General features: G+C 42.4%; 3 protein-coding genes across 4 annotated transcripts; 1 reads left to right on the forward strand and 2 right to left on the reverse strand.

Moving 5' to 3' along the window:
* Positions 1-4,516: 4,516 nt before the first annotated feature.
* On the reverse strand, positions 4,517-4,858 carry LOC122663007. Its single transcript, XM_043858714.1, has one exon. The coding sequence runs from the start codon at positions 4,856-4,858 to the stop codon at positions 4,517-4,519; it is 342 nt and encodes a 113-aa protein (XP_043714649.1).
* A 7,724-nt stretch (positions 4,859-12,582) lies between these two features.
* On the reverse strand, positions 12,583-82,120 carry LOC122661965 (mediator of RNA polymerase II transcription subunit 8). 2 transcript variants are annotated; one of them, XM_043857491.1, is made up of 12 exons: positions 81,845-82,119; positions 80,637-80,761; positions 75,267-75,391; positions 74,999-75,182; positions 67,854-67,958; positions 67,683-67,741; positions 49,071-49,340; positions 44,824-44,880; positions 33,743-33,952; positions 24,285-24,338; positions 13,289-13,349; positions 12,583-13,002 (listed from the first exon to the last, which is right to left on the reverse strand). In XM_043857491.1, exons 1-12 carry the CDS (start codon positions 82,045-82,047, stop codon positions 12,812-12,814), a joined length of 1,644 nt encoding a protein of 547 aa, XP_043713426.1. In that variant the 5' UTR covers positions 82,048-82,119; the 3' UTR covers positions 12,583-12,811. The 2 variants fall into 2 exon arrangements, with proteins under 2 accessions (XP_043713426.1, XP_043713427.1); XM_043857492.1 differs by lacking the exon at positions 44,824-44,880 and having other exon boundaries at positions 81,845-82,120.
* Positions 82,121-84,022: 1,902 nt separating this feature from the next.
* Positions 84,023-84,850, forward strand: LOC122663008. Its single transcript, XM_043858715.1, has one exon. The coding sequence runs from the start codon at positions 84,023-84,025 to the stop codon at positions 84,848-84,850; it is 828 nt and encodes a 275-aa protein (XP_043714650.1).
* Positions 84,851-144,179: the final 59,329 nt, after the last annotated feature.

A 144,179-nucleotide genomic window follows, 5' to 3' on the forward strand; every position in this document is an offset into this window, starting at 1 on the left:
CATGGCAGAAGAGGGAAGGAACTTGAAAATTGAAACTCGGTAAGAGTCGTCAGCCTCCTTTGAATCATCTTCGGAATCGGTTTCTGCCCCTCAAGCGTTGTTCGGTATGAATGGAATACCCTCATATTATCGGCATAAATGTGTGGCAAAAATGTGTAGGTTGGGAAGAAAGTGAAAATTTTGGCCTGTGATCTAACAAATAAAGGACCGGAAGTTTGGAATAGAGAAATCTCTAGTTCCTTCAATCGATCATTGGAGACGAACTGTCGTCGTTCGCAGGCCTTCCCATATGCAAGTATCATTTCCTCGCAAGGTAATTACCAATGCTGCTTTGTCGCCATGGATGAAGTGAAGAAGAACCAATGGCGATCGTTTCCATTTTCCTCGTCTCTTTTGGTATGAATGATATGAAGGGAAAAAATGGAGATGATGGTGAGGATTGAGGAGTAAGTGGATAGGAGAGTATGTTATGACTTGTGTCATTGTAGGAGAGTGACACATCAGTGAGTTGTATATAGTTATGAGAAGTAAGTAGGAGACGTTGAAGAAACGACTTCTAGTGGGTTGTATTGAGAATCATGGGTAGTTTCCATTACCTAGTATGTAGGAGTGGATGGAGTATAAAGAGACATGTGGCAATATGAGTGAAATGAAGGGGGAGGGGATAGATAGGAGAGTGGTATGAAACGTGCCAGCACATGTTTAGGGACATGATGTCATGATGATGTCATAAAGTTTTTTTTTCTTTTTTGAACAGCCTTCAAATAAAGATTGAATTCTAGGAAAGTTGGTAGTAAGGACCGCGCCCTCGACCCGTAAAACCGGTTACATAAGTGAGGGTATAGGATCACTTATTAGCACAGAGTGCTATCCTCGACGAGCGATGTGGGACTAAACTTACGTAGCCACTGCAATCACACCCCCCGTCAAGCGCTGGCTCTGATACCAAGTAAGGACCGCGCCCTCGACCCGTAAAACCGATTACACAAGTGAGGATATAGGACATCTGTCAACCTTGGAGGCATGAGAGTTCTTAAGCGTAACACTGGAGGTAGAAGGTGGAGGTAAACTCATTGATTGTAGAGGGAGTGTCTTCTGTTCGGAAGAGATGCACCAGGGCAAATATCTTGATATGGGTTTTATGGGTGTTTGATGAAATTATAGGGAAGATAAGAAACAGTATCCCCAAAACTATTCTGGCCGGAGGTAATCCGAGCGTGCCGGGATTTACAGTGGTCAAGGCCTACAACCCACACTGTGCTCAAGGAACTTTTACCCCGGTTGAACAACGGATCCACCCTACCAACTTTCCCATTATCAATCCTTATGATGTCTTTCCTCAGACATCCACCTCCATGACAAGGAAGATCCGGACGATCATCTCTCCCAAGAAGACCCAGGGTCTCAAAGAGTACGTCCAGGCACCTCCTTTCTCTCAAAATCAGGTCACCGCCAGTGGCAAAGAACAGTATTTTCCGGTTGACATCAGTCCCAATCTGATCAGACAATGGATTGCAGTGGCTAGGTGATTGCACTGGCTACGTAAGTTTAGTCCCACATCGCTCGTCGAGGATAGCACTCTGTGCTAATAAGTGATCCTATACCCTCACTTGTGTAACCGGTTTTACGGGTCGAGGGCGCGGTCCTTACTTGGTATCAGAGCTAGCACTTGACGGGGGGTGTGATTGCAGTGGCTACGTAAGTTTAGTCCCACATCGCTCGTCGAGGATAGCACTTTGTGCTAATAAGTGATCCTATACCCTCACTTGTGTAACCGGTTTTACGGGTCGAGGGCGCGGTTCACTTATTAGCACAGAGTGCTATCCTCGACGAGCGATGTGGGACTAAACTTACGTAGCCACTGCAATCACACCCCCCGTCAAGCGCTGGCTCTGATACCAAGTTCAGAGTATTCTATTTAGTTTTTCAAGTGCTTAGTACAGAGAAGGGAAAGCCATATAAATAGGCAATACAAACTGGTGGTAAACAAACCACAATACAAAATAAACTATGGTAGACAAACTACAGTTACTTTAATCCAAACCAACCATGATTACTTTACCCAAACCAGAGTTACTTTACGACTTTACAAACCAAACCATAGTAAATACAAACCAAACTATAGTTACTTTACGACTAATCTGTCTCGGGCCCACTATCACTGGAGTACGGGATGAAAAAGTTGAGAGCATGAACAACTTCAAATTCCAGGTGTTCGTGCATGATACGGTGGATGACTGGATGCTGTAGTTCGATGTTGACTTCCCAGGCAGTACTAGTGCTTTGGAGGAGACAGGCTGGCAGAGTGGTCGGGTCGACATGATTGTGGGCGCACATGGTAGTCATGAAAGCAAACCACTGTTCCTTGGTGGCTTCGGAGTCATCTCGGTGGGTGAAGAGATCTTCTTGGCTGGTGCCATGGAGGAAGAAGCTGGGGTCATATGCCACTAAATGGTGTTCTAGATCGGGACTGATGTCAACCGAAAAATAGTGTTCTTTGCCACTGGCGGTGACCTGATTTTGAGAGAAAGGAGGTGCTTGGACGTACTCTTTGAGACCCTAGGTCTTCTTGGGAGAGATGATCGTCCGGATCTTCCTTGTCATGGAGGTGGATGTCTGAGGAAAGACATCATAAGGATTGATAATGGGAAAGTTGGTAGGGTGGATCCGTTGTTCAGCCAGGGTATAGCTGAGTTCATACAGATAGTCAACCTTGGAGGCATGAGAGGTCTTAAGCGTAACACCGGAGGTAGAAGGTGGAGGTAAACTCATTGATTGTAGAGGGAGTGTCTTCTGTTCGGAAGAGATGCACCAGGGCAAATATCTTGGTATGGGTTTTATGGGTGTTTGATGAAATTATAGGGAAGATAAGAAACAGTATCCCCAAAACTATTCTGGCCGGAGGTAATCCAAGCGTGCCGGGATTTACAGTGGTCAAGGCCTACAACCCATACCGTGCTCAAGGAACTTTTACCGGGCGGAACAATAATGGAGGCTGAAACTATCACGCCATGTTTCTGATGCAGAAGATCCGTCTGGGACGGCAACTGTAGAGCATACTTAGGCAAGGGAAAGGAAACCGTAACACCATATCAAAGATAAGAGTCAAGGAGCAGAGCCCCGAAGAACAAAAGACACAAAAGAAAAGCTTAGCCAACCATGGCTCTGATACCAAGTTCAGAGTATTCTATTTTGTTTTTCAAGTGCTTAGTACAGAGAAGGGAAAGCCATATAAATAGGCAATACAAACTCGTCGTAAACAAACCACAGTACGAAATAAACTATGGTAGACAAACTACAGTTACTTTAATACAAACCAAACCATGATTACTTTACCCAAACCAGAGTTACTTTACGACTTTACAAACCAAACCATAGTAAATACAAACCAAACTATAGTTACTTTACGACTAATCTGTCTCGGGCCCACTATCACTAGAGTATGGGATGAAAAAGTCGAGAGCATGATCAACTTCAAATTCCAGGTGTTCGTGCATGATACGGTGGATGACTGGATGCTGTAGTTCGATGTTGACTTCCCAGGCAGTATTAGTGCTTTGGAGGAGACAGGCTGGCAGAGTGGTCGGGTCGACATGATTGTGGGCGCACATGGTAGTCATGAAAGCAAACCACTGTTCCTTGGTGGCTTCGGAGTCATCTCGGTGGGTGAAGAGATCTTCTTGGCTGGTGCCATCGAGGAAGAAGCTAGGGTCATATGCCACTAAATGGTGTTCTAGAACAGGAGGCGAGACAAGGTCATGGTGGATGAAGTCGGGGGGGCGGTGAAAGATGTAGGTGACGAAGGGGAGGTCATCAAGATCGGAAAGCATAGCTAGCCATTGAGGAATTGGGGCGAAGAGACGGAGAAAATGGGCTAAACATTGGGGTCTTTGGAGACAAAAATAGTAATTGTCTGCAGGGTTGAAAATATGGTGGAGACAGTACTAAGATAATGATGAAGGGTGTGACGATTAAAGGTCATCACAATTCGATGGACTGCTAGGAGATGCCAGAAGAATACGACACATTCTTTGTCAAAAAGAGCTGGGTTAATAGTGAATGGGATGAGGAAAGGATAGTCTGGATGGCAGACCACCCAATCATACTGGAGACCATTCTTGTGGACGATGGAAAGTAGGACAGATTGGTATGTGGAGATGCTATTGGACTGTAAGGTTCTAAGGGAGATTTCACTGTATATTGGAATGGGGAGAGCTGGGAGAAGAGTGATTAACGGGTCAGCTGGTGGTGGAGTAGAGGAGGAAGATGCTCCGGGGGTTAGGGGCATGCAGAGAATAGGGATAGAAGAGGAAACATGAGGCTTTGTTCTGGAAAGGAAATCAGCCAAGACGTTGTCTTTACCCTTGATATGTTTGACCTTGAACGACCACTGAGAGAACCATTGTGCCCATCGTAACAGTTGAGACTCTGGAAGGTGCTTCTGCTTGAATTAAAGCATTCGAGGGAAGGAGGTTATGTCCATTTCGACATGGAATGTGTGGCCCACCAGAAAGAACTAAAACTTTTCTATTCCGCGATGGACTGCAAGGATTTCCTTGAAGGTAGAATGGTAATGTTGTTCAGAAGGTTTGAATGCACCACTGCGATAACCACACACTCTGCGCTTCTTATTCGGGGTTTCTTCAAGAAGGACAGCACCCCACTGGGTGTCGCTGGCATCTGATTGCAGGATGCGTAAACCTGTGGAGGGAATCTGCAAAGTGGGAAGATGTTGTGCAAGCTGCTTGAGGGCTTGGATTGCTTTGGTGTGATCCAGAGACCAAGGAGGAGGATCCTTTCTGAGGAGTCGATGAAGAGGACTAGTAAACTGAATCTGATGGGGCAGGAATTCTGTCATATAATTAACAATCCCGAGAAATTGCTGTAATTGCTGTCAAGTGAGCAGGCCATCAGAGAAGGCAAGAAGAGAGCGTCCAATGTGAGGCTGGAGCTGAAAACTGCCATTGGTGATAGTAACACCAAGGAAATCAACAGTCTGGACTGCAACTTCCATCTTTGAGGGAGAGAGCATGACTCCGTGTTCCAAAGTGACGGAGAGGAACTTCTGGAGGAGGATAGCATGGGCCTCTTCAGTTTCAGAGAAGAGGAGGATATCATCAATGTAAATGAGTGCTTGATCCTGAATAGTCGCGTATACTTGGAGCATAGCCTACTGGAATAATGAAGGGGCAACCTTGAGTCCAAAAGGGAGAATAGTCCACTGAAAATGGCCACCAGGGATACAAAAACTTGTTTTGGCACGATCATCAGGATGAATGCCAAGCTGCCAAAAATCGGCCTTCAAGTCGAACTTGCTGAAAATAGTGGCTCTGGAGAGCTGAAGGAGGAGTGCAGGGCGCGTCAGTAGGGGGAACTTGTCATCAGCCAAGAAAGCATTGAAGGGCTGATAATTGATAACCAATCTGAGTTTTCCTCTTTTCTGTTCGGCTCGCTTGTTGACATAGAAAGCTTCGCAAGCCCAAGGGGAAGATGTCTTCTCTATGAGGTGCTGGGCTTGTAGGAGAGTAACTTCTTGACGAGCACTAGTGAGATGTTCGGGCTTTATGCCAGGGTGGCTGGCCTTGGTTGGATTTGCATCTTCATTTTTCTTGAAGGGAAGCCTGATGAAGAACTTAGGATTTTGCCAGAGAGGATGATCACACTTGGTGAGGAACTCAGTATGAGAGTCAGCACTGCATTGGGAGAGAAGTTGCTGCTTGATATCTACAATGGGAGATGTTAGTAATAAATTGGAAACAGTGGTCCAGGGAAGAAAACTCTTCTTGTGGCTGAGACCATGGATACTCCATCGGAGATGGGGTAGCTGGCAAACAAGGTCAAAACCTATGAGGGCATCACGACCAGGGAGAGAGGAACCTAAAACCGTATGACTAAGGGTGAGAGAAGGGAAAATCTTGAAACGGACAGGGCCTTTGGAAATAAGGTCCACTGAGAAAGTTTGTCCGTCAGCAGCAGTGAAGTACTGTTTGTGAGGTTTCCAGTACTGAGAGGGTAAACATGGGGGGCTAAAATGGTCATTGAACAGCCTGTGTCAAAGTACCCAATTACTTTAACAGGACGATCCCAAGTAGTGGGGGAGACGTACAGGGGAGCTTGGGGAAGGGGTGTTTTGGTAATTGCCAAGAGGGGTTGTGGTTGTGATAGAGGACGGGCAGGCGGCTCTTGGAAAATAGCCGGGTAGATGGGGTCAAATCCATCGAACTCATCTGAAGAGCTGCCAGAGAGATTATCCCAATTTTCCAAAGCAAAGAGCAGATCAGGGGAGAAATCATCATCTACCGAGTAGAGAGATTCAACATCAGCGTCTGGGTCATCTACTACAGAGAACTGGGCGAGCATATGCATGAGCTTAGCCTTCTTCGTCTTGTCAGGGCAATCCTTAGCAAAATGGCCAGGTTTGCCACAAGCATAACATTTGGTAGAAGTCTTGTTACGGAACTTCTTCCTTTTGAAGTACTTGTGTTGCTGAGGATGCTTGGACTTGAACCGCCTTTTGAAGCGGTTATACTTATGAGTCTTGAAGGGAGATTTTGTCGGATGCGGGTTGACCTTGGAGAAGTGAGATTTCTTCTTGGAGGGGCAAGAGCAATTGGACTCTTTGCATTTGATCTTGAGGTAAGAGGTGTCACAAGCATCAGTGATTTTGTGAATAGTCGTTTCCCATTGTTTAAAGAACAGTTGTTGGTCACAAAGCTTTTGCAGAGCGCTAAGAATCTCTTGGTAAAGGCGACCAACAAGTGCTTGATCTATGCGGAGACCGAGATGCTGCAAAGATTTTAAAGCATCCTTTCCCAATGGCCCCGGGAAGGAATTGAGAAAGACTTGTTTCATGTTGGGGTCATCTAATCCGCCAAGGATGTAAAAACGGTCAACCATTCGAGTATAATGCTTTGCAAGATCGGCTTTCTGAAAAGAGCAACACTTCATCTGGAAGTATTCTTCTCTGGCCTTGATGCAATTGTTTTCAATGGGGCCAATCATCTCATTGTAGAGTTGGGCAATAAAAACATCCATAGGGACCTGAGTCCACTGAAGCTGACGATATCCGCCAAGGGCCATGAACCATTCCCGCAAAGTACCATGGGTACGGGCAAGGAATTTGGTGAGAACAGTGTTGTCTGTCGAACCTTCTTGTAACAACTCAGCAGTGAACCAAGCATGGAATTCAGAGATCCTTTCAGGCCACTTATGGAACGGAAGTCTGTCAAAAGTGAACAACTGCTTGGGATCTTGGTTTGCAAAAGGATGTGGAACAACCCTTGGTGGGAATTGCGGTTGCTGTGGTTGCTGTTGTGGTCCAGTAGAACCATGGTCACTGTCACTGTGAACAACAGGTTCAGTAACACCTTCAGTAGGATGTGAGGTGGGTGGTGGATTAGTCTGGAAGACTGGGAGAGGTGTATCAGAAGAGTCACTGTCAAAGGAAGATGAGGATGAAGGGACCTTGGAGAGGGATAGAACTGGAACAGGACTAGGGTTGGACAAGGTTAACTGGGTGAGATAGGTACTTAAGGTATTAGGATTTTGAGCTGTAGGGACGACGGTATATGCTGAGTCGGAAGTGGATGGTTTGGTCATGGGGGGAACCCAAGGAACAAAACCGGGGGATCCTTGTGGTTGTCTTGAGAGTGGCTGAAAAGTGGGCTGGACTGTGGGGGTAGGTGTCGGGGTAAGGTAGGAAGGAAATACAGGTTGAGGGCTTACAAGAGGGGGCGACGGATGGAATCTTTTTGGTTTGGAAGATTTAGTCTTGAGGGCTGCTAAGTTTCTTTGTTGTTCCTGCAACTCCTTAAACATAGCTGTGGGAAAACTGTGAGGAGTTGTGTGGGTATGATGAGTGGGAGTGGTGAAGGAATCAGAGAACAACGGGTAGTTATAGGAAGGGGGACTTGATGGTATAGGAGCCTGAACCTGTCTGAGTTGGTCCTCAAGGTGTTTCTTTTCTTTTTCCCGTACAGAGATAAGGACGAAGGCATAAGAGGAGTCCTTCACAGTCATAGCAATTGTCATGACTTCCTGATGGAGGGTCTCGATCCGAGTCTTGAGATAACGGATATCAACCTCGTTCTGTTGGAGAGCAAGAGTATGGTGCTCCTGGTAGGAGATCAGTTTGTGCAGATACTAATTTTGTACCAGAGCATTTTCTGCTTGCCAATTGAGCTAGGCCTCAACAGAGGAGTTGGTAGCCATCTGTCCCAAATTATCAAGGATGCTAGGAGGAGTCACTTTCCACTTATGGCGGCAGCGATCCGAATCCTCATAGTCAGCGGTAGGAGGGAAGTTCTTACTGATACTATCGGAACCAGAAGCCATAAAACAGGGGATGGCTTGAATCTGTGACTGCCAGAGCATCATGGGAGGAGAAGCAGGAGGAGAAGCAGGAGGAGAAGGCGGCGCCGGTGGAGGACCTGGTTTGCACTGTGGAGTCGGTGGAGAATCGGGAGGCGGCTGTGGGGGTGAGCAACAGCCTAACAAGTAGGGTTTGCCAGAGCCGTACTCAACGATGAACTGATAGCGGCCTCTATCTTCGCCAAGTGGTCCGACGTTAGGGAAACCAGCCTGATAACGGAGCCATAAAGGATCTGGTCCTTTCTTCTTCTTCTTAGGAATTGGAGAGGGTGCAGGGGCATCAAGGTCATCCACCTGCTCAAACCAATCATCTGTGAAAGAGACCGGAATAGCAGTACACATGTCTGTCGGTCTTGGATAGGTGACAAGAGTGCGGCCATCCTCAAGAGACTTGTAGACGGGATTTGTGGCCGTCAAAGGCGGAGTAGCAGCAGGAAGATTATGCGTAGATTCATAGGCAGTGATCCAAGACTCAGGAATCAGTTTGATGAGCTCTGCACGGCTGATTTGAACATGAGTAATTGTAGGGATCCGATCTTCGCCGATCTGGACAAAGACAGCTGCATCGTTGCTGGAGAAACCAGTATTGAGATTCATGGCATGGTTCTGGAGTCTGTAACAGATCTGATAGTGAAGAGTTGCTGCAATCGCCGATTCCTTCTGTGGTGCACCAGTGAGCTGGACAAGAAATTGCCAGGCGTCCAGAAGGTTGGGATCCTAGAGGGAAATATTATAGTTCGGATAAACAGTATAGAAGACTGTGTCGTCGTTCAGTGTGGTCTGGACGTCGGTGATTATGGCATGAGGGAAGTTGCGGAACCTGGTGTCAAGGAGGTTCAAGCGCATCACCACAGGGAGACCTTTCTGACCATGGAAAGTTGTCGCAATCTTGACCGCAACAAGATGGAGGTGGGTATAACCAAGATAGAAATGGAAATGAAGGACCATGACTCCTTGGCTTGGTGCCATGAAAAGGTGAAAGTCCTCCGGGTCTTGATTTCACACTCAATGGAAACTTCGGTCCGGCTTTATTTTGATTCTCTGATGGCATCATTGGCGAAACAAAGTTTTAATAAAAGAAACTGATGCTGCTTACATCAGGAATGTGAGAATCAACTTCGGTCTAGGAAGGTAGATGAAGCACGACAGGTCACCTGATGCCATTGGGTTATCTCGGCCTCAATCGCAGGCACGATGGATTATCACAGCATCAATAGAAAGACTTGTCCCTTGCTTGGTGGCGTACCTTCTTCCTCGAACCATCGAAATTTTGCTGGACATAAACCGTGCCCCTCATCGATGGGCTACAGCCTCTCGGTGTTCATTGATAGCGAGAATTGCCCCTGGTTGAGCACATTCTCACTGTCTGATTTGGAAATGGATTTCCTTCATTGGCATTTCTTCTTCCTCGAACCATCACGATTTCACTTTCTGATGTCCCACCGGACGTGCCAAAATGTGTTGGTGAAAAAATCCAACACCTACACACGATGGCACATTGCACGTGGTGGAGGTAGCGCGGGCGTGCCAGAGCCTTTGATGTAGGCTCAAACGGGGCTGAAAATGGCCCATCCTAGCTTTCAACCAAGACGAAACGGCCTGTTCCAATTGACGAACCGACCTGTTCCAACTTCTGACCAGGACGAAACGACCTGTTCTAACTAACGAAACGGCATATTCCAAATTCTAGCCAGGATGAAACAACCTATTCTAACTTCCTGCTAGGACAAAACGGCCTATTCTAACTTCCAGCCAGGACGAATGCGAGATCTTTCCAATGCCTGAGTAACTCAAAGGACTTTTGGGTAAAGCAAATCGCAATGGAAGAGACAAAGGAAGAAGATTGAAAATCAAATTGCTTACTTGCAGTCTGTATCCGTTGGAGTCATTACAACTTGCGAAATCTAACATTGCTGAGGTTTACAACTTGGTATTTACACTACAACTACTCTATGACCAAATCGCATAATCTCACAAAAACGAATTTGATAAAGCTTCACAACTCTGTCAGCCACTAACTGATGAAGTTTGCAACTTGATTCTGATGGTTCTCTTCTGAAACACGGGCCAAAAAACAAAATGGGATAGGACACATCTTCTGAAATACAGGCCAAAAGATGTATTGCTGGAGTTAATTCTCCAAGCAAAAACTAAGATAAAACATCTACATCTGAAAAGATGAGATGATGAAAGATAAAAAGATAAATTGTAAAGAGTGTTTGTATTGGTTGGGAACTTGTTCTTCTTTGCATTATCTCCTTTTATAATTGCTCCCTTGGCGGTTGTGGTAGTTCCAACAACTTCCACTTCTCATACTTCCATAACCAACACCTCCATACCCTTCCTTATATCAGGGCCACGCTCCTTCCAAAGTGCTAATTGCCTGCGCCACATGTCCCTATGGGTCTGTAACCTCCTACCATCTACAGATATGGTGGGTCCCACCTTTCACTATTACCAACCCCTATGGCCACTTTCCTACGTGCCGCTGACTGGTCTCTGATCGATCGTCCCTCACAAGTTCCCTAATCGATCACGGCCATAACCATTCGCCCCTCCTGGCTCGGCCTAACCCATTACCGTAAAATCATGGTGTACCACATTTTCAATTTATCATGAAGAGAGAAGATGGTGAAGGAGACAATGGTTTGGCCTTTATTTTTATCGAGCACACATCCTTTTTGAAGAGGGTTATCTATCAACTTGTTCCAAGAAATGAAAAAACAACTATGGCTTGTTTCTCCAAAGATCATCTTTTGTCATTATTTGTGCCACTTCGTTACGTGGAAACACAAACCCGGATTTATCAAACACTATTCAAATGTTTTTGAGTTCCCGGAGCCCAGAAAAACACAAAACTGTTCTTCCTTTTTTCTGTTCAATATTGATGTTCAAGGAGAGTTTTCACACGGTGCCTAAAATTCTTCCTTTTTTCTGTTCAATATTGATGTTGGTTGACACTGTTGGTTATGTATATTGATAATCACACAATCACGTACACACCCCTGCCTGACTGTCGAAGGCTGTACTAGGTGTGTACACCAACCCTACAACACAAACACTTCAAATTCTAACACAAGTACAACCCAAAAGTCCATACCTACAACACAGAATGTACATGGTTTGACAAGTTACCTACATCCACGGAGCAATGCCACTTGGACTTTGTATTTGCTCAATACATTACTTTAGTTGCACCTACAGTTAGGAGCACCCACACCCAAATTTTCCCAGCATGAAACTAAGGGCTTTACAATGCCAGTACAAATAATAGCACCCACTATTAGAGAGCATCTACTCTCAGTGTCCAACATCCACTGAACACCCCATTTTTGAAATAAAGATGGGCTTATAACAGAGTAGAATAGGTCACTCAACATATACCACCTAAACATATACCACCCAACTCTAGCATACCATTACTGGCAAGAAATTGAAACAACTATAGTGAAGAGAATGCTTACAACCCTTGTTCTGTATCAACCCTAGTATCCTGAGGTGAAACTGACACTCCTAGAAATCACTGGATCTTCAACTAACTCCATAGCAGAGGGAGTTGAATCTTCAAGTACAATCAAGGTTGGGACAACCTCTTTGTCATCTTCTTGCTCTCCTTTGAAAACCTTCAATCAATGGAACATAGATGTACTCCAACCACCTTTAAAACATTCCCATGAAGCTTCCGATTTCAAAGAAAGAAGGTGCAAATATCATACCAAACACCTTTCAAAATTGAAATCACACCCCCTCAAATAATTCTTTCGAAATCACATCAAAGAGAGCCTTAGCGAAAAGGCAAGGGCTATTTTAACCTAAGGTGCATTCTAATTTTCTACACAATGGATCATATGCATACACATAAGAGTATGGAGCATTGCTCCCCCTATGAATTACGTTGTATGCCCCATAAGTAATAGCATAACTACCCTTATCTCTTCCATACTTCTTCACTAAATTTCTCCCCCTTTGTCATCAATAAAAAGAGACATTTTCATTAAAGCAAAGGAAATGGGAAGATAGAACCATATTAGGCACAAGGAATGCTATGAATAAGTATGGGAACCACGCTAAGAAATGAAATCAAAAGGATAAGCAAACATAGACAAGGTGATTCCATTCCACAAACTTCAACCATTTCATTGATAATCCCATTTGAGTACATAATTGAAGTACATCCACCAAAAGGAAAAGACTGTGTGTAATAAAAAGACATAATGCTCTACTTCCAAGATAGTGATGATCTATTAAGACGGGAGATCATCCTCATCATTGGTTGATTAAAAAATGAATCAAACATTTCATTTCCAAATTACAATTTCTCATAGTGGCATTACCTGGTTAGGATAAGAGAAAGCCACTGCTTCAAAATTGCAGTCCTCTTCCAAAAGGTTGAAGCATCAATGAATACATTGACCATTCAAGGCGTCTTCAGGTCGTCATGTTACTGTTGGCCTTGCTGTCTCTGTTGGAAATTGGGATTCTGCGATGCATTCTGCAGGGCTACTGAACCAGGCTGCAGATTCTGAGCATTGCCTGGCATATTTCCAAATCCACTTTGAACACCATGCTGCTGCTGCTGTTGCTGCTGCATCGGCATCATGTTACTTGGATTCCCCACCCCCATGTTAAACACTGCAATTAAGAGTAACAAGTCCATTTAACCAGGGAAATGTTGCATCCATGTTTAAATTCTTGATCCGAATGAAATTGCTTTATTTTGAACAATCACAGTGCTGGCTAACCATCAAAATCATGAGCCAAGAGATAGGTCAAGGGCAGGTAAAGCACATGATCTTCCTTTCTGCGATTTTTTCCCCCTTTTTCTTAAGGTTCTTTTTAAATATCATGCAGAACTGAATGCATACAGAGAGTCTAGAAAAAGATGAGAAAGATAAACGTAAGGATCTAATATGCATACTTGGGTCATTTAGGATTTGGGATGCATGACTTCGCTGAGCATGACCACCAGATAGCCCAAACTGTTTACAGTAAGTAGATTGTTAGTACATAAATCAAGTTATAATAGAAAAGTGTCAGTGGCACATCTCAGTAACATAAACCATAATATTGAAAACCAGAGCACCATACCACGAGGGTCGTTTCAATGTTTGACTGACTAATTAATTATTGCTCAAATAAAAAAAAATAAAAAAAAAAGAATTCACCAAAATCAAATGATGGTTCAACCCACTGGTCTGATTACCAAAATAAAAATTGATTTTTTCCAGTCTTGATAAGTTCCAAAAAGATAACCCTTCTTAGAAATTAGCACTGCCAGAGCACTGGACTGCTGGATTCTGGTTTGCCTCCATTTGACTGGCAGGCCATTCTTGTCCCAAAATTATGATCAGTTGAGAATCCATTCAATATAAATCTATGATTTGATTCAATATGGGTGCAAAGGGCATGCTGAACCATTTTAAATTAACTGGAGATTGATTAACACTTGATACCCACCCCAAGTTGTGATGGGTTGAAAATCCTCTGGTAACAATTGAATATTTGAACAGTTACTGAAAGGAGACTGCACATATTGGAAATTTTGACATTTGGAACCCCTACAAATGATGGTCCTATGATAAATATAAACTCCAAAAATAAAAAAATCTCTCTCTAGTTTTAATTATAACATCATGAGTTCAGCTTGTAAAAACCAACAAACTCAGGCATACACAGGAAATTTTTAACTTTAATGGATTCTTCAAAAACAGAGAATGAAAAGAACAGATCAATTCTAAATGAGAGCCTACGGGAGGCCAACAGAAAAATGGAGAAAAGAACAACCAAACAAATACCATGGAAAGAAATATCTCCAGCCAAGCTATACTCATAAGAGGAAGGACAAAGCCAATTCAAAATTACAGCACATCTGGAGTCATGATCCAGCACAAACATAGAGCCAGCCCTAGAAATTGGATAATTAAATTGCAAACCAAGCTACCCCCGTCATCTGATGCAACCTAACTACTGAACCAGTAAGCTGATATTCAGCCCATCGATCAATGGTAAGCTATCTTGCATCTTATCCTATCAAAACATCAATAAGACAAGGATTACACAAATGCATCAGTGCTTGTACTTATGTTAGTTGCCTAGCTTCAGAACACTTTAAGTCAAGAAGAGAGATGGGAATGGGTTCTGCCAGGAACTATTCTCTTCCCCATTCTATTCATTTCCTATTTAATGTGTTGTCCACTCATCCCATGTGCATCAAGAGCTCTAAGTTCTAGCTTTTCGTAGATTTTAATATGAAATTGTCTACTTTAGTTTGTTATTTCTTAACTCATTGCATAAAAGCAATTAGAAAATAGTTAGAAAATCAAATTCCACAAGGATAAAAAGTTAACCCCCCAGTTCAAGAACAAAAACTGGATTTTTGGCGGTAGGTGAAATTTTCAACTTTATAATGCTGAGGTTTTTCTCAAACCTAAAAATTCCATAAATCTCAAAATGGTAAAATATTGTTAAAAACCAAAGGAGCGGTAAATATTCATTTGTTTTAATACCTAAACAACTATTTTCATTCAAAGTGATTATGACAGCATTTGCGCACAACAAATAAAGTTTCACCGGAACATAACTCTATCAATATAAATCGGATTTAAGCAATCTTAGAATTGTAATTAACATGTTGATACATTGTTTTTTCGAACCCCGAGCTTGTAGTCCTCATTTGAATGTGGATTCAATTGGATGAATCTGTCAAGTCAAGGTCAACGTACGTAGCAGCAAGGATGGTGCATTGCCTATTTCTCGTTCTCGCTCAGGAGCGGTGCAAAGCACACCTCTTTCGTAGAGGCAAGGGCGTTTAGCAGTCATGTTGAGTCTGTTCAAGGGGGAGCCCTCTTATCTATCAATGTAAGGATCTCCGTGCGTGGCGTGTTAAGGCGTGCAAGCCACAGATCTACGACCACCCTGGGTAAGGCTTTTCTTGCTGCTAGTGTGCCGCGTTAGCGCAGTAGATCGATTGCTCCCTGAGCGCTAGCTGATCGTAGACCACCGTTGCACGTGAGCACGCTTATAAGTTGCGTGCTAGTGCACTTTCGCTTTCGAGCCTCTGCCTTCTGGTTAATGCATGTAGAGAGCATAGATCGGGCTGGAGCCCAATGGGAGAGCAAGCTCACATCATATAATGACTTGGAACACGGGGATGGATGGGAACACATTGATCAATCAATCATTTAGGAGAAAATAAGATCAGGTTACGATAGAAAGTATTGGGGCAGAGGGATTTTGATGCAAGCTCTAAGATTCTTAAATCTGATTTATATTGAAAGAATATGTTCCGGTCAAACTTTATTTGGTGCACGAATGTTGTCAAAATCTCTCTAAATGAAAATATTTTTCAGGTATCAAAACAAATGATTATTTTACCGCTCCTTTGGTTTTTAGCAATGTTTTACCATATTAATATTTATGTAATTTTTAGATTTGAGAAAAAACTAAGCATTAGAAAGCTGAAAATTTCACCTACAATTCAAAATCCAGTTTTTGTTCTTAAACTAGGGGGTTGACTTTTTATCATTCTGAAATTTGATTTTCTAACTATTTTTATTGGATTCAAATGGGAGGGTTTATTTTTGAATAATATCTTAAGTAAATGAAAACATTTACTCAAATAATATTTGGCAAATAAGAGCCATCCCCATTTAGTTGGGATAAGGCTTAGTTGTCGTTGATATTTGGCATATAAGATGTTTCAACCAGGTTCAAGTCAAAACTCCCAAGTTTCGATAGGGATAAGTGAATTTATATGGGTGATTCAGGTCAAAACTTGTGAAACTACCGAAATATGGCTGAAATATGTCAAAATCTGTCAAAACGAGGTAAAAATTGGTACCGGATATCAGCTACGTCTCGGTTTCTTGTGAAACCAAGATTTAGAACCATGCTCCCTAGTACAAAATTACCTTTGTGGTATCTTAAGACTCCACCTCAAGCTGGAGCATATACATCACTTATACCAAGCTTTAAACATCCTTTCCGGAAAGCAAGACTGAACAAAGGCTTGGTAAACATATCACCCTATTAATCTTTTGAAGAAACAAACGAAATATCAATCAACTTCCTCATTACTGCATCATTCACAAAGTAACAATCAACTTCAATATGTACGTTCCTTCATGAAACAGCGTATTGCTAGCAATACAGATAGCAACTTGATTATTACAGAACATCTTCATAGGTTTATCAACTTAAAAACGCAAATCTTAAAGCAATGATTTCAACGACATCAACTCGGCTACCATATAAGTCATAGCTATATATGAGCCTCACCACTTCACCTAGCCATGGTTGTTTGCTTCTTACTCCTCCATGTGACAGGATTGTCACCAACAAATGTACAGTAAACTTATGGTAGATTTCCTATCACCATCAATATTGGCTCAGTCCGCATCAGAATAACCAACCACATCAATATGCCGATAAGACCGGTAGATAAGGCCTTTTTCTAGAGCACACTTAAGATACCATATTATTTGAAACCCTTGAGATACCATAATATTTGACACGCTGCCTCCCAATGAATCTTCTTAGGTGATTCCACAAACCGACCGATGACTCCAACAACATAGAAATGCCAGGTCAAGTAACCGAAAGGTAGATAAGTTTCCCTACTAATCTCTTGTAACGGTGTTTGTCATCAAAGTCCTCTCCAACATCAATCCCAAACTTTTGGAGTAGATCCATAGGAGAATCAACTAGTTTGGAAGCAAGCATACTAGTCTTAAATAAAAGATCTAACACATATTTCTTCTGTAACAGACTAATCCCTTTTTCACTACAAAGCACTACAATACCAAGAAAAAACCTGAGGGCACCCAAGTCTTCTATCTGGAAATGTTGCTGTAAGAAAGATTTCACCTTTGTAATCCCAGATGCATCATCTCTAGATATGATAATAACATCGACACATACAACCAATATAATCACCCTAGAGCTCTGACGATGAACAAACACAAAATGATCAAAATAGCAATTTGAAAACCCACACTGAGTAACAATCTAACTGAATTTATCGAACTAAGCCCTAGGGACTCTTTGAGGACATAAATTGACTTGTGCAACTTACAAATTCGTCGAGCATTCTTCCCCTAAGCAAGATACCTTGGAGGTTGCTCCATATATACCTCATGTAAATCACCATATAAGAAAGCATTCTTGATATCCAATTGATATAAGGGTCAATCATAATTCACAGCTAAAGAAATAAGAACACAAACTAAATATAACCGAACAACAAGAGAGAAATTCCAAAAGTAATCCACACCATAAATCTGAGTATTACCTTTTGCAACGAACTAGGCTCTTATCTGTTCTACGGAACCATCAGGATTACATTGAATAGTACATACCCAACAACACCGCACAAGATCTTTACTTGGAGGCAAATCCACCAGATTCTCTGTCTTTCGAGAGATTAAGGCGTTCATTTCAACATTCATAGCTACATTCCACCCAGGATGAGACAAAACCTCACCATAGGTTTTAGGAATAGAGTGGTAGACATAGAAAATGCAAAGTTATGGGAGGGAGATGAGAAAAGGAAACAAAATTACCAATAGGATAAACAGTCATGGAAATCTGGATGCAAGAATGGGTACCTTTGCGAAGAGCCACAAGTCATCAAGAGACAAGGAGGAAGTAGGAACTTCAGCTGAAGGAGCAAATTGTGTGGTGGGCAGTGAAGCAGGAGTAATTGAATCTAATTGTATTGTCTTCTTACACCGCTGACACACTTTGAGTGGTGCAAGTGTAGTAGTTGTTGGAGCCAAGGTTCAAGATCTCGTCTCGTCTCGCCATTTCGGGTAGGTTGAGATTTTCGAAATTTTGCCGAAATATTGTATTTTTTCTGCCATATTTCGGCAGTCCATCTCGATGGATTTTTGGCCATATTAAGGCCTGATACTTCATGTACACCCTTATTTAAGCTAAATACACACATTAAACCTTCATATTGCAAAAAAGTGAACTCAAAGTGGTGTTTTGGGTTTGCACCGTTGATTGACAGTATATGGTCGGACCCTGATGTATAAATACTTAAATACACATTGTATAAGTACTAAAAGACATAATAACAAATTTAAACAAAGTAATGAAACAAAAATAAAGTCAAATGTAACCTTTAGTTTAAACTTTAAACTCATAAAGTCATAAGTGCATAAGTTCATAAGTCATAACTCATAAACTCCATAAAAGTCATTAGTTCAATACTCAATAGTCAATACACAAAGTCACAACTCACAACTATCATAAAACAAATCCTAGTAATATTGCTATGCCTGCCTGGATCGACCCCACTCATGCTCCGTTGGAGTCGACGTCCATTGCTCTCTGTCTAAAGGACATATGTGGACCACGGTATAGTTTCGAAGAAGAAACGAGTGTAGTCATCCACAATTGCCATGTAAATCCTGAAATATCCCAAAATATCATGAAATTTTGCCGAAATTTCTACTTTTTTCATTTCGTATGGTCATTTCGTCTCGGTAGTGTCGAGATTTCCGAAATATGCCGATATATCGGAGATATTTCGCGAAATCTTGAACCATGGTTGGAGCATCATCAAAAGGTACAAGGGTAGGAATAGGAGAGAAAAACACATTTGATAGCCTTGGGAGATAAGTTATCAACTTGTGGTCGCAAATTATGAACAAAACATGTGCATCCAAAAACCTGAGGCAGCAAAGAGAATAAAAGGGAATTTGGAAAAGCAATAAAAATAGGGGATTGGTTATCAAGGACCGATGAGGGCATTTGGTTGATCAAAAACATACTGTTAACACAACATCACACCAAAACTGTTTTGGAACGTGCATATGAATCATTAAAGACAAAGTAACTTCCAATAAATGTATGTTTTTCCTTTCAGCCACCTCATTTTGTTGAGGTGTATAAGAACAACTTGTTTGATGAATCAAGCCATGATCAGAACAAAAGGCAGAAATTTCACGCTAAATCTATTTAAGTGCATTATCAGAATGAAAAACTTTAATGGAAACATTAAACTGAGTCTTTATTTAATTGTAAAAACTTAAAAAACAGAGAGAAATTCTAAATAAACTTTCAATAGATACAACCATGTCAATCGGGAAATATCGTCTACAAAAGTGACAAAAATAGAAGGAATTCTAGATACACTACAAGGGGGGAAAAAAAAAAAAAAAAAAAAAAGGAAGACCGATGATACTTCCCGTGCTAACATTCTTCACATTCGAGACGAGACACAAACTAGTAGCTTGGAACCATATGTTGAAGTTTTGAGAAAGATAAGTGTCCCAAACGAATGGAACTAAATCTCGGTCAAAACTGACCGAAATCTCCGAGTTGTCTCAGTTTCGGGCCTGGCCGAAACGAAACCCATGGTTGAAACCCAGTGTTGAAACCTCGAAATGAGATCCGACATGTCTCAGTTTTGTGCCTGACCGAAACCAGGTCCAAAACCGAGATCTCAATCCTTGCCCAAACGGAAGTGCCATTGAATAGGAGAAACACCATCGTATGTAATAGTTGCAGCAGTAAGAGCCCAGTACAGTCAATGTAGTATAGCCCCTCCTGCCCAAGCCTTCCACCAATCGTCCTCTTTGTTTGAGGATCCTAAAAAACACAATAAGAGGGATAGAATGTGATAGACTAGTTTAGAAACTTTGTGACTTGATTAACAGATAAAAGCTTTAAAGGTAATTGAGGCATATGAAGGACAGAAGACAAGGAAGGGCATGGATGAGGTAGGAGAAACAATACCATGACCTCACCTGAGTAGAGGACCCATTAGCAAGTATTACAGGAGAATTATTGTGAATTCTATACAAAGGAAACAAATGTGACATACCAGTCATATGAGGAGAAGCACCAGAATCAATTACACAAGGAGTGGGAGACGTAGAAGCATGGTTCAAAATCTCGCGATATTTCGCCGAAATATCGCTTAATTTCGTATATCTCGAGCTTACCGAGATGCGAAATCAGGTCGAAATGAAAAATACCATATTTCGTCGATATCTCGTGAGATATCGTGAGATATCGACGATATCTCGTGAGATATCGACAATATCTCAATATCTCGTGAGATATCGTGAAATATGGTATTTTGGCTTAAAGTGTCACGTGAAGGAGGGCTTTAATACAATATTTCGCAAATTTCGGTCCATATTTCGACCGAGAGCTGCATTTGCTAAGGAATTTCAGTCTTTTGCCTATTCTTCCACTCTTCCAAGCTCTCATCCAACACTCTAGCCATTGTTCAAGCACATTGTTGTCGGATTTTAGCGGTAAACTCATCGGAGGGTCATCTAAGCTCATCATCCAAGCTTTTTTCCACTATTTAAGGTAAATTCTATTCCTCTAAAACTATTTTTTGAAAAGACTGTACAAATTTTGTTGGATGGTGATGATATTAATATATGTTGAACAGGAGGCCGATCTATAGCCTCACGGTGTCGAAATTTTTTTCCATATGTATTTTTTTTTTTTTTTTCTGGTTTTAAAAATTCATTTTCCTACAATTAAAACAGGAAATAATTAGGGTAATATGACTTAGATGGTAATGAATTAAATATATGTTAGACACCAATGGCCGATCTACGGCTTCACGGTGTCGGATTTATTTTTCTGCTCTTAAATAATTATTTTAATTTTCGCACATACCACTCCATTGGCATCGGATTATGGTGCATCACAACCTTACGATGGATATAGATATGGATCATCATCATATGGGCGGTTTAGTGGGGTAGGGGACTATGACTACGTCCGTCCCGAGGGACATCTTGGATCATCTTTTGTAAATAACATCTTTGCATACCCTAGCGGACCTAACTACCAACCTCACCAGCCATACATGCGCCAATGCCATCGCCTCTTGCGCGGCGCCAACATCATATCACGGTGGATCATCTTCTTCACTTTGGATCGATTGGTAACCCTAGTTTATATCCTAGGATAGGTTACCTACGTATGTTGATGATTCCATTTACGTGACACTTGTGGATGACTACACTCGTTTCTTCTCCGATTCTATACCGTGGTCCACATATGTCCTTCAACAGAGAGCAATGGACGTCGACTCGGCCGAGGCATGAGTGGGATTGATCCGGGAGGCACAGCAACTACTATTAGCAGTTTAGCACTTGTAATTTGTAACTTAAGTTGTGATTTCATTGATCTATGAACTTGTGAGTTGTGACTTGCGAGTTGCGAGTCTTGTGACTTACTAACTTTGACACTTAGTGTATTACCTTTAAGGCTTTAAGCGAGTTATTGAATATTATGGAGTTTATGAGAATCATGGCACTCATCAATGTGTATTGGCTTTAACTTGATATGTGATGAAGTTAAATACTATTATTAAATATTAACGCCTAATCTATGTGTATTTAACTATTTATACATTGGTGTATGTATGTCAATCAAGTGCAAGCCCAAAACACCAATTGAATTCACATTTTTACAATTTTATGGTTTAAATGTGTTTATTAAGCTAAATAAGGCTGTCCATGAAGTTTCGGCCTAGATATGCCAAAAACCCCGAGATGGACCCGAAATATTGCAGAAAAATGCAATATTTCGGTCATATTCAGATATCTCGGATATTTCGGATATCTCGGTAGGGAGATACCGATATATCGCGAGATATAGTACTATGCATAAAGCGAAGCGCAAATGTACTCGTGGAGGAAGTAGTCTTGGATGACTCAAGATTCTAAAGTCGTTTAAGTATCTGATTGTAACCGTCCCGAGATACAGATCCTGATAAAGAAGCTTCAGATGAAGAAGCAAGTTTGGTGTCGCCAAACGACACCTTTTCAGTATTACCATCTGACACTGTTGAAGTAGCTAATTGTTGAGCCCATTCTAGTTTACAATGTTTAGCCCAACATGTCTCAACAGAATGATTAGGTTTGCCACAAAAAGTAAACTATCTGAAAGGCTTGTCTACCTATTGTCTACCACATCCACATGTACCACGGCCTCGTCCTCCCCTTGAGCCTAGACCTCTCCCAGAAAAACTAGAACCACGACCAGCTACAAAAGCAGAACTTTCGCTAGAAGAGGGTGATACATCAGCTCTCAAGGGAGAAATAAGGCGTTGAAGACGAGAGGTCTCATTCAGAGACGACACCTTCCTAGGAAGCAACTGGCTCTTCATTGACTGAAATTCAGAATTTAATCTGGCTAAATAACTTTGTAACTTGGAACTCAGCCCGTTGAATCTTCAATTGTTCCAGATCAGTAGTAAGAGGTTGATTGACATTGAGCTCCTCCCACATTCCCTTAAAGGCACTATAGTACTCATTCAAGGATTTGTGGATTTGTCCCCCTGCTTGAAGTTAAACATTTTGACATAACGATCACAAATCCGAGACAAATTCTTTTCGTGAGAGACGCTTTCCTTCAAGTTATCCCAAACTCCTTTGGCAGTGGTGTGGAACATAACACTTGCTGCAATGGCTGGGTCCATATTGTTCCACAGCCAAATAAGAAGTGTGTCGTTCTCATGCATCATCTCCTCATATTCTTTAGGATCAGAAGAAGGTGGCGTGTCAGATTTGAGATACATCACATCTTACCCTTAGCATTGATATAGACCTTAACTGCCTAGGTCCATAACAAATAGTTTGACACTCCATTGAGTTTGATAGTAGTAGTTTGGACATTAACATTGTCCATGGTAGGTTTGGGATCAGCCATCATGCACAGCAGCAGTAACACCAATAATCATAAGATTCAAATCAACAATTAAGGCAGCCAACAGAGAAACCAATAAGGCCAGGTAAGATCACCTCTGGCCAGCAGACAACAATGGACCAAAACTCAATGGAAACACTGATACTCTCCAAATCTGTAAATAAATAGAAGACCAATAGGGAATGTAAACCCCTCAATATCACAGTTATTTGATGAAGATCCAGAAACCAGCAACAAAAAGATTCAAATCTGAAGTTGAAAAACCTAAAATTTGGGAGATTCCAAATTGCAGCAGATCGGCAGATCAGATGAACTCCAAATTAAGGTCGAAGGACCTTCTAAATGAGGGTAATAATACTTAGAACAGAAAGGAAATCTAATGGCCAGATTCTAATTTAATTGCAGAAATCGATTCTGCAAAAAACTCTCCAAAAAACAGAGTATCGCAAGTGATGTTCTTTGTGAATAGTAGATACTGATAGCAGTCTCAAGGAGGAGAATTAACCTTAGTAAAAAAAAACTCAGATAAAATCAAGGGTCTGAAACGAATCTTTCATAGATCAGAATCTGTAAATAACCCATAAACAGGATACCACCAGTGTTTAAGGAATGATTATAGCAGTGTAGATCGACCCTAGCATTCAAACAGCTACATAGATCTCCTTAGCAGGAACTCTTCTCTATGTAGATGGCATGTATACGAAAGAAACCCCTAGTTTTTCATTGATATAAACTAGGTTTTCATCATAGAAAATTGCAGCAATAGGTGGCTGCACACCACAAGAAAAAAAAACCTAAGTAGGGTCTCTCATAGCAAAGAAGGTGAAGATGGCAAACATTGATTAAACCCGCTCTGATACCATGAAGCAATATCAAATAGGGAAAACCAGTGGAAGCACAAGAAGAGAAAGAGAGTCACAGTCCAAGAGAAGATAACTGGCTCATGGTTCTGGTTAGGATACCATACCGTGAGACTCCAATCGTATTTATAGTTTTAAAAAAAAGTACACAGAGACAAGTATACCCCTACTACACTGTTCTAGACTAAAGACCAGAAATAAACCACAAAACCTGCTCCCAAGTATAGAAATACCCTTGTGGTATCTTAACAATAGTAAATTGGAATCCCAAGTAACCATTTTCTGATAAAAGCAAAGAGAATATGAACTAATAAAGTAATCCCCCTTTAACATTTATGACTCCGAATAATCATACAGAACACTGACCTGCACTCGAGGCAAATGTGATTGTGATGACATTGTAGCAGAAATGTTTGATATCTGAAATAGAATACAGAAAAAGAAGAAAGAAAGAGATTAAGACACCACAAATCTTTCTGATTATGACAAAAGTTTCAACCCAGACTAAGTTCTCCACAAAAAAAAAAAAAAACCTCTAATGAATTTCCCTAGCATGGAGTAGTCATGCATAGTAAAGTTGATATGACACACTACCTGGATCATCCCCCGCCCCCTTAAAAAATTGAAAACAGTAATACATGATGCATCATAGTTCTCATAGCGGAGGCCTTGGCGCCATGGCAATATTTACCTTGATACCTTGGCAATACCCTGATGCCCATACAAAGAGGGGTACTAGAGGAGCTTGTATGCAAAATAATAATTTTTTTTTTCTAGATGACCTTGTATGCAAAGTATTAAATTTTCTTTTTCTTTTAGTTTGATATATATAGTGGATATATATGCAAAATATAAGGACTTCGGCGTAAAATAGGAATTATTTCAATGCAGCCACATAAACTCTGTTTTAATGTTCTACTGTTATGGAACTTTGTTTTCAATGCTTTTGTTGTAACAGGCTCAATTATAAAGCCTAAAAATTTAGTCCAAAGGGGTACATGAATTTTATTTTTGGTATTAACTCTTTTCCTAATTCCATTAATTCCATTAGGAGTTTGAAAGTCAAAGTGGTTCTGGTCCTAGTTTCATTAGGATTTTGGTGCAGCCTTTAAACTCTAATCCTAGATTTGGACTTGGGATTCGAAAGGTTGTTCGCAAGACCCAGGATGAGGCAACCACAAGGGGAAACATCAAACAACAAAGGATAAACAAAGAAACAGAAATAATAAAGAACAAACTCAGATCAGATTAGATATCAGATGTGACAGAATAGGAAGAGAATATCAGAATGAAGGAAGAGAGTATGTCCTGATCAGAGAATAAGTAAGAAGCATGGTTCGACGTCTCGGTTTCAGACCTGGTTTTGGCCAGGCAGAAAACCGAGTTGGGCCGAGATCTTGAGTTGGTGCATTTGTTTTGGTTGAACTCGTTGCTTGGTTCGGTGGGTTTTTGACCTAGTTAGGTCATGAAACTTGGTATACAACCTATTTTGGACCATTTAAACACAATGGCAGTATCAGATTTTGAAAAATCAAAGTCCAAATAGGAGTTTGACTTTGGACCCTAGGTAGGTAGGCGACGACGTACACGGTCACTACTAAGCCCTATTCTACACATAATTTAGTAGTAGAAAGAATACAATTAATGTAAAACAACTTAAATAAGCATTAGGAATGTAAAAATGTAAAATACATCAATCTTATTAATCGATGTTTCCACAAGTTTCTTGGAGTAATTTGGCGATTTTCCATCAAAAAATGGGAAGAGAGATCAATTTTTGGAAGTCCACAGCTTTTCCCACCGAGATGACCGAGACCTATCGAAATCTTGATTGGTCTGGATTGAGATAAGCACCTTTTATAACTGGGTTTGGTCTGGTTTCGGTCAAACCGAGATCTCGACCGAGACACGAAATCTCAGTAAAGTCGATGTCTTTTAGTTATGTCGTATAAGATCTCATCTTGGACCTTCAAAAACGAGATATTACCGAGATCTCGGCGAGACCTCCTTCCATGGTAAGAAGTAGAAAAAGAATCAGACCTCCTAAATCTTAGATTGCTTGCTGAACCATGCAGGAACCAAGGCTCTGCAATAGATATTAGAAAGAAACTAGAAAAGAGGAGAGAGATAAGAGAAGAGAAGAGAAAATCAATAAGGTCAGAGGGAGAAGAGACAGCGGGCGCACATTTCAAATTTAAGAAGTTACTGTAACTTAGGACTCTCCAAAATTAAAAAGCCCAGATAATAGAAACTTTCTTGGGGGGGGGGGGGGACTTTCTATTCCAGCCATTACAAATAAAACCCAAAGACCTAAAAGCCTGCAACCATAAGACCATAAAATAGCCTTTATTTTTAACCTGAAATGAATTAGATACTGTTCATGAGTACTGTTTATAGGCTCAAAACAGTTTCTTCTCCTTATTATTTCCCTAATCTCTTCTATTTTTAGAAACCCTATTCAACCCCACCCTTTCTCCCAGCACCTTTCCTTCTGTTCAGCCTTAAAAAATCCACAACCCCAGGCTGTGCTACATCATCTTTCCCAAACATAATCTTGAATTGATTGGAGAAGTGGGGCATCTTCCATTTCTTCTCGATGTTGACAGAGACACCACTGGATGATGAATGCCGGGAGCAACGTCAAAAGAGGAAATGGAAGCTAGAACAGGTATATACTTTAGCACTCCCCCTCAAGCTGGAGCATACAAGTCACACATGCCCAGACTAAAACTCTCGACACGGGTTTTCCGTCCATCTGAGAATTAATGTATACAGGCTTCAAATGTTGAGTCATCTCTTTTGTTGGTTTCTCAAAGATAACCCCTGGCTGAGCCTTTGCAGAAACGCTGCTGCACATTAACTGACCGAGCCACATCGGCCATCACCACTTGTTTTTGACTGGGCAAAGCTTCTTGCCGAACGCTCTCTAATTGGTTCACGGCCGTTTGAGTAACATCCTGATTGTCAATCTCAACACCAGTAATTTCTGGACCACCTGTTTCTTCCTCAACCTCTTCGTCCAACTCAAAAATTTGTCCAGGTTCCGACTGGAAAATCTTTGGAAGGATGTAAACCACATTAATTGGAACATCAACAGGAACTGATCCAATTAACATCTTCACATATCGGTCGAAGTCACTGTCATCAATGAACTGTTGTTGAGAGTACTCAGACGTACTTTTAAGAGGCGAAGAATCCGGAGTAACTTTTTGTTACCTCAAAACTCCTTGCCTCAGACTTTCCTTCGAGGACTTAGTTTTACTAACCATCTTTTGGGGCTCTCTTTGAAGTTCCCCTTCCTGCATTTGGCTCTTGACTTCCTCCTGGATTTGACCCTCCTTTTGATGACGAGCTGTAGCTTATTGCCTCTGCCATCGCCTCTTCTGAGTTTTGGTCATGACTACTCCCTCATCAAAGGGAAACTTTGGATGCCTTGCAACATTCCAGCGTTAATTCTCTTCTGTGTTTTGGTTATGACTACTCCTCTTTGTTCTTCAATCTTGGGCCGCACCATGCGGCATTGTTAATACCGGTCTTATTTTGCAAGGAGTTCTCAGATTGAACCCCTTTTTGGTAATGGTTATAACCGACTTCAATCGGTCAGAGGATATAACTAGTGGCCTTGTTATGTGATCCTTAACCGATGGACATATCATCGGTCTATTGTTGTAACTTTTCACTGGCAAACGAGAAGTGTCGTCTCCTAACGGCTTCTGGTGTAAATATATTCAATTGTAGTACTCCGATCTTCTTGGAGAATGCCTCTCTTGTAGCATCCTTTGTCAGTCGTATGACCGAACGTGTGATTCTTTTCCCGGCTAACCCTTGAATCAAAGGCAATATCCTCCTATAGCTCATGGCCACATACGTTCTTTTGTTTCCAGATGGGTCCTGTATCATGGACCACATTATCTTGCGGCTTCTGATCTTCGTAAAGCCACTTGCAATGGGTACAAACCCCCTATCGAAAGTTTTGTTCTTGCTCTTTTTCGGTCTGACTGACCGTTACTTTCCCTTCTGCATGTTGTTGGAGATGTTCTAAGGCAACAATTGGGTTTCCTATTTTTGGCTGATGTAGCTTTGACAAATCTTCATCAACCATATTGGCAAATGGAAAAGGGTCCTTGTCTACCAACATGACTCCTTTGTCCTTGTCTGGAAATTTCAAACAGCCATCACTAATTGCTTTCTGCAATGCCATCCGTAAAACAATACAATTGTTAGTATGATGAGTAAATAAATTGTGCCACTTACAGTATCTCTCGTCCTTAATTTTGTCCAAAGGAGGAATCCGATGTCCCTCTGATAATTTGATTTGCTTGTCCTCAAGCAGATGATCAAATATCGACTCAGCCTTGGTTATGTCATAGGAATATCTATTCCTAGGATCGAAACATTTAGCCTGCATCTTTCTGGGTGGCATACCTGGCTTTGAACGTTCATCATAACGGGTTAATGCCTTACATATGTAAGGTTTGCCTGAGACAATCTCGGCAATACTGACTTCAACTTCACAATCATCGTCACTGGAGCCAAGGTCGGTGTAATTGATCAATTTTCGTTCTCCTGAACTCATTATTACTGTCATAATTTGGTTGTTTATCATAAATGCCTAAGGATGAAGCTTTCCGTTGCTCTTCTCTAAGAAGGATTTCATAACTTGTGGCTTGGGTCACAGGCTGACTAAGATCAACAAATTCTTGGGCGGCAAAACGCTTCCTTAACTCGAAAGCTAACCCACCAAGAGCCATCTTGGCATACTCATTTTCCTATAAAATGGTAGGACCCTTGTATCGTGCCAATTTAAACCTATTAACAAACCTCTCCACTGATTCATTAGGCAGTTGGCACATCCTGGCCAGATCTGCCACAGATACTATGGGTTCTGTTTGGTAGAACTAAGCATGGAATCGATCTTCCATTTCTCTCCAATTCTGAACAGAATTGACTGGCAGGTTGATGTACCATGTAAAGGCTGACCCGGTCAAAGAATTTGGGAAAAGCCTTAGCTTCATGATATCCTTTGCCCCAGAATTTCCACATTGGACCGTGAACCAAGCTATATGTTCAATGGTTGACATATTATCTTCTCCTGAGAATTTTGTAAACTCAAGATTCTTAAGATTTCAACCAAAATCAATCAAGTCCAGATGTTTAGGATAGAGTTCCTGTAGACTGGCCTTGTTGTTGGTCTAAACAAAGGATTTATTTGCTCATAAATCAGTCGAGTCAATTCTCCTTGGTCTACAAATACCTGATTGGCCGGATTAGATTGATCCAAAATAAGATTCCGTTCATGCAAATCAGCCTGTCCTGCTGGAGGAAGATTTTGGCCCAAGTATGGTCATTCTTGTTCTGGCAAATTAAGTGGTGGAACATTTGTTCTTTGATAAAAACTATTGTTCCTTCGTCTGTCAGCATTTCCGATCTGGGTGACGAATTTCTCCTGGTTTCCATGACCACCTGCCATCTGCACTACTGGCACGGCATGTGGATTTTGGGAAGTCGTGCCTCTAACTAATCCATTACTTCCTTTTGGCTGAGTAGAAGTGCCAATATGGTCAGTTTGGTTAACTGGCTTAAGCTAGAAGTTTGGGTAAAAGGAACTTGACTCACATGTAGTTGGCTCCAATGTTAAAACGGGCCTTTTGCCCATTATATGATTGCGTTACTGCGGCAACTTGTTGCCGTATATCTTCAGTTGCGGGACGAGGACATCCCTGCAACGCAGTAATCAACTGTTGGGTCACGTCACTCGCTGATCCGTTACCAGGCGACGTTGCCCCTAGTTGCTCATCATCTTCCAATCTGATTTCTGTTGAGTCAAACACTTGAACTCCATCAGAATTCCTCACAGTTCTCCTTGTGTTCATCAATATTCCGAGTGTCCCACCAGGCGTGCCAAAATGTTTCCACCAAATTTTCGGTCGCAAGACCGTTGCCAGTTGACGGTTCTGTTGTGATCTACTCCAGGTGACAATGGATTGCTCTCCTGCCTTGGTATTCCAAGGACTTTTACTATTCAGAAGAACAAGAAGAAAACGATAGAACACAGGAGGAGGACTGGAATTATGTTAATAGTTTCAACAAATGATAAGAAATACATAACAGGAGGCCTCAAAGAGAGATTACACTTGAGAAACTACTCTACTCTAAATTACCCCTACTCCTAACAAAAGATAAAGTGCTGTTTTGTTGATTTTGTTAAAGATCCCTTCTCCTCCTTTTGTTGTGTTATTTATACTTGGACGGTTCTTGGAACTGTTTTCCCATGTTCTCTAATGGGTAGTTATAACTTCTTCTATTAACCGATCAAAACCTACTATATAAGGGTTTAGGGAATCGGTCATAATTGTCCCAAATATTACGTCCAAGCCAAATAAGACCTGACCTTGTCACTGCCAAGCAGCCCTCATGAAGATAGATATTCACAAGGCTTTTGACTCTCTAAGATGGGACTTTATTTTCAATGTGATGAATAAGATGGGCTTTCCCCCTGCTTTTATTCACTGGATCCATATTTGCATCTCCACTACAAGGCTCTCGGTTCTAGTCAATGGCAGCCCAGCTGGTTACTTCTCAACCTCAAAAGGAATCAGACAAGGGTGCCCCTCTCCCCTTACATCTTCACTTTGACTCTAGAAGTTCTTTCAAGAGGCATTCAAATATGCACGAACCAGAATCTTATTTCTCCCATTCCGAAGTGCAAAGCCCTCAAGCTCTCCCACTTAGCTTTTGCTATCGACCTCATGATCGTCTCAAAAGCCTCCATCAGTTCCTTTGAAACCATTATGGCTTGTCTGCATCGCTTCAAATTGATCTCGGGGCTGTGCATCAACTCTTCTAAATCCCTTCTCTTCCTTGCTGGGGTTCCTGATCAAGACAGAGCAGCCCTCATCGAGAAAGTGGGCTTTCCTGTTGGCCAGCTCCCTGTCAACTACTTGGGGCTCCCTCTGATTCCTGCTAGACTCTCAGCCTACCACTGCACTCCTATGCTAGACCTCATCAGGAAAAGATTTCAACTCTGGAAAGGAAAGCTTCTATCTTATGCAGGTCGCCTAGTTCTTATCAAGTCAGTGCTGGAATCTTCTTACATCTACTGGTCGGGTATTTATGGATTGCCTCATTCCACTATCAAGGCCTTAGAAGCCCTTATGGCCTCCTTCCTTTGGAAGGGCACTGACTCCTCTAGATTCCTTCACCCAATCAGCTGGGCTTCAATCTGCCTCCCAAAAGAAGAGGGTGGCTTGGGCATCCGAAGAATCAAGGAGGTTACCTTGGCTGGCATAATCAAATTGATTTGGAAGATAGCCTAAAAAAAAAGAAGTATTTGGGTTGATTGGATCTACTCAAGGCACCTTCAGCAAGACTCTATTTGGACTGTCTCCCCTTCCACTGATGCCTCTTGGGTCTGGCGGAAGATCTTAGCCACTCATCCCCTTGTTCAAGGAGCTATAGGCTCCCGCATTGGTGATGGTTCCACTACTTCCCTCTGGCTGTATTACTGGCATCCTATGGACATCCTTCTTCATCTAGTTAGCCCCAGAGTTATCTACAGTTCAGGCATCTCCAGAAATGCTAAGGTGGCTGATATCCTTGACCCCTCTGGTTGCAACCCGCCTCCTTCTTCGCATCAGGCTCTTACCAACATTTGGTCTACTCTACCATACATCAATCTTGGGAGAGCTGATTGTGTCTTGTGGTCGCACTCCAAGACGGGTACCTTCTCTGCCAAAGCTGCCTGGGATCATATTCGCATCAAAAGTCCCCCTGTTCCATGGAGAAAGCTTCTTTGGTTCAAGCATCACATCCCCCGCCACTGCTTCACTGCCTGGAGAGCACTCTCCAACTGCCTTCCAACTCAGTCCTTCCTTCGCCATCGCCAGATTGCTGCTTCTCCTTCATGCTGCCTTTGTTGGAACAATATAGAAGACACTGAGCACCTTTTCTTTGCTTGTCCCTTCTCCTTGGCTATTTGGGAGGGGATCTTAGCAAAATGCTGGCCTAGACGTCGTAGAATTCTGCCATTCAAAAGAGAGTGGCTTTGGATTGAGAAGTCTTTTGCTGGTCCTTCTTGGTGCGACACGGTGGGTAAACTAGCTTTTTGTGCCGTCATCAATCACATCTGGATGGAGCGAAACCTCAGGAAATGGACCACCAAATCTCGTACTCACCAGCAGATTTGGGACTCCATTTCTTTTGAAATCAAAGCTCGCATATCTTCAGCTCCTCCCTCTTTTTGTAATGACACCCCGAGGAACAGGCTTATTGTTGTCTCCTGGGGTTTGGCCTCTATTTCTCTCCGGCCCTCTCCGACTTGAGGAGCTGGTTTTCTTTTTCTTTCTTGTCACTCCCTAAGGGAGCTTCTGTATCTTTTCTCTTGGTAATGAAATTTTTTATTCACCCAAAAAAAAAAAAGACCTGACCTTGTCTTCAAACCGTTCTGGGCCCAAACCTGGTTGGTCCTTCTTCTTTGACCGAAATTAGGGTACAAACACTAGTTCCAGTAAAAGTAGTTATTTGAAGACTTATAATGTAGGAAGGGAAACTCTACAAAATCAACTATAAAAAAACGAATGCCAGTTCCAGCAAAACTAGTCATTTGAAGGCTTATGATGTAGGATGGGAGACACCACAAAATCAACTATGTACAGGGGCCTCATCAATTCCCATCCTTATTGAAGAATGTAGGTTAAATCCTTGGGTGAACAAAATGTTTATCTAAGAAAATAAAAATGTAGGGTGAATCATGGAAGGTTGGCTGGGGACTTGAGTTGGAAACATAAGTTATAGATTGAGACTAGAAGGGAAGGCTGCGTACATTTGCCCCTCCCAAATCCTGCAGTAGCGGAAGCCTCGTGCACTGGGACACTCTTTTTTATTGAGACTAGAAAGGGAAATTCAAGAAATAGGGGTTCAAGGCTTGGATTTCATAACTTGAAACATGTGCATTGAATAGGAAACGAGTTGCAGAGATGAGAACTAATTTCTTTCTAGGCCTATGAAGTGCATATGGATCGTGATGGTTTCTTGAGAAAAAATGGGTTTCTTATAGGAGAAACACCAAGGGACAACGGTTTAAAGGGGTGGATGGGCATTCATCTCGTTTTGAAAGTAACAACAAATGCTGAGTGTATATATTCAGGATGATTGATTCGATGGGGGTTTGGTTTCCTGGAATGGCTGGACGTGCAGGCTTTTAGCAACATGTGAGGAAATAAAAAGGCAAATTAAAACATAAGAAAGAAGAACCTAGGAATCCATGTTCACAGTCACAGCAACAGAAATTTGGGCTTCAAGTTCCATTCATTCTTTACTCTAAACATTAAGATACAGCCATTTACATTGACTTGAATCAACTCCTTCCTACAATATGACTTGAAATTAGTTAATTCTAATTACAATTCAAACTAAAATCTGAAATGCCGGTCATCCAGATAAAATAACTCCATTAAAAGCCAAAAGATAACCCCATGGCTAGAACCAATTTCACTCTCACTGAATTCTAGTTAATTACAATACTAATCCAAATATTTGAAGAATTAAGTAGAAATCAAATAACAGACTACTGAATCTTTTGCAAATCTACTTTACCACCCCTTACCAACCAATTAAGTATGTTAAACCAACACATACACGACACGACCCCATGGACACGACCAACGAATATGTCCAAAAAATAAATCATTTAAATAGCTCCTGCCCACGGAAAAAAAAAAATCATTTTTTCTTTTGAACTCCTTGCCACTTGGATCTTAATCAATTAATAACAATACAAAAAGATAATGTCAAAACGGAAGAGGAAAAACGGACAAATATCTTACCATTTGAGAATTGGGTGATGTCTGAGCAGTATTGAACAAAGTACTGTTTGCAGTTCCTGTAAACTGGCTTAAATGAGTCCTTAGCTGATTTCCTTGGTTGAGTTGACTTTGCCCAATGCTATGCTGAACATGCCCAGACTGCAGTTGCCTATTCTGGAACTGCTGGTGTGCCAACGGCTGGGAAAATTGCATCTGATGCTGTCCATGAACCTGTGAAAAGAATACTACTTTGAGTTACAGAAAGAATGGAGGAAAAGTTCTGTGTGAACATGTACCTACTTCCTATGCATGTAAAATTCAACTATTAACATCTTCATTATGGATGAATTGCTAATATTGACAAACGATTCCTTTTCATTTTCCTTCCCTTCACAGCCAACCAGACGGAGCCTTAGGAAAATATGCAGGGAAAAGCATGAAACTGTAGTATAGTTGTCATGGTGTCTAGGCAACCCAAGGTGTTGGAGGGGGCCTGGACTCCTAGGCATCGACAACTGAGTTGTAGTGTACATGGAATCACTGATCCAGGGAACAATGTGGACATAATGTTTTCATTGAGGAAATATTTAGAAAGAAATGTCATGAAAAGGAGCTGGAACCCAGAGAGAGAGAGAGAGAACACATAAAAGATTTAAGTAATTGCCTTCTCCTTAAGGCTCTCTTTGGTATAGTTTAAATTTATGTTTATATGACACATAAACATAAATAGATGTGTTTGGTATGATTTATAACCCCTATTTCTCATTAAAATAAATCGATATACGCATAAATTCATAAACAGCTAGAGAGTTGTTTAAGATTTATCACCATAGACTGTTAATGTTTATTTATGTGGGTACCATTAAAGAACATGTGCAGAATTACTATTACTAAAGTGGGGGTAAATTGGTAAAATTAATGAAAATTAGAATAAACCTACCTCTCTCTGTGAGGGAGTGTACTGCCCATGCCCAGACACAAAGGGGGGGCAAAATGACCGCCCTACCCCCCATGAAAAGTGGAAATGCCACCCCCATGATACCAATGTGCATGCTATCATTAGCCCCCATGTGTGCGCAGGGGCCACACCATAGTTGTCAAGGCGTCACCTAGGCTGCGGCATCTAGGCGCTTTGGTTGACTTGGGCGCCTACTTGGTGTCACCTTGATTTTTTACCCTTTCCAATGCCTTGGGTCGCCTAACCGCCGTGACAACTATGGGCCACGTTCCCTCACAGTGAACATCAACACTTATATTATATAATACCTTCTATATAATATAGTATCTTAACATAAAATATAATATATATATTACAACATATATATTAATATTATATTATATAATATAAAAGGAAGGCTTTTGTTATATATATATATATATGAGTAAACATCATGTACACCCCCTGAGGTTTGTTGACCTATCATGTAGACCCCTCGATGTTTAAAACTTTACTTATAGACCCCTAGGAATGACGGAATACCCATTCCGTTAGAGTGAACAAGTTAAATGATGATGTCAGCAGTTCATAAATATGGAAATGACCAAAATCACCTTCTTTCTTTTCTTTTTTTTCTTCTTCTTCTTCTTCTTCCTCCTCCTACAACTCCACCGGCCACCACCACTACTGCAACCTAACCCAACGCCACCCGCCCCTTCCCCACATTGCAGCCCAACCCCACCCTACACGTTTCCCCCTCCCTCTGTTCCTTCTCCAACCCACCATACCCTGCTTCACCGCAACCCCACCCCTTACTGCGATCTCAGCCTCACTGCGACCCTAAACCCCCCACAGGAACACCTGACCTGGACAGCCCAAAAATGGAAGCTCCCTTGCCAAGAAATGGATGAATCAGAAGTGGATGAAATTACCCCGATATCTACCAGTCAAGGGCCCCTGAACACCTGTAACCTACGGTCCTGCTGTGAAAGGGAGAGACAACTGACTGGTAGGTGTCCCCTCTTCAATCCTTCGGCGGTTTTCTTTCTAGTCCTCTCTCTCAGATATTTTCCAAATCTGAATTCTATACTACCATACGAAGCTGTAAACAAAATTCAGATTACCTCAACCGAAATCTATCGCAATGACCTTTGATTCTGGTTCTCCTACCTCATTCGATGATGCCACTGACCAAAACCCTAACATTAATCCTCCCGAAAAAACCGAGGATCGGCTGCAGATGCTGCAATTGGAAGATTCCAATGGCGTTGTTAATGGTGAGGGAACGTTCTGATGCAGAGCATCCAGCTGATCCAACCAACAGCCCACCATCAAGAAGGCCTGATCACTACTTTGTTAAGAAGTATGCTAGGCTAAAGGCCCAGTCCAAGCCCACAACCCAGCAGCAGCCAAAAGCCCAGTCCAACTAAGAATTCATGTGCATAGGCCCAAGCCTGGCCAGTAGTAGCAGGCCTAGCCCATGGCTAATCCTCTTGGGCCTAGGACCAAATCACACCACTTTAGCTGGCCCTCTTTATTCTTGTCCTTTGAGTTTCCCTAAAGTCATTGGTAGTAAGTTACTGAAGTCATGTTTGTAACTTTAAGTCATTAGTGGTAGATTACTAAAGTTTAGGTTGTAACTTAAAGTCATTGGTGGTAGGTTACTAAAGTCTTGGTTGTAACCTAAAGTCATTGGTGGTAGGTTAAAGGCATGGTCATTAATGGTAGGTTACTAAAGTCATGTTTGTAAGTCATTGGTGGTTGTAACCTATAGGCATTTATGCCTCTATCCTCATACTATATAAAGAGACCATGGCTGCTCATGGAATGATGAGTTACAACCAACAAATCAATCTCCTTGTGAGTTCTTTACTTGTTAGCAAGTGGCTTTGGGTGGATCTCCCTTGGTGGTCTAGGTGCAACTCCTACGGCTGGGACACTAGTGGGACTCTAGTTGTCTAATTTATCTTTTATTTATCATCTTTATCCTCAATCATCCATCATCCATTACTGCAGATCATCTTCAAGTAAGTTATCAAGATATCTTATATTATGTTCCTGTACCCTTCTTCCATTTACACCCCTTTGCTGCCTTTAAACCCTATACATAACCCTCTAGCCGTGGCTTTTCTTTATTTCCATTCAAACCAGCAACCAACCATCATAATCAACCTTAACCAAATCAGACCCTATTCTCTACTAGTTTTCGATCTTGGCGTGCTAACCATTTCAGGTCTGTACCAAATTCGTATCAGAGCCATGTCTGGTGAAGAGGATAACCCCCACTCTCTTGAAGAAATTTCTGCTACTATGAGGTAGATGCTTAACTCCATGTAAGAGATGTCAACTCGTATATTACCAATAGAGCAGCGACAGCCCTCTACTTCTCACCCTCCAATCAACAACATGGAGGCTGGAAGTGAGCATCATCCACCAGCCGGATCGTTTGCTGCCAGCAGGGTTCCTTTAAGGACCAACATACATGCACCACCACCACCACCACATCAGCCACCAACCTTTGAGAATTACATGCGAACCAATTTTGAGCAAAATGCAGGCCAGCATCCCCGAAGGCAAGACGATACTCACAAGGTCAAAATGGAGCTGAAAGATTACAATGGAAAGCTCGATTCCCAGGCATTTCTTGATTGGTTAAATGCTGTTGATGATTACTTCGATTGGTATGAGATGCCCGAGTTGAGAAAAATCAAACTCGTCAAGACCAAATTAATTGGTCCTGCTCGGGAATGGTGGAAAATGCATGAAAATAGAATGGCTGCCAAGGGCACTCCCATCACATCTTGGGAGGAAATGAAAGATGATTTAAAAGATAACTATCTTCCCCCTTCTTTCATTGATCGACTTCATGATCAGTTTAACACCCTCCGTCAAGGAACCTTGTCCGTGGCTAAATACACGGAACAATTCACTTCCTTACTTTCTCGAACTGGTATTGAGGCCAGTGATGCTCAACTCATGTTCAAATTCAAGCTTGGCTTGAAACTTGAGGTTCGTAGAGCAATGGGAACTACTAGTATTTATGATATTAGGGATAGTTATCAAAAAGCCTTGGAAGCTGAGGATCTATTAAAATTACCATCTGGGTCTTTTAACACTTCCACAAGAGATGCTAGGAGGACTACTTTCAACCAATCAACCAACAATAGGCCCCCTTTTCACTCAAGTGCTGTCCCTAAAACTGTTGACAAAGGAAAGTCCCCTATGTAAGAGAGTGACAAAAGCCAAACTTAGTATCATTGCAACAAAACTGGCCATTTTGCTAAGCACTGCCCACAGAAAGTACGACGTGCTAATCTTGTTGTAGCTGAACTTGCACCTAATGATGATGATGTTGAAATCAATGATGGTTTACCCCTTGATGAGGAGGATGAACAGGTTTTTGAAAACCAAGAAGAGGAGCTGGAATCTCATGATGTATATGTTGTACATCGAATCCTAGTGGCTGAAACACAAGGTGAGGACTGGCGAAGGCAATGCATATTCTATAATAGAATGGCCTGTGGACCCAAAGTAGCACTAGTTATTGTGGACAACGGTAGCTGTGTTAATGTTGTCTCACAAAGTTTTATTCCAAAGGTCAACCTAAAAGCCGAGAAACATACTCAACCATATAAGATATCCCTCCTCAATGGGAACTCTATAGTGGCCCAGAGATGAATGGAAAACGGTTTTCAAAACTAAAGAGGGACTCTATGAATGGAAAGTCATGCCTTTTGGACTTACCAATGCCCCTAGTACTTTCATGAGGGTAATGACTCCGGTATTGCGCCCATTTATTGGTAAATTTCTGGTTGTGTATTTTGACGACATCATGATTTATAGCAAGGACACAACCGATCACTTGGAACATTTACACCGTGTGATGCGAGTTCTCCGTTCGGCGAAGCTATATATCGACTTGAAGAAATGTTCTTTCATGCTGCCCAAAGTTCTTGTCCTTGGATTCATTGTCTCTTCCAAAGGCGTTGAAGCTGATCCGGAGAAGGTTCAAAGCATCGTCAATTGGCCAATTCCAAAGACCATCACCGAAGTTTGGAGTTTCCATGGCTTGGCCTCTTTTTATCGACACTTCATCAAAGGATTCAGCACCATCATGGCTCCTATAACAAAGTGTCTCAAAGGCAAAGGAAAATTTGAATGGACACCTGCTGCTACTAAAGCCCTCACTCAAATTAAGAAGTGTATGACAGAGGCGCTTGTCCTACGACTTCCCAATTTTGACACCATCTTTAAGGTGTCTACTGATGCTTCCCACGTTGGTATTGGTGGCATTCTTATGCAAGTTGGACACCCAATCGCATTCTATAGTGAGAAGGTCAATGATGCAAAACGGCGTTACTCCACTTATGACATGGAGTTGTATGATGTGGTCCAAGTCTTGAAGCATTGGCGCCATTATTTGATTGGAAAAGAATTTATCTTATTTACCGACCATGTGGCCTTCAAGCATTTGAATTCACAAAGTCGGTTAGCCAAAAACATGCCAAATGGGTAGCCTATTTGCAAGAGTTTGTCTTTACTCTAAAATACAAGGCAGGCAAGGAGAACATGGTGGCCGATGCCCTCAGCCGAAAAATATTGGGGCTCAATACTTTTTCAGCCCATGTCATGAACATTGATCATGTAAAGATTAAGTATCCCACAGACAAAGATTTTTCCAAGGTCTATAACACCTTGCAGCAAGGTGGGACAGATTTCAAATACTCACTACACGATGGCTATTTGTTTATGGGCACTCGTTTATGTATTCCCGCATCTTCCCTAAGTCATCACCTTATTCGGGAGCTACATGTAGGAGGGTTAGGTGGACACTTTGGGCGTGATAAGACTCTCCTACAAGTTGCTAATCGTTACTATTGGCCTCACCTTCTCAAGGATGTTGAGCATGAGATCAAACAATGTCGTACGTGTCAACTGGCAAAAGGAACTAAGCAAAATACTGGTTTGTACTCCCCGCTGTTCCACATTCGCCATGGGTTCACATAAGTATGGATTTTGTGCTTAGTCTTCCTCCTACTCGAGACAAGCATGATTCTATATTTGTGGTTGTTGATCGTTTCTTCAAAATGGCCCATTTTATCCCATGCCGTAAGATATCTGATGCACGGCACATTGCTATACTCTTCTTCAAAGAAGTTGTTCGCCTTCATGGACTCCCTGAGTCTATTGTTTCGAATCGTGATGTCAAGTTCATGAGCTACTTCTGGAAAACTCTATGGCTGAAAAGCAATACCCAGTTGAAGTTCTCTACAGCATTCCATCCTCAGACTGATGGGCAAACAGAAGTTGTCAACCGGAGCTTAGGTAATCTCCTTCGTTGTTTAGTAAGGGATTACGAGAAGACTTGGCCTTGTCCATCTATTCTTGACATATCCAAGTTTGCTTATAATAGCTCGGTTAACCGTACCACGAGTCGCACCCCTTTTGAGATAGTGCATGGAGTCTAACCCTGACGTCCAATAGACTAGGTCCCACTCCCTCCTAATGCCCGGGTCAGCATTGAGGCAGATGAGTTTATTAGGCACATCACTGAGATACATGTAGATGTGCGTCGACGTATTGCCCTTAGCAATGATTCTTATGCTGCAAATGCTAACCGGCACCGGCGTTTAGTCACTTTTTCACCCGATGACATAGTTATGGTTCGTATTCCTGCTAAGAGGTTATGTCTGGAACCAACCACAAGTTGCACCCGCGAAAGATGGGTCCCTACAAAGTGCTCAAGTAAATTGGTCATAATGCTTATCTCTTAGAGTTGCCACCCGACATGAACATTACCAATGTATTCAATGTGTCTGGTCTCACTCTTCACACCGGTCATCATTCCGAGATGGCGATACTGAGCACTCCCTTCGTCTTCCCCAATTCAAGGCTGCCCTGAAAGATACCATTGAAGACGTGCTTGATGACCATTATGTTGCAACTCGTAATGGGGGGTATCACAAGTTTCTTGTCAAATGGAAAGGACACCCAAGAACTGATCTTACTTGGATCCATGCCGATGATTTCAAACGCCTTGATCCGGATCTCTATGAAGAGTACATGACTATCCAGCACTCATCGGGGATGAATGATTTCAACATGGGGGGAGTTGATGCAGAGCATCCAGCTGATCCAACCAACAGCCCACCATCAAGAAGGCTTGATCACTACTTTGTTAAGAAGTACGCAGTCCAAGCCCACAGCCCAGCAGCAGTCGCCAAAGGCCCAACCCAACTAAGAATTCATGTGCATAGGCCCAAGCCTAGCCAGCAGTAGCAAGCCTAGCCCATAGCTAATTCTCTTGGGCCTAGGACCAGATCAGACCACCTTGATTGGCCCTCTTTATTCTTGTCTTTTGAGTTTCCCTAAAGTCATGTTTGTAACTTAAAGTCATTAGTGATAGGTTACTAAAGTCTTGGTTGTAACTTAAAGTCATTGGTGGTAGGTTACTAAAGTCTTGGTTGTAACCTAAAGTCATTTGTGTTAGGTTACTAAAGTTATGGTCATCAATGGTAGGTTACTAAAGTCATGATTGTAACCTAAAGTCATTGGTAGTAGGTTACTAAAGTCATGTTTGTGAGTCATTAGTGGTTGTAACCTATAGGCATTTATGCCTCTATCCTCATAATATATAAAGAGACCATGGTTGCTCATGGAATGATGAATTACAACCAACAAATCAATCTCCTTGTGAGTTCTTTACTTGTTAGCAAGTGGCCTTAGGTGGATTTCCCACAGTAGTCTAGGTGCGACTCCTACGTCTGGGACACTAGTGGGACTCTAGTTGTCTAATTTATCTTTTATTTATCATCTTTATCCTCAAGCATCCATCATCCATTACAACAGATCATCTTCAAGTAAGTTATCAAGATATTGTATATTATGTTCCCGCACCCTTCATCCATTTGCACCCCTTTGCTGCCTTTAAACCCTATACTTAACCCTCTTTCTATAACCCTCTAGCCGTGGCTTTTCTTTATCTCCATTCTAACCAGCAGCCAACCATCCTAATCAACCTTAACCTAATCAAACCCATTTCAATTCAAACCCTATTCTCTACCAGTTTTCGATCTTGGCGTGCTAACCATTTCAGGTCTGCACCATGTTCAATCAGAAAGGCTTGGGCGAGGCGGAGAATGGTTTAGTTGTTGCAAAGCATAATGGAACGGACAGGCCTCAATCGAAGAACCGCTTATGAGCAATCCCTCAATGATTTCAGCATCGTCTAAAGCTAGTGAAGAGGTCCGGGAGCTTTCTTCTGCTGGCGTTGCGTTTAGGGACATTTCAGAGCTTGAAGTCGATCCTCCATAGAGCCCTAAAGAGAGTTTGCGCACAAGTGCTCAATCGATTGATGAAGCTGAGAGTAAAGACAAAGAAGTAGATAATGGTTAGAAATTAAGATCTAAATGGTGCCCTGGCAGATCGAAAAAGTTTTCATTTCAAAATAAAATCATATCCCTACCAGGGATTTAGTTGACGGGTATCAGGCTGGGAATTGGCTAATTTTTTCCCCTGTGCCCCAGTTGTGTGTTTAGTTGGCTTATTTTTGGTTGTCTTATGGCGATTTCGTATCTAAGGGTTCCGCAGGGCCTTTGTTGCTTCGGATTTTAGGGTGGGATTGGGTTGTGGTGAAGCAGGGTGTGGGGGCCTGGAGAAGGAACAGAGGGAGTGGGAAACATGTCGAGTGGGGTTGGGCTGCAACGTGGGGAAGGGGCAGGTGGCGTTGGGTTGGGTTGCAACAATGGTGGTGGTTGGTAGAGTTGCAGGAAGAAGAAGAAGAAGAAGAAGAAGAAAGAAAGAAGGTGATTTTGGTCATTTCCATATTTATGAACTGCTGACATCATCACTTAACCTGTTCACTCTAACGGAATGGGTATTCCATCATTCCCATGGGTCTGTAAGTAAAGTTTTAAACATCAAGGGGTCTACATGATAGGTCAACAAACCTCAGCGGGTGTACATGATGTTTCCTCTATATATATATGTGTGTGTGTGTGTGTGTGTGTGTGTGAATAATATAATAATAATATGGAGTAAAGAACGTTACCTGGTCGTGTGGCCCATGTGGCTCCTACGTCTAGGCACAAAAACACGCGAAAGTACCACGCTACCCCATGGAAAGGCAGAAATCCTGCCCAAGGCGATGCTTGCATGTGTGTATGCAGGTTCTTGAGGCCCAGATAGCGATCTCTTGCACTAATAATATATTCTTTACTTAAGCATTCCAAACATATTTTTCATTATATAATCTAATAAGTCCAGTAGTAACCAAACGATTATTGTTAATAGCCCAAAACCCATTATCATAATTGATTATTCATAAATAGGTTATAAATATAAATATAAACTATGCCAAAGAGAGCCTAAGATAACTGAACACCATAAATGCAACAGGATAAAGAAGAATTAAAGCTGATAAAGCATCACCAAGAGACACCTAGCAACTAGCATTAGGGGGCCACCACGGTACTCAAACTAGTTAAGCACCTTTTAGCCACAATTCTTGCTTCTTGATTAATTAAGAATGCAGTTATGAGGTGAATGCAAAAATGGAGTTGTTGAAGGATGCCCCAAAATCTCTTGGGTTTTAATGAGGCAATATTCTGATCCATAAAGAGGAAGAATATTGAGAAGCATGTTGCACGACAAAGTAGAGCTGTGGACAAAGTGGAGATGAAATTTCAGAAGTGCTAAAAGACATTATACAAGCCAGAGTTAAGCATAATTTCCACGCCATAGCAATCAGATGAGCAACCTATCACAGAAAAGAATGGTCAGACATCAAGGAACATGCACATAGAATGGGCATAAGCATGTTAAGAGTATAGATATGGATAAGATAACCATTACAAAGAATCAGAAATAAGCACATTGAACAGAACCCACAACCATGGAATCAAAACTCGACCGAAACCTGTCGAAACCGCCGAGACAACTCGGTTTCGGCAGGTTCCAAGACGAGTTGGGGCCATACTTCCAAAAATCCATTAATTTGACCCCGTTTCAACCGTTTCGGCCAGGTTTCAACCGTCGAAACCAAGGCCATAAACTTACCTTTTGAATGGGCAGAAGCTTATCTAAGTTATCTAACTTCATTTCACTTCAAAACTCGACAGAGGAGAGGAAGGTTTGCTGGTTTTGACTCAAGGGTCCATTCTTGAGGTGGATTTTTTCATTCACTTCGAGAGCGTTGGATCAGCATCACATGGTGGGTATGGACTATGGACCATATGGGGGTGGATATGCTGGTGCACCATCCTTTGAGAGCATTGCTACATATGGATATGGGGATGGGTCAGGTGCTGGGTCATCTCTTGTCAACAGTATCTTCGGGTATCCATCCCAGCCATGCGTGCAGGCTCCACCTTCTTACACTCTCAGTGAGCCCTTTCCTAGATTGGGATATCTTGGACAAGTTGATGATGGGGCTTATCATTGGGCAGTAATGGACTATGAGACCAATTGGTCCCATAACATGTCATGGGATACGTATGATGTGCATTCGGAGGAACAGCTTCGCAATCTTCAGTGGTACGCTGCTTGTGGATTAGACCCCACCAAGAAACTCCGCATGGAATTGCAGAGGGGTAGCTTAATGTTTTATTTGGATAATATTAATTATTCAGGGCTCAAGTATTTTACAATTATGTGAACTAAGTATTTATAGTACCACTTTAGTGTCTATATCAGCGCGTACATTAGTAAACTTGGGTCAATAACCACAAGTACCATTTTGAGTGATGTTTTGGTGAAATTGAAGCTTGGATTGTGTTTAAAATATAAAAAATAGGTTACCTGCAAAAAATAGACCTAAAAAAGCTGTTTTGGGGGTCGAAACCATGGTTTCCCCATCAACGGGAAAAAATCCCTGGTTTCGACCAAAACTCAGTTTTGGCCAGGTCGAAACCCGAGTTTTTTTACCTTACCCACAACTAGCTCCATGAGGTGATAAATAGTATCAGTGGGAAACGGCCCACTGTTATAGGTTAGAGGCTCTAGAGAAGAAAAGGATAATTGAAACCAAGGTATTGGAAATTATTAGAAATTCAAGCTTCAACCACTTATATGGCTTCAAATTAATAAAATGGAAGGCCAAATTCAAATAGTTGAAACCAAACCGAAAACTAAAGCATTCAAAAAGAAAAGGTCAATTTTAAATTACCGTTTGAAATTTTTGCTGAGCTTGTCCCTGCAAATCATGCAGCTGCGGGAGCTGGGTCTGGCACAGGTATACAACAGAAAATATTAAAAAAAAAATTCAAAACCTTGTTTCTGAAATGTTAACAAGAAGTACATCCTAAAGGAGCACGCAAGGAAATTATTTTCAAGTACACATAGGAGGATAATTCTGAGGCCAAATAATAAGGCTAACAAATACTATCCAGAAGAGAACACTGGTAAATTTTTCTGTTCGCAACTAGCAGGCATGAGAGAATCCAATTAAGAATCGCATGTTACAAAATACCAAGCTGGAAAAAGTATGTCATCCAATAAAATGTTCCAAGTGACACTTGAGTAGCATCACACCCATCAAGTGATACCATTGGCATCCTGGACTGACACATGCAGCTCATGGTATGGTCACCTAAAAATGAATACAGCGTAGCCTGTATGGCATTGTGACTTTCATTAACTGTGTTCCAATATTTAATTAAAAATTTATTTTGCAATACATGGCAAGCAAAATATTTAGATTCTTCCCCCAGTGATATTGAAATCCTATAATTTTGATAATCATTACACACTTTGCTCTCAAAATAAGTGAAACATTTAAGAAAATTTTATACGAGGTTGTTTCCTTCCAACCAAACAAACAAACTGTCACATTACATTCTTATTTTTCAAACTATCGATTATGAATTCTTTTGATACATTTCACTGAAACCATCAAAACAATTGTATAAAAAAAATATTGAGAATCTCATCTGTTCCACTAGATCCAAGCAATCTAGATGAATTAAAACAAGGATTGAAGAAATTGAGCAACTTTTTTAGGTTTTTTAGTCAGAATTCAAGGTAAGATCCAAATCAACTCCTCTATTAAAAAAAAATAATGTTTTCAGAATTACGTGTAATGAAAAATGTGCACGAATAATTCCAAAAGTTCATGCACTCCAAGTTTTAATAAGCGGGGAGAGCCACGCCATGAAAAAGGGAATTTAGAAAGCTCAAAATTTTCATTTGAAAAAAAAAAAGCAATAAAGAAACTTTTTTTCTCTCATATTTATCCTTTTGATCCTCTCTTCAATCTACCTGTTTCCCCTTCTATCTTTGCTCATTCACTTTCTCTTTCTCTTTCTCTGCAACAATCTGTTTTTCTTCCTTCTCTGTTGGCTGCTGCAGCTACCAAGGAAGACTTTCTTGTCTGGATCCTGTATACAGGTTAGTTTTGCTATTTTCTATATTCTGTTATCAGACAACCAATACTTATTTATTTCATATTCTGAATTCAGATCTGAGATTTAATTTTATTCCTTTAACTATTATGTTTGATGGTTTCATATCCTCTCTGTTCAGATTTGAAACAACGTTAACCCTATATTCTGTTGCTTTCTGTTAATTTTCTATTCTGATTTCCCTCATGAATCATGATTATGTGCTGATTTCTGAACTGCTGCGTGACAGTATATCAAATCCCTGCATATTATTCAGTGCTTTCTCTGTTTTTACTAGTCTGAAACCCTACCTAGTCAGTCCCAAGTTCCTCAGTTATACCCTTTAAAACCTAGGCCTGTCAGCAGCTTAGTTAACCCTAAGATCTGAATTGGGATTTAAGGTTTAAGGACTGCATACAAATTTCCAAAGGAAAAACATGATTCCCATGATTTCAGTTTGCATGTATCCCCCATATTTGAATAATTTTGCCAAAATATCTTTTTCCCATATGACAAAACCAACATATGTCCGAACCTTCACAAAAGTACACCTGAAACATATAACAGCAAAACACTCCCTATAAACATACATACTCCAGTCCCCCTTTATAAATATCAGTCTGCAAGCAAGGAAAGCCAATTGAAAGCAAAGGACTCTCTAGAGACACCAAAAAACACTTCAGTTGAGCGGAGTCAAAAAGGTGAGAGCCAATATCAGCACAAAAAGAGAAACCAACATATTTTTCAAAGTACGACTCCACAAGATTGACCTCTCAAAAATTGATTCTTTTTTAAAAGGGTTAAATACACATACCCCCCCTAAAATGGACCCAATATTCCTCATGCACCCCTTGAAAATTCCACGTACACCCCCTACTTTTAAACCTAAAGCCATCTAAGTCCAAATCGTTAATTCCAGGCGTTAAATGCTAACGGATCTGAAATAGAAAAATGTAATGTACAATTATACCCTCGCTAGGGCATAATTACCTATTGGGTAAATGACACCTAGGGTACCCAACGTTTGAAGAAATTATACCTTGGATACCTAACATTTGAGAAATTGTAATTAGGATACCTATTTTTGTTTTTCCAATTATACCCTTAATCACCACCACCACTACAACCGCCACCGCCGTTATAACCACCACCACCACTGCTACAACCGTCACCACGGCTACCACCCACCCCCCCTCTGTTCCTTCCGCAACCCCCGTCCCACCCACGTTACTGCCATTGTCACTGCAAGCCCCATCGCAAAATCACTGCAAACCCCTCCCCATCGCCTGAAAGCTTGACGACAATGGTAGCAGCAGAGGGTCTGGGGTTTTGCGTTTGTGTGGGTTTTTTTTCCCTTTTTCTGGGTTTCTGAACTGGGTTGGGGATCAATGGTCGTTTACCAATCAAGATGCTATTCTACAAAATTACGTTGAAGATATGGTTCTCTTGTTTTTATTTCATTCTGTAATTGTATAGAATTCCTTTACAGTTTAACATTGTTGGTATTTGAAAGCTACTGTGAAATATCATGATCATATGTTTGATTAAACCCTGCATCTTGCTTTGCTGAAGTGTTGGAACTCAGAATAACCTCTTGAGGCATTTGCTGGTTTCAGGGCATTGGTAATGTTTCACTGTTTGTTTTATGATATGCCATAGGTGTGTTTATTGCTCATATTACCCCTGTTATCGTCCTTTACTTTCATGTTATCTGAAGAGAATGTCTAGCTGTAGAATGAGTTTCTGCAAGGAAGTTCTATAGTCTTAGATCTTTTCTTTTACTTGTGAAGTCCTTGGAGAAGATCAATTAATGACGAAAAGGAAAGATAAAACCCAGTTCATAATTTGCAGAAGATAATGTGGGAGTTCATCAGTTAATACCAGAATTTTTCCGTCTGCCAAGGTGGGCATACAACAGTGTTTTAGACATTCTGGAGAAAAGACACAACAGGGATCGCTCTCTCTTGCACAGGTGCAAATTATTTCTACTTCACTGGTTCTGCTTGCTGAGGAAGGGTGGGCGACGGTCTCGGGTGCGAGCATGGTGTTGGCCACTCCAAGGCGTGTTGGTGAAGGCAGCAGTAGCAAACAGAGAAATAGACCAGGACAATATGTGTGGCTGGGTGTTCAAGGCCGGGGTGCGCAGGCTGTAGTGGAAGGAGAAAACGGAAGAGAGAGCAGCAGAGGAATTTCTTAGCAGGAACCAGCTTCACGGCCCAATGGGATCTCCAGGGGACAAAATCATGGATTTCTCTTGAGAAATTATTGATTTCCTAGGGTTAGCTTGCCGATATCTCTTTGAAACTGATATCGGCAAGCTAACCCTAGGTCATTCTCCCTGTGGAAAGAGAAAGGAATTGAAGAGGTGAAAATTTCCAAACCTCACGGCTTTGTGTGGTGATGATCGCATGGGGAAGAGGATGGTGTGGGATGGGGCTGCACGGCGGTGATGGTGTTAATGGTGGGTGGCGGTGGTGGTGGTGGTGGTGGTGGTGGTGGTGGTGGTGGTGGCTGCGGCAATGGTGGGTGGTGGTGGTGGTATTGGGTATCTACATTTGTAAAAGAAGAAGATGATTTGGGGAAGATGAGGATTGGGCAAAAATGTCTTTTCCAATTAAGAACAAATAGGTTAGGGCAAAAGGTTCTTTTCCAATTAAGAACAAATAGATTAGGGCAATAAGGTCTTTTCAAATTTCAGGAGTGGTTAGAAGAAAGGGCAGTTTTGCCAATAAAAAAAAGTTTTTAATATTTAACGTCTGAAATTAACGGCTTGGACTTAAATGGCTTTAGGTTGAAAAGTAGGGGGTGTATGTGGAATTTTCAAGGGGTGCGTGTGAAATTGTCAGAACCTTAGGGGTGCATGAGGAATATTGGGTCCATTTTAGGGGGGTATGAGTATTTAACCCTTTTTAAAACTTCCATTTGCCTCCTGTATCCCACGCCTGTGTTTTAGCATTTTCTGAAGATCATACAACAGATTTTGAAATTGCCTTTCCATCTGAGTCTCAAAATTAACAAAAACATGAAAACACACCTGCCCCAGTCCTGGTGTAGGAGACTGTCTGAACTGTTGTTGAGCGAGGAGCTGCTGTTGATGTGGAAGTAATTGCATGATTTTCTGCCTCTGTTGCTGCTGTTGCTGTTGTTGTTGTGCAACTTGTGCCTGTTGCTGAGGAGAAGGTGTGTTCATCATGTTTGTGCCAGATCTAGGTGAGTTGGCATATGGCAGTGGAGATGTAGTGGTATTATCGAAGGAAGTAGCTCCAGTTGCAGCAGAAGGAGAGGGAACGGACCTCCCAAGTGACTGGAGAAAAAAAAAAGCGAATTTGATTTAGTGTGGCTCCAAAACATTGGGCAAAAGATTTAAACTACAAACAGTTCTAATAAAAATTTTATCCTGATCAAACAAAGAACTCTTGTCATACAAAATAGAAAGTCTAGCTCAAATTTCTGTCCAGCCACAAGATATCTGTAAAATCTTTCTGAGGGAGGACCGACCGGGGCAGGGGGGTGAGGCAGGGGGAGAGAGGGGAGAGTATTGTTTCATTTATTTATTTATTTCAATCATTTATGCATAAAAATATTATATCACAAACAAAACTGCTTGAGATTTCATTTGTAACCTCAAACACATATATGCGGAAATTTAAAATCTTAGCAGAGAATAATGAGCATTTATGGAAACAAAATAAGCTCCCCTAAATGGTGAATATCGTGCAAAATCAGCAGCAACATGCAAATAATTTAAAATAAGAGCAATGAAGGAATCACAAGATATATCAGAAAATAAGACACATCAAAGGCCATAAAAGAACAGAAATAACCAATGAACCATCAATTTCACAAACTAGGAAAGAGACATTAATAACCAAATGGTAGTATAACTCATTAATGATGTGCCACATAACTCATTGATACAACAACAACTCAGCCTTATCCCAACTAAAGGAGGTCGGCTACATGGATCCTTGCCCTCCAATCAGCTCTATTCAAGGTCATACTTGATACAAGGCCTAAGCTATGCATGTCTTTCCTCACCACTTCTCCTAAGATCATTTTAGGTCTGCCCCTAGCTCTTTTAGTTCCGTCAATCTGAATCAAATCACTTCTCCATGCTGGAGCATCCAAAGGCCTCCGTTGAACATGACTATGCCACCTCAAACGACTTTCTCATAGCTTATCATGTATCGTAGCTACTCCCAAATCAGCTGTAATATGATCATTCCTTACTTTATCCTTCCTAGTTTTGATACTCATCCATCTCAACATCTTCATCTCTGCTACACTGAGTTTATCTATATTTAACGCCCAACATTCTGCACCATACACCATAGCCAGTCGTATGATAATCCTACAAATTTTTCTTTAAGTTTTAAAGGAATACGCCGATCACACAACACTCCGGACGCACCTCTCCACTTCATCCATCCTATTTTAATTCTCAGTGAAACATCATCATCTATATCACCTTCTTTATTTATGATTTAGCCTATATACCTAAAATGATCACTTTGCAAATTCTCCCTCTCATCAATTTTCACCACCTCATTATCCGTCCTAGTGCAACCAAAATTACACACCATATACTCCATCTTCATTCTACTTATCTTAAAACCTTTTTTATTCCAAGGTTGATGTCCATACCTCCAACCATAGTTCAAAATCTCGTTCGTTTCGGTCAAAATTTCAAATATTTCAGTCAAGTCGAAACAAAATGCAATATCAAATTGAAAAAATGCAATATTTCAAAATTTTCGGTCATCTCGTTTCGGAAATTTTGGAAATCTCAGTAATTTCAGTCAAAAAAATGCACTGTTTCGTCGAAATTTCGGTTATTTCAGTCATTTCATTTCAGTATTTAGATCATTTCAGCATTTTACACCCACAAATGGCCAAGCAAAACTCATAGAAAAAATAAAATATTTCAACGAAATTTTGATGTCTCAGAAATTTTGGTCTGGCCGAAATGACCTTCCGAAACGAGATTTAATACTATGCATCCAACTTGGCATTAATCCATGCTTTTGTCTCATCCACCAAAACAATATCATCAGCAAAAAACATACACAAAGGAACCTCATCTTGAATGTCTCTGGTTAAATCAACCATGATAAGCGCAAAAAATAAGGGCTTAAAGTTGATCCTTGATGTAACCAAATTGTAATTGGGAATTCACTACCTTGGCCCCCACAGTTCACCCCACCATCATACATATCTTTAATTATATCCACATATTTACTTGAAACACTTCTCTTGTCTAGTACTTACCAGATTAATTCTCTAAGGACTCTGTCATGAGCGTTTCCTAGGTCAATAAAGACCATATGGAGATCCTTCTTGCAATCTCTAAATCTTTCCATTAGTCTCCTAAGTAAATAGCATATGTCGTGGATCTTCCTGGCATAAAACCAAATTGGTTCTTTGTAGTAGTAGTTTCTTGTCTCAGGTGGGTTTCAACAACCCTCTCCCATAATTTCATAGTATAACTCATTAGTTTTATGCCTCTATAGTTATAGTAGTTCAGAATATCACCTTTATTTTTGTAAATCGGAACCACGATGCTTCTCTTTCATTCCTTTGGCACTTTCCTTGTGTTCATAATCTTATTAAACAGCTTGGTTAACCAAGATAAACCAAAGAATCCTAAGCTGTTCCACACTCTATTGGGACCTCATCTAGGCCTTGTGCCTTGCCTACTTTCATCCTCCTTAAAGCTTCTTTTACTTCACATACCTTAATATTTCATATATATCCAACATGTGGTGTCTTGATAGGTAATGCAGTCTTCTCGAACAATATTACTCAAAGTGTCTTCACTTAGTAGCCTGCAGAAATAACCTTCCCATCTCTCCTTAATGCCCTCATCCCTTATTAGTACTTTACCATCTTCACTTTTAATACATCTACAGTCAAGATCTCTACTCTTCCTTTCCATCACTTTATCTATCTTATAAATAGCTTTTTCCCCTTCCTTGTGCTCAGATTATTATAAAAGATCTTCATATTTCTTCGCCCTTGCTTCTCCCACAATCTTCTTAGCTTCATTTCCGGCAAATTTATACCTTGATAGATCCTTTACATCGTTAGTCCTTTGCCATGTCTTAAAACTAGCTTTCTTAGTATTAATGGCTCTTTGAACCTCATCATCCCACCACCAAGTCTCTCTAGAGGAATGATGTTTTCCTTCCGATTCGCCCAGGACATCTTTAGCAACCTTCTTAATACAAGTAGTCATCTCATTCCACATCATATTAGTGTCTCCATCAAAGCCCACTTTCCTTGTTCGACCACTTCATTAGTAAATGTTTTCAAAGTATCTCTTTTTAGGCTCCACCACCTTATCCTAGGGCAAATAAGACCTTTTGTTAAGGATTGACTAGTTATCTAGGTTCATTATATCTAGTTGTCTAAGGTATGTTAGGATAATAGCAATTACTCAACCTTACCTATCATACCATATTTGTAATTGGTTGCATATCTATAAATAAGCAATGGCCTCTGTCATTCTTGACAAGCCAGTCTATCCTCTCAACTCTCTCACTTCTCTCAAATCTCTTCTTCTCAACTTGGTATCAGAGCCCGATACTTTGGGTATTTTTTGTTTCGAAAAGAGATCGGCCCCACACAATAGAGGCTTCGGCCTCCCAAGGTTGAGCATGGCCCACAAGAACATGCCACCTTCACTTACACACTGATCGGTGACCATAGCCACGCACCCTCATCTCCCACCACCGTCCACCAGGGCTTTCGCAACTAGGGCACACTATCCTTCTTTCCGATCACTGTTAAGGCCCTTTGCCCCTTGTCACACTCCACCAAAGCATCCTGCCTTTTTTGTTGACCACCTGACACCGTCAGGCTCGACCCGGGGCCTCCTGCCCCCTTAAGCAACCGCCACCAGGGTTTCGGCAGCCTGTTCCACCATCTGCCAGGGCTCTCATAGCCCCCTTTCCCTCAACACGACGTCCACCAAGACACCCATTGCCCCTTCAGCCATCCTCTAGGGCTCCCACAACCCTCTGGAATCGTCTGTCTAGGCCCCCAAGCCTAGCACCTGCTAGCCTGGGCTCTCTAGCCCCCTGTCGTTGCTTGTATAGACTCTTCAGCCCCCTGCCACAGTTTGCATAGGGCTTCCAGCCCTTGCCGCTTGCCACTAGCTCTTCTAAACTTTCTGCTGCTTACTGACACAGGCATCTTGGACTCTTTTTGATCATTGTTACCTTCTATTATTCTATAAGCGACTCTATCACTCTGTTGCTCACTCCCTGCATATTACTCCACTCTCAATAACCGATGGCAGCAGTTGGATTTCTATCATCCTGTTTCCATGGCCTGTACTACTAATGCTAGAACCTTTTAGAAAGAGCGTGAGATGGAGCAGGTATATGATTTTCTCACAAGGTTGAACCCAAAGTATGATCAAATCCGAGTACAGGTTCTTGGTCGTGATAAGTTCCCTACTCTACTGGAGGCCTACAACTTAGTCCAACATGAGGAGCATTGCCACTCAGTTACGATGCCTTCTACTGCATCCACATGGTTGGCACTTGTTACTACTACTCAGACAGATCTGAGTATTTCCAGTAAACTGGCTGCTCCTGCCAAAGAGCCGGTTAAGTGTGACTATTATGGGCGTCCACGTCACACAAGAGAGACTTCTTGGAAGCTTCATTGCCGCCCTAAAGGAGGGCATGGTGGTAAACAAGGGTCGTCTTGCCCTCATGCTCATCTATCTAAGACTGCTGATGGTTCTTCCTCTATGGCTTCTCCTTTCTCCTCAGAACAGATGGCTGTTCTCCAGCGAATGATGACTTAACTTGGCCCTACAATTCCCACCAATGACTTCTTTCATTGCACCGACTTCTCATGTCACCCAATCAGGTATCTTCCATGTTTCTTCCCCTACTATTCTATCCTGGCTTCTTGATTCTGGAGCCTCTAACCATATGACTAGCTCCTCGGCCATGTTTCGTACCTATCTTCCTTGCTCTAGTTAGGACAAGGTGCGAGTTGCTAATGGGTCTCTATATGCTATCTCTGGTAAAGGTTTCGTTTTCTACTCTCCCACTATATCTTTATCTTCTGTTCTCCATGTCCCTAACCTCTGTGCCAATTTACTTTCCATTTGTCGCCTTACTGTTGATCTTAACTATTGCGTTTACTTTTATTCAACCCATTGTGTATTTCAGGATCTGGCGACAGGAGCAACGATTGGACATGGTAGGGTACGAGATAGGGTATATTACTTGGACCCGGATATCATTACAACATCCTCCCCAGTTTCAGCTCACATTCAACGTGAAGACAGTACTCTTGCTCAGCTCCATCAATGGCATCACCGACTCGGTCACCCTTTTTTTAAAGTTTTAAGTTATTTATTTCCTTCCATAATAAAACATTGTTATGTGGATCGTTTTGCTTGCAATATCTATGAACTCTCTAAGCTCACTCGGTCTTTTTATTTTCCCAGTGTATAATAAAAGTATTGTTCCTTTCTCTATTATTCAAAAGTATTGTTCCTTGCTCTATTATTCAAAAGTATTGTTCCTTGCTCTATTATTCATTCGGACTTGTCGGGACCATTTAGAACTGTTGCTAGGGGTGGGTTCAAGGTTTTAAATCTCAGTTTCGCCAGGCCACGAAACCGAGATATACTGAGATCTCAGCGAGATCTTGAATTTTTTTTTTCTCAACTCGATGGTTAGTTTCAGTGGCCATATGGCCAAGATAGGGGTTGAAACTTGACATTCCCCCTATTTTAAGCCTTCTAAACACAGTGGAACCATTAGCTTTTGCAAATTCAAACCCAAAATGGCACTTTGACTATGGACCCTAAGTTGGTAATCTACGCCGTGCATGAGGTCTACCCTAGGCTATTCCACACAATAGTTAGAACTCATATTATTAGAGGTGTAAAACACCTTAAATAAGCATTAGGAACTAAAATACATCAAACCATAAACCATTTAAGCATTAGGCATCATATTCATATTTCATAATCATACATAGTGATGGACTGATGGTTCAAATATTTGTTAATAATTGTTAGAAACTTGGAAAGAGACATAGTCACATATATTAAATAAATACAAGCTAGTACTGAAACGAGTGTCGGGGCGGATCATCATAATGACCACACTGTTGTTGTTGTTGTCGAATCAAGCTTTGCTCGGATTACATCACAAAGGCTGGCCATGACATATGATAGTGGAAGTAACACTCGAAGTCGTGCACAATAGCCCTATGAACCGAGTCATCAGCGTACTGGAGGTACCCTAACCTAGGGTATATATCTCTGAAACGTAAGGAACTCGATCGAGAGCCACCGCTACTAGATGGTGCCCGAGGAACCAAAACCGGCACCGACATGTATGGCTGGGGGGTCGGGACCCCAAAGATGCTTTCCACAAAACCTGACTCAATGTGAGTGTGACTAACCCTCATACTTGTAGGGAGAGGGTACTGATGATGAAGAGCCGGCTTGTACCCAGTATAGTGACTATACTTAGAACCGGTGCTCCCCGTGCCATATATGGATGATGATGTAACAATGCTTTCCATATTTAAATGCATTAACAATGATTTCATTAATTTTAAACAATTTTCAAAACAAAACAGATATTTTTCATTATTTTTGGGATTTTTCTGTAAGTTTAAAATATATTTTAAATTTCAGAAATTAAAATAATTAATTTACTAACTGGGGGGAAAAAAAAAAAGCGACACCGTGAAGCCGTAGATCAGCCAACAATGTCCAACATATATTTAATTGAGTTCCAAACAATGAGTATAAACCATATTTTTTTCAATTTTTTTTACAAGGAAATCATTTAACTTTACAGAAAAATAAATAAATAATTTAAAAACAGAAGATAAAAAAATTCGCCTCCGGCAATCCAAAGATCGGTGGACAATGTATAACATATAATAATTTCATAGTCAACAAACAATGTTAGATCATGTTTCTATGAAAAAAAAATAGTTTTTGAGATGAATAGTTACCTAACAATGTTCTTGAGATGCAATGCAGCTTGGAGGTGAGATTTGCAGCTTCAATCTTCAACGAATCAAAGCTTAGTTGGGATTTGGAGGTGTGATTTGCCAAAAAAACTGAAAAAAGTACCCAAATATGGAGTTTCCCCTTCACAGAGACGAGACGGGTCGAAATCTCTACAAGACTTGGTATTTTATACGCTTTAAGATGGTTTGGTTCAACCGAGTCGAACCGAAACTGAGATTTATCACGAGATCTGGCGAGATACTGAGATCTCGGTCGAGTTATTGCATTATTCCTGTATCGCCTTTCATCTCGTCTCGCCTACCTGCGAAACTGAGATAATAGCGAGATCTCGGCGAGATCTTGAACCATGGGTGGATTCCATTGCTTTATCACCTTCATTGATAATTGTACCCGATTGACTTGGGTTTATCTTCTCCAGTCTAAATCTGAGGCTTTTACTTGTTTCCAGTCATTTCATACTCTGATCAAGACCCAGTTTAATGCCCAGGTTCAGATTTTGGGGACAGATAATGATATTGAATACATCAATGGTTCCTTCCTTCAGTATCTTGATGAGCATGGTATTTTGTCCCAAACCCCCTATGTTTATACGCCGGAAGAAAATGGTATCCCTAAAAAGAAGAATCGCCATCTCTTTGAGGTCACTCGCTCCCTGATGTTTACCACTAGTGTTCCAAAATTTTATTTGGTGATGTAGTTCTTACTGCTGCCTTCCTCATCAATCGGGTTCCCTCCAGTCTCCTGGACTTCAAAACTCCAGTTAATCTGCTTCTGGATCCCTCTCTTGCTTCTCACCTCCCTCCTCGGGTATTCGGCTGTGTGTGCTTTGCCCACAATTTTTCCCTCTCTCGATCCTAATTGGATCCCTGGGCTTTTTTTTGTATCTTCCATGGGTATTCTGCTTCTCAAAAGGGATGCAAGTGTTATCATCCTCCTTCCCACCATCTACTGGTCACCATGGACGTCACATTTCATGAAAATGAATCCTATTACAAGCCTCCTCTTCAAGGGGAGAGTGTTGAGGAAGAGCTTCCTTCTCTTGTGGTTGACACTATACGGCTTCACGGGGAGATAAATTAGATATCCCGTCCGCATCAGATATCCCATCAGCATCAAAAAAAAGGGATTTGATCAATTACTTTCGATGGAAAGAAATGCTCATCCCCAAACCACCAAGTCCGTCTATACTCCCGGATCCAGCTCCTTCATCTTAGACATCAGGTAACCCTTCTTCTGATGATGATGCCCCTATTGCTGTTAGAGAAGGAGTTTAGAACATGCACCCAACACTAATGCAGAAGTCGACCTCGAACCAGTGAGGTTTCAGTGAGAGATTGATTGCAGCCAGGATCAACATGATAAGGATCTATTAATGGTGTGCAACAGCAGCAATCCTTGAAGATGATTGGGAATTGAATTTGGTCTACAAAGGGTATCTTCACAATAGTTTATTGCACTCACAGAAACAGCAGAGCAGTGTATATCGAACAGGGAAGGGAGGAGAAGAGAAGATAGAAGAAGAAGGGGGTAGGGGGATGGGCTATCTCAGCCCTGGGTCTCTCACCCACAGCTATCCCAGCTGTTGAACAGGGGTTTTACTCCTATAATCAAGTGCAAGAATGACTCAAAACTTCATTCATTAATTCTGTGTCAATCAATTACAATTGCTGCCTTTATATAGACTGAGGCTAGGCTACAAAAATAGAAACTAATGAAAATAGTAACTAATGGAAATAGAAACTGAATGAAATTAGAAACTACTAAAGGCGTTATAACTCAGCCTTCTAAACATGCAAAAATAACCAAATTAGAAACTATTATAAATTAGAAACTACCTAATATAAACTACAACAACAACAAACTCAGCCTTATCCCAACTTAATGGGGTTGGCTAGATGGATCCAATCAAACAAAGTAGGTAAAAACTGTGAAGTGAAAGAGAAGAATGGGAAAATGAGATGAGAAGTGAAAATGAAAAATGGCAAATGAAAAAAAGAAAATACACAAAAAGTGAAAGAGGGAAGAGGCACAGCCCAGCAAGGTCAGGAGAATCTCAGCTAGATAGGGTCTGCTACATGGATCCTCGCCCTCCAATAGGCTCTATCCAAGAGCATATACGACACGAGACCTACACTATGCATGTCCTTTCTCACAACTTCTCCTATGGTCATTTTAGGCCTTCCCCTCGTTCTTTTATCTTCATCAATCGGGATCATATCACTCCTCCTTACTGGGGCATCCCTAGGCCTCCGTTGAACATGACCAAACCACCTCAGACGACTCTCTCGAAGCTTGTCATTGATCGGAGCAACTCCCAAGTCAGCTCTGATACTATCATTCCTTACTTTATCCTTCCTTGTTTTTCCATTCAACCATCTTAACATCCTCATCTCTGCCACACAGAGCTTCTCAATATGACACTTCTTAATTGCCCAACATTTTTCCCCATACATCATAGTCGGGCAAACAACGGCCTATAGAACTTTCCTTTAAGCTTTAAAGGAATACATTGATCACATAGCACTCCGGATGCACCTCTCCACTTCAACCATCCCACTTTAATTCTCTGTGAGACATCATCTTCTATGTCACCTTCCTTATTTATGATTGATCCCAAATATCTAAAATAGTCACTTTGTGGTATCTCTCTTTCCTCAATTCGCACCATGTCAGTATCCATCATAGTGTGACTAAAATTACACATCAAATACTCCGTCTTCGTTCTACTAATCTTAAAACTTCTTGTTTCTAGGGTTGATCTCCATAGCTCTAACTTAGCGTTAATCCCTACTTTTGTGTCATCCACCAAAACGATATCGGCCAAGAGCATATACCACGAGACCTAATATAAACTGGAAATAGAAATTAAACTATGGCATCATTAGGATAGAATCTTCCTCCACTTGATGGGCCCACAAGATCTTCTAAAGATCACTCCCAAACAAGGTAAATTTTGGCTTTGACACTGTTCACGTGAACAGTTATGTGAACAGTGTTTTAGTCTTCAACTTAGGTCTTCTAGAAGGATTTCCATCAAAGCAATATGGGCTGTGACACTTCACGTGAACAGTAATTCCTGACTCTTCTCTTCTTCATGCTTCAATCTACATCAAACACCCTATCTCCAATTTTGTTTCCTATGAATCATTGTCACCTTCCTACCGTACCTTTGTTCTTTCTTGTCCTCTGTATCTATCCCGCAAGGCTGGAAAGAAGTTGTCGCGGATCCTAAGTGGAAATATGCTATGGTGGAAGAAATGCAAGCCTTGACGAAGAATGAAACATGGGAGTTGGTCCCTCGTCCTGAAGGGAAAAAGTCAATAGACTATAAATGGGTATTCACTATAAAGCAGAAGGCATATGGAACAATGGAGAGATACAAGGCAAGATTGGCTGCCAAGGGCTTCACCTAGACCTATGGGATTGACTATCAGGACACATTTGCCCTTGTTGCATAAATGAACTCTGTTCGGGCACTGTTATCTTATGTTGTAGTCTGCAAACCTTGGATGGAGTCTCCAACAACTTGATGCAAAGAATGCTTTCTTAAATGGTGACCTCAAGGAAGAAGTGTATATGGATATTCCTCCAGAATTTTCCTCCTCATCTACAGCTAGCAAGGTGTGTAGATTATGGAAGTCTCTCTATGGTCTCAAGCAATCACCACCGGCTTGGTTCGGTAGATTCCAGAAAATTATGTTATAGTTTGGGTACAAACAAAGCCATACGGATCATACCTTGTTTGTCAAACACAAGGATGGAAAAGTTACTGCTCTTATTGTCTGTGTTGATGATGCAGAAATCTCCTTGTTGAAAACCCATTATCTACAGAGTATGAGACTAAAAGATTTAGGACCTCTCAGATATTTTATTGGGATTGAAGTAACCCGTTCTGACAAAGGGATCTTCATTTGTCAAAGGAAATATGTCCTAGATCTTCTCAGTGAGACAAGGATGCTAGGATGTAAACCTACAGAATCTCCGATTAAGGTCAATCATCAACTTAGCTGCAAAGGAGGAGAACTGGAAGACAAGGAGAGATATCAGCGTCTTGTTGGCAGATTAATATATCTCTCACCTACCCAGCCTGATACTGCTTACGTTGTTGGTGTTGTGGGCCGTTTCCTACATGATCCCCAAACTACATAGAATATTGAGATACTTGAAATCAACACTAGGAAAGGGCATTCTATTCTCCAACAATGGCGATTTGAAGTTGGAATGCTTCACTGATACTGATTGGGCCGGATCTATAGATGATCAGCGCCCCACTACAAGATATTGTACAATCCTCGGTGGTAATCTGGTCACATGGCGTAGCAAGAAGCAAGCAATCGTATCCAGATCCAGCGCAAAGGCAGAATATCGAGCTATGGCCCAAGGAGTATGAGGGATTTTCTGGCATAGGATGTTACTTAAAGATCTGGGGGTGACATCCAAGGAACCTATGAGACTCTATTGTGATAATAATGCAGCAACCAGCATTGTGCACAATCCTGTTCAACATGACATGACCAAGCATATTGAGATTGACAGACACTTCATCAAGGAGAAGTTTGAACAAGGGTCAATTTGCATTCCTATCACTTCAAAGAACCAACTAACTGATGTAGTCACCAAGGGCTTGACTTCTAAGTCATTCCATCTTATTGTATTCAAGTTGGGCATGAGGGATATCTATGCACCAACTTGAGGGGGAAGTGTTAGGGATTGACTAGTCGTTTAGGTTCATTGTATCTAGTCGTCTAGGTTCATTGTATGTTAGGATAAGAGTGACAACTCAATCTTACCTGTCATATCATATTTGTAATTGATTACATATCTATAAATAAGCAATGGCCTCTGTCACTCCTGACAAGCCAATCTATTCTCTCAACTCTCTCTCTTGTCTCAAATCTCTTCTTCTTAACTCTTTTCTTACGGTTCTATGTAGTGAGGCACATATCCATGACCACTAATCTATGTTGTATGGTTAAGCTCTGCCCTGGTATAACCTTACAGTCCTTATATAACAATATATCAAACCTTCTAGTTAAGAAGAAATCTATTTGGCTACTATGGTGAGTATGATGCCCACTTTTGAAGGTAACTAAATGCTCCTCTTTCTTTTCAAAGTGTTTACTATGGATAAATCATAAGCCACATGAAAATCTAAAACTAAGATCCCCTCCTCATTCCTCTCTCCAAAGCCATATCCTTCATGTACACCTTCATAGCCTCTACGATCTCTCCCATGTCCCCTTATAATAATCTTTTCTCCTTGACTAAAAAATTGCACCAATCCATCCATGTGTTCCCAAAATTGTAACTTACTACTTCCATCCAATCCTACTTGAGGTGTGTAAGCGCCAATTTTTTTCAACACAAATTGATGGATATAATCCTATCTTCGAATCTTTTAACATCCACCACGTCATTCTTTAAATTTTTATTCACTACTATACCTACTCCACTTCTATGACTTTTATCCCCGTAGACCAAAGTTTAAAGTCATCCAACTCCTTAGCATTTTTACCCTTCCATCTTGTCTCTTGAATACAGGCTATGCTAATCCTTCTTCTCCTCTTAACATCTATCAATTCTAGACTCTTTTTTTTTGGGTGAATAAAAAATTCATTACTAAAAGCAGCCCTCAAAAAGGAGGGAAGAAACAAGAGACAAGGACCAGCAGAAAAGGCTCAAACAGCGGAGCCCGCTGGCGTAAGGGTGATAGAAGAAAGGCCCCAGGATACAACAATGAATATGTTCCTTGGGGTGTCAATACAAGTAGAGGGAGCAGCTAAACTAATTTTAGTTTTGATTTCAAAAGAGATGGAATCCCAAATCTGGTTGGTAGATCTCGATTTGGAGGTCCATTTCCTAAGATTTCTCTTCATCCAAATGTGGTTGATAGCCGCCGAGAAAGCCGATCTCCCAATCATATCACAAATAGTAGAGCCACCAAAAGTCATATCAACCCAAATCCACTCACGATCAAAAGGAAGAATCCTCCTGTTTGACGGCCAGCATTTAGAAAGGATGCCCTTCCAGATAGAGCAAGTGAAGGGGCAGCCAAAGAAGAGGTGATTTGTATCTTCAGTCCCATTCCAACAAAGGCCACAGTTGGGGGAGACCATAATGTGCCGGTGTCTGAGGAAAGCTTGCGTTGGGAGGCAGTTGCATAAGACTCTCCAGACAGTGAAGCTGTGTCTTGGAATGTGGTGCTTGTACCAGACAAGTTTCCTCCAAGGGACAAGCGGAAAGCTAGATCTGACAAGGTCCCAAGCTGATTTAGTGTTGAACTTTCCCGAAGTGCTAGGCATCCAAGAGACACAGTCTTCCCTGTTGAAAGGTCTTCTGGAGATTGTAGGAAGGAGAGCCCAAATAGAAGCAAGAGTAGGGGAAGTGGAGTCAGGGGGGTCCCATCCATCTTCATTTAGAATATCAGCCACCAAAGCATTTCTAGGAAGCCCCGAGTCATAAATCATTCTAGGGGTAACCTGGTGAAGCAGAATGCCCATAGGATGCCAGTGGTCCAGCCAGAGCAAGGTGGTATTCCCATTACCAATGTGAGAACATATAGATCCAAGAGTCAGAACTCTATTCTCAAGAATCTTGCGCCAGGTCCAATAAGCATCTGAATGTATTTGGACCGACCAAATAGAGTATGAGCGGAGAAGCCCTGAGTCTATCCAATCCACCCAAATACTTTTGGCCCTAGAAACAATCTTCCAAAGAAGCTTGATAATGCCAGCCGAATTCACATCTTTGATCCTTCTACTTCCCAAACCTCCTTCCTCTAAAGGATGACAAATCAAGTTCCAGCTGATAGGCCGGAGGAATCTAGTGGCATCAGTGCCTTTCCAAAGGAAAGAAGCCATGAGGGTCTCCAAAGACTGAATAGTGGACTGAGGCAAGCCATAGATACCCGACCAGTAGATGTAGGAGGCTTGGAGAACAGACTTGATAAGAACCAATCGGCCTGCATAGGAGAGAAGCTTACCCTTCCAAAGTTGTAGACGCTTCCTGATAAGATCCAGCATAGGAGTGCAGTGATGGGGCGAAAGTCTTGCTGGAATCATAGGCAGGCCCAAGTACTTCACTGGGAGATGACCAATACTAAAGCCACAAATATCCTTCAAAGCAACCTTGAAATCATCCGGGACACCAGCTACGAAGAGAAGGGACTTATGGGGGTTGATGCGGAGCCCTGATAAAGCTTTAAAGTGCTGCAAACAGTTCATGATGGACTCAAAAGAGGTGATGGAGGCCTTGGAGAAGATCATGAGATCATCAGCAAAAGCCAAATGTGAGAGTTTGAGGGTTTTGCATTTGGGAATGGGAGAGATGAGATTCTGGTCAGTGCAAAGCTGAATTTCCCTGGATAGGAATTCCAAGGCTAAGGTGAAGAGGTAGGGAGAAAGAGGACAGCCTTGTCGAATCCCAACAGTGGAGCCAAAATAGCTTGCTGGGCTGCCATTAATAAGAACTGAGAACTTTGGAGTGGAGATGCAGCAGTGGATCCAATGAATGAAGACTGCTGGAAATCTCATTTTGTTCATGACATTTGCTATAAAATCCCATCTCAGAGAGTCAAAGGCTTTGTGAATATCAATCTTCATAAGAGCAGCCGGGGAATGGTTTTTCCTGTCAAATCCTCTGACAATCTCATTGCAAAGAAGGATGTTATCACAAATACTTCTACCCGGGATGAAGGCTGACTGGTTCTCTCTGACTAGCAGATCCACCACTTTCTTGAGCCTGGAAGCAAGGATCTTAGCTATAAATTTGTAGATCAGGTTGCAGAGGGCTATGGGCCTGAAATCGGTCATCACTGAGGCTCCTTCCTTCTTAGGAATGAGGCAAAGAAAAGTGTGATTCACCTCGTTGATCTGGCTAGGGTTGAGGAAAAAACTAGTGATTGCTTTGATAAGATCATCCTTGATGATATCCCAAGCAGCTAAGAAAAACCCCATGCTGAATCCATCTGGCCCGGGAGCTCGATTCAGCTTGGTGGAATGAATTGCAGCAATAATTTCCTCCTCATTTGGAATGGCATTAAAAGACTGAATGAGTTCATTTGGGATGAACTTCTTGAGCACATTATCAGGGACATGTTCAGTCTCATCCAAAGGACCCGAGAAGAGATTCTTGAAGTAATTCACAGCCATATCTTTGATACCATTCACAGTGGTAACTGGAGATCCATCAGGAGCAGCTAGCTGAATTATGGAGTTATGATTGGTTCTTGATTTCAGAGAACGATGAAAATAAGTTGAATTGGAATCCCCAAGTTCAAGCCACTTAATCCTGGATTTTTGCTTCAGGAAGCTTTCTTCATGATTGAGGAGCAGAGATAATTCAAGGGCAGTAGCTTTCTCATCGGTAGCCAATTGATCATTGAAGTTGTCTGTCTGAATTTGATTCTGAATATTTGCAAGCTTATCCTGGCAGTCCTTGACATTTTGGGAGACATTTCCAAAGGTGCTGAGGTTCCAGGATTTGAGAGTATTGTTTACATTCCTGAGCTTCCTAGCCAAGGCTAAAAGAGGGGAGGAGAAAGCTTGCACAGGCTTGTCCCAAGCATCCTTGACTGTGGACAGGAAAGAGGGGTGTTTGGACCACATATCAAAGTATTTAAAAGGTTTTGGGCCAAAGGAGTTATAAGGCTGGATGGATAAAGCTATGGGGCTGTGATCAGATATACCTGGGGGGTCAAAATTTGCAGAGGAGGAAGGAAAGGAAGTCAGCCAAGATTCATTTACTAAAATCCAATCCAATTTGCAGGCTATTCTTGCAGGACCAGCCCTTTTATTGCTCCAGGAGAAGGGGGGACCTGTCCATCTGAAATCATCCAAGCTCAAGTCCTCGCTACAATCATTGAAAGCAGCCATTGATTCAAGATCCAAGTGGTCACCCCCCTGTTTTTCATAGCCATATCTGATGACATTAAAGTCACCACCAATACCCCAAGGGAGAGAATCTATGGAACCCGCAAGGTTACGGAGGTCTGTCCAAAGATCTTGTCTCAGCACAGGGCAGTTGAAGGCATAGGTAACAGTGAAGAAAAAGGAGAATTGGTTTAAGCTATCAGAGAAGCTTAGATGGAGGAATTGGGCTGAAGAGGAGATCAGAGAAATTTTGATTTTAGAGGGATCCCAGATGATCCAAATACGGCCATCAGGATGGTGGGGGTAGTTGGAAAGGAAGGACCAACCAGGGACTATGGTATTTGAGATTCTAGCAGCATTTGGTTCTTTGACACGAGTCTCAAGTAAGCAGCAAAAAGTAGCATGGAGATGTCTAATGTGGGAGCGAACAGCAGCGTGTTTAGAAGGGGAATTGAGACCCCGAGTATTCCACAAAATAACAAGATTCATTGAGGAGAATTTGAGGATTGCAACTCAGTCCTAGAGAAACGGGATAAAACACTAGCGCTGCGAGAAGCAGAGGAGCTGCGATGCCTTCGATTATAAGAGGATGCAGGGGGTTTTGTTTTTGCAGAGATCGAAGGGGGTAAAGGATTAGCTGGGATCAAAGGAGCAGGGGAGATGCAGGAGTTAGAGCCAAGAATGAGCTCGGGTTGGGACGAAGGAGGAGAGAAAGAGTTTGCAACAGGATCTGGGTCAGGTAAACAGTTACCCGACCCGGCAGGAATAGGTGAAGAGTTGGGCGAGAGGGAAGGATGGGCCCCAGAGAGGGACGACTTTTTACGTTTCTTCTCTTTCTCTTTCTTTTCTTTCTTTTTGGATTTGCCTTTTTTAGTGGAGGGCAAAATGGGTAAAACAGTATGGTTGGAGGAGAAATGGATAAAAGGGGATCTGAGTCTATCAAAGTGGGAGAAAGGGGAATAGCATTGGGAAGGGAAGCATCGAGATGAGGAGAGGAAAGCAGGAGAGAAGGGGAGCAAACCAGAGGAGAGGCGAGATCCTCCGCAGGTGATTCACAGGGAAGCTGACCAGGATCAGGGTGCAGAGGCTGCAAAGCCGACAACGAGGCGGCTGGAGGAGGTTCAGTCTGAGGATCAGAGGTAGCAGCACAGTCATTTCCAGCTAGCGACATGCGAGAGCGACTTCGAGGGACTGCAGAGTTGAGGTTCTGCACGGTGTAAGGGCCAGAGTCCGTATGGATGTCATCTCGCAGAGCTGCAAATCGGTTTTGCCCAATGGACAAAGGGGGAAACCCAAGAATGCTGCCTTGATTTACTGCCGGAGCATTCCGGCGCCGGCGAGCTCTCGACCTGGTACGACCCCTTGGATAAGGCAACTCAGAACTTTGCTCCTGGCCAGTCTCCGATGGATGCGAAATAGCAGTTGGCTCACAAAGGGATGAATCATGTCCAAATTTCTTGCAGACTAAGCAATGGGGAGGCTTCCAATCGAAGTGAACTTCCTATTCGAAGGTATGATCCTCCCCGTCGTTCACAGTAATAAACAATGGAAGAGGTTCCTCAGCAGAAACTTCAATACAGATACGAGCGTAAGCCAGTCTCAGCTTCCTCATGGTTCGCATATCAGAGAACAGAGGTTTCCCCAGCACAGAACCGAGAACACTAAGTCCTTCAGTACACCAGAAGTAAAGGGGGAGACCAAGGAGCGACACCCAAAGAGGAATGGAGGAGAGATCAACACGGCGAAGCTGTAGGTAGCGATGCCATTGCCGAAGAAAAATTGGTTTCCTTCCAACTTGCCAAGGCCCACCCTCAAGCACTCGGTTTTTGTTATTTTCATCAGAGAACTTGAAGATGAAGAAGCCATTATCCAGCAGGTAAACGTCAAGAGAGCCAAGAGGTTTCCATTGGCGGGAGAGAGAGGCTTTGACAATGTGAAAAGAGTGTCTGGATCCTAAAAAATGGCTCACTAAACAGGATTCCCGGACTTTAGCTTCATCATCTAAGACATCTGGAGAGCAGGCGGCACGTTTGGAAGATCCCACGACGATTGGGGCTACAAAGTGCAGAGGGAGACCTTCAGTCGAAGGGGAGGAACTGCTAGGAGAAGTGAAGAAGGAGTTCCAACGGGGTGGTACAGAGGGGGGGTCAGGGCAAGAGGGAAGGTCAGGGATTGAGGGGGGAGAAAGGGAAGGCATTTTGTTCACCAGCAGGCTACTGGAAAGAGCAGATAGTCGGAAAGTGGAGGTGATCCCCTCTAACACGTTAAAGATCCAATGTTCCAAGATGCTAATCTAATCCTATGCTTTTGGACTACCTTCTTTACCCGCACTCATCCATGGTGCGAGAACCCTTGCCTACTTGTCACCATATCCAGGCACTGATGCGGCACATCGCTTAGAGGGGACGCCCTAGCTAACCCTTGCTCACTTTTCACTACACCCAAGTCATAATGTAGTGCATCACTTATTCTGTCAGGGAACGCCCTAGCGTGACGTGTTACGTGTATAATATAAGGTTGTAGAATCCATGTAAAAGGGTTTGGCTAGGGTTTTTTTCCAGTGTCAGCTACCGACTTGACACACCAACCCTCCTTTATCCGGGCTTTGGACCGGCAGCAAACACTTGCGAAGTTGTCACATAACTCATTGATGAATCAGTGAAATAGCAAATATATTCATTTGTATAGCTTGTAAAGAAAATTCTACACATTACCAGATAAACAATGTTAGTGATGCCACTGTAAACAGCCTAACCTGTGGTATAGTTCCCTGGCTATTAATGCTGTTAGAAGGAGCATTCTTTGGGTACATACCTGGAAATAGAAGTTATGAATAACAATAATAGAATATCATGATTTACTAAATACCATAAGATTCTTGAAATGCTCATTCTTAAGTAACAATAAGAAGAGACAAATCATTTACCAGAAGTATCAGTAATGTGAGCACCATCACCAGCAGGAAGCACGTCTACCAAATGCATGGGAAGAGAAGATGGGATATGCCTCTGCTCTCCAGGTAATCGTAAACCTGAATATCAATATCAGATCCACATAAAGCACAGAATGGATAAAATGCGCAAATAATACATAGTCATCGCAATTATCCACAGCAAGAGTACAAAAGTGCAGCCTCTACAAACAAAAAAAAAGAGCATCCCAGTGACGGGTCTGAGAGAGGCAAATGTACACAGCCTTACCCCCGCTTCACAGAGAGGCTTTTTCCATGTTTCGAACCCGCAACCTGATGATGGTTGCAAAAGTACAGCATCTACAGAGGACCCAAAATTGATTATTTTTTTATGTAGATAAATCAGCAAAAGTGGGGCTTTATTTTAGTGGAAATAAGCCTGGGGTTGGGTTCTATAGATGTGGGGCCTTTGGTCAAACGGATTTTTATTGTAATAGGACACTCTTAAGGGGTTTAAAATACGGTAGGAGGAATGAATATGGGATTTAGTTAGCCTAGTTGGAGTCCTATTTCTTTATTTATTATTGAGTATATTAGTTAGGCTGGAATAAGTCTCCAAGAGGCCAGACCTATTTCAGTCTCTTTCCTTTATTATTTCAGTTTCCTACTTAGTTTAAATTACCTAAGCAGTTCAGGTGTGGTTTAGGCCTTTCCTTTTTGAGTTTGAGTCTGTTTTTAGTCTCCTATATAAGTTTGTAAGGGGCCACAGCCATTAGATGTGGTGATTCATAGGCTCCCCACTGTGGTGATTCAGTAAGCTCCTTGGTGATGATTACAAGAACCCTTGGTGGTGATTCCAAGGTTGGCGTACTGGTAGTGACTCCAACCGTGCAGATCAAGTGGTGATTCCTGATCATATCCTTTTTATCTTTCCTTTCTATTTAGTTACAGTTTAAAAGCCCAAACAAAATTCCTATCTTTTTCTGGTTTCTCAAATTCCAACTTCAGCTAGGAATTTTCTGAGTATTCAAATAGATTTCTATTCTGCATCCATACTTAGCAATTGGTTTCCATTCTGAACCTTCTTATGGTTTCAAAATTTAAGCTTGAAACTGATTTCCTGTTTTCCAACAAGAAGTCTGATGTCAGTTGAATCAATTTTCACGTTTTCTTTTCTAACTCTGATCTCAGATCTCTGACTATCATTAAGCTTGTTATTTTGTACTCAAATCAATCTCTAATCTGGTTTGTCTGAACCTTCTATCGGTTCTTAGATTAGGGAATACCTTATTCAAGTAGGAATCTTAAAATCCTAAGAATCTGGCTATTGGATCAAACCTGATTTCTGATATTATATTCTCCCATCCAATCAGAGCCTTAGACCATATTTTGGCTGAATCTGAACCGTTGATTCTCAGTTACTAAAATTCCTTGGAAATCTCATGTTAATCCTTACCTATGACCCTATCACAAGCTGATCTCCCACTGGATCTCACTGGTTTGAGAATAGCACTGCATTAATTGGTATCAAAAACAAAAAGGACTGTAGAGGGTTATTGATTTCCTTTTTATTGTTCGAGAAAAGTCAAAAAATAACTTCAGATTGAAGGATGATCGTGCGAGTCTGATTTGGCGTCACTACAAAACTCGTGAACGAGTTTCATTTTTCAAGCCAAGGAGAATTGATGCAAATAAATCAGCAAAAGTGGACTTATTTCAGTGGAAAAAATAAGCCTTGGGTTGGGTTCTATACATGTTGAGCCTTTGGTCCAATGGAAATTTATTGTAATAGAACACTTTAATAGGCCTAAAATGTCGGTAGGAGAAACGAATACGGGATTTAATTTATAAGTTAGTCTAGTTAAAGTCCTATTTCTTTAATTTATTTATTATTAGGTATTTTGGTTAGGCTGGAAGAAGTCTCCCAGAGTCCAGCCTTATTTCAGTCTCTTTCCTTTATTATTCCATTTTCTTACTTCGTTTTTTTTTTTTTTTTTTTTTTTTTTGGTGAATAAAAAATTCATTACCAAAACCCCGAAGGGAGGGGAAAGGGGAAGGGCCCCCAGTCTCACTCAGGTCTGGGACTCTCTCCTCAATCATCTCCCATGGCTCCTGGTCCCCCCAACTTCCCCCCGGCCTCACTCAGGTCTGGGCCTCTCTCTCCCTCCCCCTTCCCTCTCATTCGGACAAAATCATCTGGCTCCCCTCTCACAATGGTATTTTTAGTTCCCGCTCTGCTTGGAATTTTGTTAGACCACAAGGCCCCCTCTATCCCTTGGCACAAACTAGTTTGGTTCAAAGGCCACATCCCAAGACACTATTTCAATGTTTGGAGAACACTTAAACTTTGCCTCCCAACCCAATCATTTCTCCTTCTCCACCACATCCCTCTCTCCCAATCCTGTATCCCGTTGTTGGAATGGTGTTGAGGACATCAATCACCTTTTTTTTTCTTGCCCCCTAGCCTTTACTATTTGGAAAAAAGGCCTAACATTCCATTTGGCCCCGTAGTAGGCATCCCCTATCCTTCGCTCGGGAGTGATTATGGCTTGATATGTCGTTTTCTGGTAGTTCTATTTGTGATACTGCTGGCAAGCTTGTGTTCGGGGCTGTCATCTCTCATATCTGGATGGAGCAGAATCTTTAAAGATAGACCTCCAACTCCCGGTGCATTGACTTGATTCGGAAAGCCATCGTCTTTAATGTCAGCTCTAGACTTCAGATGCTCGCCCATGGCTCTCTTACAGATTCCCCAAGGAACAGGCACATCGTTGTTACTTGGGGCCTAGATTCTTCTCTTTTACAGTCACCTAGCCCAGCCTCATAGGCCTTGTAGCTTGTATAGTCCCCCTATCTCCTTCCCTTCTTAGTTAGTTTAAGTTACCTTATCAGTTCATAATTGTCTTAGGCCTTTCCTTTTTCGAGTTTGAGTCGTCAATATAAATTTGCAAGGGGCTATAGCCTTGTCTACGAATTTGAGCAATTAATTTGGCTTATTGCCTTTGGTTTTGTGGGGATTCAGAATGCTCCCTGCTGGTGATTCCAGCCCTGCAGATCATATGGTGATTCTGGATCAATGATCTTATGTTTTATATCTTCTGCTTCTATTTAGTTTCAGTTTCAAACCCCCCCCCCAAAAAAAACATCCTCTTTTTTCTAGTTTATTGAATTCCTACTTCAACCAGAAATTTTCTGAAATTTCGACTCTAACAATTGAATTTCGATTCTGCTTCCATACTTAGCAACTAGGTTTTGATGTAGATCACAAGTCCATATGTACCAGTAGGAACAAGCCACAAAACCAGCCCAGCAAGGTTGTGGATTCGACTGCTGTGAGAGGCAGCCTGGTCTGATGATGTGCTAAGTTTTTGTTGGTTTGATGGAGCGTCACCTAAAGCAGCCCGAACTATTTCCCCCCCCCCCAAAAAAAAAAACAAAGTTACTGTTTAGAGAACAGTACCCGAACTACTGTTCACGTGGACAGTGTTATGGGTCCATAACTATAAACCTTGAATGGAGAAGGAAGTCGAAGAAAATAATTGAGATTCTGTGGTGATGTAGTCTTAGGTAGGAGTAGTCCCACTAGGAACCAGGGTAATAGGATCACCAACAAGGCTGGCCGATTGGGACAGCTTAGGCTAATTAGGGCAGAATTAGGGTTAGGGTTAGGGTTTCGAGCTAGGGTATTGTTTGGTAATGATGTGTAGGTTTTTAGGAGTCTATTGGTGTAGGTTTGGATTGACTTGGATGAAGTTGGAAATCTAGGGTTTCGGGTTAGAGGCCTTGTAAAAATGGAGTGTTTTCAGGATCTAGGGTTTAGGGGTGGATTTTGGGAAAGGGGTTTATAGGGTATTAATGGGCAGGTCTAAGGGGTTGTTTTGGTATAAAGAAGTTAGGGTTTGGATGAGTTATGAAATTCTGCAATTCTGGACAGAATTGAGTTGCAGATTTAATGAAGGTTAGGGTTTGATGGATGGAGGGGAGTGTGGATTAGGTTAGAGGATAAGAAGAAGAAGGGTTATTTGCAGAATTCTATAATAACTTACTTGTAATGGAAGAACTTCAATGGCAGCAACCTTGAAGACAATTTTGAAGACGAACCTCCCGATCTACAAGATGCAAGGAGTCAATCGGAGTCCACCAATCCCTTCACCTTGATATTACCCACAAGGTAGCCTTGATATTACTCACAAGGTTCACTCAACAGAGCAGAGCAGCAGCAAACAAAAGCTTTTTCATTAATTAAATTCGTATGTAATGCTGCCCTCCCTTACAAACTTATATAGAAGACTCAAAAATAGACTTAGACACTAAAAAGGAATGGCCTAACCTTATCCCTAACCTATTAGGCAACTTAAACTGACTAGGAAACTAGAATACTAAAGGAAATAGACTCAAAACATGGCTAGACTTATAGAGTCCTAATCCAGCCAACCTTACATCACATGACCACTTAACCAAGTCACACGATCACTTAAATTGAACCAATTGGATGCAACCAATTTGAACCGGTTCAATTAAAAAACATAAAAATAAACTAAATATTGGGCTAATCCCGTATGCAACCTATGTACCCACCGTTTAGGCTCATTAAAGTGGCCTATTACATAGAAAACCCTTGGGAACAAAGGCCCAACATGTATATAACCAAACCCTAGACTTATTCCTAATAAAAGAAACCCAGTTTGGTGATAAATCTGCATCATGTGGGGCCCACTGAAGATAGCAAGACAAAACAGATTTTATTGCTGCCTTATTGTTTCTAATTTATTTAGTTTCTATTTTAGAGTCCTTTTTGTTTTAGAAGGCTGATATATAAAGCCTTGCTAGTTTCTAATTCAAGCTAGTTTCTATTTTCAATAAGTTACAATTATCTAAGTTTAGTAATTTCTATTTCCTACTTTCTATTTTCAGTTAGTTTCTATTTTAGGAAGCTTCTATTTTCTACATTCTATTTTGTAAGCTTGCCTAAGCTATTAATAGGTCCCTATTGTAAGGAAGGATCAGATTGGGAGAAAAGAATTTTCAGGCCTTGTTGCCATCGGTTATGGGAGGAATTCCATTTTTTCAACAGCTGGGATAGTAGGTGAGAGACTCAGGCTGAGAGAGCCATTCCCCTACCCCCCCCCCTTCTCTTCTATATCCCTTTCTTTTTCTTCTTATCCTTCTATGTTCTTCTTCATATGTAACAGAAAGCAATAAAAGAAAAAGAGTTGCAGTTTTTAATTTGTTCTTTTCATTGTATCAGTCCTAGCTGCAATTGATCTCCCTCTGGTTTCCCTGGTTCGAGGTTGACGCTTGCATTATTTTCTGTTCAGAACCTTCTTACGGTTTCAAATTTTAAACTTGAAACTGATTTCCTGTTTTCCTACTACAAGGCTAATTTCATTTTAATTGATTTTCAAGTTTTGTTTTCTGAGTCTGATCTCAGATTTCTGGCCATCATTAGGCGCATAGTACTAAAACTCGCGAAATTTCAGTCGAGATATCGAATATTTCAAGTATCTCGACCTGTCCGAAACGAAACGCAAGTCCGAAATGAAAAAATGCAATATTTCGAATATTTCGGAAATTTCAATGAAATTTCGGTCATCTTGTTTCGGAAATTTCGGTAATTTCGGTCATCTCGTTTCGAAAATTTCGGAAATCTCGGACATTTTTGGCATTTTACACCCACAGAAAAATACCATATTTCGACCGAGATTTCGACGAAATTTCGGTATCTCGGAAATTTCGGTCAGACCGAAACACCGAAACGAAACGAGATTTAGTACCATGATTAGGCGTGTTACTTGGTACTGCGATCAATCTCTAATCTGGTTTGTCTGAAACTTGTATCGATTCTCAGCTTCCTAGTTGTCAAGGTGTCACCTAGGCGTCCAGGCTCTTTCTTGGGTCCAAAGTGACAGCACGCCTTGTTGACACTTCATGAGTTTACGTTGATTTATGTTTATTTTGCTTTGTTTTTTGATGAATATGCTTATATTATATCCTATACTTTGTTTATTATATATTGATTTTCTAATATTAATTCAATACTAGCATAATTATATTATATTACATTGATATAACTTCTATGGCAAATATAAGCATAATTGTATAAGATTATCATTACTATATTACATATAGTCATATACTGCTCGCCTAGGCAACTTTTAGGCGGCACCTTGTCTCCTAGGCACCCCTCCAATGCCTTGGGTCACCTAGTTGCCGTAACAACTATGCTCAGATTTTGGAATTCCTTCTTCAAGTAGGAATCTTCAAATCCTAAGAATCTGACCATTGAATGAAGCCTGATTTCTGATATTATATTCTCCCATCCAATTAAAGCCTACAACCAGATTTTGGCTGAATCTGATTCCTTGATTCTCTGTTACTAAATTTTTTGGAACTTTGGTTTTAATCCTTATATACAATCCTGTCACAAGCTGATCTCCCACTAGATCTCACTGGTTCAAGATTAGCACTGCATTTTGCCATTTTCCACTTGAAAGGAAGAGACAAGTGAGAGGAACGGTCAAAGCATCCGGCTATCTACTCTTTTCAGACCCTAAATCACTACAAAACTAATCATAAATGTATTCTCTAAAACCCTAGTTATTTCTTTGCATGTTTTCTCAGTTTATTGTTCAACCAACAACCTTTTTGAAAGTAAATCCATTCCTCTGTTTTTTTATAAAGGGACCATTTTAACTTTAGTGTTCCGTAATTCTGAGTGAACAACTTATTCATTCCTCAGTTTACCATTGACCTTCCTTCCAATTTTGAATTTGTAGAAACTGCAGTAATTTCTCTAATCCCTTCTTTCTTTTTTTTTACTAGTATTACTTTTGTTAAAACCATCAGGTTCCATTTAGCCAACCCAAGTAGTTGGGATAAGCCTAGATTAAAATCTCATGCACAGCAACCAAAGGTTACCTCAGACACTAGAAGATTAGAGCACCTGAATGTCACTTTTAACTACATTCATATCATCAATTTAACCATAAATTACACTTTACTATCTTTCAAACAAAGGCCATTGTTAAGAAGGTCCTCATTTAATGACAAGCATATGTATTCTCTATTAACTTTACGACAATAAGAAAGAAAATCAGCAAGATAGGTCTGGGGTAAGATGGAGGACAACTTCTGAAATGAACAAAATGTTAAAGACACACCTTCACCAAAATTTGCAGCAGCTCGAAGTGAGTTCTCTTGTTCTTGAATTTTAGCAGCTTGAACCTTGTCTAAAGTTGGGACAATTGTGGGCGCTTGACGAGTACCTAAACCATAGGCTTTACGGGCATCAGCTATAACCTTTTCAGCACTTTCGCAGGCTGCCCCGATCATATCAATTCTAGTCTGCAAAGTGAAAGGGATCATAACTCATAATGCAAGGACCAGGAGAAAGAGAGCAGTTGGGCATTTAGTTGATCTTTAGAACACCTTTAACTTTTCGATTTGTGCGGATATTGGCAAGTTTTGCATCCCAATTAATAACTGTTCTCTCTTGGTGGAGTCCTCTGCTTCCATTTCGGGCAATAGTTTTGATGACAACATAACTGGTAGAACTGTAACCAGAAGATTTCAATAGATAAAACTAGTAAAAGGTTGCAAAAATGACATCACAAGGGCATGCAATTTGAGAAGTGAAATACCCCTCCCAGTGAACGAACAAAAAGTGCTATATAGAATAATAGTCAGGGTCAATACAATAGGAGGGAGTACTTTCTTATTGCAGTAAGGTGGATAGCCCATTTATCAACACTAGGGTTTTTCTATAACCAAGAAACTTTTTCAATAACTTTCGATGAAGTAATTCCTTCATAAGAAAAAAGCGTAAAATAACATTCATGTTAAAATGATAAATTTAAGAATACAAAGCAGGCACCAACTAATTCATCAATGAATGAAACTAGAGTCAGAATCATAGTGCTTATACAAAGATTACAAACATTGTTTCAGAATAACCCTTTTTTTCCTGATAGGTATTTTAGGTGATGATGGGAGTCAATCCCAGGTTTGGGTAACAAGCCATAGACTTTACCAGCAGAACTTGCTAGCACCTTCAGAATATCCTATTGCTCCACCTTTTGTCTTTCTAGCGTTAGGATGGGTCTAGGGTTAGGATCAAGTGCTAATGGGGGTGTGAGTGAGGTTCGGTCAGATAATGGAAGGGTTCTGATGGCTGGAATTGGCTGGGCAGAAACTTACAGTTTTGGGGTTTTGTGGGGAATGATGGAATCTAGTGTTTGAATGGGAATTTGGGGACCAAACTTGATGCAGATTTATCACCAAATTGGGCTTCTATTATTAGGAATAAGTCTAGGGCTTGGGTTATATACATGTTGGGCCTTTCACCTTTAATCCCATGGGTTTTCAATGTAATAGGCCACTTTTATGGGTCTAAACTATGGGTAATAAGGTTACATACGTGATTCGTTAGTAGATTTCTTTTTATTCGGTTAAGTGGTCATGTGATCACTTAAGTGATCATGTGACTTGATTAAATGGTCATGTGACTATTTAATTGTTACTTAAGCTGGGCTGGATTAGGACTCTATAAGTCCAGCCATGTTTTGAGTCTATTTCCTTTGTTATTTCACTTTTCTAGTCAGTTTAAGTTACCTAATAGATTAAGGGTTGGGTTAGGCCTTTTCTTTTTACTTGAGTCTATTTTTGAGTCTTTTATATAAGCTTATAAGGGGGGCAAATATTAAACACGAATTTTGATTAATGAAAAGCTTTTGCTGCCCTTCTTCTCCATTGAAGATTTTTCTCTTGTGTTTGATCAAGGCTGGTGGGATCGGCGTTTGATCCGATTGACACCTTGTGGTGAGAAGCCCGGGTGGTTCGTTGGTGGGATTGGTGTTTGATCCAATCGAAACCTTGTGGTGTGAAGCCTGGGTGGTTCTTTTGAAGCTCTCCTTCAAGTTCTAGTTCTAGTTCAAGACTCAATTTTTATTCAAGTTTCAACTTCCAACAAGCTGCTGCCAAAGAGTTTTTGCAACAACAGTAAGTTAGAAGTGATCCCCATCCCCTCCATTCTTCTTCTAATCCTCTTCAGCCCCAACCCTAGTTTTCCCCCTTCTGTTTTTAATTTCCCATAACCTAAAACCTGCAACTATTCTTCTTCCCTTCTAGAAGGTTACATGCAAGGTGATTTTCGCAAGAATTCTACCCAGTCAAATCTAACCGTTAGAACCTGCTAAAATTTTGATCGAATCTTCCTCAAACCCTAAGAGAGACTCAGTCCATATTTCATTACCATCCAGCCAGTCGATTGTGTGAAATTACATTTTTACCCCTCTCCTATCACTACTAGGAAATCTCCATAACTCCAGATTTAACCATCTGATTTAGCCGTAACTTTCAGCATAGATTCCCCTCCACCATACCCACACTCAATCTAAATATTAAGCCCATTCCACCACCTGATTTCCTCTTATTATAAACCCTAGATTCCATTATCTTCTACCTTTCAAACCCTAAACCTAACTTACTGCCAATTCATTCCAGCACACATTCCTCCATCAAAATTTAATGTACCCTTCATTGATAGACTCCCCTACACCTGCCTAACCTAACCCTAATTTTGACCTAATTTCATATTTTACACCAATTGGACTGCCTGTTCATTGCAGATCCTGGTTTACTGGCTCCTAGTTGGTCTCCTACCAATCTAGGACTACATTAAAACTCAGATCGAGTTTCCCAATTGGGAAGGGAAAAGTTCGATTCAAATTTGGGAAAGAGATGATGGTTGGTTTGGTCTGTGGGTGACTTAGGGTTGTGGGAAATTGAAAATAAAAAGGAGAAAACTTAGGGTTGGGACTGTAGAAGATTAGGACAAGAAATATGGGGATGGGGATTGTTTCCAACTCATTGTTGTTGCAGGGAATCCTTGGCAGCAGCTTATTCATGGAGGAACTTGAATAAAAATCGAATCTTGACTGAAACTAGAAAGTAGAACTTGAAGAGAACCACCCGGGCTTCACACCACAAGGTGTTGATTGGATCAGACACCAATCCCACCAGCTTTGATCACACACAAAGTGAACCTTCACAGTGGAAGAGAAACAGCAGCAGCTTGCCAAGAGAAAACAGAGCTTTTTGGAGGTAAGTCCCTCTCCACGAATTTTCATTGTTTAAATAATGGCCTAAAGGCCTTACACCTAGTTAGCCTAGGAAAAGGAATGACTCCCCTCCCCTAGCCGAGTTCTATTACAAGTGATAAATAGTCACTTCAATTTAAAACATAAAATAAAAACTAAGTATGGGAGTCTACTACACATAGGCATCCCTACTACTCTAACTACTTGGAACGCAGCTTCTTGTTCTTCTTCTTCTTGTGGATGTAGTGCTTCATTAGAGGTCCTTATTTCTTTTCTCCTGAATTGTCCAAATGTGACACAGAAAACAAAATATCACATAAGCTTTTCCCTCTTTTCCTCAAGCCGGATTAATTGCCAAAAGCCCATGAGATCATGGATCACTTGAGGAGGAATCTAAATTTAAATGTGAGCCCCAATAGATCTAGCAAAACTATACGAACAACAAACAACGACAAACTCAGCCTTATCCCAACTTAATGGGGTCGGCTACATGGATCCAAACAGAACAAAGTAGGGAAAATTGAGGCCTAAACAAAAAAAGAGGGAATGAAGAGATGGGAAATGAGATGAGAAATGAAAAATGGACAATGTCAAATGAAAGATGGAAAATAAAAAGAAAGCTGAAAAATGAAAGTAAAAGGAAAGAGGCACAGCCCAGCAAGTTAGAAGAATCTCAGCTAAATGGGGTCTGCTACATGAATCATTGCCCTCCAATAGGCTATATCTGAGGTCATACTTGGAAAAAAACCTAGACTATGCAGGTCCTTCACAACTTCACCTATGGTCATTTTAGGCCTACCCCTAGCTCTTTTAGCTCCTTCAATCGGGATCATATCACTCCTCCTTACTGGGGCATCCCTAGGCCTCCGTTAACATCCTCTTCTCTGCTACACATAGCTTCTCAATATGACACTTTTTAACTTCCCAACATTCTTCCCGCTTAGCCGGTCGTACAACAGTCCTATAGAAAATTCCTTTAAACTATATTAGAGAAAAATACTTAAAACCCTACTGTTCCTTTCACTCCAATTCAGAAGCATGACCAGTGAGAGATCCTTCATTTGATTTCGTAAAAGAGCTTTATTTGACATTTTCTGTAAAAGTGCCTACTGTATTATGGTGGCTCACCATCAAGCTAGAGTATAGATATCAGCCATGCCAAGCTTGCTACCAAAATTTCATAAATTGGTATTTGTACAATGGTAAAATCAAACACCACATCTCTAATAGAGTGACAATTTACTGTGAAGTATTCGACCCTTTTGGAATACTTGATTGATGTCTATGTAGCCAAAGGCACTCACCCGACTTACAGAGTTGGCACCATCTTCTGGGACGTATGCTCTATTTTAAGATTCTGGCTGCCAGGCAAAGTGACAGATTTCTGGCAAGAAATGGACCGAAAAAACTTTCTTTTTCATCAGAGAACAGGACATAATCCCCTTCTATCACCACCCACACTTAATAGGCGATTCCATCAACATTCACCTTGGCAATCACAGGGTGCAAATATATTTATCATCCAATCATCTTATCAAGGGGATACCATTAAATTCATTAATTAACAGCCCAGAATCATCGCAATAGCTGAATGGCAGCAAAGAGCATGTAGAATGTGAAAGAATACCTGTGTGTGTAACCAGGGACTTGAAGAATCTAACGAGAGCACTGATCTGTAGAAAATTCTTTTAGCTATTCTTGGAATTTTAAAAAGGCTTAGATTCAAAAGATAAGAAGAGCAGAAGGAAAATAAAAGGCAGAATCAACAGAAAGATCCGAATCCAACAAAGATCCAGTTAGTCACCCATACTTGACCAGCTTATTTGCTACAAGGTATCAGCAACAGAAGAAATTCCCAACAATCATCATTGGAGAACCCCTTAATTTTGTTTACAAACCATCAATTGACTCCCTCACAGGTTATATTGGTGGCCATTGTGTAGACTGTAGAAGCAGGGTTGTATATTGTTCGGAAAAACATCCACTTAAAGCAATACATAAATAATACGAATAACCTATAAAATTGAGAAGATAATAGTATCATATAAAGACGCATACAGTGAAATTGTTGATTTCCAATTATCACTAACAAGAGAACAGATCAATAACCAACTTGTGTCTCTAAGATCTTATTCTCAAGAGTGCCACCCAAGGAATCTGGTTAGATACTGTCAAACCATCTTAAACGACTTTCCTTCAGTTTATATCCTAATAAAACTAGACATACGTCTCCTCGTTGTATGTCATTTAGAGATATATAGACACGAGGAAGATAATAAACGAAGGAAGAACCGGAAAGATAAATTAATCATCCTCTACAATTTTTTTATATACCACATGTAACAAAAAAAGATAAGACTTGCCCACCACCATAAGAAAAAGGACATTTCCATTAATTTATTCACAAAAACATTTGGACCAAATTTGTCCCTATGAGCCAAAAGCAACACCCAAGCCTAACACACAGGCTCTTTTCATGGACACGGATGATGATTTGTTCACCTAAACATTGACTAAAGCCCACAAGGAGTGAAAATAATCAAGAATGACCACTTTCGAGCAACAAAAAAAAAGTCATGCCACCTTTCTGCTGCTACAAGATTCTCTATCTACAAATATCCATGTTCACTGTTGCAACTTTCTCAAAATAGATTATCAGGTGCTTGTGTGTCACAATGGTGTGAAAGAGATAAGCACATACTTGTTGCATTCTCTGCATTTACGTTCCTTGGATGAACTACAAATGCCTTGGACACCTTCTTTATGTCTTCTACAATGTTGAAAAGCTCAAGATTTACCATAGAAAATTGCCCCAGAATATCTTGCCTAGTGCAACACAAATTGAACCACATGTTAACCAGAGTTTCCTTTGGTAAAAAGGAAATATTGAATCTTCACACTATATCAAATTATCTATGACAAGAACCAATCATATTGAGTACTTCAATAAAAAAGGATCAAATCCATTTTCATGACCGTATACATCCCATGAGTAATAGCATTTTATCTGCACTATTCAGTATTGATTCACTCCATGTGGTTCCAATGCATGCTTTTTAAGTTCATTCCTATCAGCAAGTTATTGTGTTTCAATTTGAATTTTGACAAGAAAATAGGAAGGAAAATAGAGCTAAAAATTTGGCTGAACCACAAGTCTAATGCAAAGCCGAAACAAATACTCACTAAGCCCCCTTGAAGAAGAAATGTGTTGAACAAGCTTCAAATTGTGGATGGGATAAATGGACAAAGTGAAACATGAGCAACACCTCTACACTATATATGCCTAAGCTATGAAAATCTGTGTCATAAAATCATACTCTGTTAGAAGGAATTGTTTCTTGATCTTGGGCAATAACATGCATCCATACCCATGCAATAATCATACTGTTAATGATTGATTAGAAATGTCAACTCCAATTTGATCATAGAATACAAATGCAAAAGCAACCAATTAGCTTTAGTCTGTTCTATAAAGTTCCTTCAAAGGAAAACCCATTCTCGGCATAAAATACTCTCCAGCTCAATGCCACTTTAAGTCCAACATCAACGAACAAAAGCGTTGCTGTACTTGGAGTCTTGGACTGCTATTCCAAGCACTTTAATCTTACTATTCAACCAAATTATGATATGAAAGCATATCTATAGATGGCATGGGACTGATACATGCAACAAATTAACAAAAAATTGAATAATAGATATGAAAATTTGGCAAAATTAAGAGCAATCCACTGAGCAATGAGAGGAAGAATGTAAACATCAAGAAGAGAGTTCCATAACCTGGAGATTAAAGGCACAATAACAAGAAGGAATAAAAGAGAGCAAAATATTCCACACAATATAAAGAAGAAGACAACGAAAATGATGATGATGGTGAAGAAGGGAAACCCTAGAGGATAATAGAAAACGTACCATTTAGGGATGGCATTTGTACGAGCAATGGCATCGAAGTCTTCGAGGATGCGAGAGATAGCTTTGTAGAGGCCGATGGCTCGAGTTTTCACAGATTCAAGGTTAAGTTGCTGCTGCACCGCCAAGTTCAGCTTCTCCACCCTGGGCTGCTGCTGCACCTGAGTCTGATCTTGAGCTCCCATAACTCCTTCCATGGATGCCATATTGGAAGAGAGTATTGGGGAAAGCGAGACAAAGTTAGAGCGACAGAAGACTAGTACGACCCAACTGCAAGCATGGAAGCGCTCAAGCCAATTCTAAAATCAATAATTGTAACTCAATTCTAGGAATTCCAGAATCGCATTTGAAAAGCATGAATTATTCTTTAGTTCTTGATACACCATACTTCACCTATGCAATCCGCAGTAGGGGTGTCAATTCAAGGCCCGGCCCGGCCGAACCGATCGAGCCCGCCCGACTATAGCCCGGCCCGGCCCGGCCCGTGGAATAAACGTGTCAGTCTTAAGCCCGACAGGTTTAGTAACCAGGCAGTCTCAGTGTGGGATCTTAGCCCGTCGGGCATCCGACCGGACCGACCAAATGCTAACCCGACCTAGCCCGACCTAGCCCAACCTTGATGTGTAAAGATATCCCAGGAACTGGGTGATCTTCCAGCATCTCCTGCTGCTCCTTTCACCTTCAACACAGAACCACCACCACATATATACTCAGTATTTTCTTATTTATGATTTGATTAACTCCTCCTAATCTAATCTTCCATAAAGAAACAATTCAGTTTCAATTTGATGACAGGAGATCTAATATAAGGTTCTTGATGATACTATACCTGATAAGCCGAAGTTCATGCACCAAAGACGAAGTCGGAGGGGAAGTCATGGCGGTTATATTTGGGTGAGTTTTGGCAGCTATATTTGGGTGAGTTTTGGCCTGAACCACGTCTGATGAAGCTAATAGACAACTTAGCAAATGAAGAAGAAGAAGAAGAAGAAATAGCCAAATTGACTACTCCTTTCCTGAACCCACCTCTACTATTATTTCACTCAAATCGTTCACTGTTGATATTGAAGGGTATAATATTGTATTAACTTCAGTGTTGAGAAGTGTCAATTTAAAAAGATTGAATCCATTACATGACATTTGGTCTGAAACATCAATTAACCCGACCGTTTAGAGTTAAATAGGTCATTAACCCGACCGAGACCCGTTTCAGGCCCGTTTAGTCCAAATAAGGTTGCACCGATTAAAGACCGAACATCGACCTACCGAAATGAAACCGTACCATGCCCACCCAATGCAAGCCCGAATGCCTAAACGGTCGGACACGGTGTAGCCTATAAAATTGGTGAGGCCCGTTCAGGCCCGACCGAGACCGACCAAGCCCGACCGATTGACACCCCTAATCCGCGGGTGACACATCCAAGCCACCGGGCCCCGTGTAGAATAGATCGGGCTGCTAACGAAACTATTACACTGGTCTGGACACGTGAGCAAGATCAGTTGAAGAGCATCCTAGTGGATGGAGGCTGATAATCACAATTCACGTGCAAGAGGATTCCGGATCCCGGATCCTGAGATCCGAGGAGAGGATCCTCTGCTTCTTGAAGGGTTTCATAATTCAAAGAGAGGGGGACCACCTTTCAAAGAAGGAAAGCCATCTGGTGAATTTGGGGGGAGATCAGAGACAGAGGGCTAAGGAGAAACTTGTATAAAGAAAGGTCTTTGCACCCATGTAAGAGGAGGGAAAATATTCTCTCATCGAAAGAGAAATCAAGAAGCCCTAGAGAATCATCTTCGTTTTCCTTAATCATTTCTAGTCTAATCTAGCTTTAAGGTTGCAGTGTTTGAGGAACTCCCTCGAGCTTCTTTCTTTGAACAACATTCTTTGGCGCCGTCTGTAGGAAACGAAGGAGAAAAACCTACGAGGATTCCATCATGATAAATAGTCGAAATCAATCCAAGATTTCAATGGCCACAGCCGCCGCTCCTACAGTCGCTCAAGGAGGAGCTTTGGGTAGACCTGCAAGTTCTCACCTGGGGACGGATGATCCGATCCTATAGGTGAACGAATCCCAGCAAGAGGAATCTCAGCCGAGACTCCCTAGAGATCCGCCACGGTACGTGACAGTGGAACAGTTCGATGTGATGCAAGCTCGATGGCAAGACAAGATACACTAGATGATGGAGCTGCAGTGCGATTTCCTGCAAGGAATCCCAGTACCACCACATCCATCGCAAGCAAAGGAAAGAACCCCTTCCCTTGAGCATAGCGAGAACCACAGCAACGCAAACAATGCTCGGCGAAAGGGTAAAGAAGTCCAGGGAAACAGCAAGCGCCAAGGTTCCCAGATGACCAAGGTCGAGCAGGCTTTAAACGACAAAGTGTTGGAATTGCAGGATCAAATTCAAGAGGTCATGAGAGGAAAGAACCTAGCCCCAAGCCACGATTTCCACTTCACCACCGATCTCGCCTTCACAGACGAGATCAAAGCGGAACCCCTACCAAAAGGCTTCAAGATGCCCGCGATCGAGCAGTATGCGAGCAAGACAGATCCAGAGGATCACCTAGAAACTTTCAAATCATTGATGTTCTTTCAGGGTGCCTCTGACGCCATAATGTGTAGAGCATTCCCCTCTACCTTGAAGGGGGCGGCAAGACAATGGTTGTCACGCCTCAAGCCGCGCTCCCTGACCAACTTTGTGGGGCTTGGGTGGGCTTTTCCTGCCCACTTCATGAGTAGCAGAGTCAATAAGAAGACAATGGCCAATCTCTTGGCTGTTAAACAACGCCCTGATAAATCAATCAGAAATTTTTTTACAAGATTCAACAAGGAGGCACTGGAAGTGCGAAACCTGGACCAGATCGTGAAGTTCCAAGCTCTACGCAACGGCATCAGGGATGTTGAGTTGAAGAGGTCCCTGATCATGGACGAGCCGGCAAACATTTATGAACTCTTCTCACGTTGCGAGAAGCACATCAACCTAGCAAAAGTTATTGCAGCCGAATAGGAAAAAGAAGGCAAATCCGAGAAGTAAAGTCAAGAAAAGAAAGATTCCCAGGATGAAGGGAATGGCCCGAGGAATGGCAGAGACCAGAAGGATGGGAAGAGAAAGAGAGATGACAAGGCCTGGGTTCCAAAGAACGATTCAAGCCCAAAGCTAGTTTACATGGCCCTCACTCACAACTAGGCGTATATTCTACATGAGATAAAGGACCAAGTGACGTTGCGCGGGCACGCGCTGGCACACCAAGATGATCAAGCCCACGCATGAACGTAACAAGAGCAAATACTGTAGATTTCACCAAGATCATGGTCATGACACCGAGGACTGCAGGCAATTGAAGGATGAGATTGAAGCCCTCATCCAGAGGGGCCACTTGAGCCGATTTGTCAAAAAAGATGGCAGGGAAAGGAGGTAGGGATATCGTTCTTGGGAACCTGAGGAAAAGGTGAAGTCACCTCCTCGGTTGGAAGGTACCGAGAACAAGGAAGACCGAGCAAGGAGAAAGCGACACACTGAGAATGCCCCACTCAGGGAAATTGTCACCATCTATGGGGGCCCTGCATTGGGAGGCGAGTCCTCCAACTTTAGAAAGAATCATGCTCGATGCGCATTCCAAATTGAAGTACATGGCAAGAGGAGAAATGTCGAGCACCAGATAACATTCTCGGATGAGGACTTATCCGACATACAATCTCCCCATGATGATGCCTTGGTGATCAAAATGGCTGTTGCCAACTGTACGGTGGCCAAGGTCCTTGTGGATAACAAGAGCTTAGTTGGCATCCTGTACTATGACGGGTTTAAAAAAAATGCAACTGAGACCCAAGATGCTGAGGAGGCTCGAGTCTCCATTGTATGGGTTCAATGGAGCCCCTGTGCACGTTGAGGGGTCAATTGAATTATTGGTAAAGGGACGGAACCAAAACTCTCTATGGTAATGATGAACTTTTTGGTGGTAAAAGTATACTCCACTCACAATGGGATACTTGGACATCCAGGACTCAACACCCTGCAGGCCGTTGTATTCACTCCCCACCTAGTGATGAAGTTTCCCATTGATCAAGGAATTGGAGAATGCCGAGGAAGCCAGATAACCTCTCGAAAATGCTATGAGGGTTACTTGAGAGTGAAGGGGAAGGAACCTCAAACACTCCAAATCAACCTTGAGGATGGTCGAGACAGTCCCGCGCATTAAAGATCAGAACCAGCGGAGGATTTGATCCCTATAGAAACCATTAAAGGAGATGGGAGCTGTACCTTACAGATTGGAGCAGGCTTAAGCGGCGAGCAGAAGAACAACTTGGTGAAATTCTTAAGGAGCAATGCTGACGTGTTTGCATGGTCCGCAGTAGATATGCCCAGGATGGATCGGGAGTTGGCCGAGCATAAGCTCAGCGTGTATCCGACCTCCAAGCCAGTTTTCCAGAAGAAGAGGACCTTATCTCCAGAACGACAAGAGAAGGTGATTGAAGAGGTGGTCAAGCTATTAGAAGCAGGGTTCATAGAAGGAGTCATCTACCCGGAGTGGCTTTCCAACGTTGTAATGGTGCCCAAGCCTAATGGCAAATGGCGAATGTGTATTGATTTCACCGATTTAAATAAAGCATGCCCTAAAGACTACTACCCTTTGCCTCGTATAGACTTATTAATAGATGCAACTGCCGACCATGAAATGTTAAGTTTCATGGACGCCTATTTTGGGTATAATCAGATTAGAATGTATGAACCAGACATATTGAAGACTTCCTTCATCGCCGAAAGGGATACATACTGCTACACCCGCATGCCCTTTGGGTTAAAAAATGCGGGAGCCACCTACCAACGGCTAGTGAATCATGTCTTTAAAGATCAAATAGGGCGCAACATGGAAATTTACGTGGATGATATGTTAGTAAAAAGCTTGAAGGCTTCAAACCACGTGACTGATCTGGAAGAAGCATTCCAAGTCTTGAGGAAAAGTAAAATGATGTTGAATCCAACCAAGTGCGCGTTTGGGGTGACCTCAAGAAAATTCCTCGATTTCATGGGGTCAAGGAGAGGAATAAAGGCAAATTCGGCCAAAATCCAAGCTATACTAGAAATGCAGCCACCAGGCAGAGTCAAGGGCTTGTAGGAGCTAACTGGAAGAGTGGTGGCCCTCGGGAGGTTTATCTCGCCTTCTGGAGATCGGTGTCTCCCTTTCTTTAAGGCATTGAAGAATAGAGCACGGGAGAGACAGGCAAATGGGGTCAAACTCACTTTCGAATGGACAGAAGAATGTCAGAAGGCGTTTACAAACTTGAAGAAATATTTGACCAACCTACCACTCTTGACCAAGGCAGACCCGGGGGATGTGCTTCAACTCTATTTAGCCATTACTGTGATGGCAATAAGTGCAGTGTTAGTCAGAGGTGATGGTCGAGTGCATAAGCCGATCTACTATGTTAGCAAGGTGCTCTTAGATACGGAAACCAGATATAGCAATATTGAGAAGCATGCTTATGCTCTGATAATGGCCACGCCAAAGCTGAGGACTTACTTTTAAGCCTATACCATAGAGGTAGTGACAAACCAGCCGTTGAAGAAAATTTTGGCCAAACACGATCATTCAGGACGTCTGGTGGCATGGTCGGTAGAACTTGGGGAATTTGATATCTAATACAAGCCCCATACGGCTATCAAGGCCCATGCACTGGCAAACTTCATCGTCTAGTGCACCTTGCCAGACGATGAAGTAGTGGTAAATGGCGACCCCCAGGAACCAGCAAAATCCTTGACTTTGTATGTAGATGGCTCATCCAGCAGCAGCGGATGTGGCACAAGGTTGATACTGACAAGTCCATGAGGGTTCTTAGTGTAGTATGCACTGTGATTCGGGTTCCAAACTACGAATAATGGAGCTGAGTATGAGGCCTTAATTGCCGGTTTGAATCTGGAAAAGAGTCTGATGATAAAGAATATCACTGTGCACAACTATTCTTAGTTGGTGGTTAATCAAGTAAAAGGTGAATATGAAGCAAAAGAACAATGCATGGCACAATATCTAAAGAAGGTATGCGACTTAATTACTGGATTTGCTTACTTTCAAATCTTACAGGTGCCCCAAGCACAGAACGCCTCAGTAAATGTGTTGTCCAGGCTGGCCACCTCAGAATTTCAAGAGTTGGGTCGAACGGTATATATAGACATTCTCGGCACACCAAGTATAGAAGAAATCGAGAGTGTACTCCCCATTGATGTTGAACCTTGCTGGATGGATCCACTCATCGCATATCTCTAAGGGAGGATACTCCCAAAAAATAGGGAAGAACCTAAGAAGATAAGGATGAGAGCAGCACAGTTCACTATGATCGAGGGGGTACTTTATAAAAAATCTTACGCCATGCCCTATTTAAAATGCCTCAGGTCATTAGAAGCAGAGTATGTGCTTAGGGAAATTCATACAGGCATTTGCGGACAACACTTAGGGGGCATAACATTAGCTCACAAGGTCATCAGGCAAGGGTACTTTTTGCCATACTTTTAAAAGAGGCAATGAGTTTTGTACGCAAATGCATAAAATGCCAAACCTTCATCGATCATCCGCCAGCCGGCAACTGAGCTCACCTCCATCACTAGTCTACTACCTTTTGTACAATGGCGGAAGGACATTTTAGGTCCATTCCCAAAGGCATCAGGAGGTAGACAATTCATGGTAGTAGCAGTAGATTACTTCACCAAATGGGTGGAGGCAGAGGCATTGGCATTAATCTCAGCTACGAAGGTATGGAGGTTCTTCCTCCATTCCATCATGTACATATATGGAATCCCAAGAACCCTTATCACAGATAACGGGAAGCAATTTGAGCAAAAGTTTAAGGAGTTTAGTGATCGGTATGAGATTTAGCTACCTAAGACCTCAATAGCACATCCCAAATCTAATGGCTTAGCGGAAGCCATGAACAAAATCATGTTGTATGGGATAAAAAAGAAGTTGGAGACAGCTAAAGGAATATGGGTTGAGGAGCTATCAAGCATTCTATGGGCATATTGAACAACCACTAGACATGCAACAGGCGAAACACCCTTTATGTTGACATACGGAACTGAAGCAGTGATTCATGTGGAAATAGGAGAAACTTCAGTGAGGGTACAACTCTATGGCCAAGAAACTAATGGTGAGAAACTGAGGTGAAACCAAGAATGTTTCATCAATGGACAACGCGCCATTATAAAACAAAGGTGAAACCAAGAATGTTTCATCAAGGAAACCTGGTGCTCCGCAAAGTAGAAGCATCCGATCCAAGAGCCATGGGAAAGCTAGCGTCCAATTGGGAAGGACCATACAGAATCTCCAAACGAGTGGCCCCAGAAGCGTATCATTTGGAGTCTTTGGAGGGAGTACCCATACCCCGGTCATGGAACTCAGAAAATTTGAGAAAATTCTATCAGTAAAGATCAATCCTCAACCCTCATTTGTTCTTAATCAACTTTGGATTATTTCAAATGCTCTGATTATTACATTTAATAAAGACATGAATATGCATGATTCATTTTTGTGGGCAATGAGTTATTTTAGAAGCAAGTTAGCGAGAATTCGCATGTTGTTATCAATATACAAATTAACAATAGAATTAATGGTCATTCAACCATAATGGTGAGTTGCACCATAGTGGCGTTCCACAATAAGAATTAATGGTCATCCGACCATAATGGTGAGTTGCACCATAGTGGCATTTTTTCAAAAAGAATTAATGGTCATCCTACCATAATGATGAGTTGCACTATAGTGGCGTTCTACAACAAAAATTGATGGTCTTCCGACCATAATGGTGAGTTGCATCACAGTAGCGTTATATAATGAAAATTAATGGTTTAGTTACCATAACACTAATTGGCACCATAGTGGCATTTCATAGTCAACCGACCACAGCGGTAAGTTACGCCGTAATGAAACAAATGGTCCTAGGTAAAAGAAAAACAACATGGATGATCCAAGTTGCAGAAAGTTCTTTATTGACAAATCCAAATTCTACAACAAATACATAATCATTTTTACAACGTTAAAATGGGAACTAAAGGCTATACAAAATATGGAAAAAGAATATCGAGGTGTTCGGCTCCCAGCGCTTCTTCCTTGCAACGAAAATGAAATAGGAATGAGGTGCGCCTAAACCACAAGCACGCAGAGTATCACCTTGACTAACCAAAAAGGAGATCTGGGGGGTGAGGGAAACAGGGGCCCAGAAGCGTGAGACAGGAGTAGCCATAAAGAGGGTGCCATACAGGCTACGATTAACCCAGACATACATGGCATGCCATCCTGTGGCCCAACGCGACCCTGAGAAGCCTTGGAAGGCTGTTCGCCAAATGGGAATCATCATACAAACGCCTTTGAGCTCCTCTGACGATGGAATGGATCCCAGTGGTGGCCTCTTGCTCCTGTCAAAGATGAGGAGGTTGAAGACGACAAGAAAGGCGCCGACTTTGATCCTCCAGCACACTGCTTGCGTAAATCTCTCATCCTTGAACTTTGAGGAGGTTAGGGAAGGCAGGAAACAACCCCCTCAAGACTCTCCTCCTCTCCGTTGTAGCACGACCGCTCAAAGCATTAACACGGGTACACTACACAAAGAGGTAGCCCCCCAGCTTGGTAGTGCAAAAGACACCGTGTGTCGATTGAAGATCAAAGGTGTGAGGGTAAATGTTGATTAAAGATCAGAGCCGAAAACAGGGCCACCAAGCTGAGGGTCAGCACCCAAAAAAGGGCATCTGTTATAACCATAGAAGCAACGACAGTCACAACACCAAAGGAATAAGAGGGCGTCAAGAGAAGTGCAGGGAAGAAACCCACAAAGAAGGTCCATGGCTTCACTCCAAAGGGAAGATGCTGAATATGGTAAGGAGAGAAGAAGGAAAAATTGCGATTTATGGTGGAACAGACGTACTAGATCAAAAGAGAATCCCAAAAAGCAATATTCCGAATTTATGGGAAGTAACTGCCAGGGGCCACACGACAGGTCCCCATTGCACCCACACTTTTCAAAACCTATGAAAAGATTTAGGAAGAGATGCGACAGTTCAGCTCCTGTTTGAGTCCCATTAATAGCACAATAAACAAAGCGTTAAAGCGGGCTTAGATAATAAATGTTCTACGTTGGAAATTACAAACATGGCATCCAGGGGACCTAACCAAGATCACGTAAAGATCTTCCAACCAAAAAGGAAAATTTTGTCCCAGTGGTGATGAGCACGACAAAAAGAAATGATTTCTCCTAAGCATGTTAGAGAATCATGCCTCGAGCACTGCGAGCCAAACAAAGCTACAATGAAGCGAAGTTTAACTGCGACGATCATAGAACACGAGTAATATCAACAACAGACAATGAGCGACAAATATTCCATCTATTCAAGAAAATAAAGCGTACAAGTTATTACCGCCCGACTACATACAACAAGCAATTACAAGTATAGGCGCTTGGGACACCGAGGATTGGGGGGCAGTGGTCCTGGAAGTTCTCGGGAGGAGGAAAGAAGGGCACCAAAATAGAAGATGGGTCCAACCTCACCTCTTGCACGGGAATTCTAGGATTGAATCCCAAATCAATCTTCCCCCACTTAAAGTGGGGGGCAGCCTTCTTTATTTTGTTATATAGGCGTTGGGCACCTTCCAAGGCCTCATCTTCACAGAAGCGTTGGAAGACTGCCGATTTCAAGAGATATTCAATGGTAAGGTTCGTCGTGGCATACTTCTCAATCCAAAGATAGTCAGCAACATTATCCATGATATCACGAGCCAAATCCAGCCTTTCTAGCAGATCCTTCTCCCAACTCTCAACCGATTTGTAGTAATCTAACTCATCTTCAAGACGAGATTTGAACTTCAATGCAGTGTTTGAATTCGCATACATCTTTATTTGAACTTGCAGTTCATTTTCTCACTCTATAGCGTTAGATTGTGCGACACCGGGCATGGAAGTATAGCCCTATATGCAAAACACGAAGGTCATGATCGGATGATGTGACCCTAAAGATGAGCATGGAACATAGAAGCCCAGAAAAGGATTTTTTTTCATTAAAGGCAGGCATGATGAGTTACAGGTGCAAAATGACACGTTCAAAACAAAAAGGAAAAGGGAAGGAAGCTAAACTAAGGCAGAGTCCTTCGGATCCTAAGCATCAGATGTCAGCATCGTTTTATCCTTGGGTTGAAAAGAAGAGGGTCCCTTCGGTGGGGCGACGCCTTACTTGAAATCTTCCCCAATCATCTTGACCTGCTCAGTATCCCCAATAACGATCCATTTAGCCTCCGCTATAGAAGTGGACCCCACAACATCAGAGCTCTTCGCATTGATAGTCCTCGGGGGGGACATGGCACTGGAATTATCAATTCTCCCCTATTCGGGGTGGGGATGAAGGCACCAACCTTCAACCTGGCGAACATATATGCCACCTACCCCGTACCCTGGAAGTCAAAATCAAGCTTCTTCTCTTCACCTGCATCCAAATGGAGTGTGCCACCTGTAGAAAAACCTTGGAAGCAGTCTTCATATGCTCCTTGGTGTTCTCCTCCGAGCAAGCATAGGCTTCCATGGCCTTGGCACCAGCAACCTTGTCCAAATTCTCGGCTTCCTCTAACCTGGAGTTTACGTCTGCAATTTCGATTTTCTAGCTCTCCACCAGCTGGATCTTCTTACTTAACTCTTCCTCAGTTGTTTTGTTGGATAGGCTGAGGGCCTCAATACGTTTCTCGGTGACAGCGCGACCTTTATCCACCGCCGCAAAGGCCTTCTCCACGACCCCCTTTTCCTCCGTCAGTGATTTACCCTTGGCATCCAGAACATGGATCTGCTCGTTCTTTTCGTCATAGGTTCGCTTTAGCTCCTTACAGTTCTTCTCCAGTTGGTTGTACGTGGAGACAATTTTCCTCTTCCAATGTACCAACCCGAAAGCAAAAGCCGAAGCCTGGGACAAGGAAAAGTTAGTAAAGATAAATCACTATCACTAAGATCCCCAATGAGGGAGAGCATTACCTCATAGGCCCGTGCCAGGGCAGTACTCTCCAACACATCATCATCCATATCAGAGAGGGCATCCCGATCAGCCAAGGGAATGCAAGACAATGCCATCTGTTCAGCAGCCTCGACGTCCCTGACCACCTTCTGGTCAACTCGTATCGACCACTTGGGAACAAACAAGTCCGAGGATATCTTCTCCTTACCCTTACTTTTTTCGGTTCCCTCCAGCAAGGGGGCACCATCAAAGACTGTGAGAGAGCCCTCCTCCCAGGCAGCATGATCGGGGGAGGAGAGTGCCTTCTTCTTACTCAAATACTGGCCCTGATTCTTATGGCCCCCAGAAATTGGGGGAGGGGCATTCTTCTTAAGCCCCTTCCTTGGAGGATCCTTCTTATGCTCGGTAGGAGCCTCCTTCTTCTTCTTCTTCTTCTCCAGGGGCAGAGAGGAGAGGACTACATCCCCAGAAACTTAGAGATTCTTCGTCTCCATGAAGGCAGCAAGGGAAACCAAATCAAAATCCACTACACCAAACAAGGAGGAAGGAGTTAGCACACCAAAGTAAAACTAAATAAAGAGAAGGTGAAAAGAAAGAGAGAGAATCCAGGGGCACTCACCCCTTTCCAACTCGGACATGTTCAAGGCATCAATGTCGGCCAGTTCCATTGGCCCTAGAGAATTCATTATCATTTTTAGGGTTGTTAGATCCTCGTCATCAAGAATTGTGATCTTGTTCCGAGCAGAGGTGTTCGGAAAGCCCCATGTATTAGGGAACCTGTGTCCTACGCATGAGGCCCAAAAGAACCTTTTGTTTCCAAGCATGGATGGAGGTAGAGATTCTACCCATAATAGGGATGGAGGAGTCTTACTAACGGAGGTAATACCACCCAAGGTGACCACTGTTTGAATTCAGTAGAAAACACCTAATGAACAATACAGGGGAGGGACGTCTACCTAAAATCGGGTACATCTAAGGATGATGGCTCCAACACATCTCCAGCAGTTCGGGAGTAACTGGCTAAGGGCAATTCCGTAATGGTTAAGAAGACAGAAAATAAATTCAGGGAGAGGATAACAAAAGCCAACCTCAAAGGCATCCGAGATGAGGCCAACCTCATTAGGATACTCAGTATTTAATCTGTCTTCAAGAAAGGCGGTCCTGAGATCAATGGACTCTGGGATCGAGTAGATTTCTCAAATATCCATGACATCAGACACATTCAATACCGAGGGGATTTCATCCACCCCTTTTCCTAGTGTGGGATCAATTTGAGGTTGGCAAATATGGTGAGCCTTTCTCCCTAGGGAAGCAGAAGGTTTTTTCGGAGGGATACGATCGGAGGTACCAGCAGAAACACCAGACTTATTCCACTAAATGAGGCAGATACTCTGGGAACTACAATAACCTCTCCAGATGCCCTAGGTGGAACCACAGTGGTTCTCCTAACACCTTGCCCATGGTATAACTCCTCGGATTCTTTGAACAATGAAGCTACATCTTGATCAAACTTGGGAGTCGAAGTTTTCTTAGAGCCCGACAGCTTTCGAAAATAAGAAATCAACTATAGAAGTAAAGAAAAGAGAACTTACTTGAGTAAGAAAAGTGTAGTTAAAGAGAAATACAGAACATGAAAGCTTCAAGGATGGAATGAAGACAGAGAATTAAAGATTTTCAGGCTCAAAAACTTGAAAATGATGGAGAAGAGAAGCCCCGGGAAGTTAAAACCCTTAATACCCTTGGGAAAGGAATGGAGGCTTCTGATCGGCCCAATGAATTTAATTAGATGGTCAGGATGCAAAGAAAAGATGATTAAGATGCGTGTTAAAAGCATAAGGGAAGCTCCCTCGATAAGGAAAACACTGGGAAAGCAAGAGGTTTAAATTCAAACTTTATGATATCCTTTCAATTTCCCTTAAAAGGCGTGAAATCTGGAAGATATTCTAGACCCACGTGCGAACAACGATGAATGGCGGTGCAGTTTTGGAGACTCCCGATCCATACCTAGGGGTAAAATCATCAATGAGAGAAGATCGGTTGAAGAGCACCCTATTGGATGGAGGCTGATAACTGCAATTCACGTGCGAGAAGATTCTGGATCCTGGGATCCGAGGAGAGGATCCTCTTCTTCTTAAAGGGTTTCCTACTCCAAAGAGAGGGGGACCACCTTACAAAGAAGGAAAGCCATCTGGTGAATCCGGCGGGAGATCAGAGAAAGAGGGCTAGGTAGAAACTTGCATAAAGAGGGGTCTTTGCACCCATGTAAGAGGAGGGAAAATATTCTCTCATCGAGAGAGAAATCAAGAAGCCCTAGAGAATCATCTTTGTTTTCCTTAATCGTTTCTAGTCTAATCTAGCTTTAAGGTTGTAGTGTTTAAGGAACTCCCTCGAGCATCTTTCTTTGTGCAACAGTTATAATGGCCAGAATCTAAGAGTTATGTTTGATTGACACAACTTCTATCGTATGAAACCACAAGAAAGACAAATTGTCCACAAGGGTATTTAACATGGAGATAGAGTATCTTACTAAAAAGAAAAAGGGAAATTATCATTGCCTCCCCTGAATTATCCCGTTATTTTAATACAACCTCACTAAGTACCAAAATATCAAATTTGGCCCAAAAACTAGAATCGAGATCCTCTACTTCCGCCTGCCCGAGCGTCTTGCCCCTGCCCTAGCACCTTGCCTGAGCGGGGGTAAGGTAGTATTTTCTACCTTGCTGTGTGTGGGGCAGACGACAATACCAGGCAGGCAGAAGTAGAGGATCCGGATCCCAAAAACTAATGGGTTGACTATGTGAAATGTAAATTACTAAAATACCCTATACCCACTAGCATCTTTTAGGCCGTTGGATGAAATGGAAAGTATCCCAACCATTTAATCAATTCGCAAATGTGTCTCCCAGCCTTCGCCGCCGCTCCTGGTCTCTCTCTCAACCTACCCATCCTTGTGCCCACCTGCTGCAAGCCTGAAGTTCAGACCAATCAACCTCTTCACCTAAGAAATTATGGATTTTGGATTCATGGTTCCAGAAGCAGCTCCAGCGGAGCCCAAGAACCACCTACTACCTTCAAACACTGCAGGCTTCAAATTTGCCTAAGCTGCGTATATTGTTGTCATATATCCAGTAGGACCTGAACCTATAATTACCAAATTCTTGACACCCTTATACATAACTGCAAGAAACCCAAGTATTCATCACAAACAGAGAAACACAGAATCCCTTCTTTTCTTTTGAGGAATTTTTTATTTTTTATTATCAGATATAAAGTATTCCATTAAAAAAGAATCCTGTTTTAATAGTAATGAGCCATATAAGTAGCCTCCAATCGAAAGTTGACAAGTGTTCGGTTCAGCGACGAGTAGAAGAGCTCGGTCCCAGAAAAGACCAGACCAACCATACTAGGTTGGCAAAAAACTGACATCTTCGTAGTCGACATCCATTGGGCCGACGTCTCGCAGTTATCCACTAGGCTGACCTCTCGCGATCATCCACTGGGCCGACCTCTCGGGGTCATCCACTAGGCCGACCTCTTGCAGTCATCCACGAGGCCGACCTCTCGGGGTCATCCACTGGGCCGCCCTCTCGGGGTCACCCATTGGGCCGACCTCTCAGGGTCATCCACTGGGCCAACCTCTCGCACTCATCCACTCAGTCGACTACACCCAAGTTGGTACCTAAGCCTACCTTACAACGATTGGTAACCGAGCCGACCACTCTAGCATCGGCCATTGGTCACCGAGTCCCCTAATGGGATGACACCCGTAACTCGCCTAAATCACAGAACCACGTCAGCACATCTCAACGATCACGGGATACGCTGAGTCATCCGGTATCCCATAACAGGATGGTATCACGTTCAAATATGGACTCCTACTAAGTGAAGAGTCCCCATCCGAATATGACTCTGCCTAAGAAGACTCCTACCAAAAATAGGACTCTTCCCATATGAGGGCTCTTCTCCACTGCCCTACCCAAACTCTACAAATGCTCAGGTATGGAGCTCAAACACTCATCTCACTTTTGACTAAGTTAAAATGTTGTTGCTTTGGAGACCTAACTTAGGCATCGGAGAGTCCTTGGCCAGAGTCACACCGACTCTCTTGTGCTAACTCAGTTTTTGCACGCTCATCCGTGGGAGGAACGAGAGGCAAAAGTTTTCAGATGCAACAAAATCAATAACAAAACTATAGTCAACCATTCAGTTGAGTGAAGTTAAAAATAAGCGAAACTTCTTGTGTAATCAGATCATGAATTAAAGAGAGAAGATGTAGAAGAAAGGGAAGAGAAGGTAATCTGTACCTGAAGAGGTTGGGCCATCAGCCCGTCCTGCACTGTGCCATGCAGACAAGCAAGGTGCACAATTATCGCCTTACCCTTGCCCGAGTGCCTGCAGTAATTGCGCTTCTTGCTGTGTTAATGCAGCACAGTGCATGACGGACAGGCAGCAATTGAGGATCTGAATACAAGATTGGGAGGTCCTCTATGGATACAGAAGCTCTGACTGGGAGAGACGAAGCGATGGATAGGTGAGTTCTGATAGGGTCAACTCAAAAAGGGCATTTTTCAAGTGACAAAGGTGAGGCGGTTAGGGGTGGGGAGTGTTTTAGAGAAGGTGGAAGGAGAGGGAGAAGCCATGGCAGCTCTGGGAGTCACAGTTCTGACTCCTATCCTCTCAGCCATATGTTTCGGACCATAAACTGACACTATGCTACAATGACTGCTAATTGCTAAAGGGAATGGCTTGTAGGATTACTTTTACTCTCTCTCTCTCTCTCTCTCTAAAATAGACCTCCCTAACGATAATAACAACTCAGTAATGACGTACGAAGACAAATAAAAATGAATTATCCCAAGAATTTTACTAGATATTCAATTAGTAATCATGAAATAGAGAGCACGAGAGGAATAGATACGAATAGAAGAAAGAAGAATTAAACGTACCTGATTCAAGAACAATGAAGGAAGAGAAGGAAAAGCGGAATGGGAGAGAAAACCCTAGAATTGGAGAGAGAAATAGAGATTCGAGGCAACGATTTCATAGGGTTTGCCTAAAAAAATGTGTTGGTTCTACTAAATTCATGACATCACAGAGCCTAACCACACGCACTCTTTCACATTTCTCCTTTCTTCTATGCCAGCTTCAAGAGAAACACGGCAGCCCCCAGGAATCTTTTAAGATCAGACTAAGAATATGGGAGCATGCCATCGAGAAGGAGAAGAAGAAGGAGGGGTTGCAGGGGAGCAGGAGAATGAGGGCCGGAGGGGTGGTGGTGGTAGTGGCCGCCGCGGTCGCGGCGAGGCAATATGTTGCGTCGGAAAAAACAGCAGAGAAGAAGAAGGAAAGAAAAAGGAATACAAAAATAAGGGAAAATTTCACAGACACCCCCTGTAAGTGAATCGTATATCACGGACACCCCAAAAAATCTTAAAATATCAACCTTCCCCCTGATGTTAAGCACAGTTAACACCCAAAGTTGAAATGTCCATTTTAACCCCATTAGTTATTTAAAAAATAACATCTTATTCCATCTTCTCACCGTTGGAGAACTGTTGCATCTTCTGGCCCATGCTAGACATTTAACCAAGGCATACAAGTTCATTGGAATAATGCCAATCGAACCAGATTCAACAGTTTGGGGGGCTTTGCTCTATGGTTGCTGGAAACACAAAGATGTGAAACTAGCAGAGAAAGCTGCAGAATGGGTTTTTGAACTAGAACCAGAACCAGAAAATACTAGATGTTATGTACTTTTAGCCAATATATACTCAGAGGCAGAGAAGTGGGAAGAAGTGAAGTAGTTGAGGGTAATAGGATGATACACTCTCTCTCTCTTTTTCATCACATGTGATATGGAGTCCTGTCCAAGATTGCTTAAGATTTCTGGAATCCATCCTACATGGTAACTATGTATTTTCACATGTGATATGGAGTCCTGCACAAAATTGCTCAAGATTTTTGTAATCCGTCCTATATGGAAACTGTGTATTACAATATTTATTTCCCTTTATATTGTGGTGAGCTATCTTATCTATTGTAATTGTTATATATACTCCCATTGGAGAATCAATGTAACTAAGGAAGCAAATTACAATTCATTATGGTATTCAGACCGGCCTAATACTCCAACGAGTTCTCTCCATCCTTTTTGGGCTGTTTTTTCTTTTTTTCTCTCTAATGGAAGGTGTTGAGTCCTCCTCTCCTTCCCCTATCTCTTCTTCTTCTACCTCTTTTTCTTTTTCTAATGCTCACTACTATATCTCCCTCAAGCTTACACCGAAGAATGATTTGTTCTAGCACTCTCAAGTTGAGCCGTTCCTTGATGGTTTAAATTTATTTGGGCATCTTGATGGTACAACCCCATGCCCTAATGATTCGACTGCCAGTGCTGAATGGCGTCGTCAAGACTCGATGATACGCAGCCTTCTTCTTGCTTCTTTCTGATGAAGTCTTTCCTCTAGTGCTTGGCAAGAAGACCAGCTGTGCCATTTGAGACACCCTGTCCACTGCATTCTCTGCTCCATCTGAGAGTAGAATCATGCCTCTCAACATGGCTCTCACCGATTTGACTCAAAAGCCTGAAGAATCGGTTTCTCAATTTTTACAATGTGCTAAGACTGCTGTCGAACTCAATGCAGCAGGACAGACACTCCGTCCTAGCACCTTCAACCTTCATATTTTTCGCGGCTTGAAAATAGAATTCCGCGATATGGTCTCGTCTCTTCTCACTCATCTTGAACCAATCTCTTATGATGGCCTCCATGCCATGCTCTTGAGTCATGAGTTTCTTCAAGGTACTTCTATGACCAAGCTTGCACTTACAGATGCTCCTCCTGTAACCATTTCTCCAACTGCAAACACTGTTCAACATTCTGGGTCGACTACAGAATCTGGGTCTTCTGTCTCTCAACGTGGGGGGTGTGGAAGTCGTTGGGGTCATGGCCGTGGCGGTCACGGTCGTGGTGGCTCCTATGGTGGCGCTTATACTGGACGTTTTTGGTACAATATCTGCCGTCGCACCAATCATTCTACAGATCCCTGCTATTCTCGTAACCAGCCTGGTAATCCTAATACCCCACCTTTGCCATATCCCTCTTCTCAACTCCTGCCAACCATTCACTACACCTATCCACCATCTACCTTCTCTTATGGCCACCCTAACCCTCCTCTTTTATCAACACCCCACCCCTCTACTACCCTCACTTGGTACCCTGACACCGGCGCTTCCCATTACGTGATCCCTGACATCCAATCCCTCTCCCAATATGATGAGTATACTGGTATGGATCAATTACATGTTGGCAATGGTAAGGGTTTACCCATTTTACACATAGGTTATTCCTCTCTTCCTTCTTTTTCTTCTCGCTCTTTTTATTTAAATAATGTGCTCATGTTCCTTCTATCTCAAAACCCCTTCTTTCTATTCAACAATTTTCCAAGGATAATAATGCTTATTTTGAGTTTCACCCTTCTCACTTTCTTGTGAAGGATCAGGTCACCAAGTCAACTCTGCTGTCCGGTCCAAGTAAAGGCGGTCTCTATGTGCTTCAACCTTCATCTTTGCCAACTACCAATACTGTTGTTCGATCCTCCATTGATGTTTGGCATAGCTGTCTAGGACACCTGCATGAGCGATTGCTACGTCATATGCTTGCTTCTAATAATTTACCTTATTTTTCCGGTCTTAATGATATTTGTATGGCTTGTCAATTAGGCAAAGCTAGCCGCTTTACTTTACCTATTACTCATAGTCAGAGTTTATTTCCTTTGGACTTAATTCATAGTGATGTGTGGGGACCTTCTCCTACCACCTCTTTATCTGTACATCATTTTTATGTTATTTTTGTGGATGATAACACAAAATTTATTTGTTTTTATCCTCTTGTGTGTAAATCGGATGTGTTCTCAACCTTTTGCCAATTTCAGGCTCTTGTGGAATGTCAATTTAATAGAAAAATCAAAGGCGTTCAAACTGATTGGGGTGGGGAGTTTCGCACACTACCCACATTTTTTATAAAGGCATTTCTCACAGGGTTGCACCTCACACACATGAGCAGTAAGGGGCGGTTGAACGCCATCATAGGCATATTTGTGAGACCAGTCTCTCCCTTTTTGCTCATGGGTTTGTTCCCCATCATTACTGGACGTATGCTTTTGAAACTGCAGTATATTTAATTAATAGAGTGCCTTCAGTTGTCTCTAGCGGAGTATTCCCCTTTCAACTTGTTTTTCATAAAATACCTGATTACAAATTGCTTAAAGTTTTTGGTTGCTTGTGTTTTCCTTATTTACGCCCGTATAACAAGCATAAGATGGACTTTCGCTCATTGTCATGTGTTTTTCTTGGCTATAGACCCTCTCACACTGCTTATCGTTGTCTTCACATTCCGTCTAATCATGTCTTCATAGCTAGACATGTTCGCTTTGATGAGAGTTCGTTTCCTTTTTCTACTAGCATTTTAGGACCTCCTCCACCTTCTTCCACCATTGCATCCTCTCCATGGGTTGCTGCCACTGTACAGATCCCAACTTCCCACGATGTGCCCTTACTAGTGCCAACACACTTGACCCCTTTACTAGATATGCCAAGCCCCGAAATAGTCACCCCACAACCCTCCCCTCCACTGTCTCCATCCACACCCATGGCCTCACCACCATCTCCGCCCAGGTGGACCCGCCTACTAAGTGACATCTACACTGCCACAACCACTGCTACCCCAGCGTTCTCTGCCTCTCTACTGCTGCCTTCTCCATCTTTGCAGCTTTATGGATGCCCTCATGCTATGGTTGTTACTAATGATACTTCTGAGCCTACTTATTTTTCGCAGGCTAACAAGGCTCCTGAGTGGCGTGCCGCCATGGCAGACGAGTTCAATGCTTTGCTTTGCAATGGAACTTGGTCTTTGGTTCTGTGAACACCAAACATGAATTTAATTGGATGCAAATGGGTGTATCGCATCAAAAGGAAGGCTGATGGGTCTCTTGAGCGCTATAAAGCATGCTTTGTTGCTAAAGGCTTTCATCAATAACATGGCCTTGACTATGGCGAGACTTTCAGCCCTGTCATAAAGCCCACAACCATTCACTGTGTTCTCTCCATCGCAGTCTCCCAGGGTTGGTCTGTATGCCAGTTAGACGTCAGTAATGCGTTTCTTTATAGGTGGTTGGAAGAAGAGGTTTATATATCCCAACCACCAGGTTTCGCTGACTCTACTCGTCCAAATCATGTGTGCCCCCTTCATGTTCTATTTATGGCCTTAAACAGGTGCCCAGGGCCTGGTTTCATCGCCTATCTAACTTTCTAAGTTCTCTTGGCTTTCATAGTTCCAGGATTGATACTGTTAAACCCGTGCCCAAAAATACGGGCTAATTTGAATTTTTGTTAAAGATCTAGAACCCGAGGTTAAAGCTGCCAATACACTATGGTGCATTGGTCCCTTGGTTGAATTTAATGAGGTAGCCCATTGGTGAGAACCTACATACCATTAAAAAGGCAAACGCCAACCCCTTGCTACTGTATAGTTCACCACTAAATGTACAGTCTAAGGTTGGTACCATCCCTTGATTCCTCAGGCCCTACTCGAGTACATGATACATTAGGCCTATGAAACATTTAGGGATAGTTAATGAGTGAAGACATTAACAACGGGGTGATTCGGCACTGTTTTAGTAAGAAAGAAAGAAGAATAAAAGAGAGGCCTAGGCTCCTAAACTTAGTTTGAGTGTAAGAAGCCAAGCTTGAAATTCTATCAGATTGCTCCCAAAATCTAAGGTAAAGAACCCAACCATAGGACCTAATCCTAGTTCTAGGTTAAACTAATGATGACCCTCATCACCTTAAATGTTTTAGATAAAGAATTTTTAGACCAAACATCAACTTGTATGTTTGATTTGATGATGAAAACTCAATTCCATACATGCATGTCAAATCCCAACATAAATATCAAATTCTGCTACTCTACATATTGACCTCCTCTTAGTTAAAATGATATAACTCCACCATCCAAACTCCATTTATCTTGGTTCTAATTTTTTTAGAAACTAGACTCATAGAGATGCATTTTATTAGAAGAAACCATTACCTAGTTATGTCTCTAAGTTAGTTAAAAGTTCATTTCAAGTAGCTATCAAAATCGAATCCTTCTGTTTTAATAGATTGACCTTTGTTTAATAAAAATAACATAACTCCATAATCCAAACCTCATTTTCTTTGATTCTAATTTTGCTAGAAATTAGACTCATAGAGTTACATTTTCTTAGAAAGAACCATTATCCAATTATGCCTCCAAATGAACTAAAATTTCATTTCAATCCAAGTAAAATAGTAAAACAAGATTCTCTTGGTGATGCACCCAAATGCCCAGTGTAAGGCCCGGAGTTGCTGAAGCATGTGTTTTTCATTCCAAGACTTTAGGAACCAGTTCTTTGGTATGTAACCACCTCAAACATGTGCATTGGGATTTTAAGAACCATTCCCTACCTTTGGAACCATGTGGACCCCAACTATGTAGCTAAAATGGTGAAAAATCAAGTTAAAAATGCATTTTAGATATGAGACTGTTACACCAGCACCCTAAATATACCCAAACGCCCTGGGTCAAATTAGACTTTACTAACGGGTAATGCCACATGGCAATGGTCAACATCTATGACCTTGAACTTAAATTACCATTATAAGTGTCCCCTCGGAGTCCTAGAAGTACGGGTCAAAGCCTCGTAACTTTCCTCGAGGTTTGGGCCTTGACAGCAGCAATGGAGTCACGAATGGACTCACTCGACTGGTTCCACTCGTGGATCTGCCCGTGCTGTTACTTGCACTTTTGATTTATTTTCCTGTGGGACCCACATCCCCGTGTCCCGGACACCATAATTAGACCCTCAGATAATATGGCTCCCACCCTCACTATTAATTGGTTAATTGGACCATGAAAGTGGGCCCACAAGACTTTATTTAAATAAATAATGAGTTTTTCTATTCTAGCTTGAACCAAACAAACCTTAAGAACTAATAGGTCTTTTAGGGTAGACCCAAACATGTCCTAACTAAATAGACTTAATAGGATATGACCTTGGCCAAATAGGCCTTAAAGCCCATTTAAATCTAAGAGACTATTTTGTGTTTTAGGGGCACCTAAACAAACAAGACCTAAGGTCCATTTTGATCTTTACAAGATAAAACATAACCTCATATCCTCTTATCTCTCCCCCTCCAAGTAAACTGCTGAGGAGAAGAGACAAAGAAGAAGAAGAAGTAGAAGTAGGGAGAGGAATGAGAGGGGAAGGGAAGAAGATGAAAGGCATGCCAAGAAGGCTGGCTGCCCTACTACCCCTCCTCATGCTCAACCAAGGCTTGAAGAAAAAAAGAAAAAGGGGAGAAGGAGAAGAAGAAAAGGTTGGAAAGGAAGAGAAGGAGAAAGAGAAGGTGGATCTTCAAGGCTGGCTAGGGCTGGGAATGGAGCTCCACTCACCAAGGCATGACCTAACTCTTGGTATATCCCTCTTTTCCATTCCCATTCTTGGTTGAAGTAGATTCCTTGAGCTTGAGCTAACCTAGGGTTCCATTTGGGACTCAAGGTGAGGCTTGACCCTTAAAGGGAGCTTAAATGGTAAAGACCAAACCCTATTAAAGACTTTTATGAGCTACTTGTAGCCATTGTTGCTGAATCCTTAGTGTAAACCATCAAACCCTACCTTTGGACCAAATGGAGCTAAGCCCTTATGAGATCTTGGATCCATGAGGTAAGCTTAGGTTCTAGTGACCCTAGAGAGACCTAAGACACCCCCTCCATGACCTTGAGTGCAAGGTGAACTCCAGGTTTCAAGCTGGAGGGAAGACCTTGAGAAATCTCGGAAAAGAATTTCGACGGATGCACGAACTGATTCACCGTTGTGGTTTTATTCGTCAGTCCATCCAGTGTAATCCCAGTGACTGGAGTCAAATGGATGAAGGAACGAAATTACTCTGTTGCCTCCGCCCGCAGGTCCGTTCCCTCTCGGGAATGTCTCAGGGATCGAACGGATGCAAGGATGGATTAAGAAGGTGCATCTGTTCGTGGTTCCGCTCGCTCTTGGGTGTGTCTCAAAAATCGTACTGATGCAAGAACGGATCCAAGCAAAAGTTCCGTCCGTGGAGTCCCTTGTGTTTTGACTTGTTGGCCTGAATGGAGTCAGGGACGGACTCACCCTGTTGCTTCTGTCCATGAGTTCGTCCATGCTGTTTTGGTTGAAACTTAATTTTAACTTTGGGGGCATAACATGGGACCCCTTTATACATCTTTTGACGATTGCTTTTGTATTTTTAGGCTACCCAACTTGATGGATAGCTGGTGCACCGGTGAGATTCATGTCAACCACGCCGAGTGACACCCTAGTTCGGTGAGTGGATTTTGGGTGATGTGTTGGGCTTAAATATATATATATATTAAGTAATCATTATCATGCTATTATATAAAATATAAGCATTGTGCACATTACATTATTTATCTCAAATGTGAATTGCTATGATTGTGATGTGATATTATTCTCACTATTGTATCGGGTTACGATGCCAGGTGTGCCAGTACCGGAGCCCCAGAATTTAATTATGAAACTTGTTATCTGTCATCCTGATTTGTATGCACCGTGCCGTACTGGTACCCAGGTTCTGGATGGAATGGGACATTGATGCACCCGGAATACCTCTTGGGATGATAGGACTTACATGTAGTATATCTGTGGCTAGGATTCTTGCTCCCTTATGCTATGACCCTTGCCAACAGGGGTTTATGTGTTGGATAGTCCTGAGCACCTATTGCCTGTGGGGGAGAGAGGCCAGGTCAGGGGTAGTGATGGCTATCGAGGTCTACCACTGGGTGGTTTGATGGCTTCTACCGGCGTAGGCTCCCTCGTGATAATTGAGGTTTCACTGGGGCGATAAGTTAAGTGATCCTCAGTGTCTCCCGAGTTATCACAGTAGCATACACTTGACTTAGAATTTGTGTGCTAGGTGAAAAATGAATCTAACATTAACATGCATCATAATTGCTTAAAATTGTGTGTTTGTGTGTATGTGCATTCCCCTTTGCTCTCTCACTAGCTTGTGGAGCTAACCCCGTTGCGCCACCCCTTTTTAGTTGATATGCAAGTAATCTCTTGATGTGTACGTACGGATGCTAATCAAGTGGAGCCAGTGGCTGTGACTTGGATGTAGATGTACACCCAAGAATGGTACCCTAGTGGCGTGATTTATTATTTAATTTCTGTATTCATTTTCTTACATGTATAAACTTTATGTTTAATTATAAGGAGAGAAATGAATAGTTACGAGATATTGAAATTATACTATGTGTTATTATTAGAGAACCGATGCTCTATATTTACATGATTTAATAAAATTTTGCTTCCGCTAACTCTGTAATTGGAACGATTTATTCCATTGGGTACATTCCCCGCTGTTATCATGACGTGATGACAGGGTGGACTGTGGTTCGAGACACTATATCTGTGATCCTGGTAGGTATTGGGATGACACTTATTGTCCCAATCACCCCCTTTATTGTAAAATATCTTTCATCGGGTTGGGGGCTTGACAGGGACAGCTTGGGCCAAACAGACCCTAGTACTTTAAAGTCTATAAATAGAAGGGCTCAGCCTTATTTCATTTCCCTACTATTCCTAGCATTAGAGAGGAAAAGAGAAAGAGAGAAAGAGAGGAAGAAGAAGGAGAATAAAGAGAAGGAAGGAGAAGAGAAGAGGGGTTGAGTTGGGAAGCTTGGCCAAATTCTCCATAGCCTAAAGGTATATCACCCAAACCCTGGGTAACCCATTTCACCATACTGTAGTTCTGTCCTCTGTGTTTGAACCCAAAAACCATAGCTATATGGCCATGTCTTGGTATGCTTGACATAGAATCATCACTTAGAGCACTAGGAGAGGCATGGATCATCCATGCATGTTCAATCCCATGTGTTTTGTTTGCTATTTACACTAATTGTAATCTATTAACACCCAGACTTAAACCTCCAGCCATGTCTATAGCTTAATTATATGCCAACATATGTGTATAGCCCATAAACATTAGATTAGAGCTAAGGATCTTACATGCATGCTATGTTCTTGTCCTTAGAGCTTGGATTGGCTACTGATATGGGTGAATGCAGCAAAAATTCATGATGTTATGTGGTTTAATGATGCCTGCAAGTCTGGTTTCAGCCTTGCAACCTTGATTCTTTGATACAAGAACCCAATCCAATGCCCAACTTAGCAAACCATGATTAGGAACTTATAAATTCATTGCATCCAGTAGATTTTATGTGCTGCATACCACTGGGGGTCATCCCTGGTCGAAATAGGAGTGAAACCAACAGCCAAGACTAGTTTCAGACCCAAAATCCCATGTTCAACAGGGATTGGGAGATGGACCCAAACGCCCAAAATTGCACCCATAAGGCCCAGCGAAAGGCTAGTGGCTGATTTGTGATCAAACCTGATCCAAACCTTATGAGAATTCACCCACAACCCCAAAATAGTATTTATAACATAAAAACCACCATGAACCCCTACCCCATGCAACCTTGCTGTCCTCACTTTGGGTGCACCAATGAGCCCTAATGGCCATGATCCAAAGAGGGACCAAGAGCCCAAAAACATGAGCCAACCATGAGGATGACCTTTGCCAACACTCCCCAAGGGTAATAAGTCTTACAACAGGTGAAACCCACTTTGTTGCTGTATTTTATTCTCTAGGTGATGCACTAGACGTTTCACCCTAAAGCCCAGTGCAAGTCCCAGAGAATTACAGCTTAGTGATTATGAACTAACACCTGAATCAAACCCAACCTAGACCAACCCTAGGACACTAATCTGATCTAAACCATGTTTGACACATCTTAATGGTCCGATTAACTTAGGTTATAACCCCGAGCACGAGGCGCAGTGTCAGATATCGATTGGGACCGAGCTGACTGAAGGACAAGCAGGATTTGCACAAGGTGAGTGGAATTACACCATGAGTGTAGGTGTAACATGACTGATGGGTCATGACAACAACAACAACAATAGCTACTGTGTTCAATTACTTTAAATTGCTTTATATTCTTATTTAAATTCTGAATCTTATCTAATGGACATTGGAAATGGATGATAATGCTTATATGTGAAAATGTTAGATTTTATGTTGTAGCTGGCTTGGAAATGAGGCCAGTGGTAGCTCGTAAAATGGGATACGGTTGACACCACCCGACTCATACTACGTCATATAGAATGCATATGTCTAGGGAATCATCACCCGTGCTACGAACCCTTGCCAACAAGGCTTTAGGTGTTGGATACCACAAAAGTGCGAGGCAAATGTCCTCAAGGGCATTGCTCGGTCAGTTGGCTCATCGGGTCACTAGGATAGGTGATGTCTGTTGGCCCATTAGTTAACAGGGCTGGTGGCAGCACAGTGATAACCTAGAGGGCTGGTCAGGCTGACCTTGGGAAGGGATACTGGATCCGACGGGTCTTTTCCGACAACTCAATGGGTGTATCGCAAGAAGGGGTTAGAGGCCCGCACCAGGGATACATGTATTGGGATTGTAGTTATCACGCCCCTATCCCAATCTTAGGCCATAAGCACAGTCAAGAGGGTGATTAGGATGACACGCGTCACCCTAATTCCTACCAGGATCAACGACACAGTGTCCCAAGCCATAGTCAGCAACCAAGCACCCTCCCAAATAATTACATTTCAGAAAAAGAAAATAAATATTCCATTCATTGTCAGAGTTAATATGAGCGGAAGCAACATGTATATATAGCAGTTACAATATGTTCAGCTGGCTAACTGATACAGTAATAGTTTAGTGATGACCACCAACTGACCATGACATAACGACTCAGAATAATAGTAAGCTATTATAAAAAGTGTTCATGACGGGCACAAAGCCCCAAAAGAATCAAAAGGTGGGGACAATCCCCAACACACATCAGTGCCCGTAAGCACAATCATCACAGGGGCAACCGTCGCCATGTTCATCTGGCCCAAACTCAGGCTCCTCTGCGCCAATACTGTCATACTCTGCCGGCTGAGCTTCTAAGCTAGCCAAGAAGCCACCATCTGCATCAAAATCTAAAAAGTTGTGTACACAGGGGGTTAGCTCCACTGAGCCAGTGAGGGGAAAGGGGAGTGCACAAACACACAATCACACATAGTCCATGATGCATGTAATGTTAAATATATTTTTCACCTAACAAACAGTCTAAGTCATGGTATATACTACTGTGATAACTTGAGAGACACTGAGGGTCACTTAACTTATCGCCCCAATGAAACCTCAATTATCACGAGGGAGCCTACGCTGGTAGAAGCCATCAGACCACCCAGTGGCAGACCCCGATAGCCATCACTACCCCTGACCTGGCCTCTCCCACCTCTACAGGCAACAAGTGCTTAGACTATCCAACACATAAACCCCTGTTGGCAAGGGTCATAGCATAAGGGAGCATAACTCCTAGCCACAGATATACTACATGCAAGTCCTATCGTCCCGAGAGGTATTCCGAGTGCATCAACGTTCCATTCCATCTAGTACCTGGGTACCAGCACAGCACGGCGCATACAGACCAGGATGGCAAGCAATGAATATAATAAGAATTTTTGGGGTTCCGACACCGGCATACCCGGCACCGTAACTCAATACAACGAAGAAAAGTAAACGTATCCAAATTTCATTAATTCGTATCCAACATGGTAAGGATGAATGCAAGCATAAAAACCATCGTGTAATCTATATAGTTATATATTATATATCAAGCCCAAACATCACCCAAAGCCCACTCATAGTTTGCTTGCTTGTCGTTCGGTGTGTTTGGTAAGGTTTACCTTGGTGCACGTACTCCCGTATAGATTTTGGAGTCTGAGTACGCGGGGAAATAATGTTAGAAGTGTATAGGTGGGTCCCATAAAGGGTCCCAACAGTTTAATTGAAGTTTAGGTCAAGACAGCAGGGGCGGATGCAGGAACGGAGGCAGCCAGGTGAGTTCGCCCCTGGATTCGTCCAAGCCAAACCCTAAAAATGTATGGAACGGACTAACGGGCGGATGTGGAACATGAATCCGCTCATGCATCCGTCCAAACCCTGAGACATTCCCGAGAGAGAATTGAGCTACGGGTGGATTTACCAAGTGAGTCTGCTCATGGCTCTGCCCAGGTTAAATAGCTAGGTTATACCCGACGGACTAACGGGCAGAAATACGATAGTGGATCGGCTCGTGGATCCATCAACTTTCTTTTGGAATCTGTGAAGATCCCCACCTCCAGCCCTTTATCCATGGAACCATAGAGGTCGTAGGGTTGGGGAGGTGAGTCCAAACCTTCGTTGGAGGTCCAAAACACATAGTCCTTTAAAGAACTTGGAGGATTCAAGGGATTGGATCCATCTCCAAGGTTTTTCCCAACTTAAACTAGGTCTTCAATGCTTGAACAGCAAATTAGATTATCAAATCCATGAAGGCAGCAAGGGAAAGGGATGAGAGTCTCAAAGGGAGCATTCATTAGGAATTATTGGGTTCTCAAGAGAAACCCCAAGCTTGGAGTCGAACCCAAGGGAATCTCCAAACCCAAAAATGGAAATGAAAGGGAGAAAGGTGAGGACATTTACCTCAAGGATGGATTAATGGATGACTTGGACCTCCACAGCTCCAATCTTCCCTCCAAAGCTCTTCTTCTCCAAGGCCTTCAATGCTTCTCAGCTCGCAACGTTTTGGGTTGGTAGGACAAGTAATGAGCCTTAATGGCCAAGTTTTACGCTTAAAACTAATCCCCCCCACTTAGGGCCTGTTTGGCTTGGGCTTTAAGAGTTAAAACTCATTTAAAAGCCTACTTAGGCAAATGGGTCCACCTATATTGCACACCCACAAGCCAAGGAGACCAAGGGTGGGGCTAGGTGCCTAGATAGGATGCCCAGGACACGGGGTATGGGTCTCACACGAGGAAAACATCCAAAAGCCTAAAACAGCATGAGCAGACTAACGGACGATAGCAGTCTTTATGAGTCCGTTCGTGCATCCGCTGCTGCTGTAAAGGGCAGAACCCTAAAGAAATTGATTGGGCTTTGGCCCACACTTCAAGGCCAACAAGGGGAAGGTATACTAACATTCATAAGGGCAGTATCTTACCCCTCGACCAACACGACGTGTCTTTCATGATCCCGAAGAGTTTTTTGATCACGAAGCTAAGTTTATCGCCAAAGGAGGTATCTAGGTGTGGGGACATAGGGAACGCCTTTCGGTACTCTTCACTCCGAGAACTCGTGCTAGGACGATAGTCAACGAAATCACCATCGATAAACCTCCCTCACTGCCGGTTAAGGAACCTCTCTCCTCCACAGGCAGGCCCGTGAACTGGTCAACTATCTTGTGGCTAGGTTTGACCACAAGTGAAAATAGCTCACCAGCGTACACGATAGTAGAATCTACACGTCACAAGGGAGAGAAATTATAATTAATAGTAAATCCGGGTACGGATGTAACATCCTCCCCACCTTATAAAAATTTTGTCCCCAAAATTTGTCTTACCTTGTAAGAATCCAAGGGAAGGGTACTTTACTTGCATCTCCACCTCGGCTTCCCACGATGCTTCTTCTTCTTCTGGGTGGTTGCACCACTTCACTTTCACATAGTGAATAGGTCTATTACAGAGATTCACCACCTTGCTATCCAAGATCTTCTTAGCTTGTTCATTATAAGACATATCCGTTGCCAGCTCTGGTGGTTCTTGAGATAAAATATGGCTTGGGTCATGCACGTACTTTCAAATATAGACACGTGGAAGACATCGTGCATGCCATCCAAAGATGGTGGAAGCGCTAACCAATACGCCACCAGTCCAATCTTTGAAAGAATTTCATAGGGCCCAATATATCTCGGGCTTAGCTTGCCCTTCTTGCTGAACCACATCAAACCCTTGCTAGGCGACACCTTGAGGAATACCTTGTCACCGATAAAGAACTCTAAATCCTTCTGTCTTTAGTCTGCATAGCCCTTCTGCCTAGACTGGGCAGCTTTGATTCGTTCACGAATCAAGTCCACCTTCTCACAAGTTGCTTGGATCAATTCCAGCCCAAGGATACGCCACTCACCTACTTCATCCCAGTACAATGGAGTATGGCACTTCTTCCCATACTGAGTTTCAAATGGAGCCATTCCGATAGTAGCTTGATAACTGTTGTTGTAGGCAAATTCGATAAGCGAGATGTGCTCATCCTAATTACCTTGCATATCAATGGCACAGGCGCAGAGCATGTCTTCCAATGTCTGTATGGTTTTTTTCGACTGTCCGTCAGTTTGTGGATGGAAGGCAGTGCTAAAACTCAATAGGGTACCCATAGCTCTCTAAAATTCGCCCCAAAACTTGGATGTGAACCTGGGATCCTGATCCGAGATAATGCTAACTAGAATTCTGTGCAGGTGAACAACGTTATCAATGTATAAGCGGGCCAACTTATCCATAGAATAGGTGACCTTGATTGGGATAAAATGAGCTGTCTTCGTCAATCTATCCACAATAACCCATAGAGCATCAACACCTTTGGGTGTATGAGGCAGTCCAGTGACGAAGTCCACGGTGACATGTTCCCACTTCCATTCTGGCACGGATAATGACTGTAAAAGGCTATGGGGCCGTTGTCTATCTGCCTTCACTTGCTGACAAGTGAGGCACCGGGCCACGAATTTCGCTACATCCCTTTTCATTCCCCTCCACCAGTAGTGTTCTTTCAGGTCCTTGTACATTTTAGTACTACCTGGGTGAATTGACTAGGGAGATTCATGTGCTTCTGATAATACTTCCTTTCTCAGTTGATCGTCCTTAGGAACACATAGCCGATCTCTAAACATGAGAATGCCACTATCTGTCAATGTGAAATCCAAATCTCGCTGTGTGTCACCCTGGATAGCTTCAATGATCTCCTAAAAGCATTCATCTGAAGTCTAAGCTGAATGAATCCTTTCAACCAAGGTTGATTGCACAGATAAGGCTGCTAGAGATAGAGTAACACCCTCTACCAATAATTCCAAATCCATCCTTCTAGCTTCTTCCACAAGTTCCTTACTGACAGCCAAGGATGCGATGGATAAGGTTTGGGACTTTCGACTGAGAGCATCTGCCATGACGTTTGCCTTACACAGATGGTAATGGATGGTGCAATCATAGTCCTTCATAAGTTCCAACCAATGCCTCTGTCTCATGTTGAGTTCCTTTTGAGTAAAGAAATATTTGAGCCTTTTATGGTCACTGTAGATCTCACTCTTCTCTCGTACAGATAGTGTCTCCAGATCTTCAGGGCAAAGACCACAACCACCAACTCTAAGTCATGAGTTGGGTAATTCCTCTCATAATCCTTCAACTGACGAGAAGCATAGGCTACCACTTTTTCATCCTGCATCAAAACACAGCCGAGGCCCATCTTTAAAGCATCACAATAAATACCATCCCTTCGGTACCATTTGGAATGGTAAGTACCGGAGTCAAAATCAACTGTTGCTTCAAATCCTGGAAGTTTCTCTCGCAGTCATCTGACCACTCGAACTTCACTCCCTTCCGGGTTAGTCGAGTCATAGGAGCAGAGATCTTTGAAAAATTCTCGATAAATCTCCTATAATAGCCAGCTAGACCGAGGAAACCACGAATATCTGCCACATTCTTGGGGTCTCCCAATAAACTACGGACTGTACCTTGCCGGGGTTCGCTTCAATACCCTTCGCAGAAACCAAATGACCTAGGAAAGCCATTTTCTGTAACCAAAAATTGCACTTGCTGAACTTAGCATACAGTTGCTTTTCTCTCAAGCGCTGCAGCACAAAGCGAAGGTGGTCAACATGCTCTTCTTCGCTCTTGGAGTAGACCAGGATGTTGTCAATAAACACGATGTTGTACTTATCCAATACGTCGTGAAACACCCTATTCATTAATTCCATAAAAGTTGATAGGGCATTGGTCAGCCCAAAGGACATAACCAGAAACTCGTAGTGTCCATATCACGATCTGAACGCGATCTTGCTGATGTTACTACCTCTAATCTTCAATTGCTGATGCCCTGAGCGGAGACCAATCTTGGAAAATACCCTTACACCTAGCAATTGGTCGAATAAATCATCGATCCTAGGCAGTAGGTATCGATTCTTGATCGTGAGTTTGTTGAGTTCACGGTAGTCAATGCACATACGCATACTACCGTCCTTCTTCTTTACAAACAAAACGGGTGTAACCCATGGGGAAACACTTGGCCTGATGAAGCCCTTCTTCAATAGATCATTAAGCTGCTCTTGAAGTTCTTTCAATTCTGATGGGGCCATTCTGTATGGGGCCTTAGACACTGGAGCAGCACCGGGCACCAAGTCAATCATAAATTCTGTTTCCCGATCCGGTGGTAACTGAGTGAGGTCTTCCAAAAAGACATCAGGAAAATCTCTTACTACACTTATCTCTTCCATAGGTGTAACCTTGGCTTCAGTATCCAACACGGAGGCTAAGTAACATTGGCAACCTTGTGCTAAGAGCTTCTAAACTTGGAGAGCCGAAATGATTGTCTTTCGAGGCTTTTTACTTTTATTTCCCTTGAACACAAATTCATTGTCTGCCTCTGACTTGAAGAGTATCTTCCTCTCTGCACAGATTAGGCTAGCTCCGTGAGTGGACAACTAATCCATTCCTAGAATGATATCAAAGTCCCTCATATCTAGGATTATCAAACTGGCCTCGAGTCCATGGTCGCTTACTCGAACAGGGCAAGAGTTGAAGGCTTGGTCAAGCTCGACTTTGCTTCCAGTCGGTGTACAAACTATCAGCTTTTATTCCATACTAGGCAGTTCAATTGGTAATTTCTCGGCAATGGAAGGTGATATAAAGGAGTGCGACACTCCCGAGTCAAATAACACATATGCAGATAAGGAGCACACAGAAATCATGCCTGACAAACACCGAATAGCCAAACATGATAAACTCAACATAAAGAATTTCACTAAGGTGGTTGAGTACGATACTTGTGATGACACCAAGGTCAGACTGGGCTTCTTCATAAGTGACAAAATAAACTCACCCTTGAGTCTTACTTGTTGGAGGAGAAACAAGTGGGCGAACAATAGTCTTTGCTTGGGGCGCCTTGGAAGTCACAATTGGCCATGAACCCGGTTGTCGAGGTTGTAGGCAATCCTTGACCATGTGGTCGGACTCCTTGCAATTATAACAAACAAGAGTCTGGGTCCCATAATAAGGAGCAGATGTAGCTTTAGGCACCTGGGCCACATCAGGTCTACGGGATTGAATTGGAGCTACATTTGTGTAAGCCCCTGTTCTCCGAAAATTATTAGGTCCCCTAGAGTCATGAGATGGCATTTGCCTCTTGCCCGCTTGTATAGCCCTATAATTCTCCCTCTACTGATCTTCTATCAATTTGGCAGCTTCAACCACTTCTGCATAGGTGGAGTACTTGTGTAGTACCACAGAAGTACTCAAGTTGGCTCTAAGCCCCCTTTCAAACCTTCTTGCTTTCACTTCCTCAGTCTTCAAATGTGTCGAAGCAAAGTATAAATACTCCTCAAAGATCTGTTGATATTCAAGGACCAACTTTTATCCTTGGCTGAGGCTCATGAATTCAATTTCTTTCTTCTCTAAAAAATTCCTTGGGAAGTAATTCTCAAGAAAGGCTTCTATAAATTGAGCCCAAGTTGTATTTGGGTACTTGGCCCAGAAATGTTCCTTTGAGGAAAGCCACCATGCATCAGCGTCACCTCGAAGGTTGGAAAGTGGCACGTCGAATCTTCTCAAGGTCACTACACGGTAGTACCTCAAGGATCCTTTCGAGATCTTGTATCAAGGTAGTCGGGAACATAGAGTCATGGATCAACTTATAAAAAGTAGGTGGACGGTGCTTTTAGAATTTCTCAGAAAGTTCGGAGGCATCGGCCCATTCTGGCACCACATTCCAGACTGGTAAGGCGGAGGAGGTGGATTTTGGAATACTTGCACCGTAGGGACTTCAACTATAGTTGGCCCAAGAGGAGGAATGATAGGAGTGGTATTAACTGTGGGATTAGGGACTTCGTGTACCAGAGGTGGCACTCTTGGTCCTTCCCAACCAACATTCTAACGCTGGGCAGTCACATTCTGCATAAAAGTGTGCTGCTCCTCTTGGGATTCCCGATGTTTCCTTTGCATGTCATGCAGAATGTTCCCTAAGAGTGCGGCAACATCCGCATTAGTGTTAACTGGAGGCGGTGTAGGCAAACCTTCCTCAAAAACATCACCTGCGTCATTCCTAGGAGGGGAACGATTCCAGTTACGGGTGTTGACCATGATTTAGCACCTGATATAGATAAGACGCTTCACATGTTAGGACAAGGACAAGGGGTAATAAATGCAAGGTAAGGGCCTCAAGGGAACACGCACAATTTCTTATACAAAGTGTGTGTCACAACACACAAGAGAAACTAGGGCCCTAAGAGTGAGGCCTAGCCAAAAGTATAGGCCAATGGCCCTTTAGAACATGGGCGGATTCACAGACGGATCTAATCTTCTAAGTCCGTTTGTGACTCCGTTGCAAAATTAGACTGGACGGACTAACGAATGGATGTGGAACGTGAGTTCGTTCGGTCGTACGTTCTCAGGGTGTTCGTTGGCCGAAAGGACTGAGCCGAATGGAACTACGGACGGATCCTTGGATCGTGGTTTTGTTCGTTCGTCTGCGCAGTTCAATAAACGAAAGGTCAGGTTTTTACACTCAATAGACTCATGGGCAGATTCACGATAATGAGTCCAGTGGTGCTTCCGTTAAAAATTTTTTAATAAGCATACCAACTGTGCATTTCTTTTTCATCTTGGGTTGTTTGGAGAAGGCGGAGGCACAGAGCAGGGAAGCCCTATTCGTTCGCTCGAAATTTCTAGCCCTAGGATTGTGGATTTGGACTTCTTCACTCTCAATCTCAAGCTCCTTTCTTCAAGGTATGAGATCCAATCCCATATTTGGTTTCTTGAATTTGTTCTTAGCCTTTCTCTAGGATTTTTAGTTAGGTTTCTCTTCCCTTTTCTCATGATATTGGGTTTGATTGCTTAAAGAATGTTGAAATCTGGTTTTTCTTGTTTCCTTAAGTTCCAATCTATTTGTGAACATGCCACTCCATGTATACACCCATCAATTAGGGCTAGGGTTAGTCAACCCTTGCCAAAATAAAAAATTTCCCACTGTTTTGGGTTAATTAATCTCATGACATGGAATGCATTTCTTATTCTTCCCACCTTACAAGAGTTTGTTGTAATTTTAGATGTACTATTTCTTGTTTAGCATCATTGTCAATGCCCCTATGAAAATTTGAAGCAAATTCTCAAATTTGCCATTTGAGAAGGGATTTGTTGTATGCTTTGGGTATGTATTACTTCCCTTTTGATTTTCCCTTACCAGCATGATGCTTGCACGATTTGTATTTGATTCCTTATTATTATTTTAAATTTTATAGAGGGTCGATGGGGATTTTCTTCCTCGAACCCGAGTTCAAGAGAGCTATTTTCCTACCAATTCTCTTTTAAATGTCCTAATGAATGTGGACTAATTGTTTGTTGTGTTTTACTCTTAATCTCTATATTTTGTTGGAGTTAGAGTGTCTAAGCACTCACAATGTCTCCCTATTTCTTTTATTTGTGCATGTAGGCAATTTAAAGTGAAATGGCTCCCAAGACTAGGGGAAACAAGACTCCTGCAGCAGCAGCACCTGTTCCAGCCACAGTCCGCTTTGATGCCAACTTCTTTGTGTCAGCAAAGGCAGAAAGCCTATACACTCAGAAGCTTCGCCACAGGAAGATTGAGGTGGGAAGGGATGTCATAGTAGAGGAGTTGGTTACCTTCAAAGTGGGGCCGAGATTCGAGTACTTGGGGTGGTTTAACATGCTAGCCTTGCCCAGGTACTACTAGCCCAAACTGATTGGGCATTTCTACTCCAACATGTCAGTTATTCAGGAGGATGCAGGGAGGCTTAAATTAATTCTTTTGTGAAGGGAGTCAGGATATCATTCAATGAGATAGAGTTGGGAGTTATCCTTGGGGTCAGTTCGGTTGGGAACCTTGTTCATCACCCACCGGGAAGGGATCCTTTGACTTGTATGTCCAAGGCAGAGTACAAACAGCTGTACACCACCATGACTAATGATAAGTATGAGTATCGGGTGAATATGACTTCCTTTGGCAAGTCACAGCGGATTTTGACTATGATAGCCAAGACCAACCTGGTTCCAGTCAAGGGGCACAACACAGAACCATCTCTCATGGTTGCAACTCCAGGCTATTGTTTGCATCAAGGTGTTCAAGTGAGTCTGCCCTTCATCATGGTCAAGCACATGGAGCATGTTCAGTTTAAGTCTAGAATACAGAAGACTCTGCCCTATGGAAGGCTTCTCACCCGCATCTTCGAGCATTTCCAGGTCAACTTGGAGGATGAGCCACCCTGCGCAAGCTATAAGGAACCTTTTGGGCATAATTCCTTGGCCCGAATGCAGATCAAATGTAACACATGCAGTGATGGGGAGCTAGTGGTCCCAGAGGGTGGTGAAGAGGTGGGTGTAGAAGAAAGCGATGGTAAGGATGAGGGAGGAGTTCCAGTGCAGTTTGCTACTGGAGCTTCCAATTCTGGAACCTCAGATATGGGTGCTATTTTAGATGCCCTTGGCCAGCTGAACACTAAGATGGCCAGGCTCAATTCAGACATGTTACAGGGGTTTGCAGGTAACCATGGATAGTTTGGCTCATACAACCATCACTTCGAAAGGGTGGAGAAGGACATTCATGACATCAATGCCTACTTGTATTACGAAGGCAACGATGATGAGATGGGGGACTAGGCCCCGGGCTATTGGAATTATATTTTGACTTTCTCTGTTACTGTTTCTTTTTGTGGTTTGGCTGGATGTGTTTGTGAACAATATTTTAATTTGGCTTTTCTTTGTCTTTTTCCTTCTCCCTTTTTTTTGAACATATAGTTATGGTTCTTCTAGTTGTAATTTTGGGAACTTTCTTATTGGGTTGTATGGGGTCTGCTCGATTCCACAGGAGGTTGTGTAAACATAATAGCAGATTGTATATGGAACATATATATATATATATACTAGCTCTTTAATTCTCATATTTTCCCTATTATTTGTTATGGTTCCCAGATTTCTCCCTAGCTAGTCGTCTCCCTATGTTCGGCACACATTCCGATTATGTCAGTGGAAGGCTTTTAATTTAGACCCTATTATGTAGAGTAAATCAAGAGTCCTTGGTGAACCATATTTGGTGTAGAGCATCACGCTCTGATACCACGCTGTCACGCCCCTATCCCAAGCTTAGGCCATAAGCACAGTCAAGAGGGTGATTAGGATGACACGCGTCATCCCAATTCCTATCAGGATCAACGACACAGTGTCCCAAGCCATAGTCAGCAAGCAAGGACCCATCCAAATAATTACATTTGAGAAAAAGGAAATAAATATTTTGCTCATTGTCAGAGTTAATATGAGCAGAAGTAATATTTAAATATAGCAGTTACAATATGTTCAGCTGGCTAAGTGATACAGTAATAGTTTAGTGCTGACCACCAATGGACCTTGACATAACTACTTATAATAATAGTAAGTAATTACAAAAAGTGTTCATGACGGGCACAAAGCCCCAAAAGAATCAACAGGTGGGGACAATCCCCAACACACATCAGTGCCCGTAAGCACAATCACCACAGGGACAACCGTCACCGTGTTCATCTGACACAAACTCAGGCTCCTCTGCACCAATACTGTCTTACTCTGTCGGCTGAGCTTCTAAGCTAGCCACGTAGCCACCATCTGCATCAAAATCTAAACAGTTATTTACACAGGGGGTTAGCTCCACTGAGCTAGTGAGGGGAAAGGGGAGTGCACAAACACACAATCACACATAGTCCATGATGCATGTAATGTTAAATATATTTTCCACCTAACAAACAGTCTAAGTCATGGTATATGCTACTGTGATAACTTAGGAGACACTGACGGTCACTTAACTTATTGCCCCAGTGAAACCTCAATTATCACGAGGGAGCCCACACTGGTAGAAGCCATCGGACCACATAGTGGCAGACCCCGATAGCCATCACCACCCCTGACCTAGCCTCTCCCACCTCCACAGGCAATAGGTGCTTAGACTATCCAACATATAAATCCCTGTTGGCAAGGGTCGTAGTATAAGGGAGCATAATTCCTAGCCACACATATACTACATACAAGTCCTATCGTCCCGAGAGGTATTCTGGGTGCATCAACGTCCCATTCCATCTAGTACCCGGGAACCAGCATGGTACGGCACATACAGACCAGGATGGCAAGCAATGAATATAATAAAAATTTTTGGGGTTCTGACATCGACATACCTGGAACTGTAACCCAATACAATGAAGTAAAGTAAACGTATCCACATTTCATCAATTCGTATCTAACATGGTTTTATATGCAAAGATGGAACATGGTAAGGATGAATGCAAGCATAAAAACCATCGTGTAATCTATATAGTTATGTATTAGATATCAAGCTCAAACATCACCCAAAGCCCACTCACAGTTTGCTTGCTTGTCGTTCGGTGTGTTTGATAAGGTTTGCTTTAGTGCACGCACTCACGTATAGATTCCAAAGTCTGAGTACGTGGGGAAATAATGTTAGAAGTATATAGGTGGGTCCCATAAAGTTTAATTAAAGTTTGGGTCAAGACAGCAGGAGCGGATGCAAGAACGGAGGCAGCTAGGTGAGTTCGCCCCTGGATCCGTCTAGGCCAAACCCTGAAAATGTATGGAACGGACTCACGGGGGGATATGGAACATGAATCCGCTTGTGCATCCATCCAAACCCTGAGACATTCCTAAGAGCGAACTGAGCTACGGGCAGATTTACCAAGTGAGTCCGCTTGTGGCTCCGCCCAGGTTAAATAGCTAAGTTATACCGGACAGACTAACGGGCGAAAACACGACAATGGATCCGCTTATGGATCCATCGACTTTCTTTTGGAATCTGTGAAGATCCCCACCTCCAGCCCTTCATCCATGGAACCATAGAGGTCCTAGGGTTGGGGAGGTGAGTCCAAACCTTCGTTGGAGGTCCAAAACACATAGCCCTTTAAAGAACTTGGAGGATTCAAGGGATTGGATTCATCTCCAAGGTTTTTCCCAACTTAAACTAGGTCTTCAATGCCTAAACAACAAATTAGGTTATCAAATCCATGAAGGTAGCAAGGGAAAGGGATGAGAGTCTCAAAGGGAGCATTCATTAGGAATTATTGGGTTCTCAAGAGAAACCCCAAGTATGGAGTCGAGCTCATGGGAATCTCCAAACCCAAAAATGGAAAAGAGAAGGAGAAAGGTGAGGACATTTACCTCAAGGATGGATTAATGGATGGCTTCCACCTCCACAGCTCCTCCAATCTTCCCTCCAATGCTTCTTCTCCAAGGCCTTCAATGCTCCTCAGCTCCCAACGTTTTGGGTTGGTAGGAGAAGTAATGAGCCTTAATGGCCAAGTTTTGCACTTAAAACTAATCCCCACTGAGGGCCTATTTGGCTTGGGCTTCAAGAGTCAAAACTCATTTAAAAGCCTACTTAGGCAAATGGGTCCACCTATATGGCACACCCACAAGCCAAGGAGACCAAGGGTGGGGCCAACCTTGTCTAGGTGCCTAGATAGGATGCCCAGGACACAGGGTGTGGGTCCCACACGAGGAAAACACCCAAAAGCCTAAAACAAAATCGACGGACTAATGGATGGTAGCAGTCTTTATGAGTCTGTTTGTGCGTCCGCTGTTGCTGTAAAGGGCAGAACCCTAAAGAAATTGATTGGGCTTTGGCCCACACTTCAAGGCCAACAAGGGGAAGGTATATTAACATTCATAAGGGCAGTATCTTACCCCTCGATCATCACGACATGTCCTTCTTGATCCCGAAGAGTTTCCCGATGGCAATGCTAAGTTCATCGCTGAAGGAGGTGTCTAGTGTGGGGACACAGGGAACGCCTTCCGGTACTCTTCACTCTAAGGACTTATACTAGGAGGATAGTCGATGAAATCACCATCGATAAACCTCCCCCACTACCGGTTAAGGAACCTCTCTCCTCCACAGGCAGGCCGGTGAACTGTTTAACTATCTTGTGGCTAGGTTTGACCACAAATGAAAATAGCTCACTAGTGTACACGGCAGCAGAATCTGCATGTCATAAGAGAGAGAAATTATAATTAATAGTAAATCCGGGTGCGGAAGTAATAGTAGTAGCACTTTTACCTGCCTTAATTTTGATGTTAGGTGGCTTAATAATAATAAAGAACCTCATTTCATATAGGATTCATTTGGTTGTGCTTGCATGTGCATGCATGGTATATATTTCATTCACGGGCTCGGTGGAGCTCACACTCTTGTATATTTCTTTTTAGATACTACTGCAGGTGAACATCTTAATAGCTGGGAGACTCATTTCGCTGAGGAGGATGATGGTGATTACGACCTTTTGGGTTTGGACCCTGAGGGAGCTTATCCCTCTTAAGCGGGTGACCAGGGTGGCCCTTGAGGACGATCCTTAAGGGATGGGTAGCATACTAATCCAACCTTTTGGGGACTCTTTTTATGTAGATAAGATATACTAAACCCCCCCCCTCATCTTGTATAGATTACTTGGGCTCTTGGTGTTGTGGCCCTCTTTTGTATTTTGTCAAGCTATTGGTTAAAAAAGTATTGACTGCATAATCAAGTGGTGAAATGGAGCAATGAACAATGTACTATTTATTTTGAATGTTTAATGAGAAGCTGTGCTTCCACAACACTCTGTATATCTTTTATCCATTGTTATGGGTGTGTGTGTTTGTGAGTTATATTAACTGCTTCTAGATCCTTGGGGATTGGCTGATGTCGTAGGATATCCGGGTCACTTGCCTAAATCCTCCCAGGGGGTGGTTTGGGGCATGACAAATACCTCCCTTTTTATTCGCAATAAAGGGGATCATGTCAGCTACATCTTGATTTACATGGATGACATTTTGGTTACCAGCAGTGACCCATCTATGATCTCTTCCCTATTGCAACAGCTCTCTGACGAGTTTTCTATCAAAGATCTTGGCGATCTGCATTTCTTCCTTGGTGTTCAGGCCACCCATCATTCCAAGGGGCTTCATTTCTCTCAATCTTGTTACATCTCTGATCTATTGAAATGTGCTGGCATGACTGATTGCAAACCAGTGCAGACTCCTATGGCTAGGACTCAGGTAGCATCTATTGCAGGGGGTGCTCTCCTATCGAATCCCACTAAGTATAGATCTAGTGGGTGCTCTCTAGTATGTTATTTTAACGCGCCCTAATGTTTCCTTTGTTGTAAACCGAGCTTGTCAATTCATGCATGCCCCTACTACAGATCATTAGCAAATGGTGAAGCGAATAGTTTGCTACCTTAAACAGACAATTACTCATGGTTTACTTATTGAGCGGTCCCCTTCCCGTTCCTCACAGGCCTTCTCAGACGCAGATTGGGCAGATGATGGCTTTGATAAAAAAATCCACAGGGGGGATTTGCAATTTTTCTTAGCCCAAACCTTGTTTCTTGGACGTCACAAAAGCAAAAAACTGTGGCCAGATCTTCCACAGAAGCCGAATACAAAGCCTTGGCTGATGCTTCAGCTGAACTAATCTGGCTTGAATCCTTGTTCGGTGAACTCGGTTACCCTCTTGGTGGTGCTCCAATACTATGGTGTGATAACATTGGAGCAACTTATCTCTCGGCGAATCCTATTTTTCATGCTCGCACAAAGCATGTAGAAATTGATTTTCACTTTGTCCGTGATCATGTAGCCAAGAAGCACCTTCAGATTCAATTTATCTCTACTAAGACCAATTGGCTGACACGTTTACTAAACCACTTGGAACGGCCAACTTTCAGTTTCTAAAGGACAAGCTGAAGATTCGGGTTCCCAATTCTCCACCTTGAGGGGGTGTAATAGGACGATACACTTTCTCTCTCTTTTTCATCACATGTGATTGATTTTCATCACATGTGATATTGATTTACATCACATGTGATATGGAATCCTATCCAAGATTGCTCAAGATTTTTGGAATCCGTCCTACATGGTAACTATGTATTCTCACATGTGATATGGAGTCCTGCACAAGATTGCTCAAGATTCTAGAATCCGTCCTACATGGAAACTGTGTATTACAATATTTATTTTCCTTTATATTTTGGTGAGCTATCTCATCTATTGTAAATGTTACATATACTCCCATTGGAGAATCAATAAAACTAAGGAAACTAATTACAATTCTCTAAAGAGAGGATTGGCAGAAAAGGCTTGAAAAAGAATCCAGGTTGTAGCTGGGTTGAAATCAAGAGCAAATATCATGTATTTGTTTCAGGAGACAGATCACACATAAAAACCAAAAGGATACAATCATTTTTGGAAAAAGTGAAAACAAGGATGAATTAAAGAAGATATGCATCTTTCAAACAAGAGGTATGCTTTGATAAATGCAAGTGACATGGAGAAGGAAGAGGCCCTTTGTGGACACAGTGATCGAGAAGTTGGCCATAGCTTTTGGGATATTAAACTTGCCACCTGGCAAGACCATTTGGGTCAGGGTCACCAAGAATCTAAGAGTATGTGGTCATTGTCATGAGATGGCTAAATTCATGTCCAAGATGGTTGGGAAGGAGATCATATTGAGAGATTCTAATCAGTTTCACCACTTTGAGCATGGACGTTGTTCTTGCAGGAGTTACTGGTGAGCCAAATGAAAAATACTTGGAATACAAAAGATCCAATTATTCAGACATATCACTAGGTTCTCAGCTATCACTTTTCGCTAGTTGAATATAATCTTGACTGCTTAGTATTGTTGGCGTTGGGCTCCTCTCTAGCATGACAGGGAGTGTAGCGCACATCCAACGGCCCACAGTGCTTGGGCACGTAGATGGTGTGTTGGGCTGCGTGCCCAAGCACTGTGGGCCGTCATATTGTTGGATGTTGCAAATTAAGGGTCTTTGAGAGACATGGTACTTCTACCCAAAAAAAAAAAGGCAGATTTGGTACTAAACTGGGTCAAAAGCTCAGGTGTGCTATTAAATTGGAACTTAAATTTGGAAAAAATTGATTATGACTACTTATTTACATTATCATTGGTTTGTTATTTTCCAAAATGACATCCATATTGGCCATACCTTAATCTAATCTCCTTAACCATATTGAACGGGACTGTGTTGTATTGTTGCTTTCCGCTTTTGTAGTTCTTTATATGGTGTGCATGCAAGTTACATCAGGATAGTCATTCTTTGCTTGTAAGGATTTTTGCTTTGGATAAATATGCGGAGATGGAGAATCATGTCCCATATTGGAAGATTGCAATCTATCTTCATCCACCAATCCATCTTCTTCCCTCCTCTTCCCTCTTCTTCCCTATTCTTCTTTCACCTTCAGACCAACAAAGACAATGAGGAGAATGATTTGTATTTGGGGTTTTACCCTTAAGGGTATTATGGGAAGTTCACCCTATGGTGCGGGTAATTTCGCCACTATAAAAGACTTAATAGGGACTTAACTACTAAGACCTAACAGAGTGGACTAAGTCGATATAAAATAAAAAAATAAGGGGTGTTTGTAACATTTTAGGATTTTTTGGGGTGTCCGTCATATAGGATTCATTTACAGGGGGAGTCTGTGAAATTATCCCAAAAATATATTAAATAAAAACAAGGACAAAATTATCTTTAAAAAAAAAACTAACCTATTACTGACAACACTAATTAACGATTAAAAGGCTAACCCCGTTAGTTTTTGGACCAGATTTGATATATTGGTACTTAGTGGGGTTGCATAATAACATGATAACTTAGGGGGTGGCACTGATAATTTCCCAAAGAAAAAGTACCGAGGAGAGAGTATGAGGTCCATGGGTAGAATGTGAGAGAATGGTAGATCCCAAGCTTTAGAATCAAGTTTAGGGTTTCCAATCTAGGGTTAGTTGTTGAATGGCCAACACCCAAATGGGAGAGCCTAAAAAGTGTATTGCTAATAAAAGGGTGAGCATTAAGCCACCCAAGGGCTGAGGTAGGTATCCCATTAGCAAGCCTTGGGTTCCAAAGGAACCCTAAGCTTGAACCACTCCAAGGGGTTTCAAATATGAAACTGAAAAGAGAGGGGATGAGGGAGAGAGTGTGACTCACCTTAGATAGGAGCCAATAGGGAGACTCCACCTCCTTTCCTCCTTCCTTTCTCTTCTTCTCCATTCTTCAATGCTCCACTTGGTTGGTTGGTGAAGGTAGTAAATGAGCAAATGAAGGTTGGGTTGTGTATTTATAGTAAGTGGCCCACTTAGGGCCTGTTTGGCTTGGGTCACTTAAGCTAAAACTCATTTTAAAACCCCTGATGGGCTTGTGGGCCTAACAACAACACACACGAAGTACAAAGAAGTCAAGAGTGGGGTCCACCATGTCCGGGGACATAGTCGCGAGGTCTGGGGCACAGGGACATGGGTCCCACATAAGAAAACATCCAAAAACAAGGAAACAGTACCAGCGGAATGTCGGACAGAGGCATTACCACTGTGTCCGTTCGTAGTTCCGCCCCTACTATAAGGGCTGAAACTTAATTAGAGTTCAATGGGCTTTGACCCACACTTTGAGGCCATAGAGGGGAGGAACATCATGTATATTTGAGGTTAGTATCTTACTCTAGGTAGTTACGGCAAGGACTCCGTGATTCCGAAGAGTTTCCCTACTGCGACGCTGACCTCATCAGAGAGTGAAGTGTCGATAAAAGGAGACACCATATGGGCCTTCCGATATGCCTCGCTCTTGGGACTCGTACCAGGAGGCAAGTCCACAAAATTGTCTTCTATAAATCTCCCTCACTACCGGTTAAGGAACCTTTCCTCCACAGGTAGGCCCATACTGAAGTCAACGACCTTGTAGCTGGGTTTGACCATCATAGCGAACATCTCACTAGCGTACATGGCAACAAAATCCACACATCACAAGTGGAGGAAAATAAATAATTAGTTCCTGGGGTGCGGGTATAACATTCCCCCCACCTTACAAGAAATTTTGACCCCGAAATTTGACATACCATCTAAGAAATCGAGAAAAGGGTACTTTGTTGGCATTTTCACCTCCGGTTCGCAAGATGCCTCTTCCTCTAGGTGGTTACACCACTTCACCTTCACATAATGGATGGGCCGATTGCGAAGGTGAACAATCTTGCTATGCAGAATCTTCTCGGGCTGCTCTTTGTAAGACATGTCAGCTGCAAGTTCTGGTGGTTCCTGTGATAGAACATGGCTTGGATTGTGAACATACTTCCATAACATGGACACATGGAAGACATTGTGCATGCCATCCAAGGATGGAGGGAGTGCCAACCGATAAGCCATTGACCCTATCTTTGCAAGGATCTCATATGGTCCAATGAATCTTGGGCTCAACTTGCCCTTCTTACTGAACCGCATCACCCCTTTGGTGGGTGACACCTTAAGAAATACCTTGTCGCTGACCTCAAACTCTAGTCCTTTCACTGCTGATCCGCATAACCCTTCTGTCTAGATTGGGCTGCCTTGATTCACTCACGAATCAAGTCCACCTTCTCACTTGTCGCCTAGATCAACTTGGGTCCAAGGATACGCTGCTCACCTACCTCATCCCAGTATAGAGGTGTCCGACACTTCCTCCCATACTAAGCTTCGAATGGTGCCATACCAATAGTGGCTTGGTAATTGTTGTTAAATGCAAACTCAATGAGTGAGATATGCTCATCCCAACTGCCTTGCATGTCAATGGCACAAGCTCGGAACATGTCCTCCAATGTCTGAATGGTTTTCTCTGACTGTCCGTCCGTCTGTGGGTGGAAGGCTGTACTAAAACTCAGCAATGTACCCATTGCCTTCTGGAATCCACCCCAGAACTTAGATGTAAACCTGGGATCACGGTCAGAGATGATGCTAACTAGAACTCCGTGCAGGTGAACCACGTTATCCATATACAAGCAAGCTAGCTTGTCCATCAAATAGGTGACTCTCATAGGGATGAAATGAGCTGTGAGCTATCTTCGTCAGTCTGTCAATTACAATCCAAATAGCATCGACACCTCTAGGCGTACGGGGTAACCCAGTGATGAAGTCCATAATAACATGCTCCCACTTCCATTCCAGAATGGGCAAAGACTGCAAAATTCCATGAGGCCACTGCCTATCCGTCTTCACCTGCTGACAAGTAAGACATTTTGCCACAAACTCAGCCACATCCCTCTTCATCCCACTCCACCAGTAATGTCCCTTAAGATCCTGGTACATCTTTGTGCTACCTGGATGGATCGAATAAGGAGAGTCGTGGGGTTCAGATAACATTTCCTTCTTTAACTGTGCATCATTAGGAATGCATAGTTGATCTCTAAACATGAGGACACCACCCTTAGTCAATGTGAAGTCTAGTTCTCACTGCGTGTCCTCTTTGATAGCTTCAATGATTTCTTGAAACCCTTCATCGGAAGCTTGAGCTGACTTGTTCTTGACTAACAAGGTTGACTGTTCTAATAAGGCTGCTATAGACAGGGTAACACCCTCCACCAGTAGCTCGAGGTCTAACCTCCTATCTTCCTCAACCAGTTCTTCATAGACTGCTAAAGATGCCAAAGATAAGGTCTGTGATTTCTGGCTCAGCGCATCAGCTACAACATTTGCTTTGCCAGGGTGGTAATGGATGGTGTAGTCATAGTCTTTCATCAACTTCAACCACCGCCGTTGTCTCATATCGAGCTCCTTTTGTGTGAAGAAGTACTTGAGACTCTTGTGGTCACTGTAGATTTTGCTCTTCTCACCGTATAAGTAATGTCTCCAGATTTTTAGAGCGAAAACCACAGCTGCGAGCTCAAGATCATGAGTCGAGTAATTTTTCTCATAATCCTTCAACTACTGGGAAGCGTAGGCCACTACCTTCCTATCTTGCATCACAACACATCCCAAACCCACCTTGGATGCATCACAGTAAACCACCATTCCCCCAGTGCCATTTGGAATGGTAAGCACTGGAGCAGAGACCAACCTCTTCTTTAATTCCTAGGAACTCTTCTCACTGCTATCGGACCACTCGAACTTCACTCCCTTTCGGGTTAGTCGTGTTATAGGAGCGGAAATCCTTAAGAAGTTTTCGATGAACCTTCTATAATAGCCGGTTAGTCCCAATAAACTACGAATGTCTATCACACTCTTGGGTGTCTCCCAGTCATTTACTGACTTCACTTTACCAGGGTCAACTTCTACACCATTGGCAGAAACAAGGTGTCCGAGAAATGCCAGCTGTTGTAGCCAGAACTCACATTTACTGAATTTGGCGTACAGTTGTTTCTCTCTCAAGCACTGCAATACTAGACGAAGGTGGTCTACATGCTCTTCTTCGCTCTGGGAGTAGACCAAGATATTATCGATGAAGACAATGACATACTTGTTCAAGACATTATGAAACACCCGGTTTATCAACTCCATGAAGGCGGCCGGGGCATTGGTCAACCCAAAGGACATGACCAAGAATTCGTAGTGACCATAGCGAGATCTAAATGCTGTCTTGCGAATGTCACTATCCCTGATCTTCAACTGATGGTACCCCGATCGAAGATCTATCTTTGAGAACACCTTGGCATCCTGAAGTTGATCGAATAAGTCGTCGATCCTGGGCAAAGGATACCGATTCTTGATCCTCAGCTTGTTAAGCTCACGGTAGTCAATGCACATTCGCATACTACCGTCCTTCTTCTTCACAAACAACACAGGTGCTCCCCAAGGAGATACACTGGGCCTAATGATACCCTTCTTCAATAGATCATTTAGATGTTCCTATAATTCCTTCAACTCGGTTAGGGCCATCCTGTAGGGAGCCTTTGATACTGGAGCTACACCAAGTATAAGATCTATCATGAACTCCGTCTCACGATCTGGTGGCAGCCGAGTTAGATCTTTCGAAAAGACATCTGAAAAGTCTTTCACCATAGTTATCTCTTCCAATGGTTTGACCTTTGCTTCTAGGTCTACCACTGATTCCAGATAACACTGACATCCCTCTTCCAATAACCTCTGTACTTGGAGAGAAGAAATAACAGCCTTCTTGGGCTTCACCCTTCTAACGCCCTTGAACACAAGTTCGGTGCCATCTTCTGGTTTAAAGAGGATTTTCCTTTCAGCATAGACTAGGCTGGCTCCATGAGTGGGCAGCCAATCCATTCCTAAGATGACGTCAAAGTCCTTCATGTCTAGAACTATCAAACTTGCTACTAGTCCATGGTCATTCACACGAACAGGGCAAGGGTCATAAATCATGTCAAGTCCGACCTTGCTACCCGTTGGTGTACTAACAATCAGGTTCTAAGCCATTTGTTTCGGTTTGATAGGCATCATCTTAGCAAAAGCAGGAGAAATAAAAGAATGCGATGCTCCAGAGTCGAACAACGCAAAAGCAGGCAGGGAACAAAAAAATATCATACCTATGGACTCCAACAAACCAATCATAAAACACAATTACATGAATGCACAACTTAAGAGTTGGGAGCATTACCTGTGATAACATCGAGGTCGGCCAGGGCTTCCTCAATAGTAACAGAGTACACTCGACCCTGATTCTTGTTGGTTGGAGTAGGAAGAAGAGATCGCACGGCCACCTTGGCTTGGGGTGCCTTTGGTGCTACCAAGCTTGGAGGGCCTATCATCCGAGGATGAGGACAATCCCTGATCATATGCCCGGATTCCTTGTAATTGTAGCATATGATAGTCTGGGCTCCATAATGAGGGTTTGATGCGGTCTTGGGTACTTGTGCTGCATCTGGCCTACGGGATTGGATCGGGGAAGCAGCAGTGTAGGATCCCTTCTTCTGGAACTTTGTGGATCCCCATGGCTCATAAGGGATCATGGGCCTCTTACTGGCCTGAATGGCTTTATAATTCTCCCTCTGCTGGTCCTTGATCACCTTCGCGGCTTGGACCATCTCAACATAGGTGGGGTACTTATGTAGCATCACTGATGTACTAATGCCCAACCTAAGTCCCTTCTCAAACTTCCTTGCCTGAACTCAACTTCCTTCTTATCACGAAAGTTCTGGAAGAAAAATTCCTTGAACTGGGCCCAGGTTGCATTTTGATACGTCACCCAGAAGTTCTCCTTGGAGAAAACCACCATGCATCGGAGTCGCCTCGGAGTTGGTACGTTGCACACCTGATCTTGTCGGTGTCGTTGCATTGTAACACCTCAAAGATTCTCTCCAAGTCCCTAATAAAGGTCACCGAGAATAAGGAGTCGTGAGCCAACTTGTAGAAGGTCAGAGAGCGGTGCATCTGAAACTTTTTCGACAGCTAGGAGGCATCATCCCAAGCTGGAGCCACGGCTTTATCTTGCGGACCCTCGGGAGTAGGAGGTGGTGGTATTGGTACCACTTGTGCCAATGGGGCCTCGGTAGCAGTAGGAGCTGGAGGAGTACTAGGCACAGCAGTAGCTACAGGGGATGGAGGAGGAGAAACTGCATGTACCGGAGGGGGTACTTGTTGCCGTTCTCTAGCAATTTCTCAGAGTTGGTTAGTCATGTTTTGCTTGAAAGTGCGTTGTTCTTGTTGTGCCTCTTGATGCCCCCATTGCATGGCTTGCAACATGTTAGTCATCAATGCGGCCACATCCGCACTATTATTGATTGGCAGAGGTACTGGTAAGGCCATGTTGGAGGCATCACCAGCGTCGTCGCTAGGATGGGAGCGATTTCGGTTTCTCGTGTTAACCATCGAGAACACCTGTTCACGTATAAGATGCTCTTACATGGTTAGTACATGACAAGAACAAAACAAACAAGATAGGTTACACTCATAAATGCTTGTACAAAGGGCACAAAGGGTGAGGAGCAACACAAAAGGGTCAAGAGACAAAGGAGGCGTGTAGGCCGAGAAAACTAGGCCCAAAGGTCCTTTAAATCGCAGACGGAACCACAGACGGATTTAGTCTTGTGAGTCTGTTCGTTGTTCTACCCTCAGATTTGGGCTGAACCAAACATAGAAGTGAGAGGGAACTATGGGTAGAAGCAATCCTTCTTGGTTCCGGTCGTCGTTCCGTTCTCAGGGTAGGGACCCAATCAATCAAACCAAGAGGTCCGAAACTACGGGCGGAAGCACCCAGAGTGGTCCCGTCCCTTGTTCCGTCCTCAGAGTGGACAAGGACATAAAACACCGAATGGAACAAAACATTGGACAGAGCCATGGGTCGTGGTTCCGTTCCTTATTCCGCCCAGTTCTAAAGTTCGGTTGTTCAACCAATACACTCGGTGGAGGATCGGATAGAAACACGAGGTCTGGTTCCGTTCGATCGTCTGTTCGCATAATTTCATATTTACCCAGTCCGTGAAATTTCAACTCGTTTGGGGCTTTTATTTTGGGCAAAGAACAAAGCAAAAGGGAGGTTCCACTACGTCCATTCGACCTTCCACCCCCAAAGTCTGGTGAATTTGAAGCTCTACTTGGAGGTCCTTACTCCCATTACCAAGGTAAAACCCTTCTCCCTTTCCTTTTTCCATTTTTCCATAATTTCCTTTGTAGTTTTTCTTAGGGTTTTGTTAGATTTTCCTTTCTCTTCTCCCTTTTTGTTTTATTTTGGCCCTAAAAGGGTCATTCAAGTATTGATAGCCCCAACTCATCCTTACCACCATTGGTTGTGCGAGGGTTGAGTAAAACCCTACCCAAAATCGAAAAACCCACTGTTTTGGGCAAAACAACCTTGCAATGTGAATGCTTCTTGTTTCCCCTTGCTTACACTTCACGAGTTTGTAGCTTAGACACAATTAGGCTTGTTCGAATTAATAATGTAATTTGTCTTGACTGTCATCACAATTGGTGCTCAATATTTACCATTTTGGGAGTAACTTCAATGCATGATTACCTTTGTTGTGTTTTCCCCACTATGCTTAAAATTATTTGTTGAACGCTTTACTAGTGTACTAGTTGAAAGTAAGGGTTTTCAAGGTCATGCATTACAGATTCGCTCCACCTTGTCCATTAGTATTAGTGACCCATTGGATAGGTTCAGTTAATTAAGGGAATTGTATCATCCCTATTTAAATTTCAGTAATCCATTCTCCTATACTGTATTGATTTGATTGTGATTTTTCTTATCTTAATTCATTGTGTGCAGGCAAGCTATAATCATAGTTTGAGGACGAAGGAATGCACCAGCTATGCCACCTCCAGCTCCACCCTTTAATGCAAATGGGTTCATCTCAGCAGAGGCTGAAGTCTTAGACAATGCACACTTCCATGATAGGAAGATCTTCGCAGGGAGGGATGCTGTGACTGAGGAACTAGTGGCCTTCAAGGTGGGGCTGAAATTTGACAGGTTGGGGTGGAGCAATATGCTCACCACCCCAAGTTGTACTATCCTAGTCTGGTCAGGGAGTTCTACTCTAACTTGATTATCAGCCACGAAGATGCGGTGAAGCATAGGGTCACTTCCTTTGTGAAGGGAGTACCTATGTCTTTTGATGAGGTGGAGTTGGTGGTAGTCTTGGGCATATCTTCTGAAGGGGAAAGAGTCTACCATCCGCAAGGGAGGGACCCTAACACATGTATATCCAAGGAGGCCTACAAGCATCTATACAAGGTTCTTACAAATGACAAGCATGCTGATAGGGAGAACATTATTGAGTTCAGTCCTTCACAGCGGGTTTTAACCTACATTTCCAAGACGAGCTTGGTTCCAGCCAAAGGACATACTACCAAGCCTTCTCTCATGGCAGCCTTTCTAGGGTACTCCCTTTATGTGGGCGAGCGGACTTGCCTACCCTATGCCATCATTCGACACCTGGCGCAAGCAGTCTCGAAACCCGATCGCAACACCACCCTACCCTACGGGTGATTGCTCACTCAGATTTTTCTTCACTACGGGGTAGACCTTAAAAATAAAGTCCCCTCGGAGAACTTTGAAGAACCGTTTGGGTTTAATGCACTACTCTGGATACGCATCCCCTATGATTCTTACAGTGATGGGGAGCCTGTTGATTATGAGGGGATTCATGAGGAGGGGGTCCGGGAGGAAAAGGACTAGGATGATAGTTTTCAGGGAGGTGGCTCTCACCCCAGACATCACAGAGGAGAAGCATCCAGTTCAGCTGCCCCTTCTCAGGGTATAAACATGAATGTTCTTCTAGATGCCATAGGACAGCTGGGTCTTAACATGGCCCAGGGATTTGCACACTTTGACTCCTTGGAAAGGAGGGTGTAAGGCTTGGAAGCCGGTGTACGTGATTTGGATGCCTATGTTCGGAAGAACCTCTATGAGCTCTCCGATGACGACAACATGGAGTCCTAGACTCGAATTCGTGTCAACTTAGCAGTTTCTTTCTCTTTTTTTTTTTTTTTAATCCAATGTTTTCGGTTAAGAACTTGATGGTAGCTGTAATTTTGATATTTTGTTTTGAACTTCAACCATGATGTGATTCACCTCTTAGAGAGGTCCGAGTGTAACCACAACTGAACTCTTTGAAGTGCTTATTTATATATTTAAATATTTAGTTCTTATTCCCACCATTGTGCCTATTATTTGCTATTGTTTCCAGTTCCCACCCTATCTAGTCTTTTTCCTAAGTTTTTCACACATTCCAATTATTTTCTTAAAGTTTTTAAATTTAGACCCTATTGTATAGAGTAAATCAGGAGTCTTCGCTAGACTGTGGTCGATGTAGAGCATCGATGGCTCTGATACCATGTTGTCACGCTCCCATTCCATGTAGGAATAAAATATTACAAAGAGGGTGACTGGGATGACACGTGTCAGCCCATTACACTACCAGGATCACTGATACAGTGTCCCAATCCATAGTCTTACATTAATATTAATCACATTAATATCAGAAGCGAAGCGTAAGGAATATTACAATTTCCAAAGATCAGAGTATAAGGGGAAGCATTAATTAAATAGTTACAAGATGTTCACGGGCTAATTGATAAGTACTGTAATTTTCACATTTCCCTATGACCATCTGAAAACTACAAAAAAGGTATGATAATTAATGTTTATACACAGGCTCGAAGCCCCCTCCCCCCCAAAAAAAAGAAAGTATAAGTCCAATGGCCACTAAGGCCCATAAGCACAATCATCGCGTGGACAACCATCACCATGCTCGTCTGTCATGGTCTTCGGATCATCCACGCCAATATCATCATATCCTGAGGCCTGAACCTTAAGACTAGCAAAGTAGCCACCATCTGCAGCACAGTCTAAGAAGGTGTGTATACAGGGGGTTAGCTACACTGAGCCAGTGAGGGAGAAAAGGGGAATGCGCAAACAACAAACACATAGTTACCATTAGTCCATGACGCATGTACATTTTAGATTCATTTTTCACCTAGCACATAAACTAAGTCAATGGTGTATGCTACTTGTGACAACTCGAGAGTCACTGTGGGTCACTTATCTTATCTCCAAAATGAAACGTCAATTGTCACCAGGGGGCCTACGCCAGTCGAAGCCACCAAAACCACCCAGTGGCAGACCCTGATAACCATTACTACCATGACTGGCCTCTCTCACGCTCCACAGAATCCGGAGCTCTGGTTACCCAACACCTAAACCCCTATTGGTAAGGGTCGTAGCATAAGGGAACGAGGATCCTAACCACAGATATACTACATGCAAGTCCTATCGTCCAGAGAGGTATTCCCGGTGCATCAACGTCCCATTCCATCTATCACCCGGGTACCAACACGACATGACGCATACAGGCCAATATGACAGGCAATAGAAGGTAATATAAACATATCTGGGGTTCCGGCATCGTCACCCGATACAAGAAAGAATATATGTCATAATCACAATCACGTCAATCAATCAAGATTTATATGATGCAAGTATGCAACATGCTTGATAATGATACCAGTAACATGATAATAAATGATAGTATATTCAAACCCAACCAGTCACTCAAAACCCACTCACAGTTGTTTTGTAGATTGTTCGATAAGCTTGGTGAGTATCGCCTCAGTACAAGCTCTCCCGTACTAGTTAGGTCACCTAAGGTTGCGTGAGATAAGATGTTAGAAGTCGTAGGTGGGTCCCATGAGGGGCCCAAAGTAATTCCATTAACAAACACCAAAGACAATAGGAATGGAAGCAGGGACGAAGGCAGTGCCACTGGTTCCGTTCCTGGTTTCGCCTAGGCCAAAGTTCAAATACAAGGGGGCGGAGCGATGGACGGAATCACAATTATGGTTCCATTCGTGCATCCATCCCAAACCTGAGAAAATACCGAGAGGAACGAAACATCGGGCAGAGGCACTTAGGGTGGTTTTGTTCCTGGTTCTGTCTGGACCAACAGTTCAAAAGATTTGGAACGAAACTACGAGTGGAAGCCCGATGCCTGGTTCCGTTCGTGATTTCACCCTAGCCAGAACACGAATTTTGAAGTTTCTTCCATTCCCATCTTCAACCAATGAGGTCGCACAGCTCCAAGAGCTAGAAAGGGGAGTCCTAGGTCTCCCTAGGGTCATAAAACACCTACCATCCTTTGGTCTAGGTAGATCCCAACCTTTAGAATCAAGTTTAGGGTTTCCAATCTAGGGTTAGGTGTTTTAATGGCCAACACCCAAATGGGAGACCCTAAGAAGTAGTGAGCAATGATCCACCCAAGGGCTGAGGTAGGTACCCCATTAGCAAGCCTTGGGTTCCAAAGGAATCCTAAGCTTGAACCGCTCCAAGGGGTTTCCAAAATGAAATAGGAAAGAGAGGGGATGAAGAGAGTGTTACTCACCTTGGATAGGAGCTAATAGGGAGACTCCACCTCCTTTCCTCCTTCGTTTCTCTTCTTCTCCACTCTTCAATGCTCCACTTGGTTGGTTGGTGAAGGTAGTAAATGAGCAAATGAAGGCTAGGTTATGTATTTATAGCAAGTGGCCCACTTAGGGCCTGTTTGGCTTGGGTCACTTAAGCTAAAACTCATTTTGAAACCCCTAACGGGCTTGTGGACCCAACAACATCACACACGAAGTACAAAGAGGTCAAGAGTGGGGTCCACTATGTCTGGGGACATAGTCGTGAGGTTCGAGGAACATGGACGTGGGTCCCACACAAGAAAACATCCAAATTTAAGGAAACAGTATGGGTGAAACGTCGGATAGAGGCAGTACCACTGAGTCCGTTCGTAGTTTCGCCCCTACTATAAGGGCTGAAACTTAATTAGAGTTCAATGGGCTTTGACCCACACTTCGAGGCCACAAAGGGGAGGAACATCATGTATATTTAAGGTTAGTATCTTACCCTAGGTCTTCACGGTGTGGACTCCGTGATTCAAAAGAGTTTCCCTACTGCGACGCTGACCTCATTAGAGAGTGAAGTGTCGATAAAAGGAGACACCGAATGGGCCTTCCAATACACCTCGCTCTTGGGACTGGTACTAGGAGGGAAGTCCACGAAATCATCATCTATAAATCTCCCCCACTGTCGGTTAACGGACCTTTCCTCCACAGGCAAGCCCGTACTGAAGTCAACGACTTTGTAGCTGGGTTTGACCATCATAGCGAACAGCTCACTAGCATACAAGGCGGCAGAATCTACACATCACAAGGGCAGGAAAATAAATAATTAGCTCTCAGGGTGCAGGTATACAAGAAAACCCTCGGAATGCATGCTTTAGCTTGGGTGGAACCACGAACGGAACTAGGCATCGGGCCTCCATTCGTAGTTCTGTCCCATATAAGTTGGCTATAGCTTGGGTGGAACAACAAATGGAACTACCCTGACTGCTTCTGTCTGATGTTCCAAACCCTTCGGTAGTTCCACAGGGTACTAACGGAACAATGGACGAAATCATGACTAAGATTTCGCCCGATGTTTCGTCCCATATATTTTGACCCAGAGCCTGGGCAGAACCAGGAACGGAACCAGTGGCACTGCCTCCATCCTTACTCTCGTCCCTACTGTCTTTTGGATTAAGTAACAATGCTACTTGGGGATCCTCATAGGACCCACCTACACTTGCTAACACGCTCCTTCATGCATCCCTAGGCAATCAAAGTAGAGCGAGTGAGCGCGTACTAGAGCAAACCTTAACAACCACACCAAACGATACGCAAACGACAAGTGAGTGGGTTTGGGTCTTGTTTGGGCTTGCCTATATGCATCTATTCATATATATATATATATACATACTGTTAATTTCATCATCATAATCATGCCTGCATTATTGCATATATTGTTATTGGATATTTGTGATATGGATTATGATGTGGACTGTGTTGGGTTTTGGTGCCGGGAAGTGCCAGTACCGGAATCCCAGATTATCTGAACTAATGACATGCATTACATTTTGCCCGTATGCGTCGTGTTGTGCTGGTACCCAGGTGTTAGATGGAATGGGACGTTGATACACCCGGATTACCTCTCGACATGATTGAACTCATGTAGTATAACTATGGTTAGGAACAGTCCCTAATGCTATAACCCTTACCAACATGGGTTTAGGTGTTGGGTAACCAGAGCGTCGGATTCTGTTGAGAGTTAGAGAGGCCAATCAAGTTTACAATGGTTATCGGGGTCTGCCTCTGGGTGGTGATGACTACGACCGACCTAGGCTCCCTTGTGGTAATTGTGGTTGCACTGTGACATCGAAAGGAAGGGATCATAGTGTATTCCCGAATTACCATAGTACCATACACCAATTGACCTAGCATTGTGTGTTAGGTGTAAATTAATTAATAATATCAATCATCATGGACTATTTGTGCTTTGTGTGTATGTACACAATCTTTTTAGATGATGATACAGGTATTGGCTGTCTTGCGGGTCTCGACGTTGAGCCCTCGGGATATGATGCTATTGGATCCAAGGATTCGGAGTATGAGGTCGAGGAGCACGGAGATGGATGCCCATGTGATGATTGCTCTTATGGAGCATAGTGATTACCTGGGACTTGGTCCCCTTTTTTATTCTTTTAGGGCTTGTAAGCCTTTGTATAAACATTTTCATGTTATACTATTATTTTGTATAGTTATGTCATGGTCAGTGTAAACAATGTGTAAACTACTGTATGACATAGAGGTTGAACATAATGTAACTATGGATTTAACGCTTCTGCATTGATGCTTACTCTTGGAAATGCAATTATTTTACCTTCTTCTGCACTCTGATATGAATGGGACATTTATGTTAGTTTAGGACACTGTATCTATGATTCTGGTAGTGTATTGGGCTGACGTGTGTTATCCCATTCACCCCTTTTATTACTATTATATTTCATATCAGAATGGGGGCATGACATAGGAAGGGCTTGGGAAGAAGAGATTGAAACAAAATCAATTTAGGGTGTGAACACGCCATAAACGAGAGAGGGTTGAAGCTCTTTCTCAGAGACTTCTCTTGTCCTCTAGCATGTGACTCCCTTCTCTTCCTCTCCCTCTCCCTCTCTAACCTTTAAACTGCAATTCAGCTCTTATACAGTTCAACTACAAAGAATCTCCAAATTGAGAAGACATTAACATTAGAGTTTATTAAAAATTGAAGAACCAAGTTTACATTTTTCATGGTTTATTCCCATACTTGGCCTTAATTCATCAGCGAATTTCTTATCCAGGTCTTATAGAGATATAGAACTCTTAGGGCATCTGTTCTTGATTTGCAGATTAGTGGTGGTGTGGGAGTAATACAGGCTGTGGAAGATAGGAAATTCACACGAAACTTATATTAGCATTTCTGTCTTTCTTTTTTCTTTTTGGAGAAGCAATTTTTATAGGGGTGGGGACTGGTGCTTGCAACGATGGCGATTGCAGTATGGCAGCAGTTGCTGGTGTGACCATGCCAGGGATGTGGTTTTGTGAGGAGGCAGGGTGGGGCTGGATTGTAGGGGTGGAGGTGGGTGGCGGTGGATTGGGATGAAGAATAGGGGTTGGGGTTGGGTTGCAAGGGTGGAGGTGGGTTTACAGTCTTACAATGGGCGGTGGCGAAGAAGAAGGAGGAGGTAAGGGTAAACATAAGGGCAAAAGGGTAATGTAACTTCCATGTAAAGTTAACTTAGTCATTATAAATTTATTTCTTCTATGACGTCATCACTTAACAGAAGCTCACTAACGAAGTGGGGCCGAGTGTAACCAAGTTTGTGCAATAGGGGAGGTCTGTGAAGTTTTTGCAAAAATAGGGGTGTCCCTTGAATTAGGCATAGTTACAGGGGAAATCCATCTAATTTACTAAAAAATAATTTGGGAAGAAAATACGACAGATCCAAACCGGCGATACAACCGATCTGGATCGAAATCAGCAAAGGCCGATATCACTTACTAAAACTCTGGTTTGGACTCTGATGCTAGAGCTATGTGGATAAGTGACAAATGCCTTTGGAATTGGTTTTTTTTTTTTTTGGTAATCCATTTCCTTTGTTTTCTATTGTTCTTTTTTTTGGTAATAAGAAACTTTACTAGATGATAACATGTGATAAACCCTGAGCTTCAGGCATACACAAATCCTGAAGCCAAGGAGAGGAATTTGGCCATTCTGTCGCACACATAATAGACAGGGCCCTCCGAGCTAGGGTTACTGCAATAGAGTTCAGATCCCTAGAAACAAAATTAAAAGAAACATGAACCAAAGAAGCACCCAAACGTTTTGAGTCCTCCACTGCAACTGTTGCTTCCAGATGGGATGTCGTGAGCTCCTAGTAAGGAGTTGAACTACTTCTTTGTTGTCCGATTCAACCACCAGATGGGTGATGCCCAAGGAGATAGCTTTTGACAACGTCGTTCTAATGGCGAGGGCTTCCCCTTGTAGAGCTATAGTGAACTAGTGGGGAATAGAGAACGCATGTAAGGCCCTCCCATGAGCATCTCTAAAATAAGACCCAGGCCTCCCAATGTTGAGCCTTGCTTCAAAGTAGCGTCACAGTTCACCTTAACCATTCCTTGGGGAGGGTCCGTCCACCTATCCTGTTGGTGATGGATATTCACAAGACAGGGGCTATGCAGAGAAGGCTTTGAGGTAGCACTGTTGAACTCTATAAAAGCTTGCTCAGCCACAGAAATCACCTCTTAAGGGGTCCAAGTTTTATTCCCAAAAACATAGTCATTTCTCGCTCTCTAGAGGTACCACACTATAAAAGAAACACGAGATAAGGACTCCTTCGTGAGCTTCTTATCTTGTTTAACAAGGGTGTCCCAGCTGTGTAACCAATCCGAAAAGGATGGAGAATTACCAGGCGGTGGGAAGTAGGAGAGTGGGCTGCCAAACCACACCGCTCTGGCGAAATCACATCCCAACAGAATATGATCAGCCATTTCCTGGACATCCCCACACCTTCGGCAGTTTGGATAAATAGGGATTCTCTTAGCAGAGAGTCCTTCCCCAAACGCAACACCCTCTGCACACACGCGCCACAAAAACTCCTTGATCTTTGGTAGAGTTTCAACACTCCAGACACGTTTCCAAACTGAGGAGGGAATTTGTTCCCACTTGTGCACCCAAGAGGAGGAAGCAATTGTGTTGGATTGGTTATATTGCTTATTAGACAACAGATGATACACAGACCTCACTGAAAACACACCATTCTTTGATCCGCTCCACACCTGGATAAATACTCAAGTTTATGCTTCTAATTGCTTCCCTCTCTTCTGGCCGAAAAAAATGATGCAGCAGATCCATCCGCCAAGACCTGTTCACTAGGTTTATCAAGTCAGATACCTTTGGAAGAGAACACCCGACAGGTTTAGGACTTTGGATCTTACAATCAGGAAGAGTTGGTACCCAACCGTCCAACCATACATCAATATCCATCCCATTCCTTACCTGCCATAGGAGGCCCAACTGGAGCACTTTACGTCCCTCCATCAGACTCCACCCCCAAGACGGTTTGTTACTCAACTTTATGTGGAAGAAGTCCGTTGTAGGGAAATAAATGGATTTGATAAAGCGGGCATAGTAGGAGTCCGGTGCCGACCAAAGCCTCCACGCAGCTTTTGCAAGCAAAGCCTGATTCTGTAACTTTGGGTCCTTAAATCCAAGTCCCCCTCTTTCTTTTGATTTGCATAACCTAGACCACGCCACGCAGTGCATTTTCGGACCTTTATCAGTTGAGCCCCATAGGAAATTTGTAAATGCCTTCTTTATGGAATCATGGAAAGAAATTGGTAGTTTGAAAGTGTGACCCCGTAAAATTGGACATAGGACACAAAGTAGCCTTCATTAGGACCCCCTACCAGCATGTGATAGCAGATTCTACTTCCACCCTTGGATTTTCTTTAATGATTTTTCCAGAATATCATTAAATAAAACCTTTTTGGAAATACCAAAATTAGTGGGTAACCCCAGGTATTTCATAGGCTCATCACCATAAGAGACCTTTAAAACCCTAGAAAACCATCTTTTGAATTTGACATGAGTATTAGGGCTAAAGGTAATATTGGACTTTTGAAAATTAATAGACTGACCTATGGCATTGCAATATAACTCCAAACATTGCTTCAAGCAGGTGACTTCTGACAGATTCACCTTTGAGAATAAGAGGCAATCATCCACAAATAGCAAATGACTAATAGGCTCCCCACTGTGGCGAACATGAACCCCATGTAGATTCCCTACATCCTCAGCTTGCTTGATGATAAAAGAAAGAGCCTGAGAGCAAAGGATGAAAATAGCTGGAGAGATTGGGTGACCTTGTCGTATGCCTTTAGAAGGTATAATTGATCCCTTAATGCAGCTATTAATGAGTAAATTGTATGTCACCGACCGTATACACGTCATCACTAGCTTGACCCAGTGTGCATCAAAGCCCATCCGTAAGAGCATGCCTTCAAAGAAATTCCACTCTAGCCTATCATAGGCCTTACGAATGTCCAATTTCAAAGCAAGGAATTTATCTTTCCCTTTCTTTTGTTTCTTTATATAATGAAACATTTCATGTGCAACTAGAATGTTGTCAGAAATCAGACAAGAGGGTTTGAAGGCAGACTAAGTAGGTGCGATGATCTGATGCAAAGCTCCATGGAGGCGATTGGCTATCAACTTTGTAATGACCTTGAACACCACATTGCAAAGACTGATAGGACGGAATTGATTAGCCGATTCTGGACACTTGACCTTTGGAATGAGGCAAATGTATGTGTGATTTAATTCCACAAGAATAAGCCTTGTATGAAAAAACTCAGACACAAGCAAACAGATCATCTTTAACAACTTCCCAAAAACGTTGGAAATACACTAGGGGGAAACCGTCAGGGCCTGGGGACTTCTGAGGGGCCATGGCAAACAAAGCCATTTTCACCTCATCTAGGGATGGGTCTGCACATAACACTGTGTTTATCTCATCAGTTACACAGGGTTGGACTAAACCAAGCACTTGAGACAAAGCCTGGGTATCTACAGACTCAGAGGTATACAAAGATTTAAAGTGATCACATAAGAGGGAGGATATGTCAGCATCAGAAGTGGTCCACTGTCTAGAAGGCAATTTCAGCTTGAGGATCTTATTGCGCTGTCTCCTCTGGATGGTCGAGATGTGGAAGAAAGATGTGTTGCTATCCCCACACTACAACCAATCAATCCTTGACTTCTGCTTCCAGAATTATTCCTCAAACTTTAGTTGCTCATCTAGAAGGGCTTGAAGATCAGATTCACATTCTTGAGAGAAGGATGACAAGGGGAGGCCTAGTATTTGTTCGAGCTCAGCTTTGAGGGTGTTAATCTTTACATGTATATTTCCAAAGGAGTTTCTCTTCCACTTCTTAAAGACCACCTGGGAATGCTTGAGTTTTGATAAGACTCTATGAGAAGCATTACTCGAAGGGTAAATGGACTAACCCTTAAATGCCACATCTCTGCAATCAGTATGTGAAAGCCACATCTAAAAGGTTTTCTCACATATGACCTACCCCCGAGTGAATTAATCAGAATTGGGCAAAGGTCAGACCCCAAATCCGGTTTCACAAAAACACATGCCTCAGGAAAGGACTGATGCCAGCTCAGGTTGCAAAGTGCACGATTTAATCTAATCCTGATGTTAGACTCTCCAACTCTTTTGCTATTCCATGTGAATGAAGGGCCGTGAAAACCCAAATCTAAAAAGCAGCAAGCATCTAACAGAGCCCAAAAGGCACTAGAATCTCTCGAATTTGGCTCAGCACCCCTAGTCTTCTCTTGCCAAGATAGGTAAGAGTTAAAATCCCCCAAATAGAGCCAGTTGCCTTGTCTTGAGGAGCTCAGAGCAATGATTAGATCCCAGACCTGCTGCCGCTTGTGCCTGACCGGATCTCCATACACACAGGTGCAAAAGAAAGTAGGGTTATCGGCTGAAGTCACCTCCAAATCAACAACTCTGGAGTTTGAGCTGAGGACATAAATATTTACT

Source organism: Telopea speciosissima, chromosome 5 (assembly GCF_018873765.1).
Source record: "Telopea speciosissima isolate NSW1024214 ecotype Mountain lineage chromosome 5, Tspe_v1, whole genome shotgun sequence".
NCBI classification, from domain to species: domain Eukaryota; kingdom Viridiplantae; phylum Streptophyta; class Magnoliopsida; order Proteales; family Proteaceae; genus Telopea; species Telopea speciosissima.

Coding starts and splice junctions, on each gene's coding strand:
- LOC122663008 (XM_043858715.1), top strand. CDS start 84,023: ATGGAGCTGCAGTGCGATTTCCTGCAAGGAATCCCAGTACCACCACAT.
- LOC122661965 (XM_043857491.1), bottom strand. CDS start 82,047: ATGGCATCCATGGAAGGAGTTATGGGAGCTCAAGATCAGACTCAGGTG. Junction 75,183..75,266: donor CACAAATCGAAAAGTTAAAG/GTGTTCTAAAGA, acceptor TTCACTTTGCAG/ACTAGAATTGATATGATCGG. Junction 13,003..13,288: donor CCAAATCCTAAATGACCCAA/GTATGCATATTA, acceptor TCTTAATTGCAG/TGTTTAACATGGGGGTGGGG.
- LOC122663007 (XM_043858714.1), bottom strand. CDS start 4,858: ATGACAGAATTCCTGCCCCATCAGATTCAGTTTACTAGTCCTCTTCAT.